Raw genomic sequence first — 143,541 nt, forward strand, 5'->3', positions numbered from 1 at the left:
CTCTGGCTCTTTCCTAAGTAACTTTAATGAAGGATAATCAGCATGTCAAAGTGGCAGATTTGGGGGTAGTCTGCTTTGCTGTCCTTCACCGTCCCACCATGTAATACTTTCACCCGGAACTTTCCTCGTCTGTCCCTGTTGTCTCGCTATATAATTGCCTGTCTTGAATTTTAAATCTTCCCGAGAACCTTTGTATTCACGTCCACCTAGGTCATTACTGGGATGTTGGAAGCTCACACTTAGAATAACTCCTGTGGTGGAATCGCTTTTGAAAGCCTGCTCCGCTCACGTGCTGGCCTTCGCCCCACACATCACTAATGAAGGTGCCAGCTAGAAAGGTCACTAACATTAGTGCCTGAAGCACCCGCCGGTCATTTGAGCAGAGTCTGGTATATTGCCGTTAATAATTGCCTTGCCCTTGTCGACTAATTCTCAGTTCGTGTTGGAAGCCTTATGGTCAATACAATTAAAATTAATTTTTCTCGTTTTATGGTGGTGAGATGCTATTTCATACCATCCTGGCGATACCTGAACACCGAGCTTTTTTTTTTTTTTTTGCTGCTCCTGGCCCTGCACTTCTATTTCATTATTTTGATAGTTTGCGACAGAGGTCTCCATAATAATGGGGCGCTGGCTTCTCGCCTCCGGACCACCCCGTGCTGGCTGCTCCTTCCCTGGCTTTCATCCCCTAGTTGGTTGGCTACTTGTTAGTGCCTCTTGGGCCTGACGAAGTAACAAGGGCAAAGCTTCTGTTCACGTTGCCAGGCTCGCAGCCCTTTTTCTGTCTAAAAACCGGCTTTGGGGGATGGGGGTGCGGATCAGCGGTGGTGAACTCCATGGACGTACGGTTTATCCATCAGTGAAGGCTTCCCCCAGTGCCAACACCTATAGTTAGAGCCTCGGAACCAGGGCGCTGCTGGTGTGGTCCTCTGCCCCCTTCGGCCCCTGCAGGGTGGCAGTGGGGGCATCTGGACGGGCGGTCACTCCCTTCAGGGCTCGTGCAGGCAAAACGGACGCTGGGCACGCCCCGACCTGGGGTTCTGGACAGCGTGGTCACAGCCCAGGAAGCCAGACCGAGGCTGCCAGTGGACAGGCCCCCCACCGTCTCCTTTGTCCTGGGGGACGGCCGCTGAGAGAACGTGGCCACGTAGGTGCTGGAGCCAGAATGTCCCCGGCCTCTGTCTGTTGTCCCTTCCATCAGCACGGCCGCGGTTACTTGCGATCCTAAACTGGGAGTATTCAGTGGGCCGTCGGGGTCACTCCAAAGTTCAGCCACCTCCCCGACTGATGACTGCCGCACCCCTGCCCTCGCTTCGCCCCTCCGTCTTTCAGCAGCTCCCTGCCCCCCCTCATGCTCGCTGGCGCCCTTGCTGAGGTCGCTGGGAAAGGGGACGTGGGCAGCAGCGGCCGTCTGCACGCCGTCGTCACAAGCCAGCCATTCCTGGGCCTCAGCCCCCTGCTCCTCACCCACGAACGAGGACTCTGGGTCCTCAGGCACCTCGTTCTCTGGTTTCTTCGTTTTCCTCTCCCCCTGGATTAGTCTCATCTGCATAGACGCGCACTCAGCAACTTCCATCGTGCAGCACGTGTTCTCGTGGCCCCTTCGTCCACGGTGGCGTGTCCCGTCTTCCCTGGGACGGCCCTTTCCTGAGGGCGCTCTCCGCGCCGGCTCCCCCTTCCCTCGCGCCCCTGCTCCTGGGCCTCCTCCCCCGAGCCTCTCAGCGCACCCACGTCAGTCCCCCCGCGTCGCCCACCACCTTGCCAGCTCTGGCCTCGCTCCTCGGCCTCTGCCTAACGCCGCAGCACCGCGGGGCCGCTGCTCTCCCGAAGCGTCTGCCTCCTCTGGCCTCTGAGCCACACCTGACTTCGTTACTTCCCTCCCTGCGGCCCACGGGTTTTCAGTGGCGAAAACCTCCACCTGTGGAGACCGGGAAGCTGTCGTCTCCTCAGAGCTGTGGCCGAGATCATTCATGTGTATCTCGGGAGGCAGAAACAAGTCCGTGCTCCTCACGCCTGTCAGTCAGCTGCGTCCTAGAGTCATTTCACCTGTCAGCGGACGGAACGCATTTCACCTGAGCGGTCACCCTCACCTGGTCATCTTGGCGCTTCAGCTGGCGGCCGCTGAGTCGCTGACCTGGGCTCTGAGCTTCCTGCGGCACCCAGCGTCGTCTCTGCGGCCGCCGGCCGCCGTTCTAGCCCCTCACACAGCCCTGCGAAGTTGCACGTGGACATCTGAATCTTCCACAGGCGCCTTTCCAATAGTAGCTTTAAGCCAAAGTAAATAAAAATAGAGCAAGTAACCGTGTATTCTCATTGTTCCTTTGGAATTTTTGCTGGATGATTTCTTTAAAAAGCAGTTTAAGTGGAGTCACGGTGAAGAGCCGGGTGCGTGGAAAGGTTTTTGCATCTTTCATAAAATGTATTGGACATTAGAGGAAAAGAGCAAATGCTGTTTTCGTGCCTTGTGTCCACGAAGAGACTCTGAGACGAGACGCGTGGGCGTCCTTACGTAACGAGGCTTTGACAGCGGACACCTTTCCGTGTGGGCCGTGAGCCCCCACGGCTCATGGACTGTCACTGAGACGGTTTTCTGTCAACTCTGGCCTGGACGCCTGGGGATGGGAGAAGGCAGGGTTTGCACAGAGATCTCTGTTCCTGGCTTTCTCCAGCCGCCCATCGGCTGCTCGAACTTCCTGCGATGGAGCACAGCTCGGAGCCCCGGCCCCGGAACGTCCACACACAGGTTTTCTTCGCAGCATTTCATTCTTCCTTCTGAGGGGGAGCTGGAGAGGCAGCGATGAAACAGGGAGTGAAGACCGGCCCCACGGAGAAGAAAAGGTCCCTGTGTGTGGGTTTCCGGTGCTCCCCTAAAGTCATCCGCTCCCCCGCCCACTTACAGAAAGCCACTCTGTAGTCCTCGCGGTGACAGTCTCACTTTGACCCTTGGCTTTGCTGCACGGTGTTAGGTTCGCTGGACGTCAGCGGCTGTGACTTCTTGGAACCCTCTCGGCCTCTGCTTCCGGGACACCGTGATTGTCCGGTGGTACCTCCTTGTCCCCAGCCGCCAGCTCTCTACAACTTTCTGCCCAATCATGGGTCCCTACGTGTGTCTCCCACCCGCCAACCACGTCCTCGGCAAAGCGCCTGCCTCTGCGCGTCCCTGCGGGCTGTGAGCACGACTCGTTTCGTCCCAAACCCGCCGGCGGCCTGCTTTTCGCCGCGCGGTCCTGCCTTACATTCTGTTCGGTGCATCTTGACCTTCCACCAGCTCCGTGGCCACTGAGGTCAGTGTGGAGGCAACGTCATCATTTGTTGGTATTCCTTTCTGACGTGTCTGCTCCTCTGTTCCGAGTCCCTTAAAATGCCAAACCTGGGGTTTACTTTGAGATTTAAATTCATTCTACCGCTATTCTTCCTCTCAGGGTAAAAAAAATGGTGTAATTCTGTTTTATCCGTGCTTTGTCAGGATAATCCAAGTTCGTAGTTATTTGAAGTATGTATTTTGAGGATCCCATGCTCCGATTTTCATTTTTATAGTGGCATAAATATAAACCACCTCTAAGCGGTCCTGACAATTAAATCGGCTTTGTCAACTTCAGTTACATTGTGGATTTTCTTGGAAAAATGTTTCGGGTTCTTTCGTTAAAGTCTTTTAGTACTTATTTTAATATGTGACTTTCTTACGATATTTAAAATGATTCATTCTTGGGGCGCCTGGGTGGCTCAGTCGGTTAAGTGACCGACTTCAGCTCAGGTCATGGTCCACAGTTCGTGGGTTCAAGCCCTGTGTCGGGCTCTGTGCTGACAGCTCAGAGCCTGGAGCCTGTTTCGGATTCTGTGTCTGCTTCTCTCTCTGACCCTCCCCTGTTCATACCCCTGCCCTCTCTCTCAAAAATAAATAATAAAACATTTTTAAAAAATTTTTAAAAAAGATAATCTGACTATATATAATTCAGTTATACCTTAAATGTATTATATAAAAAATACATAAAAAGCCACACTTTCTCTGCATCAGCTTATTAATAAATGTGGGACTTTGTCCATTTATTCATTCATATAGTCTGTATTTATTAAGCCGGTACTATTTGCCTCATATAAAATACCAAATACTAAAGATAACTCTATGAACAAGATTATTAACACTTCAGGAAATCCCAATACCTATTAGATTTTTGTTTGTGACTTGGGCCCCAGTCCAGGTTTTCAGAATCCCTGAACATTTCTATAATTGCCACCTGGTTGGTGTCTCCTTGTCCCTGTGAAGCCCACTTCTTATTCCCTGGAGTTTAAGTATGTGACAAATGTTCCATCCACCTGACTCATGTCTAGGAGTTAACTTCCACCCGTATTGCTGGTCGTTCTTCCATCGTGTGAGCCCCAAGCCTTTTCATTAGCTTTGTGAGACGAGTGTCTGCTTACACTTGTCAAACTGTGCTCGAGACTAAGCCCGCACCAGGAGGAAAGCTGGGCCCAGTGGCACCGCGGGTCAAGGCAAGAACAGACCGCAGACTTCACCTTGCAGTTGACCCTGAGAACTGGCTTGGTTAGCTGGGTCACCACCGCTGAAGGAGTCCTCTTTGAGGAGGTGACAGATTCTCCTGTTTGCCTGGCTGCAGCTCAAAGTGCCAGTTGAGCACCAGAAAATTGTTGCAATTTCCAGCACCAGAATAGTGGCCGGCACACAGTAGCTGCTCAATAAAATTTTGTCAGAGAGAATCTGCTGTGTTGTAGTTAGTAGCCCAGATAGGGCGCAGGAGACCCTCCCCAAGCTGGTGTTCTGTACGACATGAGTCAGCACTGAATGCGGTCTTATTTTTAAATCATTTCATTTACTTGGCAATTTTTTCCAGCTCCTCTAACTTCTCACTTTTTTTTTTTTTTAAATGTTTTATTTTATTTCTAGGAGAGAGAGAGAGAGAGACAGCGTGAGCAGGGGAGGGTCAGAGAGAGAGGGAGTCACAGACTGAAACAGGCTCCAGGCTCTGAGCCGGCAGTCAGCACAGAGTCCGACGCGGGGCTCGAACCCACGAACCGCGAGATCATGACCTAAGCGAAAGTCGGACGCTTAACTGACTAAGCCACCCAGGTGCCCCACTAACTTCTCACTTTTAAAGGCTGAGAGTATCACTTGTATTTCCTTGTCCGTCTGCGTGACAGAGGACAGTGGACTCTTGAAAAAGTATATGGAATTTTTAGTGATGTCGATGAATGCAAAACAGTGATACTTTCTGACTGATAGAGTAATTGAATCTCTAGACACGAAATGAGTTTGAAGGGAGAGTGTGTGAATTCATGTAAGTGTAAATGAACTTTCCTCTTCATCTCAAGGTGTTTGCAATGACACGCTAGTAGAGTAAGATTATAGAATAGCAACCGATGTTGTGGGTAAGTTTTGATGGCTTTAGCTGAGTATATTACCTGGAATATGCCTGGGTTGGTAATCAGAGTCTATTTTATTTGGACACAGCATCAATATATCGATTAGCAGTAGACGATAGACATTTTGCTCTCATCTGGAGCACAGCCCATGTTGCCTCTTATGGACGTTAACACAGAAAGAAATTATCTTAGGATTTTTCTAACAGTGTTCTTAAAATAAGCCGTACTGATTAGAAATAGGACAGCTGGATTCATAAAAGTCTTTCCTCAAAAAAAGAAGAAGAGGGGAGGGGGAGGGCAGCAAACCAGCAGAAAATATTCGGTGCAGTCACCCAGCCTCACACTGTCACAGGGACCCTGTGTAAAAAGCGCGGCAGGACTGCAGACCCGATTTCTCTGATAACAGACTCTTAGAAAGTCTGAGATTCTAGCAGGTGGACCCCGACAGGCAAACAAGCACGGGTTCAAAAGCAAGTTTGACTCGGGCTCCAACGTGAAAACGTTCGTTTTGAATAACTTGCCGATGATGGATCAGCTGCTGTGGACCTAACAGCCGATGCTCCGTCTGAGCCCAGCCACCACCCGCCTTATAAAACGCCCGAGACCAAGAGACAATTTGTTTTAAAAGCACAACAGACATTTACATTTCCCCCCGTCTTCCTCGTCTACCCTTTCTTTACGTTTGTTCCCCTGGTTTTCCAGGCCTTGTCAGCCTCCAAGAGCCACCCTGACGTTAGCGCCCGGACGGTGTCTTCCCAGCTCGGAAGCCCAGGTCGCTGCGCGCCCGCTCGCTCACATGTTCCTGTGGGATGTGGGACGTCAGCGGTGACCCTCTGGGAGGAGTGCCTTGTTCTCTTACAAAGGCGCCATTTAGGGGCGGCTGGGTGCTCGTGACTCAGGCCGTGACCTCGGGGCGCATTGGGCTGGGCGCCGCCGCACGGAGCCCGCTTCACATCCTCTGCCCCGTCTCTGCCCTTCCCCACGCGTGCATCCTCTCTCGCTCTCAAAAATAAACATTTTTTAAAAAACAGAGACAACATCAAATGCCTGTAGTGAAGAGGAATTCATACATTCAGACACCATTTCTCTTTTGGGGGGAGCGGGTGTTCCCTCAGCAACAAGAGAAATGTTAAGACGTGCTGTTGTAAGAAAGAAGTTGAGGCTGAATGTTCTGCGAATGTCAGTCGTCAGCCTTCTGGCCAAAGTGCAGCGGAATGCGTTCCTTCCGTCTCTACCTGCCCGCTTACGGGCAACTCCCCTTGGCAAGATGGGCACTTAAATGGACATTACAGGAAACCCAAGGGATTAACAGATTTTTAAAAATGGCTTGTTATCTTAAACAGGGTTAGGGGCGCCTGGTGGCTTAGTTGGTTAAGCATCCGACTTTCGCTTAGGTCATGATCTCACAGTTCGTGGGTTCGAGCCCCGCGTCGGGCTCTGTGCTGACTGCCAGCTCGGAGCCTGGAGCCTGTTTCAGAGTCTGTGTCTCCCTCTCTCTCTGACCCTCCCCTGCTCACGCTGTCTCTCTCTCTCTCTCCCTCCTAGAAATAAATAAAAATGTTAAAAAAAAAAAAAAACAGGGTTAGGTCAGCTTCCTTATGTGACAGGCATTATCCTGACTTCTAACGGGAAGAAAGAAAATGAAGATTTGTTCACCATGTTCCAGGTAGTAAATTCCCGTAGTGGATAATTCCCAACAGGAGACAGTACAGAAGCTGTATGTCAGCAACCTGAACTTGAGGAGGAGAGGACTTTGTGGTCCAGCATCAGTGATGGTCATTTTAAACCTATTGAAGTGCCCTTAGTGGCTTGTTTTTTATTTTAAAAATAACCCCCAAATAAGATTCATTCTTTCATTTGCACCAACATGTTGCTATTTCCGTGCCCCCTTTCTGTCCTGAGTTGATTACAAGTCCTTCCCCTGGCCCTGCGGGGCCATGCTCACCTCAAGGTCTAGAATTGTGACTTGTGCGTGTCCATGTCTGTGACAACGCGGCTCCATACTTATTTCGTGGATGTTCAGTAAATAATTGTGGAATGTGTTCTGCTTGCTGCTTCTCTGTTGTCATTTTTGCTGGTGGTGTGTAGGTCATTTCCATGGATTTGGTGTTGGTTTTGCTTACAGAGCAGTGGGGTCATTTATCGGCGTTAGGAAAGCATTCCTTTAAACGAGGGAGGGGGCCCTGATCACCCGTCGTATGAAACTCTCCACGTATGAAACCTACTCACGTACAGCAGCAAGAATCCCAGTTGGTGACATTTTGTGACAATTTTTCCTGGTAGCTAGGACTCAAATGTATCATATCAGGAAGGTTGACTGGTGGAAAGAACTTGACATTTGAAATCTGATAGACCTGAACTCCTCAGGTCAGTTTTTTTCACATTGTGGGTCAGGATGCCTTGGTGAGATATAAATAGTGGCACGTGTCCAATGTATTTTCTTAAATACTAAAATACATGTTTTCAAAGTAATAGCCTGAGAAAGGATAAAACATTTCATAGTATTTCAAGAATTTTTTTTTGTTTCAGAAAAATAGACTTATGTATGTGAACATGCATGTGTGTGATGTGAACTGAGTCATAATCTAAAATATAGATTGTTGGGGCGCCTGGGTGGCTCAGTCGGTTAAGTGTCCGACTTCGTCTCGGGTCATGATCCCACAATTTGTGAGTTTGAGCCCCACATCGGGCTCTGTGCTGACAGAGCACACTCCCCCCTCTCCCTGTCCATCCCCTGTTGTCTCTCTCTTAAAAATAAACAAACGTTAAAAACAAAAATTTAGATTGTCGTCAAGAAAAAGTTTAAAAAATCCTAAGCTTTGGATATCTGAATGTTTCATCATTTTGAGCCTTGAATGTCGCATCTGTAAAATGTGGTGACTATTTTGAGGATTTATTCTGAGGATTAATGGCAGTAATACAGGAAGGCACATTGCATAGCATCTAATTTATATGATAGACTTTGACAGACTTGCAAAAGATGTAACTTTTACTAAAACCAATCCATTTAAAATTTAACTGATAAGGATCTAGTCAAGTGTATACAGGACTGAGTCAAGACTTCAATCCATGAAACTAATTTTTAAAATACTTTGTGATTCGAAAGACAGTGATGTTAAAAATCAATCAGGAAGGACATTGCTTAATTAATTCACTCAGTTTATTGATTTTTCTTTGAGATTGTTGCTTTCAGCTCAATGAAAGTATTTTTGATTTATCAACTCATTTACTTAATTAATATTTTTAGAAGCTGGAATATGTCCAAAGAAACATGAAACAAATTTTTAGGTGGCTCCAAACTTACGCTGTGAGAAATAGTTAAAAATTTGGTGATTACTTAAATGACATTGATTTCATGTAGTCAAAGGATTATTTCATGCCAGAGAAATTACATTAATTAAATATGTTCTTGGAAGAAGGAAGCTTGAAGACATATTTATAGGAAGTAATGGAATAGTAGAGTTCAGCTCAAAATCAGAAACAGATTTATGCTTGAGACTGGTCCTGAGTCATTGTAGCTACTTTTGAAGGGACGTTCTTCCGAGAAGGGAGGGTGAATATGTTCGGATTTGGTATTGTGCAAACTATCTTTTAGCTTAAAGAGCTGATGTTTTTTAGGTTGACTTTTATGGGCGAAACATATCAATAGGCTATATACCAAACTTTACGTCCAGTATTTTCACATGACTTGCACTTATGAGACCTGCACCTAAAAACAGAGCCCTGTAGAAACTGCTGAGGAACGTGCATATTTCTTTAATGTTTATTTGTTTTTGAGAGAGAGAGAGAAAGAGAGAGTATATGTGTGTGTGAGAGCAGGAGAGGGACCCAGGGAAAGGGGGACAGAGGATGCCAAGCAGGCTCCTCACTGACAGCAGGAAACCCAACACGTAGCTCAAACTTGTGAACCATGAGATCATGACCTGAGCCAAAGTCAGATGCTCAACTGACTGAGCCGCCTGGGCACACTGGAACATGTATATTTTTATCAGTGAAGGATTCCGTGCATTTATTGGGTCAGTTTTTATCACATGCATTTAATTGACTATTATCTTTGACTTTACTCTGAATGTCTTCATTTTGTTAGTTATGTTTGCTGAGTACTTAGGAGCAAAAGCAGAAGAGAGGTCTGTCCATTGCTCATTTCTAGCAGTTCAGTGGGTGCTGGCGTTGGTGCAAATACAGACAAAGTTGGGGCATCTGAGCACGGGAACACCCATTAAAAAGAAAACAAGCGATGAAACAGGTGTATGGAAGGAAGAGGTGACTCTTTACAAAGCGTCACCAGGCAACAGACCAGGAAAGCCATATGGCTCTGATAGGCAACGTTTGTTTTTCCTGTGACCTTCTGGGAATGCTTTTGGTGACTTTAGATTTTGTTGGGAAATTTTAATTTAATTTAAAGAATGCCCTAGATCATAATGTAGTCTGGGAACCTGAAAATGGCTCTCTCCTCCAAAGTGATTTATCGATGAGAAGTCTGCATTGTGTCAGATGTTCAGATGTGAACTGATTTGCCTAAGTAACATTGAGCTAGAATCAGAACAAGTATTTCTTCACTTTGAATCCATTGGTTTTTTTTTTTTTTTTTAAATAAATATTTACTTTTGGGAGAGTGCAAGTAGGGAAGGGGCTTCGGGGTGGTGCAGAGGATCCAGAGTGGGCTCTGTGCTGACAGGCTCACAGCAGCAAGCCTGGTGTGGGGATTCGAACTCACCAACTACGAGATCATAATCTGAACCCAAGTTAGACGCTCAACCAACTGAGCCACCCAGGTGTCCCCAAAGCAGAGGCTTTGTTTGTTTATTTGTTTGTTTTGAGATGATTTAGCTGAAATGAGTCTTAAGGGATGTGACCCACTGCCTTCCCCTACCTCTCATGGGCCCCACAGCACAACCACTAGCCTTCCAAGATGCACCATATAATTAAATTTATTTTTTTAATATTTTTTAAAAATATATATATTTTTTATTTCTAGGAGAGAGAGAGAGAGACAGCGTGAGCAGGGGAGGGTCAGAGAGAGAGGGAGACACAGACTCTGAAACGGGCTCCAGGCTCTGAGCGGGCAGTCAGCACAGAGTCCAACACGGGGCTCGAACCCACGAACCGTGAGATCATGACCGAAGCGAAAGTTGGACGCTTAACCGACTAAGCCACCCAGGCACCCCATCCATATAATTAAATTTAAAAGATCTACTTGCTGGCCTACATTTTGTGACAAGGGTTTCTGTGAATGCAGGGCAAAGAGGACATTATTTTAGACTCCCTAGGATAAAATTCCATTTTCTCAAATGTGGCAAAACAGCCTTTAGGGGAAGATTGCAGTGAGCATGATTCTAGGGGAGTCCCCTGGAAGGGAAGATGTAAAATATGAGGAAATCGGCCTTTCTACTGTCCAAAGCAGACATTTGTAAGTATTAACTCAGGAATGTAATTGACTCACCATTTCTAAGACCTTTCCCAAAGAAAACAGCGTCTGTGAAAATAGACCTTTTTTTCTTAATATAAATAATTGTTAGTGCTGATTTGAAATTGTGTTGTTATAGATGTTCTATGGGGTCTATAATGGTGGCTCTTTATAGAGAATGAGCAGAACAGCATCAGGTTTGGACGAGCCACCCCATGATCTGATAGGACAGTGTCTGTAATGGAGAGATTGGTTTTCTTTCATGGATTATCTGGAAATCCCGTGGCACCTCCAGAGCCTTCCGAGACGGAGGTTCAGTGATGTTGGGATAAGGGAATGGATAAGGGACCGAGACCAAGCAGTCATGACTTGTAGTGACGGATCTCAGAAGGCAGTGCCAGAGCCAGGTGTGGTTGTTACTGGTATTTTTAATGATTACATTGCCAGTGAGCTCATATTTTAGAATTTCCTGGGACCTGAGGCTCCCTCAAGGTGGCGGCCTATTTATAACCCATTTCAATGCTTTTTCCATCCTAAATCCTTGACCGAATGCTTAATAGTGTCTGCTACTTCCTTGTCTGAAGACTCTTCTTGACCAGCACTGCTTACCAGCTTGGCGCACTGGGGTAGCTCCCCCTCGGGAAGGAAGGACGTCTGCGTGCCCGTGGTGCCGATCACCAGCACGTTCTTCTTCAGGTCTATGGAACACTGGTGTCTCCTGAGCATGTCCAGCCCGAGGAGCATGTCCATGGGCTGGTCCTCGAGGATCGAGAACGAGCACTGCAGGAAGTCCCCTTCGATCTGGATCTGAGCCAGGTGGACCCTGCCGATGATCCTCTGCGTGCCCACCCCCTTGGCGATGCCAGCCCAGCGCCGGTCCACCAGCCGCACGATGTTGCATCTCTCGGCGCATGCCTGGCTCATGATGGTCATCTGGGCCCCCGAGTCCACGAAGGCCTTCAGAGGGTGCCCGTTGACTTTGCAGTTGATGTAGAGCATGGCCACCTGCCCGAAGCTCTCTGGGGCCTCCTCCATCGCTATGTTCATGTTCTCCTCGATGTTCTGCTGCCGGATCTCCTCTTCGATTCTGGCCTGAGCTTCCAAATCGAACGGGTCCGCGGAGTAGAGACGGAGCCTCTCCTGTTCCCGCAGGGCCCTCTCCCTCTGCTGCCCCATCAGGACGCGCGAGAACGTCTCCAGGTCCCCGCCGAGCAGGGCCTCGGCCAGCGGGAGGTTGCGCTCCTTCAGCAGCGACAGGTCGTGGGGGCTGGACAGCAGCGCGCTCCGGATGCGCGCGGGGCTGTCGGGGCCCTGCGCGCCCCAGCTCAGGCCGCGGGGGTGCGCGCGGCGCCCCGACGTGCCCGGCTCGGCCGGCTCCGCGCGCGCGCGCCCCGCGCCCTCCGCCTGCAGCAGCACCAGCACGTCGCCGTCGCGGAGGCCGTGGGAGCCCAGCGAGCCGCGGTCGTCGCTCAGCACCTGCTCCCTGTGGACGATCCGGATCTCGTCGGCCGGCACCCCCGACTCCAGCTCGCACAGCGCGCGGAAGTCGCGCAGCAAGAAGTCAGGGCCGACCTGGAGGGAGAAGGTCGCCTCGGACAGGTCCCTCCGCACACAGTACACGGTGACCAGCATGACGCGGGCCCCGGCGGGCCGGGCGGGCACAGGGCATCGGCTGGGCGGCGGGTCAGCGGGGCGCTCCGCAGGCGCCTGGCGCTCGCTCTCCCGCCTGGCGGGGGGGGGGGCCCGGCCGCTGCCCGGCCCCGCGGAACCCTGCGGCCACGCCTGCGTTCCAGGCCCCGTTTGTAAGGTGCCACTTGGAACTTAGAACGCGGGCTCCCACGGAAGCCCAGTCTCTCGCGTCGCGGCCCTGACGTTCCCAGGCCGGCCCTTCCCCCCCCGGCTGGTCTGCCCCGCGGGCCCTCCCCGGACAGCAGGGGACCGTCCACCCAGGCTGCTCTGGGAGCTGTATTCCCCGCGCTCTTCGTCACCCCCAGGCAGGGCGTGGGGTCTCCCGCACCACAGCATCACCCCGTGTGCCTGGGGTGAAAGATGGGCGTGGGACTCGGCGCCTGAGCTCGGGGGTGGGACCCGCCGCCTGAGCTCGGGGGTGGGACTCGGCGCCTGAGCTCGGGGGTGGCACTCGGCGCCTGTGTCAGGAGTGGGACCCGCCGCCTGAGCTCGGGGGTGGGACCCGCCGCCTGAGCCCGATGACCTCCCGTCCTTGGGAGGGAGGGATGGTGAACGGGGAGATCGCAGAACCGGAACAAGGCTTCTGCGGAGACACGAAGGGTCAAGAGGAGACGGCGGGTGCTGACGGATGTGCATTTTCCGTGGGGAAAGTGGTGAGAGTCACTCGGATGAAAAGAATTGGAGAAGCCGGAATCCATGACCTGCTGTCTGTCCAGGGAAGGGAGACCTCCACCGTCGGCGGCGGAATTTGTACGTGGTTTCGAGCGGCAGGACGCGAGGCGGGGAAGAGACCGACGGAGCCTGTTTGTGGCGTCGTGGGCGAGGCCGCGGCGTGGCAGTGTCTTCAACAAGGAGGACTCCTCCCTCCGGAAGCATAAAAAAGGGCAGAAGGAAAAGAGAAAAAGAGAAGAGGTTTGCAGCGGGTATTTGTGTGGTGGCCCTTTTTTCCACGTACCTGACGTACCTGACGTACCTGACGTACCTGACGTACCTGACGTACCTGACGTCAGGAAGAGGCTCCTGACGCCGTGAGGACAGTGGGGAGGGGGCTTCTCGTTGGTGCAGACGCGGCTGCTGGTGGGAGGCGGAAACCCGGGAGGGCCCCAGCCAGCGCAGTGGGGAGCAAGGGTGTTCCCGGTGTCTCCCCATCGGATGTGGGGAGTGGAAAACCCCAGAACGCGTGCGGGACACGGAGGCTGTCGTGGAGGCCTGGTTAGAAATAGGCCATTACCTCTGGTGGATGCGCGAGATGAGCCTCCGAGACCAACCTGGCGTCAGTTCTGGGGTCAAGGGCACCACGAATGCCTCTCTGGGGTGTGTCTGGCTCCCTGCGGGACAGAGGGCCCGCCCCCTCCCGCTCGCAGCTGAGCGGGGCTCGTGGCGGCTGCGGGCGGTCCTGGGATGCCGCCCTTTGTATGCGGCTAAAGCCCCGCCTGCGCGGCTGGGCCTCCCCCGTAGGAACGACCGGGTAGTCAGCGTGGGCTGCCTTGCCCCCCCCCCCCCCCCCCCCCCCCCCCCCCCCCCGCGCCTCTCTGTTGCAGGTGTGGTCAGAGGACCCCCACCGCTTCTTAGGGATTGCAGCAGCTTGAGGAAATGTGCTTTGGCTTCTGTTTCTCACGTGTTTGTGTCAGAGGAAGGATTGTATCTCACCTGTCGCTCTGCTTGGCGTCCTGCTCCCATGCCCCTCCTTCCTCATTGCTATGGGAACGCCGACCAAGCGCCCAGTGTGTGGGAAGCATGTGCTGAGTCCCAGGGGTGCGCGCGGGGATCTTGCTAAGGACCGGGCATGTTCGGAAAGGAGCCCACAGTCACTTTTTTTTTTTTTTAATGTTTATTTATTTCTAGGAGACAGAGAGAGAGACAGCGTGAGCAGGGGAGGGTCAGAGAGAGAGGGAGTCACAGACTGAAGCAGGGTCCAGGCTCTGAGCTGGCAGTCAGCACAGAGCCCGACGCGGGGCTCGAACCCACGGACCGTGAGATCGTGACCTGAGCGAAAGTCGGACGCTTAACCAACTAAGCCACCCAGGCGCCCCCCACAGTCACTTTTAAAAGAGGGTGAAGGTGCGTGCACACCACACACACACACACACACACACACACACACACACACACACACACACAATCAGGGTTGAGAAAACACCAGAGAAGTCTGCCCAACTCGGGAGGAATGAGTAACATCTGGAGGACACATGCAGAATGTGGAGAGGAGATCAGGCGGGGCCGCTTCGGGAGAGGGGCACACAGCCGGCCGCGTGGGGGTGGGCGCAGTGGGGGCCCGGGAGAGAGCAGTGCGTGGCCTCTCTCACACCTCTCCCCTGAAGGGGAGCGGCTCCTCAGGATAAGGAGGATTTGATAATGTTTTAGGGGGGGAAATCTTGCGTCGTACTTTTCCTGTAGGAGATTATGAACTATTTGGAAGTATGTTCCACTCTTCGTAGAGGCAGATGGCCCTTTGATGAAAACATTAGGTTCCCGAGTTGCTTCTGTACCTGCTAATGCCCCAGTGTGTTCGCCAGAGATCAGCTCTGGTTGTGCTGACCTGGAGAACGGGTGCAAGGGGGGGCCCAGCGTGTGCAGAGGCTCCCCCAGAGCCAGCACGGCCGGCTCCGTGCCCCCCGCCCACTCCGGACCTTGTGCCGTTCGGGAGATCATGCTAGGGCTCTGTGTTTTATACACCGCGGAGGAAATCATTTTTGTAGAAGAAGGTTTGTTGGCACAGCAAGAATGCAGGGTTCACATTAAACGAAGCTAACGTCTCTGTTCATGTTACCATTGCTTTGTTACTGAACGTAATTAAGCTTTATGCAGTATGGTTTTTTTTTGTTTGTTTAAATGTTTTATTTATTTATAGGAGAGAGAGAGAGACAGCATGAGCAGGGGAGAGTCAGAGAGAGAGGGAGTCACAGACTGAAACAGGCTCCAGGCTCTGAGCTGGCAGTCAGCACAGAGCCCGACGCGGGGCTCGAACCCATGAACCGCGAGATCATGACCTAAGCGAAAGTCGGACGCCCAACCGACTAAGCCACCCAGGCGCCCCTATGCAGTATGTTTTATTAGGTTGCTGTAGCTCTTTACTTTTGGTGGCATTTTGCATTGATGCGCTTTTTACTGTTTTAGCCTTTTATTTTTAAAGAAAAAATTTTTAATGTTTATTTCTGAGAGAGAGACAGAAAGACAGAGCACAGGTTGGAGAGGGGCAGAGGGAGAGGGAGACACAGAATCCGAAGCAGGCTCCAGGCTCTGAGCTGTCCGCACAGTGCCCGATGCGAGGCTCGAACCCACAAACTGTGAGATCATGACCTGAGCCGAAGTCGGACGCTCAACCGACTGAGCTGCCCAGGCACCCCTGTTTTAGCCTTTTCTGAGAATGCACAATAGAGAGCAGAAAGCCTCAAGGGCTGTCCAGTTCAGTGTCATCCTTCCCCAGAAAGTCACACACGATGTCAGGATCAGCGGGGAAATTAGGGCCTCCAGGCCAGCCACCCCTGCAGCCCTCATCTCTGTGTACAGCAGCCTGGAATCTGAAACACTGGACACAGCCTTCTGGGGCTACGTATCTGGGGTCTGATTCTTTCCCGTTTCACTCAGTACTGTGGGTGATTCAGAGGCCGTATGTGTAATTCTCTTACCTCCAGATGGTAATGAAAAATTTACTCTGAATGTGTAATAAACTCAGGGATTCCTGGGAGTCCATATAAACACTCCTACATGTAAACTTGATCCCGCAGCATCAATTCCTGTTGCATGGGCTGTTGAGAAGTGATGGGCGCTCTGGATTCTCCAGGTGCGCAACCCAGGTAACTGGAGGTTATTCTAACTTCTGCTGAGGGGTTCCTGTGAAGTGTATTCTCTTGCTGCTTTTCCTTGGTAAGTACGATATGGGAACATAACAACCTTCGTCTGATAACTGAGAGCCTTACCAGGTCTCAGGGCGATCACTCAGAAAACCAGTTCCCATTGTACGGCCTACACACCCAGAAAAGAGAAACGATGACACTGATTTCAGGCCGGACTGCTAAACAGCCCTGTAGTTAGTTTTTGGAATAAATTCACAACAGTGCCCTTTCTCATTTGCCTCTTTATGAAACCTTAATGCAGCAAAAAATCCAGAGAGTTATGGTTTCGCTTAGTACGGTCACTTGATGTATAAAGCCCCATGCCTTGCTCTCTACAGAGCAAGTGTCTCTTCTGAGAAAAAGGGGTAGGGATGTAGCATATGTAATAATAACCACATAGAGCAAATGTATCAGCTTGCTGTGTTTGGATTCCATCCTTGAAGTATGTGCCTGGCATCACTTTAAAAGCAAAGTGTTTGGGGTGCCCGGGTGGCTCAGTCAGTTGAGCGTCAGACTTCGGCTCAGGTCATGATCTCAGTTTGTGAATTTGAGCCCCGCGTCGGGCTCTGTGCTGACAGCTCAGAGCCTGGAGTCTGCTTCAGATTCTGTGTCTCCCTCTCTCTCTCTGCCCCTCCCATGCTCACGCTCTGTCTCTCTCTTTCTCAAAATAAATGAACATTAAAAAAAATAAAGTGCATATTAAGACAGGACAGTTGTTACTTGAAATTCTCAAAGCAACTTGGGAAAGATGCAGAATTTTCAAAGCTGATTCAGAGGTTAAACCACTAATTTTCTTACTAATCTTCCATTTGCTTTTCAGTACACAATAAATTGTGCCCCAACTGTCACAAATGAACATTTATTTCCTCAGATAATTATTTAATAGACATATTGACAATACTCTGATGAAAGTTCCAGCTTTTATTTGTAAATTTGAAGATTTCCTGTGTGAGAGGTTTAGCATCGCCCGTTTGAGGCTTCAACACCATGATGAGACCTTGAACATAAACGTATAAACAGACACGTAGTAGAAGAACCTCATGAGACCTGAGGACATAGAACGTATCCACCTGCTGGCAACTCAGTTTGTGGCTTGTGTCTATTGCAAGGAGACAGAATATAGACCAGAATATGGACACACAAATACACACGTGGGAGGAGAAAGAGTGTCAGCGAGTGCACACTTAGTGAGGACGTGCTCTCGGCCACTTCGAATGTGCCATTAAAATGATATGCAATTTTCCAGCAGGGAGCGCTTTTATGGTGCATTGTATTTATTGTAGATGACATCTTTAACATTTAATCATGAAAAGAGATATATTTTAAGTGTATATTACATGTTGAGAGTAATACAATGTCTTGATAGCTTTGGGCTTCTTCAAAATATATACTTTTGAAATCCAAATATATATGTGTATTTACTTTTTTTTTTTAAGTTTACGTATCATTGAGAGACAGAGCATGAGCAGGGAAAGGGCAGAGAGAGAGGGAGACACAGAATCTGAGCAGACTCCAGACTCTGAGCTGTCAGCACAGAGCTTGACGCAAGGCTCAAACTCACAAACTAAGATCATGACCTGAGCCAAAGTCTGACGCTCAACCGACTGAGCCACCCAGGTGCCCCATGTATTTACTTAATTTTAAGAAAGTTTGCTGCTACAGCTTTGTGCCATATAAGCCCTTCCAGTTTCTTAATCATATAAAAAGTACTCAGATCTGTAGGATGCACATCTTATTACTGAAAGTCTGAAGATTACTTACAATTTGTGAGAGAAGCACTTACAGATTAAATAAATGTAAGGTAATAAAAACAGGATGAAAACAACTTATGATTTCGTGGGTTGATACTTGTTTCTTAACTTTCAATGTACCTTAGACAAAGAACGTTTCCATTTTTTAATTTTTGCTCTAGGGAGAAGAACCAAGTTACACAGAATAGTGAGAATAATGATAATAGAACCATAAGATGTTTTGACTTGGGCTGTTATTGAGGAAAATCATTCAAACCTTTTTTTAAATTTATTTTTTATTTTTAAAAAAAATTTTAAATAGTTAATTGTCAAATTGGTTTCCATATAACACCCAGTGCTCATCCCCACAAGTGCCCTCCTCCATGCCCATCCCCCCCTTCCCCTCTCCCTCACCCCCGTCCCTCCTCAGTTTAGACTCTTGAACATTGAGAACAAACATTCAAACCTTTTTGTAATGTGTACTCTTTTATAGCAAACTTGTAATCAACACATTTCAAAAATGTTCCAAAAAAAAAAGTTCAAAACTGTAGTTTAGAAATATGGACGAGACCTATTCATAAGTTCAGATACACCTTTGTAACTTGAACATAAATTTTCTTTGTCAGAATATTAACACTAGTATCAACAATTTCTCATTACGTTTAGGTAATTATGTGTTATCCTGGAAATGAGAGAGTAATTTTTTGCTTATGTGGTGATCATATTCAATCAACAAAGTGTTCTTTTGGAAGCATTTTCTAGGTGTCTGTCTTTTCTGTGGCAGTTGATAGAGAAGACAGCATGTTTCTGAGCGTACTCCTTAAGCTCCAAGAGTGGTGTACATTTGACAAAACTCAGCTGCAGGACAGCCAAGAGTTAACAGTTTTTAAACTTCTCTTTTAAAAAAATTGTATCTTTATTTCATTAAAAATACTGTGTGAGATATTTTCTACATTAGATTCTTTTTTTTATGTGAGATAGCTTACTCACCTGGGAACCCTCCACATTCCTAAGGAAGGGCCTCAATCATAGAGGCCAGAGTGCTAGAATGAACGAGAATGGCGCCACAGGCCACAGATTGGACAAGTCCACACCACAGTGGCACCGGCATCCGGGATCTTCCTGATGCTCCCAGGAGCGCGCTGCTGAGGTCTGAAACCACTACTTGTATTTGCTTTTTGGGTTATTTTAAATCCAGTTCTGATTTACATGTGGCTTCTCTGCTCTTCCTCTTTGTTCCTCCTGTGGAGTCATTCCCGGTGGGAAATCTTTGGCGGTGTCTTGAATGGGTCCCATGAATTGCCCAGAAGCATATGTATTTGGAAAATTATAGACTTGTTTACTATTTACATGTTCGTTAAGTTTACGTGCCATTTGGAGATGAGCTCAGAAACATGTTAACTTTTTCTCATAGTAACGATTTCATGGCTACTTTTTATAAGCAAGTCATTGGGCTGGCGGCTTCCAGGACAGACGGACGAGCAGGCGTCGCTTTCGTCTTCCAAAGAACACGACACCTACTAGGAGAGATAAGACTCACGTCGGCGAGTTGCTTTGAAGGGATAACGGTTCCTTGTTGGGGTTGCTGGGCAGGGCGTCGATAGGACTGTGCCGAAGGCTCACGGCAGAACGTTCCATGCCGTTGGGCCCGGAAGAAGGATTTGGTCATGGTGACGTTTTTCCGGCCGGGGTCTGGAGGGACAGTCCTCTCCTCGACGTGTCACACCGGTCACCTGACTCCTTTCTCCTCACGCAAACATACATCTTACTGTTGACTGTTGTCCTCGTAGATGCTGTGACCAAATGGACGCAGTGGATGATAGGACTGGTGCCCGAAGGAGTGGTACCCCCCTGCCCTCAGCATCCGCACGCAGAGGAGACCCCTGTGTTTCCTTCCGGCCCAGAGCCTTGCAGGGGAAGGGGCGGTCTGGCTCCACGAGGAAGAGCCTAGGCGGTGCCTTGGTTGAAATCCGCGTGGGTGTTTTCCTCAGTTCACCTCCGTCTGCTTTATAGTTAGGGCAAGATTCCTGCAGGTCTTCGGCACGACGTTGCCCGTCGGCCGTAGCTTCCGTTACTCTCCAGCCTGCGCAGGTGCTCTGTTAGGAAATGTGTAGAGGCTACTTCAGGAATATCCAAAAGTCCTTGGGGGGGGGGGGTGCTTTTAGTATATGTTTGTATAAATGAAGATAACTAGTGGATATCATCCTGTGACTTCAAGGTGTGGCTGGAACTACACACACCTATAAGCTGATGCAGAACTGCCTGAAAGTGATGAGTGTTTACATTATCCACACCCGTCCGGCGCTGACGCAGGAGACCTCGCACCGCAGGCACCAAGTAGTAGCACGCACGCCTCCCAAACGCGGAGCGGCTGAGGCCTCTGGCCACCGACCACGCTGCCTCAAAAGCTAGTTACGCGGCAAGTCCCTTTATTTAAGATGACACTTTGGGTCCACCCGTCTTTGCAGCAGGATGTATGCTGGCTTCCTGAGGGGACCAAGAAAGAGCGGAAATAAACACAAAAGCCCCGCGTGCCACTGTAACACGGTCAGTTGGATGTTTCATGAACTGTATGCGTGATAGGTGACGTCTCCACAGCAGTCTCGTAAAAGACAGAATTTCCAGATTGTTGTTTATGTAGCTCTCTCTATTCTAAACGGCAGCTGAGGTAATTGATCGCCATGGTAATTAGCATGGCTGAAGTCCATCTGTCAATAGGATTTAATTGTATTCCAACCATGAAAATGAGAAGCAAGCCTGGTAAACAAAAGCTTCATTTAAAAAAAAAAAAAACAGCAAATAAAAATCAACCCACCTTCTGTTCTTCTCAAAAAAATTAAATTGAGCAGCCCAGAGACAAGGATTCTTTCTTAGAGCATCTCAACGGCCTCAGGTACAGAGCATTTTCCTTTTCCTTAGAAAGCTTGGGGCATGTTCACATCTCCGGGGGCCTCTCTCTCTATCCAGAGAGGTGAGACGCCCACGCCTGTCCTGTTCCATTATCATTTCCATTCCACTTAGGGATATTCTATTCCACTCAGCTCATGAAGTGTGCTTCACTGCCGATTTGTGCTTGTTTACTGATGTGTTGATGAAACATTGCAGCGCTGGTTATGCACAGAACATAAGTAGCCTCTTTCTGGTGGCCTCCGGAGGACGAGAGCTAAGCAGAGGAGCTGTGTACCGTGCTTGTAAAAACCAGAGACCTAATTTCTGATGTAGAAGACAAAGAAGATAGGACCATCGATTGTTTTTCTTTACAAACTATAAGTGAAATGGAACAGAAAAGTCTAGGGAACACTGACAAAGCTTCTATTTTTCGGTATTTCCTTATTTTTCTTCAAAACAACTTAAGGCGCTATTAATTTTGAACAAAGACTTGGTTTTATTTTATGTTCTTACTCCAGTGTTTTTCATGTAGAATGGAGAGCTGTGCCGGACCCTTCGTGCCTGTGGCTAGAAGACAAGGGACCAAATGTTCTAAGGATAACTCGTAAATTACTGCTTATGCAACATGAGATAAACTGGCATTGAATTAAAATAAAAACATGGAGCCGGGCTGTAGTCATGGTTTCGGATACTAAAATAGTCTCTCGGACTACTTCTTTATAGAAAAGTTTAAAGCAAACAGGATCATCCGCCCTCGAATTTGCAGCAGACAACCTAACACACACACACACAAACCCCAACAACCACAAAACCAATGATGACTTCGTGTAGGGGTGTGATTTGTGGTGTTGGGATGGCCGTGTAGCACACCTGCCCAGCGGTTAACCGTGGTGCCCTCTTCTCTTTTGGAGTCCTAGGTGAGAGCCTTCCCTTCTGGTGCTGAGCTTTTCATCTAAAATAACTAGGACCCTCCTTTCTTTTCTTAAAAAGAAAACTGCGAGCTCTGTTCTTTGCAAATATTGACTCATTCTCCCTCTGTGACTAAACAGAAAGTCAACAAAACACAGGCATCTTCAAAAACTAGTATAACATTTTTTTTTTTTTAATTTTTTTTTTATTATTTCTGAGAGAGAGAGAGAGAGCCAGCGTGAGCAGGGGAGGGTCAGAGAGAGAGGGAGTCACAGGCTGAAACAGGCTCCAGGCTCTGAGCCGGCAGTCAGCACAGAGCCTGACGCGGGGCTCGAACCCACGAACCGCGAGGTCATGACCTAAGCGAAAGTCGGACGCTTTACTGACTAAGCCACCCAGGCGCCCCACTAGTATAACATTTTAATTAAGGTACGTTACTCTATCCTTACATAAAACAACAGCGTCTGTAACTGCACTTCTGGAAAACATTCTCTCTTTCTCTCTCTCCCCCTCTCCTAGACACCCCCCCCACACACTCACCCAGGCACATGCCCTGCTTAAGATACACAGATCGGTAAGATAGAAAACCTGTTGTGGCTTTTATTAAATTTTTTTAATGTTTATTTATTTTTGAGAGAGAGAGAGAAAGGGTGTGAGCATGGGACGAGCACAGAAAGAGGGAGACACAGAAATGGAAGCAGCCTCCAGGCTCTGAGCTGTCAGCACAGCACAGAGCCCGACTTGGGACTTGAACCCATGGACTATGAGATCATGACCTGAGCCGAAGTTGGATGCTTAAACCAACTGAGTCACCCAGGTGTCCCGCAAGCCTGTTGTAGCTTTGAAGTCATAAAAATAGAGTTTAAGTTCCCTGAATTTGTCACTTATTATCTGAATGCCCTTGGAGAAAGCATTATGTTCTCTGAGCTTCATTATCCTCTTCCAAGGAATGCGATAATCTCTTTTCAATAGGATTTTGGTGTGGACTTAATGGATAAATTGAATTCACCTCGTAATAGAAAGACACTACTGAAGTAAGTTGTTTTCTCACATGAGCAGAAATAGTAATTAACAACCTGGAAAAGTCAGAAGAGAGGATGCAATTTATAAATCCTGAAGGAAACACATAGGTTAATTTTAATCCCTTCCGGACTCGGATTGTGTGCTGTCGTGTCTTTAAAGCCATCCGTGCTCCCTTCGGCCTTGAAACCCTGGGCTGCCCAAGATGCTAGCAAGACTTGATCACCAAATCTGTTTCAAAACCAGGATGTGTGCTTAAAAAGCTAAGAAAATCCCTTCATAGTGCAGTATTTCGACCATTTGCTCCGTGTTACTTTCAACCGTAGCAATGTGCAGGGTGTGCTTGTAGGTTATGGTAGGTCAGCAGCAAGGTCTCTGCGCACAAGGTGCCTACCGGATTATTAAGCAGACAGAACACAGCGTAAAGACCATCCATTCGCCCTACTTAGGAGTGAAAAGGTGTCGACAATTACATAAGGTTAGTCATGCCTACTGTGTGCAACCAAATGGTTGAAGTTGATGCTAAGAATGTAAGTGGTGTCTTTCCCCAGAACGATGATTTAGAATCCCTGCTGTGGACACGTGTGTGTTGGATGGGACAGCGAGAGAGCCTCATTCCATAGGACACCTTCCTCAAAGACCTTTAAAAACAAAAACAAAATCCAAACACCCAGGTTATGGAGCTGAGGAAATGAAAGCCTGGACGTGAAAGCCCAGAGTCATCAGCACTGGCCCGTGTCACCAGGGGGCCCCCGGGGTTGCAAGCGTGGCGGGGGGGGGGGGGCTCCCCGGGGGGGGGGCTCCCCGGCCCACTGACAGCAGGTCTGAATGCTCCCGTAAAGACCCGGTGTGTTGGCAGGGGTCACTGACCCTGCGGCTGTTGGACGGCACATCTGGTCGCTCGGAGCGGACCTTCCAGCCTCCTTGATGGTGAACATCATTACTTAAAAAACAAAAACCACTTTGATGACTCAGTGTTTATAAACTCTTTTTTAAAATGGACCCTTGAGGGGCGCCTGGGTGGCTCAGTCGGTTAAGCGTCCGACTTCGGATCAGGTCATGATCTCACGGTTTGTGGGTTCGAGCCCCGCGTCGGGCTCTGTGCTGACAGCCCGGAGCCTGTAGCTGCTTCAGATTCTGTGACTCCCTCTCTCTCTGACCCTCCCCTGCTCACGCTGTCTCTCTCTCTCTCTCTCTCAGAAATAAATAAAACATTTAAAATAAGTAAATAAATAAAATGGACCCGTTGAAATAAATACGAATAGAATTTCTACTCCTCTCCTCCCACCCTCACCAGTGCTGGAGGGCACTTTCGGTCCCGTTAGAAGACCCCGCCGCGTCTGATGCTCCGAGGGGCGGCGTAGGTCGGGGCCCCGGGGGGGGGGGCAGGCGGGGAACCACGCGCGGGACGGCGCGCCCCTGGGCCCGGGGCCCTCCCAGCGCGGCGCGTGTCCCCGGGCGCAGGTCAGGCGGACGGGCCTCTGCCCAGGCAGGGGGCAGGCGGTGACGGGGTGGGCCCGAGAGCAGAGGCGGCAGAAGACAGGTCCCGAAAGACCTGAGCCCGCTTCCCGGTGTCCGGAGGAGTCGCGCGCCCCTGGCAGCCGGACTGGCGGCCGACGTCGTGCTCCGGAAGCCCGCGCGGTCCCGCCCACCGCGGCCCGAGGCCACGCCCCTTCCCGGAAGTGCCCCGTCTTCCCGCCTTGCGCGCCGCGCGCCTCGCTTTCCCTCCTGGGCCTGGAAGCGGAGCAGCGGCCAGTGTCGTGAACGCGGAGACGCGGAGGAGACGGCCAGGCCCCCGTCTGGCCGGGGGCGGTTCTAAAGGACGCTCCGTGTGCTTCCTCAGGGCACCGGGCTGACCTCGGTGCGCACGGCACTCCGTGCGACGTCGTCTCGGCCTGGGGCCCCCCCCCCCCCCCCCGGGCACCCCTGCTCCCGAGGTGAGGCGGCCTCTGCGGGGACCCGTTAGGGCCAGTTTCGTACTAACTACTGGTCACGGGGGCTCTTCTGCCCTGACGTCTTCGGGAGCCTCACGATTCGTGTCGATTTCACAAAGAGGTAGTGATTTCTGCCGCCCACCGTCGGGCCAAGCCCTGCGCCCTGGCTCTGGGTTCGGGGTGAAGTGCGTACTCATCCTCCGTGTTCTGGAAGTGTCTTCGACTGCGGCTCTGAATTGGCCGATTCAGATTCGGAAGTGGCCCGTCCGTGAATCTCGCAGGTGTGTCTGTTTGGTAATCACAGTAGGTAGTAACATGTGTCTGGCAGTTGGACGTAAGTAAGGCTTAAGGGCATGGACTTCGGATGTAGCAAAGTTCAGTTCCCTCCTTGCACACTTCCGGTACATGCATCGATTCCTTTACATTTTAAAGGCTCTCGGAGTTGCTGCCCGGCTGACTCCTGAAATTACCTGGCATTGACGGGAGGCTTATTTTAAAGCATCAATCATGTTACGATCCTTGGTTAAGGTTTTGTTCCACATTCTGCCCACAACTTCTGGAGATCAGTTCTTCAAGCAGAGATTATACAGATTTGACACTGATCTGTGCAGAGGTAATTTGTATGCACGTTTTTGACAGAAGCCTTATGTTTATCTCTCATTGTTTTGACAATATTAGCAAAACATTAGACACCGACTTAAGTATCAGTTCTTTGTATGCAATTCAGTAGATTTATTGTGGTTCTTTGAAAAAACTCCTATTCCGTGGCCAATTTGTTTTACATGTGAAATGTGGATAGAATAGCAGCCTGGCGGGTAATTGTGTTTCATTTTTTTGGAGTGCTCTCGCCATGTTGAGATGTGTTCTAAAGCATATAGTTGGAGATTTTAATCCTTCTGATTTACCTGTTTTATCATCCTAACCTACAGCCCAAGGTGAAAACTACTTCTTGATACTAAATCCCAAATTGTGTATTTTGTAAGACCTTTTTGTTTACTAGGGACTCAAAGGAGAGCCCTCTTCACTCATATGTGATATTTTTTCCCTCACAGCCTTAGTTATATGACATGTGTGACAGATGTTCAAATTTCTAAGAGGTTGCCGGGCTCCTGGGTGGCTCAGTTGGTTGAGTATCTGACTTCGGCCCAGGTCATGATCTCCTGGTTCGAGCCCCACGTCAGGCTCTGTGCTGACAGCTCAGAGCCTGGAGCCTGTCTTCAGATTCTTTGTCTCCCTCTCTCTATGTGCCTCCCTTGCTGGTGCTCTGTCTCTGTCCCTTTCTCTCTCAAAATAAGTAAACATGAAAAAAAAATTTTTTTAAGTTTTTAAGAGGTTGTCAAAAGCAAAGAGGTTGAAGAGATGTTTGAGATCATATGAACACGAGCCAAAGTGCCCCCAGGTTTGTGCACGTTTTTAGTTAGATGATCAATATTTGTGTATTAAAATATGGCTAATATTAGAGATGTAGGTTGTGATAATGTCACTGCAAATTTGACTTTTAGGTGTAACAGGGAAATAGTCTATAAGAATGTCTGCAGCAAATGTGAAAACTATAGTAGGCACTTTGTCAACCTATAGAATTCCATTGGAGACTTCACGGTGGCTCTAATACTAGCTTGTTGTTGGAAGAGAAATGCTAACCATCTACGTAGTACATCTCCAGGTTATATTTACTTAACCTTTACTCTATGACTACGTAATTTGCTTCATGGAAAAGATGGGTGACATTTTAAAAAAAATTTTTAATGTTTATTTACTTTTGAGAGACAGAGCTCGAGTGAGGGAGGGGAAGAGAGAGAGGGAGACACAGAACCTGAAGCAGGCTCCAGGCTCTGAGCTGTCAGCACAGAGCCAGCCCAACATGGGGCTTGAACCCACAAGCTGTGAAATCATGACCTGAACTGAAGTCGGATGCTTAACGAACTAAGCCACCCAGGCACCCCTTTTGCTGACATTTCTTAACAGTGGGTTATCATTATACGATATTAAGATGAGCTGAGGAGAAATTGCGAAGTTTACTAAGAACAGATCAATAGTATACTTTTTTTTACAGTGAGAAAGCAAGAACTATTGATAAAAGAATAGTCAATGTCATGTTTTCTTAAATTGTCTTAAGAAATTGTACCGCTTGTCTTAAATGTCGCTCAGTAGGTAGGAGCATTTCTAGAATGATTATATATAGAGTCTGTCTTTGGTGAATTGAGTGAGTTGGAAGAACTTGGCCTTAACTGCAAAAGGAAGATTGAATTTCTTGAGACCAAGAGCTTCCTGAAAAGACAGAATGGCTGACATTCTGTCTGAAATGGACTGGGGTGAAGAAATTTGCAGTTCAGAAAGATGTAAATAAAACACTGCTCAGAGAACATTGTTGTTCATCTTACAGCTATTATTTACTAGAGATTCTTGTTGTTTCCTTATACCTTATTCCAGAAGATATTCAAGGTCATAGTTGCAGTAGATTTTTTATTATATGCAAAGCTATCCAAAGAGGAACATTTCACCCTGGGGAGCCCCCCAAAATGGCTATAGCCACTTTATTAAGTGAGTCACAGCAGTGTTTGGCTCTGGCTGCTAAAATCAAAGGTTTGTGGGTGTGTTTTGTGACTTCAGGCTAGAATTGTTCCCATCGTTTTCATTTTTGACCAACTGGAGGTACATACCAATGGACCTTCAGAAAAATAAAAGCAGTTTTTACATTTTTATGTAGTTACAACCCAGATAGTATCCAGGAAACTTTAACAAAACAACAAAATGCCCTATAAACTTAGTGTGTGTGTACCTACCTAAATTTAACTAAAAATTGGTTGAGGTTCACATATATACACTGTGTTTTGCCTTGGGACTATACAGACAGAAACCAGGATAAAATATTGTTTTACTTTTATTGTGGTAGATGTTAAGTTCAGATATTTCCCTTTCTCGTGGTGCGGAGGGAACCGAGTGTTTTGGGAAATGGACTGAGGAAGTTGGACGGGTAAGAGCCATTCTTTGATAGTGATGTAGAAAGTACATGTTATTATCTTGTCTCACACTGAACAGTAACTATGAAAGCATTATTCTGTAAGCAGTCCTTTCGTCCAGTCTGCTCACAAAAGCTACATGAACTAATGCAGCTGTCTCTGTGAGGTGTCGGAGTCCAAACATCAGTCTTGAACCCTATCCTGATGGGATCTATTAAGTTAGAACTTGAAAGGAAAATACTAAGAATAGTAGGAAATGAGTTGGGTCCACACCATGGAATAAGAACTCTACTTTGATGGTAGCCTGACTGTTTTAGGAAAACAAACTGAAGACTGCAGCTTTATTTATGTGAGCCTCCGTGTATTCTACTATTAGCATAAAATGTCCCCCCATGTGGCTCGGTCGGTTAAGCGTCCGACTTCAGCTCAGGTCATGATCTCATGGTTAATGAGTTTGAGCCCCACATCATACTCTGTGCAGACAGCTCAGAGCCTGGAGCCTGCTTCACATTCCATGTCTCTCTCTCAGCCCCTCCCCAACTTGTGCTCTGTCTCTGTCTCTCTCAAAAATACATAAACATTAAGATGCAATAAAAAATAAAGTAAAAATAAATAAAAATTCCCCCTCTTTAGTAAATGGTTAAAATCTTTTCTATCCTAGTTTGAAACATTCCTCCTTCATTTACAGATTTCTGGTAGTTTTGTATTACATTTGTTTATGTTTTTTACTACATTAACTGGGGAAGAATATAAGGCTGTATCAGAGTCCTGGTCGGGACTCTCTGCACTTTGTCTCTGCACTACTCTTACACCTAGTTTCTCACACCTCCTCCACCGTGCCTGGACCCAGGGTGTGACAAGAGCTTCCCCAACACTGTCCATCTGAGCAGCCCTCCTCACCTGGAATCTTGGAAGGTTCCCTACATACATGTATTCATTAGCTATTTGAACAATAAGCTGTGTAACAACTATCCCCAAACTAAGTGGCTTGAGGCAAGAATGACTTACTCTCACTGGGGTCAAATGGAGTTTGACAGACCTAGACTAGGTTTGCACGGTGTTGCCTTCTGTTTTCGGTTGGATCCACATCTGCTCCGTGGGTCTCTCATCTCTGTTCTAACAGGCTGCCCAACGTGTGTGCTTTTCATGGCAATAAAGAAGCACAGGAGGGTTGTATAGAGTCAATGAGAGGACCCAAGGTTGAGGCTCAGAACTGGCCCCCAGCGCGTCCTCCTGCGTTCTCCGTCAGCTCATATTCCCAGGCTCAGCATCAACAGGGTCGGGAAACCAAGTGGGTGGCTCTAGAGGGACTGCTAGGAAGTCATATGGAAAATGTTTAGGACATTGTAGGAGGGTGAATAAGGGAAACAGTAACCACAGTGTGCACTTAAGAATTGATCCCAATGTCCCTTTCTCTCTCAAAGCAATGCTGTACAAGCAGGCTCTAGAGCACTTCTCTGACCAGGCTCGTGATTCAGTAGGTCAGACCAAAGCAAATCGTCCATTTCTAGTTTTCTTTAGACCACTGTAGCTCAAAGGCAATCCGTGGGCCTCCTGTCATTCCCAGAAATCCTTTGTTAGTAGTCCACAGTAAGGTAAGGAGCTTGCGCCAGATGGAGATTAATGTGACCCCAAGTGCCCTCTAGTTTACTAAAATTGCTGATCATAGCAAGAACTTTTGATGAAGAAAGCTGTATTCTGATCCCCAGCCTGGCCTGAGCTCCTTGTTACGTGGCAGACAGGCACTTTAAGTAGCATTACCCTGGAACTTGTCTAGAAAACTGGATCCCTTAATCCAATATTTCAGTTCTTTCACTAATTCTAGATGATGCATAAATCCTCAGAATTGAAGTTAAACCATAATGAATTCAATACGTTTATATTTGTATTAACGGTCTAGTGTATTTGAAACTGTTCCATTAGTCGTATAGATTCACGCAGGGAATAACGTAATATTAGGATAGATCTCAACCTTGACACTTAGGTAGTGGCACAGGAAGAATGGAGTGCAAAATATGACCATATCCTGCCCAGTACTCTTAAAGTATAGTCATTTCCTTAGATTTAAATAGAAAAATATGTTTTCCACTGCCTTTTCAACATACTTCAGATACAAGTTCTCGTGTTCCCTGACGTGTACAGGGTACCTATCAAATTACAGCGGCTGTAGAATAAAATAATTATTAATAGTACCTGCTTTGGTATCCATATTATCGCATTCTTGTTAGATTGGAACATATTTTCCATTTTTATTCTCATTTAGGAGCTATCAATAAATTATGTGTAATATCTTAGACACATTGGATGAAATTGTGTCACATTTCATGGGATTTATATTTTCAGTGTATTCTGTCGACAGTCACAGGCATCTATCTCAAACTTACTAGAAAAAAACTAATGAAATAGCTCAAGGGCCCAACATTTCTAGAAATAGTCAAGGCAAGCCAAACATAAAATATTTAAGTGTATGTCTCTACCTCTACGTTTTATTACATATGTTTCTTCTACTCTCTGAAGCAGTAAATCAGGCCAAGGCACTGCCTCACCATTCTCTGAACTTCTAAAATGGTTGCTGCTCGAATTCATTGTTCATTTATTCCTTTGTGTTCTTTTTCTGCATGTCTGCTTTATTAAGTGACATGTCTCTCATTTTTGCTGTAGATGTCGTAAAGCATTTCCACTTTTACTGGGGGGGAGGAGAGCTTGTAACCCACCCACATGAAAGCCAATCTTATCACTGCTTTGCAGATGAAGAAAATGCTTCCCAGATTCAATGATTTTTTCCAAAGACACACAGCTAGGAAGTAGTACCGAACAGTCCATTCAAACACAGCGTTGTTTTGTTTTGTTTTGTTTTGTTTTGTTTTGTTTTTTTAAAGCTCATTCGTATTAGCCCTTTTACAGTAAGAGTAGCAGATAGAACATGCGTGTATGGCCACTTCTCCCCACTCAGTGCTCCGGATTGGTGATAATTACACTGAAGCCCTTTCCCCAGTCATGTGGGGAGTCTCAGAAACATGATTGCCGGTGCGCTGCTCCGGGGAAAGCCGTATACGCTTTTGGAGTCAACGTTCAGAGTTGAATGTGTTTTGATTTTCCATCTCTGTACCTTGCTTTGTTAGGTTTGATGATTATTTTTTGTTTTGTATTTATGCCCCATAGCCTCTGTCAATGTACTTTGTACAAAATAATAAATGCTAAATAAATGTTCATGGTTTATGGTTAAATGGGTGTGAGTCATGATATGGTAGAATCTGGTTGATTATGAGGAAGAGTTTCTGTTTTATTACCGCGGGCTCCTTTAGTGTTCCTGGGCCGCGTCTTGTGCCAGGCACCGCTCGTTGCATTGGAGATTCAGGATGACCCCATGTGCTGGGGCACAGGAGGGAGGCAGGGAGGGCCGTGCAGAGCAGACAGGCGTGCGAGGGCCAGGGCCCAGTGACGCGGTACCGACGTTGCTGCTGTGTCTCACTCCTTAGAAATGGGAGCCCCCCAGGCCCAGAGAACGGGGTGTCATATGGGTTGGGCAGACCCCCGGCCCCACAGGAGGTATTATAGGGCCCAGAAGCAGCCAGTAGGGGCCCAGGTCGGCGGGGGGAGGGGAGGGGGCTGTTGCCTGCACGCTCTGTGAATCCTGCCTTCAAAACTGCAGATGAGGGGCGCCTGGGTGGCACAGTTGGTTGGGCGTCCGACTTCGGCTCAGGTCATGATCTCGCGGTTCGTGGGTTCGGGCCCCGCGTCGGGCTCTGTGCTGACAGCTCAGAGCCTGGAGCCTGCTTCCGATTCTGGGTTTCCCTCTCTCTGCTCCTCTCATGCTCACACTCTGTCTGTCTCTCAAAAATAAATAAACATTAAAAAAAAAAAAACAACTGCAGATGAACCAACTCAGTCAACAAGTGACCTAACTAGCTGCTTCCTTCTATGAAAATGCATAGAAGTACCTTGCTCTGAGAATATTTTGCACTTCATTCACTTGTTCAGGGTATGTTGAAAGCCTTTTCTTATCTCCCACTGGGTCTTGATACAACAGTGAATGACACCCAGGCTTTATTTTCCAGACGCTTGTAGTCTGGAAAACGGAGGACAGGGAAACAATGAGTGCTTCAGGCAAAGTCAGTGAAGAAACACACGTTAAGTGTTCTGTCACAATGCCTGACCCAAGAAATGTGATTTTCCTCCAGTCAATCCCATTTAACCATATATCAGCATAAGGTACTCTCGGTTCTTTTTTAATCAAAAGTCCTGTTTTTAAATTAAAAGTCCTCTGTCTCACAATTATTTACTAGGGGTACAGCGGTGGTCACTGTACTTGTTTTCAATCTTTCCAGGGGAACAAGTGACCGTGACACACATTTAGGAAAGGGCCTTCTTAGCAAATGCCAAGGATCCTGTCGATAACACTTGTAACAGATATTGTTCCCTTCCTTCCTGGAAGGCTCTCCTGGGGGTAGCCAGATAGGCTTCAGCTCTTCCTCTCCAAAATTAGCATCCTGGTCTATGCCACAAGATGAAGGCACAGGCGGTGTCTGCTGAGTCAGGCTCTTACAGAGGCCGTGTCAGGAACCCACAGAAAATCCCACATGTGAGACAATATGTCAGGACTTCTACACTTTATTATTGATCACTTCTGTGTTTCAGCATTTGGGGTGCATGGAGATTGCTAATTGAAAGGACTGCCTTTGTGGTCTTGGAGGCAGTTGAGGGGCTGTGCAGTTGGGTTCCTGCATTGGTGAAGACGGTGTTGGGTGCCAGACTGGAACCTGGGCCCAGAGGAAACGGGAATTGAGACCTGTGATTTGACTATAGTGGCCAGGAGTAGAGGCCATATTCCTATTCTATTCTATTCTATTCTATTCTATTCTATTCTATTCTATTCTTTCTATTCTCTATTCTTTTCTATTCTAAAGTTTGTTTATTTGAGAGAGCGAGTGAGCAGGAGGAGGGGCAGCGAGAGGGAGGGAAAGGGACACATCCAAGCAGGCTCTGCTCTCTCTTCAGAGCCCAACATAGGACTCTTTCCCATGAACCCTGAGATCATGACCTGAGCCAAAATCAAGAGTCAGATGCTTAACCTACTGAGCCACCCAGGTGCCCAAAGGTTTCTCTTTTCTTAAAAAGAGACTCCTGTGAGAAAAGGCCTATCTTGGCCTCTGCACCCACCCTGTGAGGAGATGGCTGGAGCTCTGGAGCCTTCTGTCAGATTCTGAGAATAGCCTGCAGTCCCAGACTAGCAGAGCAGACAGGTGGGAGCCCATGGCGACATCTCAAAGCCTTGAGTTGACCAACCTTCTACCTCCAGGCTTCCCATTCAAGATGACACATTTTCTTTACTGTCATTTGTTTGTTCATCTGGTACCTGCAGCCTCCATTAGCTTATGGGATCCGTGAATTGATTATGACATGCTGTGCTGTGCAGAATTCCAGAAGGAGTCCATCAGCAAATATTTCTGGAGAGCTTACTCTTCTTCAAAAATTGATAGATTGAGAGAGAATGTGTTTCTGTCGAGACTGGGGACTGTGGCACACAGACAGGCAGCTAGGATTCAGTGTAGTTTCCACATGACTCTGTATATGTGTGAAAGGATTGTCTCTGGGTCCCTGTGTGTAACCAAAAGTGAAATTAGAAGTAGAGACTATGAGAACAGCTGCATTAGACAACCATGCAAAACTCACACGACACCGCGATTTGGTGAAACATGACATTCTGGAAAGTGTAATGCGTATTAATGCTCTGATACTTTTTCATTTACTCAGACATCTCACTTCCTAAAACCCTGTTTTGCTCTGTGGATATAAATATCTCTAGGTCTATCGTAGGGAACATATACTAGTTAGAAGACTCCATTTTTGCATGTACTGTTTTATTTAAGGACAGTGTTAACTATAGCATTTTCCTTTGTCCACAGGTGCTTTAAAATACTTTTTTCATATTCCAGATGCAAAGGCAATGCTGCCTTTTATTTTTATTTTGAAGTACCAGGAGCTGGCCTATAGTTCTTGCCACTGAAACAGGTCATTTTCTAAGATTAACTTTGAAAAAAATGTCCCTCCCTTCACACCTGAGACCCCTTGAGAATAAACAAAACGTGCAGTAGCCTGTGAACCGGAAAAACAAACCGGACTGTTTTCTGTCACTGGCTGCTCCCAGCACGTCTCTGTAGCAGTCTCACAAAGGAGTAGTCACAAAGGATTAGCCAGTGTAAGAGTTAGAATTTTATTGAGTGTGTTTCAGAATAAAATCTAGTAAAGTGTAAGCAATTGTTGATGGTTTATGAATGAAATAATATCATAATAGGAGTTCAGAGCAACGGATGCAGTGGCGTTGTCCTTGAAGGCTTAAGATGGTAGCAGTGGAAAATTGTACATTTTCTCGCCCTTTGCAAAAACCACTATAACAGAAGAACCTGGTGCTTACGCGTTCTCCCGTGCGGCATTCTGCTTAGAGTGAAACATTGACCTGGCACACAGTCCGAGGGTAACTCCTGACTCCTCCCAGGTGCTCCCTGAGAGCTGAGTAAATGCTTGAAGCCTGATGGGCTGTTCTGGGTCTTGCCCCAGATAATAACTTCAGATTCTTTTCTGCTAGTGTGTAAGAAACTATCTGATTATTTTTAACATATGCATTCGCAGGGAAGCCAGATGGATGCTGGTTTATTATTAGTTATTTTTTCCGTGTAGCCTTCCAGTTTTCTAGCATAAACCACAGTGGGCTCTGAAGATGCCGATGTAAGTTCACAAACTGATTCCTTTTAACAGTGTGTACACACCATTAGCATCCTCAGTACTCATTAAATGCACGTATGAATTGTCCTTTATTAGAGCCCGGACCTTTTCTTCTATCACATCTGAAAAAATGATTCTAGACGGCCACAGGTGTGCTCTAACAAGAAAGCAAACTTGCCTTATATTGACATATATTTCATACGCCAAGGGGATATTGGAAGTGTCTTAATAATCTCTGATGGACAGTGTGTATTAGAGTATTTACAAGTTTCTAGTTTGACTCTTTCTCTCTTCCTCCCTCTCTCCATCTCTCCCTTTCTCTCTCCCCCCCCCATATATATATGGCCATGTCTTAATTGTTTAACTTATTTTCCCTTTCACAGATAATATTATTGGCTATTAAAGTTTTGCTTTAAAATGGTGGTTTACAGAGAGTAAGCAGGGTAACAGGGTAATCCTGCTTGAGGTGGAACACAGTCTCTTCTGCAGTATCATCTGTCGACTCCTCTAATTCGTGTGTTTGTTCATTTATTTACTCTTGTCACAAACACTGAAGCAACACCCGCTCGATCATAGGGACGGTGCGTGGTGCTAAGGACCTTCCGAAGCATGGTGGTGTGCGGCGGCCGGCGGCAGAGCCCTGGACGTGCCCGGCATGGGGATGAGCGTGGAACAAAATCCAGGGAATGTTAACACGTGTGTTTGTTTCTTTCCTCTCCATCGGCTTAACTGGTCACAGAAATCTGATGTCCGCTATGTAAAGAGTTGGGTATTACATTTAAGATAAGTCCTGGAGTCAGTCAACAATATAGAACAGAACTGTCTGTGTTCTGTCGAAGCAAGGCAGTTCTGGTTGTGAGTATGTGATAGTAACGAGGACCAGGAAGGCCCTTTGAGCTCTAAATAGACCAGTAAACATTCAGCACTTTTTGTCGAACCTCGGGCATGTTTAGGAAATACTAACTCCTTGTGAAAATTACTTTAATTGAATATTTACGATTTTATGAATCTTATTACAAATATTATAATATTCTGAAGGCTGTATAAATAATAATGCTACACAAATTTAATTTGCCCAGAAATGTTCTTAACCTAGACAGGAAACCCACCTAATTTTTCTGTGTCACTCCCAAGCAAATATTCACTCAACAAGTATTTGTATGGCGCCCACCGTGAAGAATGCTGCTTCCTGGAAATGTATAGTCTTGTCAGACAGGTAGAAGGAAGTCTAAATGTAGAGTATGAGTCAGTGGTGGAATGGGGCAAACCAGGCATGGCAGAAACATGCTTCTGTCCCTGTGTCCCGGCGTCCTTGGCAGATGTTGTTAATCATTCCATTTACCCCCCACTTACCACGGATGCAAGCTCAGGATCCTAAGAGAGATTTGCAGGAAGTCAGCACCATTCAAGTTAACCCACTAAGTGAAACCCATTTGCCATCTCTAACAAGACAAGTTCTAAAGAAGGCCAAGGTCACTTACTCAAATGTATTTTTCTGGTAACCCAGCAACATTTTTCTTTTTCCATAGCCATGAAGGATTCATATCGGAACTCCCTGCCACTGCCCATCTCTCCCGACATCTCCCTCACCACCATTGCAATGATTTAGCTTTAAAAAGCAATGGGGTGTTATTCAGTGTGTGGCTAGATTATGCTACTGACTGAGAAATAGACAAGTCAAGCCCTCACTTCACCGTGGGGGAGCAAGAAGACCCCTCTGGTGATCACTTCAAGTATCTGCCCACGTGAAACCCAGTGGGTAATTCTTCACCCCCTAGATTCCCCTGCAGTGACTGTTAATATTACAATCATGATGATGCCTCATTAGCTCGGGCCCTGAGTGAGCAAACATGAAGCAGGGCTCCACCAACCCCAAGTGGATGGACATGTAGTATGAGCAAGAAATAAAATTTTGGGGGCACCTGGGTGGCTCAGTGGGTTAAACGTCCGACTTCAGCTCAGGTCATGATATCATACTTTGTGAGTTCGAGCCCCACATCGGGCTCTGTGCTGACAGCTCAGAGCCTGGAGCCTGCTTCAGATTCTGTGTCTTCCTCTCTGCCCCTCCCCTGCTCACACTTTGTCTCTATCTTTCAAAAATTATTAAAATATTTTTGAAAAGTGAAAAGACATAAATTTTGTTGTGAAAACCAGTGAGACTTAGGCTGGTATGGTCTGACCTCCCCTGACTGTGCAGAGGATGAGGGAAGAGTCCATGGAGAAGGCCCGCCAGATCGGGTAACAGTACTGAAGAGACTTGTCCATATGAGACGGGACGAGAAACAGGCGCGAGCGTACACTGTGAAACCCAGCGCTGCTCACGTGGGAGCTTCTGTGGGGAAACACATCTGCTCTGAAGCACCCTAAGCGTTTTGTTAATAAAATGGTAATAGCATGAATTGATCATAAAAGTGTAACCTCTTTTAGTATATTACCCCAGTGAAAGTCCAAGTCGAAGCTTTTTGAATTGAGTCTCAAAAGTCTTCAAAATTATTTCTCTCCTTCAGTATTGAGACAGAGCGCCAAGATAACGTGACCTTTCTCATAACCTCTGTGTGTGTGTGTGTGTGTGTGTGTGTGTGTGTGTGTGTTCGTGTGTGTGTTCGTTCTTGATTTGCTTAGCTTGGCACTTTTAGGAGGCAAAAGAATGTTTTTAATGTTCATCTGTTTTTGAGAGAGAGACAGAACGTGAAAGGCGGAGGGACAGAGAGAGAAAGAGACACCGAATCTGAAGCAGACTCCAGGCTCTGAGCTGTCAGCACAGAGCCTGATGTGAGGCTCGAACTCACAAACCGTGGGATCATGACCTGAACTGGTCAGACGCTTAACCGACTGAGCCACCCAGGCGCCCCCCAGGCCTCAAAGGAATTTTAAGAAAGATTGAGGAATACTGGGAGTCCATCTGCATTTCCTGTTTAATTAATTGTCGTATCATTCTTTGCTACTGTGAGTGATAGATCTCGAAAGCAAAGGGTTCTCTTGGAAGCTATTGGCTTTGGACAGATAGATGTTTATCACCATCACAGTGCATGAATTATTTGCATTAATATGTCATAGCTTTGACAATTCTTTGACTTATTCTGAGATATATGGTAATTTCTACTGCCTTTAATTTTATTGTGTGAGGTAGGGAGGGAATTTATTGTCTTAAGTATCAGTGACAAGTAAAAATTTAGCTTTCTACACTTGTATATATCTTCCCAGCTTTAGTCCTGTAAAGTACGTGATTATTTCTTTACAAGAGAATATGGATGAGCTATCATGTCTCCAGTTTTTATTATATTTTTCATTCCTTTCTCCACACTCATTTGTATGCACAAAAACTCTTTAATTTTACTGCTCCATTTTATTTTATTTTATTTATTTTTTTTTTACAAATAGTTTATTGTCAAATTAGTTTCCACATAACACTCAGTGCTCATCCCCAAAGTGCCCTCCTCCATGCCCATCCCTCCTCCCCCCCACATCCATCAGTCCTAAGTTTTTGTCAGCATTCAAGAGTCTCTCATGGTTTGCCTCTCTCCCTTTCCCCCACCATTTCCGCCCTTCTTCTCCCCCTTGTTCCTCCGTCAAGTTCCTCCTAATCCTCCTATACGTGCAAACATATGGTATTTGTCCTTCTCTGCCTGACTTATTTCGCTCAGCATAACACCCTCAAGGTCCATCCATGTTGCTACACATGGCCTTACTGCTCCATTTTAATGGAAACTTTATAAAAGCATTTGAAGTGACAATTAGATATCCAAATATGCATTATACTTCATCCACAAATGGTGCTGCAAATGAAAATATCTGAGTTTGAAATAAAATGGATAGTTCTCTCTTAAGCATGACTAAACTTACACACACAAAATTCAGTCCCAACCTGCTCCATTTCCTAACAGTTGGACAATCCTAAAATAGTTACCTATTTTGAAATATTAATATGTGAGAGGTGCCTGGGTGGCTCAGTCAATTAAGCATCTTCCTTCGGCTCAGGACATGATCTCATGGTTCATGAGTTCTAGTCCCACATCAGGTGAACTTGAGCCGCACTTTGGGTGAACCCCATTTCTCCCTCTCCCCCACCCCCCCGCCCCGGTCCCTTGCTCAATTGTACCCTCTCCCTCTTGAAAGAAAGAGAGGAAGGAAGGAAGGGAGGGACGGTGGAAGGAAGGGAAGGAAGGAAGCAAAGAAAAAGATACATTAATATGTGAAAAAAGTGTTCTGGAACTCAGTGACTTTGGGTATTGAAAAATGACTCAATCTGTAAATAGCACCAAGGCCATGTAGCTTAATAAACACGTAAGCATAACTATAGACCTACATAATGTGCTCATGTGTATTACATGGAGGTAATTAATGCACATATCATACATAGACATGGGTGTATACAGAGCACAAATAAGAAAGATCTTTGTATTAAATCCCAGCTTTGATGAATCTTTAGTCAGACGTTACTGGGAAAACGCTTTGTCTTCGTCACATGAATCGAGTTTTTAATCACTGGGCTATTTCAGAATCAGTCTTACGTCCCCAGTGTTTAGATTCTGAGGTGGTTTTGTTGGACTGATTGCTTCCTCCTGAAACTGATGCTGTAAATTAACTTGGGAAGATTCTCACTCTCTGTGAATACTCAGAGCTCCTACTTCAGTCTTCCTAACGATGTAAGATTACGATTTTTCATACCTTAGATGAAAGGCTAAATCTACTTTTTCCTGGGTCTGACTTTTCCTTTCTATTTTGTCTGTTATCTTTCTGTGTCTCTGAGCTGTGTTGGCAGTGATTAAAGCAAGTACATTTTGTCCTTACGATCATCTTGTCTTCTAGGTGTCACATTAGGATAAGTGAAAAGCTCTCTGATTCTGTAATTCTTTTTGCCATGCCGCTCACCAGTGCCCATCCCTACCTGCCACAGTTCCGAGGCATGTTACTCATTTTCCCCCACATTCTTCACGTGTAAGCAACATCACAACAAAAGGCTACACCAGAAGAAAAGAGAATTATTGGGGAATTAATGTGAACTATCCTTTGTTTTAATGTTTATTTTTAAAAAAATTTTTTTAATGTTTATTTTTGAGAGAGAGAGAGAGAAAGAGCATGAGCCAGGGAGGGGCCGGAGAGAGAAAGAGAGAGAGAGGGAGACAGAGAATCCGAAGCAGGCTCCAGGCTCTGAACTATCAGCACAGAGCCCTGATGTGGGGCTCAAACTCATGAACTGTGAGATCATGACCTGAGCCAAAGTCACACACTTAACCTACTGAGCCACCCAGGCACCCCTTTAATATGAATTGTCCTAATGCAATAGAATATAGTACGGCTATTTTAGAGCAATCTTTAATTTCACTGACTTTAATTTTCTAAATCTAGACCAAAAATAATTTTCATTTGAATATAATTTTATAATCTCTTCTGTAACATACCTATGAAGTAGAAGCTATTTTGAAGGAAACAGTATAATCTCCCTGCCCCTTATTTGCAATTTCACCTTCCCCGATTTCAGTGGCGCTGGGTCATCTGTCATTGGGAAGCAGGTGACCCTTCTTCTGATGTCTAGTGGAAAGGGCAGGAGTCGCCTCATGTGTGTCACAAGCCCCGTCATTCACCTCGCTGCTTTTCATCACCTCACACCATGGCCAGGAGTACAGAGAGCATGTGCCCACATTCATGTAACTTTCATCACAGTATCTTGTTATAATTGTTCTTTCATTGGCATCTGTTGTTAATCTTTCACTGTGTCTAATTTATAGAGTAAGCTTTCTCAGAGGTGTGTGTGTTTAGAGAAAGCATAGTGTACATAGGGTTCAATGCCATCTGTGGTTTCAGGCATCCACGGGGGTCTTGGAATGAGTGGCGTGGCCCGTGGCTCCAAGGGGCTCTTAAAATTGCTCACCGCTGTGTAATGACAGGGCAAAAGCTCGTACGTTAAAAGACGCGGTGAGGTGAGGAATGGTAACTCCCGTGTCGTACTCTGGGCACTGCCGCACTCCTGGTGACCCTTTCTGGCAAATGTGCAGAAAAGAATTCATGGCAATTTCTATTTTTCCATTTTGATCGACTCAAGTTCTTTTTTTTTTTAAATGTTTTATTTATTTCTGAGAGAGAGACAGCATGAGCAGGGGAGGGGCAGAGAGAGAGGGAGATGCAGAATCTGAAACTGGCTCCAGGCTCTGAGCTGTCAGCACAGAGCCCGATGCGGGGCTCGAACCCACAAACTGTGAGATCATGACCTGAGCCGAAGCTGGACGCTTAACCGACTGAGCCATCCAAGTGCCCCTTGACTCAAGTTCTTAGGCAACAATTCTGAGCTCAGGGAATTATCAAGTGATTAGTCTCCAGAAACACTCTCCAAATTGTTACACTGAGGAAGTTTGTTTACAAAACATTAACACGTTGGTGTGTGCCAAAAGGAACTGTAATTAAAACACACACACACAACTGGCGGACAACCAACTCCCTCCTCCCCGAATCTTCATAATTAGAAAGGTTTTGTACCACGCCTGGAGTTCTTAGAAAAATCTCTGCTGGAGAATTCTAAATAAACGGCTGACGTTTAATCAGCTTTGCGCCTGCGTTGCTTGCAGGGTGAGCACAGGTGACTTGTGCGAGAGCTGATGGGGGCGCTGGCGACCCTCGTGCCCACTGGGAACACAGGCCAGGTGTGCTGGAGCCTCCTTGACCCTGGCCCCACCCACAGCCCCAGGAAGAAGTGAGCTCCCTGATTGCAAGCTTCGCGCCTTAGGCAACACGGGCGGATTGTTGAAAAAGCTCTCATGCTGACTTTGAAACTAACATTTTTAATGAAGTCGGATTGATACCTTTGGCGCTCCAACCCTGTGCTTTTTAAGTTAGATCGTTTTCCATAAATTATCTCCTAATTAAATTCCATCCCATGCCCATGTTTTGCATTCTAGGCGGTTTTTCTGTTTTTTCCCATGCTGTGTTAAGAGGCCCCCTCCCCCAGGGAGAACGTGGAGATCAGTGTGGTAATTCCCATCCCAACACGGAGACAGGGCGCCGGCCTGCGCCCCGGGAGTCTCGCTGAGCCCGCGGTCCACAGTGCACATCACTCACCGACTCGGCGCGTGGCCCAGCGGCCCGAGCGCGGCCCCACACGCACGGCCGCTCCTGCTTTTGTTCCAGCCTCCTTCCTTGCCTTGGCCCCTGGTGTTCCGAGCGCGGTGGCACGGATCTTGACGGACGCGGTACAAAACGGGAGGAAGGACCTTGGGGTGGAACTCTCCCCGGAGTGTAGCCCCCACGGTGTCAGGCCCGGTGGCTTCGTCAAATGGAAGTTGTTAGAAATGCGTTTTTCAACTTTTAATGTGTTTTTGGTTTTTGGTTTTTTTTAATTTCTGAGAGAGAGAGAGAGAGACAGCGTGAGCAGGGGAGGGTCAGAGAGAGAGGGAGGCACAGAATCTGAAGCAGCTCCAGGCTCAGAGCTGTCAGCACAGGGCCCGACGCGGGGCTCGAACCCAGGAGCTGTGAGATCATGACCTGAGCCGAAGTCGGACGCTTAACCAACTGAGCCACCCAGGCGCCCCGCGTTTTTCAACTTTATGTCTGATAAAGCTACCTTTTATTTGTTGTCTTACTTCGAGATGCATTATACGCAGAAACCATCCACCCACGTGTGTAGTTAACAGATATATTTTTAAAAATTTTAAGGTTATTTATTTATTTTGAGAGAGACAGAGAGAGAGGGAGAGAGAAACGCAAGCACCGCACTGTCAGCGCAGAGCCGCACAGCAGGCTCAGTCCCAAGAACCGTGAGATCATGGCCTGAGCCGAAATGAAGAGCCCGATGCTTAACTGACTGAGCCCCCCACGCACCCCTCAGATATATTTTGTGGGTCCACAGAGAGGGCACGATGTGTGAAATGCTGTGGTTTGCTGTGGCGGGAAAGCCACCAGGTGAGACACGGACGGCAGGCTGGACCGAAGTCTCCACTCTGACACACCCGCCTCCGCAGCAAGTCGCTGAAACTTCTCTGTGCTGGTTTCCTTGCCTGCTGCAGTCGCAAAACAAAGTCAAATTTAAAAGAAGCAGAATGAGAGCAGTGATATTTACTGTCCCCATTTTTGTTACATAAACTTATATTTATGGCGGACTGACACAATCGGATGCTTATAACCAGCATCGCTCCCTCCAAAATCAAGTAGCCTCGCTGGGTTGTGGAGCATCACAGGCGGCACTGGTGGGTGTACACGTCATGCAGCTCTGGTCTGGGCCGGCCCTGAGGCCGTGATCTAGCGCATAATTATGGAACAGCCGTTCTACAAATGAAGTTTGTGATCTGTCCCTTTCAAGTTAGGGCTTTTCTGACTCGACGACCGTTCTTGGCTGTTGGTTCATGGCTGCCGAATAGAGAGTTTGTGACATCAGGCATGGCCTCTGGCTCCTGGATGGGGACGGGGCACACAGGGAGGCCTGTACTGTTGCCCTGAATTTGTGTGAGGAGGTACCTTGTTCCGATGGAATCATCGATCAAGCATTTTCATCCTTACTTAGCCACTCAGGCTCTGGCCTCTGCATCTTATGTTGTCCTAGATAATATTACGATCTGAGAAGAATTAGAAGTAGTAGCATTATTCATGATTTGACTTCTTCTTAAACGTTCTGTTATGTGCTGACAGGTCACCACGTATTTCCGAAGGGACCAGGAATGACCCATTCCACGCACTGGAGAAAGCTGGGTACGGGGGTAACACGCAGCGTCAGTGCGTAGGCGGCCGTGGGCCAGACGTGATGAGTTGGAGGAGGGTTGAAGGTCACAGACAGGAAAGTGAGTCTGAGACAGGCCATTGGCTGGAGAGGTCAGGACGAAACCTGAGCTTGAGGTGTGGAGTCACAGCACGAAGTGGAGGAACCAGGAAAGTCCAGAAGCAGTAGCGAAATACTAGACCGAGTGAGAGGGTCAGCAGGGTGAGCGCTTCTCACACGCGGCACTGGAGGGGCCGCTGCAGCAAATGCGGCTGCTCTCCACCCAGCTTCTCTGCATCAGCAGGGCTGGGGGCAGGGGTCCCACTCGTGTGCATTTCTACCAACGCACACCGTCTCCTGGGTGATGCTAATGAGTCTGAGGTGGGAGCCCCACTTGGCTGTTCGAGACAAATCCCAGACGTTGTGACGGGGCCGCAGTGACTTCTCATGAGCTCCCTTGACACTTGGTTGAATGAACTGGGTTTGTTTAAGGGGTTGGGAATGGAATCGACAAAAACACTTGGCTTTTCTTTTTTTCCATTTTAATTGGCTTTAAAAAAAGATCAAATGCATAACTCATAGTTTATGAGGATGTAAACTTCCTTCTGTATGAGAATGTAAAATAACGTATAAACTTGCATGGAAATTAGTCTTTATGAGAACTGATGTATTTCATATTTTTGTAGCTCAGCAGCTCCCACGATGCACTGGTTCAAGGTGTGTGCTCTGAAGATAGACTGCCCGATTCCCCACTAGCTTTGTGCCCTCAAGGTTACAAGTTTCTCCAGTGCTGCTTCCTTGGTCAAGAGGGGGTATTTACCAATATCATGGGGTCGTTGCAAAGAATGAATGAAGTAGTGTACACTTATTGGGGTGCCTGGCACTTAATAATTGCTCCGTCGATGTTTGCTATGCTTGGACACCACAGTGAATGCTTTTGTTCCGAAGGGTGACTTCATATATAGGACTTAGTCATTCAGGGTAAACCCGGGATGTTGGGGTCTGTACCATAACTCATTATAACTCGTCTGCTAAAAATAGCCCTGAGTCAGCACGAAGTTATAAGTTAAGTGCAAACAGTATGATTCACAAGTCAGAGCGGATTACAGATAGCAAAGGGTCTAAAACGGCCTTTCCCAAAGTTAAGACTAAGAAAGAACACCTACAGCAGAGTGGTTGAAAGCAACAGGTCGGGGGGCGGAGAGCCTGGGTTTGTGCTCTGACTCCATTCTTTACCAGCTCTGTGACTTTAAATAAATTACTTGGCCTCTCTGTGCCGCAGAATCTTCACCTGTGGAATGGTAGTAATAACTGTGTTGGAGAGTTGTTATAAATGCTCACATGTACAAACTCACATACACACATTCACACACACACACACACACAGTGTCCTATATGTAAAGAGTTTCTCCCGCAAATGAAACATGAAGAGTGCTTCAACAGTGCCTGGCCCAAAGGAAGCCTAGAAACCGAGTCGCTATCATTCATGTGTGTGTATATGTATATTTTTGGCAGGATTTTGATTTTTAAGGGGAAAATCACGATACTTGAGAAAATTTTTTGCCTTCAGGTTGATATAATTGGAGACAGTGCAATATAGGTCGGTGGTAATTTTCTAATACTGGAAATCAGTTTTGTCGTAACCAAACTGTGTCAGAAGGAAACTCCACCCCCACCACCGCTCTCTTAAAAATATAACGAGCATCTCCTGGGGTGCCTGGGTGGCGCAGTCCATTCAGCGGCCGACTTTAGCGTCACATCTCACGGTTTGTGAGTTCAAGCCCCACATCGGGCTCTGCACTGACGGTGCTGAGCCTGCTCAGGATTCTTCTCTCCCTTTCTCTCTGCTCCTCCCCCACCCACTCATGCCCTCTCAAAAGAAATAATAAAAATATTAATTTAGAGAAATATTAAGCAAATGACAGTAAAGGAAGTACGGCATGAATTGTGAAGGTAAATCTCTACTGACCCAAGTCTTCAAAACAGTGCAAAACATTACATTCAGACTCTGTGCTCAGTAATTGATTGTGGATTGACTGGCCGATGGTTGACATTTCTCTTTCTAGCCACCAGCCCTCAGCCATTTCCTAAGAGCCTGATGACAGTTGAGCAGACAGGTGATTTTCATGGCTGTATTTGCAGCATAGGGTTAAGGGAAGGGTCAGCTGGGAAGAATGTTTCCCCGGGGAAGGTGTGTGGCTGGGCTCGCTGGACGGGCTGCGGAGCTGTGCTCTCGCATCCTAGGTTCAAGTCACCAGCTCCCGCCAGCTCCCCGTGCCCTTCCTGGTACTGTCCACGTAGCTCTAACTGGGCAAACGCAACACGGTAAACGCTGAATGAGTGGAAGGAAAAAAGCTGCAGTCCCCGCACACGCGCCAGAACATTTGTGAAGGGGAAGACACTTCTGCATCTCGTGGGCTCCGTCCGCCTTCCTGCCTCTGGTGTTGGGAGCCTTGCCAGCCACCCTCAGCAGGCCAGCCTTCGGAGGTTTCCACCAGCAACCTGAGCCGCCCTGACCCGGCTTGCTGAATTACAGGCCTCCGAGTGCACGCTTGCAGGCGAGTGCAAATAGACTGTGGCAGGGGGCCCACTCCCAGCAGGCTCTGTGCCACCAGAGTCCAAACTGCAGAGAGCGCTGCACATTGGGACGCATGTACAAACCGACCCACCGTGGGCTGCCCTGCCGACACAGAGCTCCCAGACTTAGGTCACAGTTCACGGCTTGCAGGCACGGCTCCTACCACTGCCTTCCGACGCCAGCCGCAGATTTTGGGGTGCCATGAGCCCGTACTTACCAACCGGCTACTGATTCAGGGTCCCCCGTAAGCCCATCAGGTTTGGTAATTTGGTAGAACAACTTGCAGAGCTCAAGAAGGCCCTGGAGTTACACTGGCAGTTTTACTACTAAGTTTTGTTATAAAGAGTACATTTCAGGATCAGCCCCACGAAGACACATAGGGTGAGCTCTGGGGTGGGGGGGGTCCCAAGCGTGAAGCGCCCCCTAGCTCGTCCACGCGCTCCACCAGCCGGGAGGTTTACCTCAGCCTCTGTGACCAGATTTTCTACTGGGGTTTCATTCTGCAGGGCGGGGCGTGGGGGGGTGCGCTGTGATGGGACCGGACTCCGTGTCCAGTGCTCCTTTCCTCCAGGGAGGTGGTGAGGTCAGACTGATGCCAGGGCCCGAGCCCTCTCCCCGTCACTACGCGGTTGGGTCGGTCTTACTGTACAGCCCCCTCTCTGCCCCAAAACTATTCAGGGGTCCGCAGTGAACTGCCTCAGCAGTGTAAACCCAGATGAGGTCCCTGGGACCCATGAGGAATAACAAAGGCCCTTCTGTCACGTGGTCTTGGAAGGGTCTAAGGGGGTCGGAGTTCCCTCTCAGGAATCTGGGAGAAAGTCCACACAAGTTCAGACACACAGAAAATACAGGACTTGGGCTTGTGAGTCACCAGAAACTAAGGCAAAGAACTAATGACTTTTACGATGGAGAAACCACTGGAAAATGAGTAGTCGTTAAACACCATTCGATCCCTTCATGTTGTTCACTCACTTGTTCATTTGATCAGTATTTCTGGAGTCAGCCTGGGCGCCTTGCTGAAGCGATATTGTCACACCGTCAGGGCAGAGAAGAACAGAGCTGTTGTTTTGGTTTCGGGTTTTTTTAAAAAATATTTTTAAATGTTTTATTTATTTCTGACAGAGAGAGAGAGAGAGAGAGACAGCGTGAGCAGGGGAGGGTCAGAGAGAGAGGGAGACACAGAATCTGAAGCAGGTTCCAGGCTCTGAGCTGGCAGTCAGCACAGAGCCTGACACGGGGCTCGAACCCACGAGCCGTGAGACCATGACCTGAGCCGCAGTCGAGCACTTAACTGACCGAGCCGCCCAGGCGCCCCATTATTTACTGAGGTTACTATCGATCTAAATGAACCTGAGTTCTCAGGTAACCGTTCGTTTTCCTTGTCAAAAACTACGTGAAACAAGGACTCCGAGCACAAGCGCGCGGTCGGGGCCGGTGGGGTAGGAGAGTCTGTTATGTGTGGAACCACGTTGTTAGACGGGATCAAGACGTGTCTTAGCGTGTGATGTCTTAAACTGTTCTTTTTTGTTTGTGTGTTTGCTTTCTTGTGATTGGGACAACATACTAATTTCTACAAGTTTGTGACTACTAACAGAGAGCAATCACCTCACAGACTTGTACCGAAGAGACGAGACCATCCAGGTGACGGGAAATGGCCACGTCCAGAGCCCCCGCTTCCCCAACAGCTACCCCAGGAACCTGCTCCTCACGTGGCGCCTGCTCTCCCGGGAGAAGACGAGGATACAGCTGGCCTTCGACAACCAGTTTGGATTAGAGGAAGCGGAAAACGATATCTGCAGGTGAGTGGGGACAAGCGTGGCTCCGGGGTCACGTCCAAGGGGAACAAAGGATGGGTATGAAACCTCACACCAGGCCTCCCTTGGGGGACCCACCCGGATCCGAGCAGACAGAATCCCGCAGGGCACAGGCGGCCTCGGCAGGGGGCCTGGTCACGAAACCCAGGGACACACCGCAGAGCCAGGCTGCAGGGCCGCCGGGCAAGGGGAGTCCGGAGGACCTTTTCTCTCTCTTTTTTTTTTTTAAATGTTTTTATTTATTTCTGAGAGACAGCAAGGGGCAGAGAGAGAGGGAGACATAGAATCTGAAACAGGCTCCAGGCTCTGAGCTGTCAGCACAGAGCCCGATGCAGGGCTCAGACCCACGAACTGTGAGATCATGACCTGAGCAGCCAAAGTCGGACGCTTAACCAACTGAGCCACCCAAGCACCCTAGAGGGCCCTCTCTTGGCCAGGCCTCGAGCTGGTAGATGCACCCAGTACCCTACGTCACCCGCGACCACGTCACGTGGCTCTGGGGCAAGCCGGCCATGGGCTGTAAGGAACGTCCAGCCCTGCAGGGCTCTGGTCATTGTAACCCACGCACAGGAAGACAGTGACAGCGAGGGCCATGTCAGGGCCTTACCCTGACATCCTGGGCCTCAGAGAAGAAAGAAACATCACCTGCCCTCAGACGGTCCGTTTCCTGTCCTTTCCGGGTTTAGCAGAAGACCAGATCTCTTCTTGACCGTCTTCCCCTTGTAAGCAGTGAGCAGAGAACGCCCTGCCTGTTCTTTGTCTGCCCACAGCATAGTCACTTCATTAGTACGGAGGCGACAGGGAGGATTTTCTGTCCCTTCTGCACCTGCCTGCAGGCCCCGGGCCCCACACTGCCCACGCTCTGCTGAGCTGTATCTTCCTTTGAATCATAAAAGAGGGTGCCTCAAATTTGGCTGTCCTCTGTCACATGTGTGTTATGCTGACAGCTTTTATTATGTTGCTGTGTTTTCAAGAATGGCAGCAGTGACCCGTCCTGTGCGGGGCCACAGCAGGTCACGTATGCCGGAAAGCAGAGCCAGATACGGGCGGCAAGAGCCAGACCCAGTTTACAGGAGAACCAACCCCAGTGGGCCTGTGTCTTCCCGCCCCGGAAGGGAGAACTGCTTTCTGGGCTGCAAGAAGAGTTGGCGCGAAAAAAATTGTTTTGAGGACTGTAAAAGGTGACACGTGACAGGGAGGCCGGGTCGCGCTGCGGAGCTGAGATTTTGATCCTGCCTCCAGACCTTGAAAATGGAAGACGCTAAGGGTGCTTTCCTCTCTGGACCTTTCATCAGCTCCACTTGCATCGCAAAATTTATGGAGGCAAATAGAGGAGTAAGAGGCGGGGAAGGAGAGAGGAAGGAGGGAACGAGATCAGAGCCTCGAGCCTCCCAGACACTGACTTCATCCCGAGGAAAAACCAAGCCATGTATTTTCAACAAAACGTGAAAGTGACCGCGCTGGTGTTACTAACAAAGTTTCAGGTACACTCGTTCTTCTGCAGTAGCTCTGATTTACAGCTACTGTATATAAAATGCAATGCAATTGATTTCCTAGCCATCTGTTCACAAGCCTCCTTGATGTTTACATTGTAATGTTTTATTGCTTGAATAATGATTCTTTGTGAGTGCCTCTCACCTTCCAAGCACCATATGAACATTAAGTAATTAATTTATACAGCACCCAAGAGATACCCAGCCATAGAGTTTGTATAAACCTCTTACTTTGCTCAGAAGGAAACTGAGGCAACAGAACAGGAGGGTCCCCCCCCCCCAAGCACTGTCAACGAAGCATAGTCACGATGTCATCGGGCTCACCCTGGCCTTACACGACCCCGCCCGGTCCAGTAGGAGCTCTGTGCGCCTCGTGGACTTTCTCCGTATCCAGCTGCCATGTTTCTCCAGCTGATCCCGCCGGGCAGTCGTGCAGAAGAAATCAAGTGGGTTGAGTCTCCCGCCACGTTCACCCAGAGTGCCCATCCTCTGCGTTGTGACTGTAGCATTCAAAGTCATTTGGGGAGAGGCAGAGTAAGAACTGAAAGCAGATAGATAGTTCAGCTCACAGTGAAATGTCTCAAGATTTGGAGCGTCTGAAAATAAGGTAAATGGATGGTCCTCGGAGGCTGTTCGCTGCGCCCCTGCAGACAGCCTGCTGTGCGATGGGAAGGTTACGTGGAACATGGAAAGAGGCCTTCCCCACCTGTCAGCCCGGCATTCTGTGGTTCCCCCAGCGTCAGAGCAGCACCGTGACCTTCGGCTCGTCCACACCCTGGTTTAACCAGATATTTCCAGTATTGCCCAGGGCACTTCCCTCCCCCAAGTCGGAATGCTTTTCAAATCCTATTTTGATAGGATCCTTGCAAAAGACAGTTTCCAAAAGGGAAGAGTGGTGTTTATTTTATTTTACTATTTATTTTCTTTAATGAGGTAGAATAAAATGCTGATTCTACATGCTGTATAGATACAGATAATCTCTTCAGGGAGCACTGGATGTGGTGAATTAATTAAAAGTGGGAATTTGAAAACCTTTAGTAAATATTTGGGCATATAATTAAAGCTGGATCTCCAAAAATAGGACAACAGATTATAATTATTACTTTTCCTAGGAAACCCTTATAAGGCAGATGCTCAGGAAGTGGCCCATTTTGATTATTGTTGATTTGGGAGTGCTCCGGCTAAATGTGCAGAAGCGTTCTTTCAGATTATTGAAGTTTGAATTTGAAAGACGTAACCCAAAGACTAGCTTTCCTTTAAAAATTTCTACAGGCTTTATGTTTCAAGTTAGTCAGTAGGCCGTGAGAAATCACATGTTACTTTTAATTTCTCAGTGAAGTATGAATTTCAAGGTGTCCTGTAATCAGAATGCGTTTGTTTATGTCACATTGAACCTAGGTATGATTTCGTGGAGGTTGAAGACGTGTCTGAGACCAGTACCATAATCAGAGGGCGGTGGTGCGGGCACAGGGACGTCCCTCCCCGGATAACCTCAAGGACAAACCACATTAAAATAACATTCAAGTCTGATGACTACTTCGTGGCTAAACCTGGATTCAAGATTTATTATTCTTTTGTGGTAAGTGTGCTCACCACCCTGTGATTAAGAGCAGACACTGGTTTCATGAAGTATAGAGATCGCTTTCTGTGATTACATGCGGGGGTGTGAGGGTGAGCTTGATTAATTCTCCATGGTTAGCTTCGTTCCCTCCTCACGGCCAGCACGGTTACCGTTTTGGATCTATTAAACCAACCCCTGGGTCTGTGCAGAGTAAATAGAAACAGTAAAATGGTTTATAGTAAAGCAGTGTCACTTCTGGTTCAGCTACAGCAGGGTAAACGCACAGCCAAATAAAAGGCATGTGAGAGCTGAGGATCTTCGGTTCAGAAAGTGGTCTGTGTAATCCCAGCCACAGAGAAGCGTCTGGACGATTTTAGTTTACATTCTCCACACTTGGGAAGGGTCTCTGTTAGGATCATGGATCAGAGTCTGAAAATTCCTGAAGTTCCTAAAGCAGACCCAGAAGTTTGGTTCTGTTGTGTTGGCTCCGCTCGTGCGTGGTTGTGGCCTCACCTCCGCTTCACACCTCCGCTTCACACCTCCGCAGCCGTTCCCGCCTCTGCGTGTTCTCACTGTTGGAAAAAGCTCAGCCTCTTACGGAATCATAATCTCCACTGTAGTCGGGCACGTGCAGTCAGGTGTCTTCTTTACTCGGTCGGTATTAATAAGACACTGTGACATCCCCACTCACTGCCAGACTCTGACGGGTATAGGAGATGCCGAGGTGAGTGGACAGACAGGGTTCCTGAGCCCCTTGGAGCATATAACCTGGTAGGGGGGACAGTTACTTCAACAGCTGTATTAAGGGAGAACAATGAGCAAAGACGAACGTACCGGGTTCTGTGAGTCGGCTCAGGCAGACACTGGGGTAATTTTACTTGTCCGTTATCCTGGATGGCCCTGAACTAGCATGTTGCCTTTTTATTCTCCCCTGAGCACGTTTCATTCCCGTTCAGTTTGTCTCCATCCCTTTTCAAGGTATGGATGTCAAAACCGAACATAGTGTAAGGATGGAGTCTGTGTGTGTTTCCCCCCACTCCGGTGAGTTAAATTTAGGATAGAAAACACCTTTTATCTCTAATGTAGGGTTTTTTTGTTTTGTTTTGTTTTGTTTTTTTGCATTATAGTGAGTTATTAAATGCTAAGTGAATTCTACATCAGAATAAGTGAAAAAATAGCATGAGGTGATGCTGATTCCATTGTAATTTGAAAATAATCCATCAAGCAAGATTTACATTATTGCAAACGCATCAGTGCTGCTCAGCGCTAAAAGTCAAGTGCGAACCTTTGGTTTCTCCTCCTCAGTCTTCTGGCGCCTTCGGTGCCGCACCTGCTCCCTGCCGCTCCCGGGCTCCGCAGGCCTGGCGCGCCGGAATGATGATGGGTAGGCGCAGCGCAAGGCCTTTGGTTGCCTTAAAACATCAAGCACTGTTAGTGCTAATAGGTAGATGTTCTGTGACACTTTATGACTAAGTTGAATGGCTGCAAGTCAGTTAGAAACACCCTAACTCTGATACAATGTCTTTAAGGCAAAATTACTCTTTTTCTGTGGAGAACACAGCACAGGTGTGGATCTGGGGGAGAATGAATGGTCCAGTTTGGAGGTGTTCGAGGTCACGGTGCTGACTCACCTGTCGTTTCCTGGGCAGCGTGAAGCGACATATTGAGCGGCGTCTGCATCTGACTGGAAACTGGCGCCACTCACTCACTCTGCCAGGGCATTCACTTGTGGGCTTTAGGAATGAGAGTACTTATAATATTCTGGGTACTGCCTTACCGGTCTTTAGGTCTGCATTTGTTGACAATAGGTCCAGGCTCCTTTCCTGCTCCTCAAGGCATGGATCAGCTAGAGCCAAAGAGCTTTGGTGGCTGAATTCCAAGATGTAGAATGAGCTTAACCTTCAGGGGTGTGCGGACTATATAGATCTGTGTGACCTTTTTTTTTTTTTAATGTTTATTTATTTTAGAGAGAGAGAGACAGAGCATGAGCAGGGGAGGGGCAGAGAGAGAGACACACATACAGAATTCAAAGCAGGTTGCAGGCTCCAAGCTGTCAGCACAAAGCCCAGCATGGGGCTTGAACTCATGAACCTTGAGGTCATGACCTGAGCTGAAGTCAGACGCTTAACCAACTAAGCCACCCAGGCGCCCCAAAGATCTGTGTGGCTTTTCATAAAACTCTTCCATTTGATTCTTGCTCAGTAGTAATAGATCACTGTGGCTTGACCAGTGTATTGGAAAGATCATTTTATATTATTTTATTTTTTAAAGTGTATTTATTTGCTTAGAGAGGGGGAAGCTGGGGAACAGGAGAGGAGGAGAGAATCCCAAACAGGCTCCATAATGCCAGCACAGAGCCCAATATGGGGCTTGAACCCATGGACCGTGAGATTATGACCTGAGCCAAAATCTAGAGTTGGATGTTCATCCGACTGAGCCACCCAGGCACTACGGGAAGATCATTTGATTTATGTTTAAATTGTTCTTGCAGAGACTTTAAACAGGCAATGTTTGTAAAGTCAAGTGCTACAGAGACTAGGGCTAAAACCTGAAGCTGACCAGCTCTAAGCTAATACAGGGACAAGGGATTAAAAATGGCAAACCCTCTCTAAGTATATCTAAGTTATTGTTTCTACAATATTACCCAGACCCACAAAACTTTGATAAGGGTCACAGGCAGCTGTTTTGCAATGCCTACCTTAGGGCCTGGTAGGATCTAGGGAAATTTGGGCCGAGAATAGTTCCTGAGGAGTGAGTGTGCTCTTGGAAAATGGCGGCTGGCTCTCTGGGTAGGTCAGGCCCACCTCCTCGTCTCTGCCTTGTCACCTGTCTGCTTCGCATGACACATCTTTCTTCCTTGTACCTCAGTGACTCCCTGGATGCACAAGGAGTTTCCCTAGAGTGCGCGTCACAGTGCTCAGGACCACAGGAGTCCTGTGCCGTGGACTCACATCTGTGTGATCTGTGCTCGTCATATGTTTGCAAATACCCAGTCCCGCATGCATCTTTGCTGAATTTTTCATTCCACCAAAGTGTGGGAGACTCATGGTTAACATCAAGATCACTTATTTTTGGTTAGGAGTGGTTCACATGTTACAATTTTGTTTGATGTGCTTGGGATTCCATCTACCTTTTTTTTTTTTTTTTACGGTACCTGTCACAGTCTCTCGTAGACCAAGGCAGCGCAGCCTCAGGGGACCAGGGTTTTGCTGTAAAGCTTGCTTTGAATCGAGTAAGGTTCCCTACTTACTAATGTTAAACAGGTCTCTTACTCTTTGCTTTCTCATGTATAAAATGATGACGGTTGGGGCTGGTGTGAGGTTTTTAAATGATAAGAAATACTTAGTGCCGTGCCTAGGATATAGTAAATGGTCAATAAATATGGTGCTAATTATCCTACCTTTACAATCATTAATTGTGTATATATCTGTCTCTTCCAGATTAATGATGTTTAAAATATTCAACTGAGTAAATTTTAGAGATCTTGTTGGCTTTATTCAATGATTAGTCATCAGGCAGCACACCAGCTAGCCAACAGGAAGGACCTGGAAGACCCGTATAGGCAGAAAGGAGCGGGAACAAGGAAGTTCTGCACCGAAAAAGAGGAGTTCATTATTGCAAGGCTACTTGTTTTTGAAAGACAGCAGGGGTATATCCGCTAAATTATACAACTAGTGCTGATTGTGAGATTCCAGATTGACTGAATTAAGAGTCCATTTTGGGGAAAACCAGAGTATAATTAGGTCTCAGTTTGGTCACATGGCCCTTAGCATGAGTGACTCCATTTTAAGCCTGTTGTCTTATTTTCAGTAATGATAATGAATGGTTCAAGGGCAGGACAAGTATTCTCTTCCTGTGTGTATTCTACACAGTTCCTTATCCATACTTACTAGTGTATTTGTTGAGTTGCCTCTTTCCAGATAAATTATGATTCATTAGCATTGCCTATTTTCATTTTTTGCTCTCCTGCTCAGGCTTTTTTCCTTTATTTCACTCTACTGAGGAGAACAGGTAAACTTCAGAGGGCATAATTAGGCAGAATGGATAATGTTATCAAATCCTTGTTAGCAAGGTGTGATTGTCTAAATAAATTAGGCTCTCCCACTTCAAACTCACTTTGCTGGGGAATGTCAGGAATCTGTTTGTGAAGACCATTAAGTAGGACATTGGAAAGGTATCCAGTTACAGGGCTCCCAGTGGATTTCCAGAAGGCCACAGGCATGGGTATGAAGCTCAGCTCTCCCGTTGACTACATTTCTTTCTCTGTAACATGATGATCATACTGCCTGACGTTAAGTAGTTGTGAGGATTAAATTAGAGAACTTTTGGGGCACCTGAGTAGCTCAGTCAATTAAACTTCCACCTTCAGCTCAGGTCGTGATCTTGTGGTCTGTAGGTCTGAGCCCCGCGTTGGCCTCTGTGCTGACAGCTCAGAGCCTGGAGCCTGCTTCAGAGTCTGTGTCTCCCTCTCTCTCTGACCCTCCTGCCTTGCACTCTGTCTTTCTTTCTCTCAAAAAATAAATAAACATAAAAAACATTTAAACTAGGGAACTTTTATCTACTATTCTGCCTGGAACTTATTAACTACTCAGATAACTGCTCTTCTTCTTATGGTCATCATGATGGGTATTATCAGCATATCCGATGCCAGGTGAACATGGCATTTATGTGCTGACAGCCCAGCTGTCAGTGTGGAGGTCAGCGTGCAGGCACGAGGATACACACCTCTGACCCTAACCCACTGCCTTGGTCCGCAGTAAAAGTATTTTATTGCACATTGTAACAAGCATAAAAATGTTTATTTGTGTGAGTTTGTATGTGGCGCACACATGTGTTTAATGTAAGGGTCATTTTTTTTAAAAAAAAAAAAATCAAAAACAAAAAATTAAGTCATTTTAAAGCTATTCAACAACTTTCCTTTCTGGGGCACCTGGGTGGCTCAGTTGGTTAACCATCCAACTTCAGCTCAGGTCATGATCTCACGTTTGTGGGTTCAAGCCCCACGTCAGGCTCTGTGCTAACAGCCAGCTCAGAGCCTGGAGCCTGCTTCCGATTCTGTGTCTCCCTCTCTCTCTGACCCTCCCCTGCTCATGCTGCCCCTCTCTCTCTCTCTCTCTCTCTCTCTCTTTCTCTCTCTCTCAGAGATAAAAAATTTTTTAAAAAACCACTTTCCTTTCTTTATGAAAAAATTCTAGTTTATTTCATTACGTGAAATCTGCTAGTACCTATTATGAACAATTAAAAAGCAATTTTATCAGACCAGTTGCTTAACTATATATCTCTGTAGTTTGAATGAATTTCATGCAGTGCAGTTAAGATTTCCATTGAGATTGAGGGGGAAAACTGAGAGCTTCCCCCATGAGATCAGGAACACGACAGGGATGTCCAGTCTCACCACTGTTTTTAACATAGTGCTGAATGAAGTCCTAGCATCAGCCATCAAACAGCAAAAGGAAATAAAAGGCATCAGAATTGGCAAAGAAGTCGAACTTTCACTTTTCGCAGACGACATGATACTCTCCATAGAAAACCTGACAGACTCCCCCAGAAGCCTGCTAAAACTGATCCATGAATTCAGCAAAGTTGCAGGGTACAAAATCAATGTAGAGAAATCAGTTGCATTTTTATACGCCAACAATGAAGCAGCAGAAAGAGAAATCAAGAAGCTGATCCCATTCACAATTGCACAAAAAAATCATAAAATACCTAGAAATAAACCTAACCAAGGATACAAGAGATCTGTATGATGAAAACTATAGAAAACTTAGGAAGGAAGTTGGAAAAGACACAAAGAAATGGAAAAACATTCCATGCTCCTGGATAAGAAGAATAAATAGAGTTGAAATGGCATTACTACCCAAAGCAATCTACACATTCAGTGCAACCCCAATCAAAATTGCACCGGCATTCTTCTCAGAGCTAGAACAAACTATTCTAAAATTTGTATGGAACCACAAAAGACCCTGAATAGCCCAAGCAATATTGAAGAATAAAACCAAAATGGGAGGCATCACCATCCCAGACTTTAGCCTCTACTACAAAGCTGTCATCATCAAGACAGTATGGTTTTGGCACAAAAACAGACACATAGACCAAAGGAAAAGAATAGAGAACTCAGAAATGGACCCACAAATGTATGGCCAATTAATCTTTGACAAAGCGGGAAAGAGTATCCAATGGAAAAAAGACAGCCTCTTTAACAGATGGTGCTGGGAGAACTGGACAGCAACATGCAGAAGAATGAAACTAGATCATTTTCTCACACCATGCACCAAAATAAATACAAAATGGATGAAGAACCTGAATGTGAGACAGGAAATCATCAAACCCTAGAGGAGAAAGTAGGAAACAACCTCCTTGACCTCCACCGCAGCAATTTCTTACTTGACACATCCCCAAAGGCAAGGCAATCAACAGCAGAAATGAACTATTGGGACCTCATCAAGATTAAAAGCTAATGCACGGCAAAGGAAACAATCCATAAAACTAATAGGCAACCAACGGAATGGGAAAAGATAGTTGCAAATGACATATCAGATAAAGGGTTAATATCCAAAGTATAAGGAACTCACCAAATTCTACACCTGAAAAACAAATAATCCAGTGAAGAAATGGGCAGAAGACACGAACAGACACTTCTCCAAAGAGGACATCCCGATGGCCAACAGACACATGAAATGATGCTTAGCGTCCCTCATCATCAGGGAAATACAAATCAAAGCCACACTGAGATACCACCCTACGCCAGTCAGAGTGGCTAAAATGAACAAATCAGGAGACTCTAGATGCTGGCGAGGATGTGGAGACACGGGCACCCTCCTACACTGTTGGTGGGAATGTAAACTAGTACAGCCCCTCTGGAAAACAGTGTGGAAGTTCCTCAAAAAATTAACAATAGAACTCCCCTATGACCCAGCAATAGCACTGCTAGGAATTTACCCAAGGGACACAGGAGTGCTGATGCATAGGAGCACATGTACCCCAATGTTCATAGCAGCACTCTCAACAATAGCCAAAACATGGACAGAGCCTAAGTGTCCATCAACGGACGAATGGATCAAGAAGATGTGGTTTATCTATAAAATGGAATACTACAAGGCAATGAGAAAGAATGAAATCTGGCCACATGTAGCAACATGGATGGACCTTGAGGGTGTTATGCTGAGCGAAATAAGTCAGGCAGAGAAGGACAGCTACCATATGTTTGCACATATAGGAGGAACTTAATGGAGGGCCATGGGGGAGAAGAAGGGGGAAATAGTGGGGGAGAGGGAGGGAGGCAAACCATGAGAGACTCTTGAATGCTGAGAACAAACTGAGGACTGATGGGTAGCGGGGGAGGGAAGGGGGGTGATGGCCATGGAAGAAGGCACTTGTGGGGATGAGCACTAGGTGTTATATGGAAACCAACTTGACAATAAACTATTAAAAAAAAAGAGAGATTTCCATTGAGATTGAATCTTTGCATGCATTGTGGTTTTGCAGTATAAATGATTATTCCAAATAGAAGAAGAAAAGGAAGAAAGGAAAGAAGAGGAAACAGGAGGGAATACCCAGGAGCTGAATAAGATGGGATTCCCAATTAAAACAAATTTTGCAGATTCTAATTTTGTTAACTAAAACTTACCAGTTGGTTAAAGAAAAACAAACTAATGGTGTGGGCAGGTCACCCTTCCTCCCCACCCCGAACTCTCAGGGCTGGAGAGTGAAGGACACCTTCCCTTTCTGTGTAAAACATGTGGAAATGCTATGTTAATGTTCCCAGTCAGATGGGAATGTTGACACTCTGAACACGTATGGTGCTCTGGCCACACAGCCCCCGCTGTGTGTACAGCAGGACAGCTGTCCCCGTCACTTTCTTCCTTTCATATGCGTCCTACTGTAGGCATGGGGGCTGTCACATTGTTGACTGAATACCTCCTGTGAGCCAGACCCGGCTCCACCCAGCGCCCTGGATGGAGATCCATCCTGGAAAAGACAAGCCAAGTGTGTCTCCCAGAGGAGCTCCCCTGGTAGTGGGAAGAAACACAATAAATGCATAAATCAATAGGGAAACGAACAAATTATTTGCAGTTCAGTAAAGGTAGTAATGGGCGCCCGAAGCGGCATGTCGGGGCTCCCCTGGACGGCCGGGGCGTCGTGGCGGGGGGGCTCCCGTGGACGGCCGGCATCGTGGCGGGGGCTCCCCTGGACGGCCGGGGCGTCGTGGGGGGGGGGCTTGCCCGGACGGCCAGGGGAGAAAAGAACCGCCGATCCTAAGGCCCTGAAACAGAAAAGGGGAGACTGGTGGGACAGTAGCAGTTCGCCATGCAGGCCTGGCAGGGGGCAGACGTGAGAGGGGAGAGCTCACCGCCCGCAGACCAGCGTGAGACGGATGTCCCAGCCCAGCGCCGGAGTCGTGCGTCCCTCAAGGCCCCAGCACTTGGACCAGGGGCCGCTAAGTTCAGACACCGAGTGTCAACGTGGCTGCACGCTGTAGGCATGGGCAGATAAATGTTCTTAGTGAAATTTTCCAAATGCCTTGAAGTTTCGCTAATTACATACAACGTTTTGAGGAGGCTGGAGTCTCTTAGGAAGGGGTGAATGAACTCGGTGTTTTAATCAGATCGCTTTCCTAAAACCTTAACACATAGTGAGGACTTTAATAGAATTCGTGAGAGACTGAAGAGCAAACTTTAGCAGAATCTTGGAGTGAAGGATAATTTCTGGAAGGGTGTGGCTGCTTCTGGAAGCAAATTGTGGGTGACGGCCATGAAGGGCGAGTTGAGCTCTTGCAGGAGGTGGGGGTATGGAACAGAGGAGGAGGAGGAGGAGGTAGATAAAAAAAAAAAAGAGAGGGGCGCTTGGGTGGCTTAGTCGGTTAAGCGTCCGACTTTCGCTTAGGTCATGATCTCGCGGTTCGTGGGTTCGAGCCCCGCGTCGGGCTCTGTGCTGACTGCCAGCTCGGAGCCTGGAGCCTATTTCAGAGTCCGCATCTCCCTCTCTCTCTGACCCTCTCCTGCCCACGCTGTCTCTCTCTCTCTCTCCTAGAAATAAATAAAAATAAAAAAATAAAAAAAAGAAAAAAAAAGAAAAATGTAGAATGGAGTTGTGGTATCTTAGACGTCTAGTGCTTGGCCAGCCCTCTTATTTTTACAGGTGAGGCAGTGAACACAGGTGACATAAATTTACAAATGAGACCGTAAACCAGAGAGGTTAGGAGTTTGCCTGTGGTCACAGAGCTCACACATAGGCACCGTCTGTGAGCCATGAAAGCTGTGGACCCTCCAAAGAAAAATAAGTGTATCTAAAATTGTACATAAAATCTCGGGGAATACCCACATCTGACCCACGATGTCCCGTGGGTCCATAGAGGCAGAGAGGAGCCTCATGTGTGTTATCTGTGGTTGTTATCTGACTTCAGGGACATTTTCTTCCACATTGACTAGTCCTTTCCAACACAGCGTTTGAATAATCCTTTACTACTGTAATTAATTTTCCTCATAAACCCCATGTGCTGATCACATGAGCAGACGACTCCCTGTGTGCTGAGTAAACACATTTCCAGCTTTGAGAGAGGCTGTTTAATGACACTTGGAGGGCTGTATCCCGTTGATCTAGTATTTAATTATGCGGGCATGCTACAAGTCAGCCTTTGTCCTTGAGAACCAGAAAGCTGTCAAAACTGTAAATGGCTGTGCTTCTTTATATACCTATAACTTTCTCTCCGTAACCGTGCTCTTTGATGCACCAGTATTTTGGTAGCTGGAGCAAAGGAGAAAAATGAAGGAAAAAGCCATTTGACTAAATTAGAAAAGGCTTGCATATTTAGAATATGCCTAAAGCAGAGCAGTATTTCTTTCCTGGAGAGCTATGAAGCGAACCTCCGTAAAAAATATCTGTACATAATGCTCACTTATAAATTCGGCAGATATTTCTGAGAACTCAGTGTGGATAATAAAAAGGAAATGGTAATCCTGTGCGGGAGAAAGGCACCTGGCAATGGCCCTGGGCATCATGGTGATGGCATGTAGGGGGGCATTCGGGGCCGCTGGGCAAGGGGAGCGCTTGACTTCGTGCAGACAGGCATTGCTGGTGGAAGAGAATCCCCCCATGTCTTCCGAGGTTCTGGGTCTGGGACCCCGCAGGTTAGGCCAACAAAAGCGAGAACAACGAGTGAAAAACAAGCATATTAACACGTGTGTCTCACATCCGCTTGGGAGCACTGGGTGATGAGTAGCTCAAAGGGGTGTTGCAGGTGGGGATTATAGAACATCTTAAGTAAACATCTTTGGAGAAGGGGCAAGACAAAGGACATGGGAGCTCGTGGGAGCTGAGGCCAGCTGGTCAGGTTTGTTGGGAAACTTCCTCTGGTGCCACTCTAGGCTGACAAGGGTCCAGAGTTGTCCCTGGTGACGGACTTTGTCCTTCCTGGTAGAGAGGGGAGGGAGGACACCTTTACAAATTTACATCCTGCTTCTAGGAAGGTAGGAGAGGGCAGAGAGCTTGCTCTTCATCTCTTCTGTTCAGTTGCCTTCAGCTCAAAATAATCTTTCTGCCAAAGTGACATATCTTGGGGTCACAGATTCTGTTCCCTTTCACTGGCCTGGGTCAGGCGGGAAGAAACACCCTGGGAAGAGGGTGTTGCCTAAATAAAGGTGCAAAGACAGTACATGCATACAAGGCATGTCAGGATATCCTGTTGAGTTCATTCAGGGTGTTGGAGGTGAAGGTTGCTAACCACGCACTGTACTTCCGTTATTCTAGCCAGTAGAAGAGAGACACAAGAAGCCAAAAAATCACCAAAGAGCAGCTTTATTAACAGTATTCCAAGAAATGCCGAAGCTCAAGACATCCTTGTAAAACTAGAGTTGAGAATGTGTCTGGAACCCAGAACCAGAGGGGTGTGTACTTCTGTGACGAAAGTTCACACCCAGGGGTGCTTCTGAGGAGTCAGGGTCCATAGAAGAGACTGGGGAACACTGAAGAGCCACTCCCACTGTGCGGCGGATGTGGGTCTGGTCACAAATAGTCAAACAGGCAGGAGAGCTGGTGAGGATGGCCAACTCCATGCCCACCTGTACTTCGCAGGTGGGCCCAGGAAGTGGAGGAGAGGGGAGACCCTTCCTCACAGTGGGAGTCAAAGGCAGGCAGCCCAAGAAAGAAACAAGGAAATGAGGAGGAGGGAAGAAGAGAATAAAGGGAAGAAATTTGTGATGAAAGAGACCAAAAATGTTTGTTGATGTCTCCGTATCTGTGAACTGAGGCAGGAATAGAGACAGAAGCGTTTCTCCTACAGAGCAGCCAACAGAGAGCTGTGTGCTCCATGAAGCGTCCAAGCCCACGGTGATCTATGCTTTGGTTTTTCAATCGGTCTTCTTTGGTAACAGTCCTTGGGAACTCAGTCCCTGCACTGTGGCTCTACGGAGAGCTGGTCAACCTGCTCCGTCTCTGTAGGGATCGCTGCTCTGGTAAGTGGAGGTCCCTGGAACTCGAGGGAAACACCAGTCTCCTGTCCTAGCTGAACAAAGGAATCAGAAATTGTTCGTATAGACAAGACTCCTCTGGTCTTGAAAACACTTGCCCGTCATGTTCCCTTCATCTGTGGGAATGTGACCCATTAAGGTTGACCTCCATTCAACATTGCTTCTGTCACCTGTGAAAATACTGAGCTACAGGCTCAAAGTGACTCTTACCTTATTTTGCAGTTGAAAATGGGAGTCAGCCAGGCAAAAAAATAAATAGATAAAAAAGATGAAAAAGGCATGGAGCCACCCCTGAAAGAGAGAGATACATGAACGAAGAATCAGGTAATCATTGCTTCTTGCCTGGGCCCTGCTCATCACTCCCTGATTGGTCTTTCCCCCTTCTGCCCCTCACCTTCAGTTTCCTGTGAAACGTCTCACACAAGAGCCTTCCATGTTCTGACCCCAACGTAACATCCATCCAATTCCCTCTTCTTCCTAACAACCTCCGGGTTTTCCACCTGAAATCCTTGGCATTTAATTTTCATGTCCGTACCTACATCTGTCCTCAAAACTCCTAGCCCTCCTCTCTCAGAGCATATTCATGTCACAACTACTACTGCTTAGCTCCTCAACTGCACATACTTTGTCCCCTCATCAGGCATCCAGATGGTTGGTCCTTTGTCGACGCTGTAGTTTTATAAAGAAAAAATAAGGTACATGTATCCCAGATACTTTGGGAAATGTGTTTAACAGTAATAAAGAAAAAAAGAAAAAACAAACACCAGTTTTCCCGTCACCCAAATATAACTACTATGGACTATTTTGATACGTGTCTTTGGAGTCTTTTTTTAACCCATAAGAACCTTGTACAGGCCTCACTCACTCTCCTTGAGGGCAGCGAGTGGCTTATTCCTGAAGGTCCGTCTCAGAGTATTTTTCTAAGTCGGTCTTGAAATGTTTAATTGAGCTGAACCAGCGAGTATTCATCGAGTTCCTATGATGCATCTGATAGTTTGGAGTAAAAACTATAAAAGCAAATGCCAGAGATTGTAAAGATGCACTAGGGGTGAATTGCCTGTGGTTTTCCAGACCTAAGTCTTACGTTGGTAAGATTTGCAGTCTTACCAACCTACCAATGGCCCTTAGCTGTTTAGGTCCAGGACTCACTGGGCATTGCAGGGGGAGGATGTGAGGGTGGAAGAGTGGGAGCCATTGTTGGGCTCCGAGGTCAAGGGAGCTGTGGAGGGCAAGCAGGTGTTCCACTCTGAAGTCTGTCTCTGCCGCGTGCTCACCTCAAGGAGCATGTCAGTGCATCAGGAGCAGCCTGACTTCAGCAGCTCTCACTTCGCACTGTGCCAGGGTGACATCACAGCAGGCACGGCTGGGGCCCTCTGTTGGTGCATTTTCTGAGCTGACCTTTCTCATGAAGAATGTTAGCAGCCTGGACAGACCACGGGCTTCGTAATAATAGCAAAAATGGGGGTGCCTGGAGGGCTCAGTCGATTAAGTATCCAATTTCGGCTCAGGTCATGATCTCGCAGTCTATGAGTTCAAGCCCCACATTGGGCTCTGTGCTGACAGCTCAGAGCCTGGAGCCTGCTTTGGATTCTGTGTCTCCCTCTGTCTTTGCACCTCCCCTGCTCACATTCTGTCTCTCTGTCTCTCTCAAAAAATAAATAAATGTTAAAAAAATTTTTTTCAGATAATGGCAAAAATGTCTTTGAGGTCTTGACAGTCTCTTATTCTGAGGGTCTTTGCTAAGGCCTCAAGAGCTTTGCAGGTTTTTAAGGCCCCTCAAAGCCATTCGTTTCGTGTTTTTGAGGTTTTCTGTGCAGGACAGAGGATATATGAATCAGGAACACTCAAGTTCACACGTGCGTATGATCTTAGAGACCCAGGACACACATTTAAATTGCCCACGCTGCTGTTTCCTCATTCGCAAAGTCAGAAGGATCCACCTGCATCATAAAACCGGTTGAGGATTACCTGTGAGATGTACGGGCTTGATAAACACTTGGTGTGCAACAGGTGGAACTATTATTATTACTGTTACCATTAAAATGCCTCAGAAGGTTAGAATCTAATTAAGTATTTCCAGGTTAAGAGGTCTTGTGTCTAAGTCCATATGTGCTTCTGTAACAGAATACCTGGATGGCTTAAAATTTTTTATTTTTCAGTTTTGGAGCCTGGGAAGTCCAAGCTCAAGGCAATGGCAGATTTGGCTTGTTGGTTCATAGTTGGTTGTCGTTTTGCTGTAAATTCGCATGGCAGAGGGGTGAGGGAGCTCTCTTTTATTAGGGCACTAATCCCATTCATGCACTTGTCACCTCCACAGGCCCCAGGGCCATCACCATGGGGGGTTGGGTCGCAATATATTAATTTGCAGGGAGGACACAACAGTGAGTGTGCAGCATGTTAAACCGGATGAACACTGGCGATCTTGGCCTAAGAATAAGGTCAGACCTAGGAGCGGCCGTGTGCTGTGATTCTGGTGCGGGGTTGGAAACCTGCGTACGCCCTGAGGCTGATCTGGATCTGGGACAGGCATTGGAAAAGCACCATTAATGGCTCTCTTCCATTACACTAGTTTAGATACACGTTGCCTTTGTCCCTTTTGAACTGATCCTGAAAATAAATATCTGGAAATATGCTTTCAATAGAAAGATTGTAATTTTAGTAGTATATTTGGATTTGAAAAATTCCTTGATGTCACTGCTGTAGGAAGACATTCATTCCTTACCTAATTCTACAAAACACTGTGCAAATAGCATCTAAAATATTCCTGTGGCCCAAACACAAGTCAGATCTCTTAAGCGGTTAGCCGTTCAAGGCCACAAGTACTCAATGCGATCTTCTGGAATTTATTTCCCCCGTGAAATGCTAAAACTGGCTATTTTCATGGAGAAAATTTCAGACACTAAACCTCCAAGTATTTTAACCTGTACAATAAATATCTCTAGAACAGACAAAAAAAGAAATATGAATCTGTAATAGAAACTTACTTCATTTAGTGATAGTGATAACCTAGAGAGAGAGAGAAAGAATCTTAAGCAGGCTCCACACTCACTGTGAGCCCAACACGGGGGACTTGATCCCATAGGAACCTGAGCTGAAATTAAGAGTCAGACGCTTAACCAACCGAGCCACTCAGGTGACCCAGAAAATTTTTTAATTGTTAAAAACTATTTATAAATATGAATGCATAGTCTTAACAAAAATTTTTTTAGAAAGAAAATCAGTTATAAAAGCAGAGCTTTAAATTCAGATTTCAGACCAGCACTTAATTTTGATTTAATTAGTTAGAATAAACAGCTGTAAATGATCCATTTTCTTCTGTGCCTTTTGAAAGAGCTTCTATTGTGTAACAAAAATATATGCTATCATCAATATGAAAACAAAATGGCTATTTCTAAGGTCAGTTGTAGGCAGAATGACAAAGATCTAATGTTTTGTGCCCCCAAAAAGGATTTGGAGTAGTCTACAGCTCTGACTCCCAGCTCATCTCACCTCTGCCCCAAAAGTTCTTTCCTCACAAATGGAAACCACTGTCAGATCTTTCAAGTAGGCCAGGCTCAAATTAATTCTGTAATGAATTCCAGTCACTCCTTTATCTCTGCAGCTTTCTATCTCTACATCAGTTTCAAGCCTGGTCCTGGGCCTGCACATAAGATGGGAAACCTGCCCTCCAGACAGTCAAGTTAAGACAGGGTGATAAGCAGAGGCTGAAATGCAAAGCCAGAGGTTGTGGGAGGGGAGAAGAAAGTCATTGTGCCTCATGGAAAGAGAAGGTGGTCAGGAAATGAGCCACAGAGGGAGCAGTTCCAGGACCAAGGCAAAGGTGGGGACCCACTCAGTCCAAGCAGAGAGAACTAAGTGAGTCACTGACTGAGAACAGCTTACAGCCTTACCCATCCCAAGTTAATTGCATTTAAAACGATAAATCCTAAAGCTAAACGAGTTAAATCAGCCAGAGGCAGTTTAGGCTTAAGCTGTACAGTATGATTTAGGCAGCTTGAAGCATCACAGTTCGAACAAAGTGACTCCTAATCAAGTGTTTGCATTAGAACCATAGAAGGGTTGTTATTTTTTTTAAATTTAGGTGCTCAGAACTTACCTGGGACTTACTGAAATGGAATTCAGGGAAGGGGTGTGCGGAACTCTTCTCTGTGAAAGCCCCTCTGCTGGCTGTGAAGTGCTGCTCCGTTAGGAACTATTTCCTTTGATAAGAATTCTTACCGTATAAGCAGAGCTCCAGCGGTCATACTGTTCTATGATGATACCGTCCCTAAGTTTGCGTCTGCTACTGACTTTGCCTGAATCATGCCGAGTTCACCCTTGCGATTTCACAGCGCTTGTGCGTTGTGGGTGGACATTTCCTGTTGAGGTGTCATGAGGCTAGGGTCACTTCACAGACAGCGATGAGCCTCGCTTGTACCTGTCTGCTTTCCTGCCTTGTCCTGCGATAGTAAGTGTCCCTAAAGGAATTCATGATCCGTAAGCTTCTGGAACACGCCATGAACATCTCCCAGCCCATAGTAGGATGAAACAAGGTAAGGCCTGGGAAAGCACTTTGTAAAATATAAATGCACCACATAGTTTTCAGATATTGTAGAGTGTGCTTCTTAATGCCATTAAAACTGAATTCACACTTACATCATGTAAATATATTTAAGCCCCATAAAGAGACCACTTAATTAGTTCTCTCACTTCCACGCTCCCTTCAAATCAAACAGCATGCCAGCTCATGTCTTCCGTTACTTCATGTCCTATGTGGAGGCGTAGGAGAGGGGCCACTTTAAAAGACGGTATTTGTGTTGTGTCGTGATAATGCTCATGAGAAAGAAAGCAAAACAGCTGCATACCTCATAGACGCCATCCCGGTTCCTGCCCCGTTTGCTTCTGTCGGTAAACCAGATTTCATTTTGCTGACGTCGTTGTTCTGACCTTGACTTAAAATTTCTTCTATTTTGCTATTTAAAAAACATCCGTAGAAGTTCTCCTCCTCTGCTTCTGTAGGGGAAACGCACGTCAGGGTGTCTGGGCGTTTGGGGCCGCACCTGCCGCCGCCCCGTCTCCCCCGGCTCCCAGGCTGGGCGCGCTGGGGGCCTGGGGACGCGTCTATGTGGTTCCTGCCTCTTCTTCCCTCTTCGCATCGATGTGTAACCTTTACTTTCGGTCAACTCTGCTTCTCCGCACATTCAGTTTGAAAGGCTCCTGCCTCCTAATCTAGGCTGGTGGCCTCAGCCATCACACGTTGAAGGAAAAGAAAAATCTCCATACAGAATACGTCACATCACCCTCAAGTACGTGAGTGACGGCTGGGGCCCTCCCAGCCCTGCCCTGGTTTTCCAGGTGGAGGGGACCCGCCTCTCAGCTGCACTTCTAGACGCTATGGTCTATGGGGGGGGACAGACCACAGTGGAGCCACGTCACGCGCATACCGCTCGGCCCGTCTGTGAGACTCACGTCCGCTAACTCCCAAGAGGGTCTGAAGTGGCTGATCCAGAAGAATCATGGAGAACCCGCTGCGTGACCCGCTCCCACTGCTAACGAGCGACGAGCCACAGTGAAGAGAATGGGCGGTAAGGGCGGGCCGAGGACTGGAGGAGGCGCAGGCAGCGCTGTGGCGGGTCCTGGGCGTGGGGGCACCGCCGGCTCCCTGGAGGCCGCAGCCCTCGGGGGGGCGGGGGGGGGAGCGAGGGGCCCGCACAGCGCTCACGGCCTCCGTTTTGAGCCCCCGTCCTGTCCTGCGCGGCTCGGGCCGCGGGAGAAAACATGGGAGGGTACAGGCCTTGTCTCTTCTCTTTCTCTGTGGAAAAGTGCAATTCCCTTTTTAACTTTTAAAAAAAAATTTTTTAATGTTTATTTTTGAGAGAGAGAGAGAGACAGAATCGGAAACCGGCTCCAGGCTCTGAGCTGTCAGCACAGAGCCCGACGCGGGGCTCAGACCCACACACCGTGAGGTCATGACCTGAGCCGAAGTTGGACATTTAACCGACTGAGCCCCCAGGCGCCCTCCCCCCCTTTTTAACTTTTTAATCTCTTTCTCTGGGAGCCCTGTTTTCTCTCTTTCTCTGCCAGTCTGCATACAGCTACCTAATCCCTTCCCTGGGCAACACCCAAGGGTCTCTTTCCTTCCGTGATTCTCTGCCTGCAAGTGTTGTCTCTGAACCCCCCCCTTTCTTCCGCACCCAGCCTAAGAGAACTTTCTGGGCCTCAGATCCAAACAGCTGTGCCGTTCACCTCCTTTAAACCCTTCGGGGATTTCCATGAGCTACGGTAACGGCCACACCTGAGCGGCAGGCATTTTGTGCCTGGTCTCTGCCTGCTCCCCGCTTCGGCCAGGCTCCTCGCTCCCTGCGTCCTGGCACACCCGGCACTCCAGATTTCTAAGAAATCACAGTGTTTATGATCAAATGAGTGGTTATTGTCAGGCTTTGGTGACAGTTATGTTACACATTGGCCAGTTTACTGAAGCTAGACAGACAGAAACTGGGCGCCCCCTTTAGACCTGTCCACACAGCATGCCCAGGTTGCATGTGCTGCATGAAGTAAGTGGAGGGATGCCCACATTTATACCCCTGGAGAGAGGACTGCTTATCCTAATTGACGATGTCTTAACGTGTGTGAATATTTGCCCCATTCCATTTCACCTCCTGTCATTGGCTCGTAGAATCAGATGTGAACCCATCACCGGGACATTCTCAGTAAGGGAGCGTAGAGTGCCTCTTCCTGGGGACAAGAACGGCCTTCTGCTTAGGGCCCTGGAGATGTAAGAGGGGGAGAGCCAACAGGCAGGTGAGTCCAGCGGCTTGCCCTCAACTTGCCACCTTGCTCCAAGCCAGGGCTGGTCCCTCCTCTCCTCTCCCCCAGCCGTGAGATACTAGTGTCTGTCACAGCGGGTAGGGACGGTGGGGTGGGAATCCACTGGCATTGGGCAGGTTATGGACCCAGATTGCTGGTCAGTATTTTACAGTGTGCAGATCACCTCCTTCCCCGGCCCCAGCAGAAATAATTATCCAACCCGATGGGTCAGTAGTGCTGAGTTTGAGAAATTCTGCTCTAAGCCTCGTATATACATCTTACTGCCCAAAACTACCCTTGTCATTTCCTGGAGTATTTTAGAGACAGGGCTTTGAGGAGACATGGGACTGCACAGGACCTGTTAGGACTTCAACAAAAAGGCAGGAAGGGGAGGGGTTTTGCAATGTAAGGGAAAATAGCACAGATCACAGCCTCCCTTAACCATTTCTTCACTTATATGACCCTCTTTACCATGAGCATGCTTTACTCCATGTATTCATGCAGCAAATATTCCCACAACGACCAGTCTGAGGCTGGTGGAACGAACAAAGGACCTGGGCTTCTAAACATTACACCGAAGTGCTCTTTGCTGCCATCTTATTTGTGAAGTAAGAAAGGGCTTTATGGGCGGAGAATTCCTTAAGAGTTTAAATGGGTCTTACCCTGTGATGGAATACAGACACAGAGGTAACGTGCTAGCCTTTGTTCCTTTGCCCAGGTGTTTGAAATGTACAACACACGTCTGTCTAGCCAAGGATTCGATGAGATGTGAATATATATGGAATATAACTGAGATTAGCATAAGTGATTAAGCAGTTATTTTCAATGTGTAAAAACTATCACATATCTCTTCTTTTTTCCCCATAAATTGTCATGCGTATCAATAGACGCTTCTAGCAGAAGAATCGGGGTTTCATAAAATGTAAAATGGTGACATATTCCTAAGTGGCTAAAAGAGAAAATTCTACTACAGGACTGATACCGTAAATAAAATAGCAAAACGCCTTTCTGCTCCCTCATCAGCTCTTAAAGGCAATGAGTTTACAACTAGGTGTATACACTTCTGAGTGCATTGTAAAATGGATTAAAATTCTAAGTGTTTTATTGCTTTTTCCTCCAAGCAGTTTCCTTTTAGAGAGCTCAGGATATTAACTTCAAAGCATGATTTTCATAAAATATAATCCAGGCAAATAACAGGATTTACAAACCAGAGGCCTTTTGCAAAAATAAAATCCAAAGAGACTGAAATAATAAACATAAAACTAAAGCCGGGAAAGGAATATATTCACAAAAGAAGACAGATGCTCAGTGGAAAACACATAACGCTTCCTAAGGCAGAAATGGAAAGCCCTAGTGGATCGTTCATGATAGTCTCCATCACAGCGGTTGTGTAGCTTTCTTTACAAAGGTGTATCTTTGAATACTTTGTCCACTCTTGTGTGAAATGGCTTACAGCATGGCTTTTCCACTCCTTTCACTGTGAGGCCATTCCACAATTTACTACATATCACTATTGGGAAAACTCTGTAGATACAGAGCCTACATTTTTCGTTATTCAATTTCATGCCCTGACTTTTAGTTATTGTCCCCAGGGAGCATTGTAAACAATTCTTTCCCTTCATGGTGATGCATTTTGAATTCTTAGAAATTTGTATCCTATCCCCCTAAGTAACTCTCTGAAAAATTTTATAAGTAGTGTGCATCAAGTACTTAATTCCTGTGTCAACGAACAGTACATTTAGTTTTTATAATCTTGTCTCTCTCCATTTTCCTCAGACTGTTAATCAATCATCTCTTCTACAAATTCCCACAAGTTGGTCAACACCTTATATTAAAGCACTCACAAAACAATTTGGTGATCCGATTCCCATCTCACCAACGCCCTGCACAGACCCACAGTTGATTCTGAGTTTCAAACTGTAGCGCTCTTGTGTTTTGGTGCCTTGGAGGTATCTCAGCAGACCCCTCTGCAGCTCTATCACTCGCTCTATTCACGGTCAAACTCCCCCCTTTAAAACCTCAGGTGCTGTAGGTTCAGTTCTAGACTTAGCGATACCAAAGAAGTCATAACAACTTTTTACAAAAACTCATTTACTCCATATTATATATGATATATTGTAATAGTGACTTGGTATCAATTACTGATATTTAGAGGTGATTTCACTGATTTCTGTGTTCTTTCAAGTATGCGATGTCCTATATCTAATGTAATATTAACTCTTCCATATGAAGAATGTCTGAAAAACACTGCTAACTCTTCCCTGTGCAAGGACCCTATCCATGTGCATTTACCAGTTAGGACCTTTGTCGGGTGAATAATTTAATTCCTCTGAAATGTATGGTGTGTATAATTAGCACAGCCCTTGTTTTTGTTCATTTCTTTAAAATTGATAAAGCATGATCATCTGTATCAGGGAAATGCTTTTAAAATCTTAAGCCTTATTTATATAAATATTTCCTGTTTTATAAGATGATCTTGCCTTTTTACAACATGTCAGTTTTAGAGTTCTCAAGTTCCAGAATTAACATTATTTTGAAAACGATGGTTACTGTTTTATCTTAATATTTTATTGCTACTCGGATCTATGTTTTTTACCCTAAAAGAAACCAATTATGTGTAGTGAATAAATTTTTGAAAAGATTTTGACCCTGTTAGCGACTTAAATCTATGAGAACCTTTGCGATATCTTGAATTTCAGTACTAAAAGCCCCCAAAGAGTACCTCTGATGTCAAAGGACAGAAATACAGAAAAAATATTCTTTTCACACGGCCTTAAAATAATTGAACTAGTCACCTGCTACGCTCACCTTCATAGCATTCATGTTGAGGGCAATACGTCGATAGTTTACTAAGAAGAAAAACACTTTTGGAGATAAAACTAAATGTCAGCTGCCATCTTGCTGCCATAAAGTGACTTTATGGTTGTCACACATTTAGGAATGTTTACGAATAGATATAATCATTTACCCATAAGCCAACATCTACCTTTAAGCCACCTGCATGAATAAAAATACCCTAAAAATGAGGTGGCCACTTGAAAATGTGATCTTTCAAGTTACTGATCAAATTCCCGTTGCACACATAATGCATCATCACTAAGAATCTGAGAAGGATGAGGCTCACGTCATGCCTGTGGAGCCCAGTCATGTTTCAGCTTTTTATGGAGAGCCTGGTATCTTCCAGGCACTGTGTTAGCTCCTGCGGAAGCATGAAAGTTAATGGAAAGTACACCGTAAGGCCTACTAAACTGTGGGAACACAGGGAGACAACGTCTGCCTCAAACCTAACAGGACTCCTCCAAGGAGGTGATTTCATTTGTGTTCTAACTGATAAGGCCAGGTGAGCTAGAGGGAAACTTTCCAAGCCAAGGGAATGGCCTCTGCAGACTTAAAAGGGCTGATAAGGCACAAAATGATTCTGGGAGCCCGGAGAAATATGAGAGAGTAGCTGGAAATCATGGTGGAGAGAAAGAGGGAACCGGATGTTGAAGGTTTACCGTACTCAACAAAAGACTACAAGCTGTTGACAACCTGAGGGATTTGGGGCTTGGATGTCACATGGGTAATGTAACATTTTTTGTCTTGATTTTACTTTTGAAAACCAATATGACAGACCAGCGGAGGATAGATTGCAGTTGGGTAAGATAGAAAAAGACTGAATAGGTAACTATCATAGAAATCCAGAAGAGATGTGATGAACTTCTGAATTAAAACTCAGGTAGAAGACCTAGTTTTGAAGGGGTACAAAATGATGATCTGAAGAATTTAGTGACTAGGATGATGACACACACAATTAGGTGAAAGTGGCTGTATTTTTCCAGGACAGGGGAGACAGGAAGATGAGCAGGTTTTGTGGGAATATTGACGGGTACCATTTTGGACATTTGAGTTTGAAAAGCTTACGGGACCCACTGGGGGCTGGCCAGAGGACTTTGGCAAAATGATCTGCTTCTCTGGCAAAGATTTCTTGGCCTGGGATGTGGAGTTAGGTGTCATTCATGTATATAATATTGCTGAAGCCAGGAAATAATAGTTTTTGGCTTCTATATATTAAATATTATTGCACAGTTTACTCAGATATTAAGTGTCAGAATCCTGGAAAACACTAACATTCAAAAAGGCATTAAAAGACAGACATCCAGGGAAGAAATACATGGAGAAGTAAAAGGAAAAACACCAGGGGCACCTGGGTGGCTCCATCGGCTAAGTGTCCACCTTCAGCTCAGGTCATGGTCTTGTGGTTCACAAGTTCGAGCCTCGCATCGGGCTCTGTGCTGACAGCTCAGAGCCTGGAGCTGCTTCAGATTCTGTGTCTCCCTCTCTCCCTGCCCCTCCCCTGCTCCTGTTCTGTCTCTCTCTCTCAAAAATAAATAAACATTTAAAAAAAAAAAAAAAAAAGGAAGGACACCAGGCCAGGGCACACTATCACAAAAGCAAGGGAAGAGATGATTATGGGGGTATCATCGACAATGTGAAATGCTAGAAAGATGTCAGGAGAAACAAAGGCTGTCGAAGGCTGCATGGGCTTTGGAAGTGATTGCAGCAGCAGGGCAAGAACCAGGCCCCCACGGGGTGAAAAGTGGACCACAATTGCAGTCAACACCAAGTGTAAACTATTCTTTCGAAAAGCTGGGGCGTGAAGGGATGAAAATTTAAATGACTCCTAGAGAGGAGGTTTGAGTCAAGAAAATACTTCTAAGGTATAAAGAGACTCAAACATTCTTTGTGGTTGTGCGGTCAGCTAACTGGAGGAAAGGGATACAGAGACCTGAGGAGGAGAGGCAGCGCAGTGCGCTGAGTCGGGCGTTTTCCTCCAGCAGAAATCCAGACGAAGGAGTCCAGATGCTGGCGAAAGATTGGATTCCTCCAGAGTAGGGCTGAGTGCTGCAGGGGGGGTGGAGGGCACTGATGAGGGAGGATCGTCACCGAGGTGATGGACGGTGAGGCCCCTACGGTCAGCAGAAGGCTGGTCACGCGGGGGAACGTGGAGGGAGGCAGTGTCCCGAGGGCTCGCTGCGGCCCAGCAGAGGGGCAGCAGCAAGAGCGCAAGAGCGCAAGCGGCTGCACGGGGCCACCGTGCAGGGTGTCCTTAGTACGACTGCAGGTGCAGGGGGCCTGCGCACGCGTGGGCGCCTGAGAGGTGAGGGAGTCCCAGCGCCACCGTTAGGGGCGGTCGCCCTGCTGTCCACAAGGACTCGGGCGTCACTCCGGAAGACGGTGGCAGGAGGCGACGACAGATGCCGGAGCGCGGGTGCCTCCGCACTCCCTGCGTGTGGGGAAGGGGCCTGTCACTGTCAGTAGCTCAGCGTCCTGACGTTCCGAGGGCGTGCCCGTGTGAGGTGACCTTTAAGTCTGCAGTGTCTTTCCCAGGATGTGTAACAGGCCGATAACGTGGATCGCCTCGGAGGGGACCTCTTACGGATTCGGGGCCATAGACTGCCCTGTATGGAAAATCACACTGGTTTGGAAGTGCCAGGACGGAGACAGACGGGCGGCCCCCACATGTCCCAGCCCAGCGGGGACCCCTGAGCGGCCGCCCTCACTATGGAGGCCCAGGGGGAAGCCGTGTCTTCAGAGGAGGCTAAGGGGGGGTCAGGGCGGCTCTGGGGTAACCACTGTGTGTCGGCGCAGCCCCCCTCACAGCACAGCATGCTGGTGGAGCTTCATTCTGAAATTATTCTCCTCAGTAGTTTTTAGACTGAAAGCACTCAACCGGTGTCAGAAGTTCAGTTTCAAGTTTCCCTTTTATTTTTGCAGAGAACATGGAGCCCAGGCTAAAACGGTTCCCAAACGCAGTATTCTTCACTGCGCACAATAAATCATCAGCTTTCTAGCCCGTCAGTGAACAAGGAAGTTGGCAGAGGATAATGCACTGTTCTCTTGAGAGCCAAGATTCTTCTTTACTTATATTCTTATTTTCTATAAAAGTTTATGGCTTTTTTGTTGTTGTTGCTGTTGCTCTTAAAAGAATCGTACCCTCCCCTTCACACAGGAGAGTGAAGGATTTCTTTTTATTCTGAGGAAATCTAACCAGCGCATTGGCCCAGTGTTGATGTAGCCCCACAGAGGACGAGCAAAGATGAATGGAGCTGTGGAGACCCGGAGAGCAGATATCTGCTTCCTCAACCCCGCTTTCTGGTTAAACAGGCTACTGTTTTGCTTTAAACAGTCTTTCTTCCCTCCTCCCCCACCCCCACTCAGTACCCTGTGACTCTGTAGGAAGCATCCCGCCCATCGCGGAGAATAAAATGATTCTAATTAGATGGGTTCTGCCTGGCCCAGATAGTTTCTGGCTTCTATACATTAAATCTTACTGCCCAGCCCTCCCTCTGCATCACAGGGAAGAATGGCCAAGCTCCCCTCCTCTTCGTGTTCTCTTTGAGAAGAGCTCAGTGCCACACGCGGAGCACTCAGCACTGTCACTTTGCTGGGTCGGGTTCTGTGCGGGACACTCCGAGACCAGCCACGCGCTCTGCCACGCTTTGCAGCCTCTGCTGGGGGAACCGGTGTCCGGGGGCGGATGCTCCCCTTTCCTCCAGCCTGGAAGTCCGTCAAGAAGCTGTGAAATGTCAGGTGTTTCACTTTGTTCCTGCTACTGAGGGGCCTCCTCTCAACCTGCAGAATGAAGGCAATTCACCAAAGACTTCTTGAAAGGGCTGCGAACTGCTCGTGAGGGTGGTCAGCATTTGAAAACCGTAGCGGTGTGAGCTGCATCAGTACCTGTGCCCAGCCCCCGGCCTCCATCAGGGCGAGGGTCCATTTCTGCCCCTAGACAAGAGCTTTGTATTCCAAGGGCATTATTCCTACCCTAAGTATTCCATTAACATAGCAGCACACACAGCATTGTGCAGACTTTCGTCCAATTCAAATACAACCAAAGGGGGTTTTTGCACTTGTTGCATTTATTTTAAATTTTTTAGTGTTTCTTAAATTTTGAGAGAGAGCGCGCGAGCGAGCGTGGGGTAAGGGGCACAGAGAGAGGGAGACACAGAATCCAACACAGGCTCCAGGCTCCGAGCTGTCAGCACAGAGCCCAACACGGGCAAACTCATGAATCTTGTGACCATGAGCTGAGCTGAAGTCAAGACACTCAACTGACTGAGCCACGCAAGGCCCCTATTGGGTTTATCTTAAAATAGAACTCATATAGCTAGAAATAAAGACTACTGGCCAGCCACTTTGGATGATAAAAATAATTGTTGCGCTTTGTAGGGCACGACCCCGGGTGTCCTTCCTAACTTAGTGCTTTACATGAAAGGAAAGATGAAATGGGGGCCTGGGTGGCTCAGGCAGCTCAGCGTCTGACTTCAGCTCAGGTCATGATCTCACGGTCCGTGACTTCATCAAGCCCCACATCGGGCTCTGGGCTGACAGTGTAGACCTTGCTTGAGATCCCCTGTCCCTGTTTCTCTGCCCCTCCTCCACTCACACTCTCCCTTTCTCAAAAATAAATAAACATTTTTATAAAGGCAAGATAATATGGTTACATGGTATGTGTTTACTGTAGCTTCAAAGATTACTGTATAAGATGACTGTTAAAGAGTCTTCCTAAATGATATAAAGTTTCCTCTGGCTTCTTACACATCACATGCAGACAGAGCATAGTAAATGCGCTTTGGTGTCTGTGTGTTCAAGGCTTGTGTCTTGTTTCATATTAAATAAGGTTTTCCTTTAAGATATTTTATTATAAATGCCAGTGAGTCTTCCTGGGGAGAACTGATATTGGAAGAAGAAATAGTGTTTTGCACGTACAATCTAGTGAGATCACCTCCCTTTTCATTCTACCGCCTCGTGGCTATTTGTACCTTTGAAAATATAAGTGTAGATATTAGGTGAGATAATAGCGGGTGACGCATGGTGAGAAGCGCACACCGCACTGCGGTGCTGTTGCATCAGAACACGGGCTGGGGTACATTTTGAAGCAGCACCTGGACTCCTCACCCCCACACAGCACCGAGGACCACAGTGTCCCGGCATCTCCCCGTGGGCCTCCCCCTCCCTGGGCCACCAGAGAGCACACCCGCCGAGCCTTCCAGGATGGGCCGGCGCCTCTAAAACCGAGATGAATTTCTTTCTGTTTCTTCCACGGCGATGGAATTGGGCGGGAGCCGAGCGGCTATGGGAAGGGCCTGGGGAGCCATGTGCAGGGTCTGGGGAAGAAAACGCGGAGCGGCCACAGGTCACCCCGCATGTCTGCTCCGCGAGGGGGTGCAGGCCACAGGCCAGTCCCCGCGACACGCAGCCGAGGGAAAGAGCAGGGCGGAGCACACGGGGCGTTTCCAGGCTTCTCCCGTTTGGTGGTTGAAGGAAGTCCCAGGGCCAAGCCCGCCTTCAGGGGACAGGAAGCACACCCCTCGGGGGTCGGGGACAAGCCCTCAGGAGACAGAGTCCGTACGGGGGGGGGGGGGGGGGCCAGCCTGGCGCCTACAAGGGGAAGGCCCTGCTCAGCGATTTGTAAAGCCTGCCTGAGCTTCGGAATTACAAGCCTTCATTCGTAAGTTAGAAATAGCAATAATTAGTTTGGATAGAGACATGTGTTAACCAGAGATAGGAGCCTGCATGAGTTAGTGGTTTGCATATGCATACATAGTTTTTGTTGTTTTTTTTTTAAGCTCATTTATTTATTTTGAGAGAGAAAGAAAATGAGTAGAGGAGAGCGACAGAGAGAGTTCTGCACTGTCAGCACGGGACCTGATGGGGGGCCAGGGGGGCTCAGTCTCACGAAGGGATCATGATATCATGACCTGAGCTGAAATCAAGAATTGGACACTCTACTGACTGACTGAGCCACCCAGGCGTGCCCCCCTTTCTTAAATGTTTATTTATTTTTTAGAGAGAAAGACAGACAGAGCGTGAGGGGGGGAGGGGCAGAGAGAGAGAGGGAGACAGAATCCAAAGCAGACTCTGAGCCCTCAGCACAGAGCCTGAAGCGGGGCTCAAACTCACAAACCATGAGATCATGACCTGAGCTGAAGTCGGACACTTAACCCAGCGAGCCACCCAGGCGCCCCTGCTTACCTGGTTTTTGTCTTTAAATTCCTTCAACTATTTTAAAGCAGTGTCTAGCTCTTTTGAATTTTGTGTTTGGTCATGTGAAGAATGCATGAATATTGGTCCTTTAAATAGGCCTGATGACTTATAGCGGGCAAAACCCTTTACGCACACCTGTCCCCGACATGACCATACTGACTGTGTCTGGCTTGTTGACTCTGCTTTTCCAATGCCTGGAACAGTGTGGAGCAAGTAGGAAGCACTCAGTACTTTCCTGAAAGGTGGGGTAGAGCTTCTTCTGTGGGGAGACTGCTGGGTATGGTCAAGGGGCTGGAGGAATGCATTCCGTCCCCTGGGGGAAAGTTCAAGAAGGCACAGCCCTTTGCATGATGGTTTTGCAGAAATGTCCAGGCAGGAAATCGGAAAACCTCCTCTCTGAGAGGATGCAGACGATTACTTTATCGAATGTATCTGTGCCCATACCCAGCTCGCGAGGTGGTGGTGAGAGCGAGATACGCTGAGGAACATTAACGTTCCCTGAAAACTTCAAAACCTCAGTGCCCATTTTAGGTGAAGAAAGGTTAGGCCGCTGTAGGTTGGATGGACCAATCAGCAGTTTTTCCAAGGCAAGAAATGCAGATGTGTTACATCTAAGCCTTTCGATGCACCCGGCACTTTTCTCACAGCTTTCAGTGGAATGATCTACTTATATTAAAACCATTCCTCTGAGATAGTAATGGCCGTTACCTCCATTTTGAGGAGAAAATCTCGAGGCCCAGGGAGACTAAGTACTTGGTGCAAGGACTCTGGCTGGTGAGTGGTGGAGGAGCTGGGGTGGGACACAGAGCGTCTGACTCCGGGCTGGTAGCACGTTCCCCGCCCCCCTTTGCAGAAGTATTAAATTAGCGTAGTCATCTCAGTAGAAAGATGACATATTGGAAAGACTATACTAGGTTTTGAAAAAAATGCGGTGAATGTCCACATGGACCACTTAGTTTCACACGAGTTACCTAATTGACTCCTCATCTACCCCTGTGGGGGATAAAAAAGGTATTTTTCCCATTTTACAAATCAGAAGTCTCAGTCATCGAGAGTTTACCTTGTCCAAGGTCACCCAGTGAGCGTTCCATGTGGACTTCGATTCGGAGTGCTCTCTGTCCAAAGCTGTGTTTGAAAATACTTTAGCACGCTGAATGTTAAATCTCTTCTACCAGCCAAAATGCTGCCATCCGTATTCAGCAAAGGTGGATAGCAAAGGAGCTCACAACTTCCTTGCTCTTCATTGATTTTGTTTGTTCTTCGAGATCTTCTGATGAAAGCCCTCAGGCCCATTTGTATTCTGGTGTCTTTGTGGTCCCTGCTGAGTTGCAAGATAGCTTTTAGTAATCCCGCCAAATCAGCCCCCGCTGACCAGCCTCAGGGGTCATCGTAAAGTACTTAAGGGATTCTCATCTGTTGAATGTTCTCATCAGGCAAAACATTCTAACTCTTCTTTGAAGAAGAAAGGTAATTTTGTACCCTGCTGAGAAATGAGATAGAACTAAATTATATTTGAATGGAGAATGCTGTTTTAGAGATTTGATTACCAACATGAGGAAGGACTCTTAAATCTAAGCTTGCCTTAGAAGACGATGGACATCCCAGAAAGGTTTTCTAAACCACCAGCATTGAATTTCTTGGTTTTAATTTTTCCAACTACTCTCAGAACAGCAATCTGTTGTTTACTGTGTGTTTTCTAGGAGCTCCGTTATGCTGCTTAAGATCAAAGAATTCAAGTGGATAACACATTGTTCTTTTTTCTTGTTTTCATACACACAGAAAGGGAGGCATGTAAGCAGGGACCAGAGAGATGTGGCTCTGAAAAACTGGTTCCCTGCAAGCCTAGGACTTAGACTCCTCGCACCAGATCTTCCCCTGATGGTGATGCTTGACCTTCTGGGAGCCTGATTTCCTTGTATGTAGGCAAAGTGTGGTCAGGATGAGAATGCCCTGGGGGCAGTGACCTTGATGTTCTTTTCAGTATCTCCACCACTTTTGAACCAGGAAGTCAGAAATAGTAGAAGTCTTTAAATGCCTGGTGAAGTACTGATTAAACGCCACACCCCAGAAAAAAAGCCCAGCATGGCATTCAGGACCCTTCAGTTTGTCCAGCTCCTTCCTCAGCCTTGTTTTCCTCCCAGTACTTTGGGCACATGGCCTACTCTTAGTAGGTGTACGCTCTCCTCTCCACCTGCCTGCTCCCCTCACTGTCAAAAGCCCTGATTATCATTTAGGGTCAACTCCAAGGCCACTTCTGAGGCCTTTCTCCAGTCCTAGATGAATTTGAATCATTCCGTCCTCTGTAGACCTACAGGACTTTGCTTATGGTCCTAATAAAGCATTTATTTCTACAGATCTTGTATTATTTGTTTATTTATTCCACAAATATTTATTAATACTCAGTTGTGGGGGCGCCTGGGTGGCTCAGTTGGTTAAGTGTCTGACTTTGGCTTGGGTCATGATCTCGTGATTCATGGGTTTGAGCCCCGCATCGGGTTCTGTGCTGACAGATCAGAGCCTGGGGCCTGCTTCAGATTCTGTCTCCCTCTCTCTCTCTGCTCCTCCCCCACTCATGCTCTATCTCTCTTTGTCTCAAAAATAAATAAAAACTATAAAAAACAAAACACTCAGCTGCATACCAGCCAGTATGCTAGGGCTTTAGATGAATCATCTCATTTGCCCTTCACAGCAATCCACTCACTCACTATTCATTCTTTCATTTAACTAGTACTTACTGAATGCACGTTAGTTAGCAGACAGTGTCATAGATGCTGGAGTTGAGCACTGTACAAGTGAGAAAGCATCTCACCCCCTGAGGGTGTTTACCTTCTAACGGAAAGACGCAGACTTGGAAACATGTCCAGAAATAAGATAATTTCACATAATGGTAAGCTGTTAAGAAAAGTCAGTAACGCAAATACAAGTTGCTGGTGTGAAAGGTAATGACAGAGGAAGTAGAGTTAACCTAGGTGATATCTGCCTCCGGGGCAGTGGCACACCTCACGCATCCGAGCGTTACCCGGGGCCCAGCACGGGGAGGTACACCTTGTGGTCATTCAGAAGTCTTCGTCGGATCACGGCCACAGCGTTGAACTTAGTGATCTGTGAGCACCCAGCGTGTGCTGCTGAGACTTAAGGAAATCGGACGAAGGTGTATGTGTGAGATTGCAGGTGTGCAGGGACTGCCCGGGGTCGCCCTCGCGCCTGAGCAGCAAAGCGGTCAGCTCTGACGTTTCCCTCCAGCGGAGCAGAAGCCGTGCTTTACCCAACTCTGAGGCTGTTGCCCCTTTGACTTTGGAGTGCACTGTACTTTTAGTCTTTCCGGCAGTAGAAACTACCTTTATTATTCTGTTTGGCTTGGATGAATGCAGCATTGAACTTGCATTCTGTACAGTGCACAGCACACGATCATACAAACACAGTCTAGCAAGAAGCAAAGGAGAGCCAGTCTAGGACTAAAGCTTTGCTGTGCCCAGCCCCGTGTTTTCGTTCACGAACACTGCCAGTGAATACTGCTAATGTCATCCCAGGCCAGCGTCGAAAACACTGCTGTGAAATGACGACCAGCCAGAGCAAGGAGGGGTTGGGAAAGGCCATAAACATGAACTATTAGGACTCACATTGTGGGCTCTCTCATTTAGATGCCTCTTGTCCTGCACAGAAGTGATTTTTCCAGCCGGTGGGAGAAGACCCTGGTGTTAATCGGGAGTAACATGAAGTTATGTGGGTGTGGGGGAGCGTCTACTCCCAGGAGGTCTCCTTCCCCGGCTTCAGCCACAGAGCCTGCCACGGGACAGAGTGCTCCCCAGTGCAGCGCTTTCCCAGCCCATGTCAGAAAGAAACCCATGACCCTGTACGTGGAATTCAGCTCCAAGAAGCTCAGCTGAAGGCCCAGACACCGAGCCTGCCCTGGGACGTGACGCCTGCAAGCTGCTAGTGGAGTGGGCGTCCTAAAGAGGAACTGGGAGGTCAAGAATGTGCTAATCTCACCTTTTGTCAAGAGTGATTTGTAGGCGTCTGGGTGCCCTTCTGTTTCAGATCTGACATTACCCAACTTGCTAGTTTAACCACATAGCTGTGTCCGGAAATCCCCTACAGTCAGGCCAAGAAAAGGTAGTGCTTTGAATTACAGTTAATTCATTTCCATAGAGTTCGGCGATATGAACACGGCTATCAAATCCTTTACATTCTGGTGGCTTGTGGGGTCCCATGATCATTGTGATGGGTGGCAGTTCTCTTGAGTGCACAGTGGTCCAGTGTGGGGACCAGGGTGGGTGCCTACAAGGAAAATGTTTCACCAAAACACAAAGTCACCTCCCTGGGCAATATTCATAGTTTCCAAAAGAGCGAGTGCTTTCTGAATGCTTCATGACTGACCTGGCCCTGATTCCCTCCTTAGATGCGCCTCTTTGCTTTATAAACCTATCACTTGCTGAATACGGTTTTGTGAGCACTTTTTCCTGGCGGTACGACAGGTTGTGTTGACTATGGCTTTGTCCGTTGAGTTTCAAAGGGCATTTTCTGCCTGACGTTAGATCTTGGAAGTTTTAATTAGCAGTGGGATAATTGGAGTTTGTAAAGGAAATGATTTTAGCCAAGGGATTTTGGAGACGTGGCCTTAATCTTCATGGTCCATGTGCGATTTCCATTTTTTCTAATATTTGTTTTAATAATATAACTAGCTTTTGGCCAAGACGAAGATAATCCGTTTATATAACACAGTCCTTAGTAGTGTGAATTTTAGTGCAGTTATCTAATTAAAATGAAATGATTTGTTGAGTTTTGAGTGTGGTACTCACGGTCTTTTCTCCCTCAACGAGAGAAACAACGGGGAAAGTAAAAGACGTGTCTGTCCGCTGGGTACCTGAAGTACGGGAAACGCAAGGAAATGAAGGCATGAATAATTCAGGCCAGGATTTCTTCTTTTCGCTTTGAGCTTGTAATTTTTCATCTCCTCCACCATCCATTTTGGCTTGGGCGTGTATCTGGAAGATTAGCTTAGCGATATCAAAAGCACCATCTTTAATAATTTTCAGGCTACTGGTGAACGGAACCAAATGTACCCTCGGAAGTGCATTTAAGGAATGTATGAAAACCTGTACGTAGCACAGGTCACGGGTGTGTGTTAATTGTATGAAAGGACTCTGGACGATCGGAAGGGTGAGCCCAGTAGCAGAGACAGAGGTGCGGAGGGTCAGCCTGGGGTCCAGGTACCTACACACCCTCTTCCGGGACAGGTTCCATCAGCATCCTGTCTCCCCGCTTCCTCGTCTCTCAGAGCTGCAGAAATGATGGATGGCATGATGTACTGAGTACGTTTCATATAGTGCCCAGCGTGTAATCTGTGCTCCAAAAAGGCACCTCTTACTGCAAAATAATTAATCGCAGAGCTTTCTAAATACAAAGCAACTTCATTGTGTTAAGAAGAGCTATTAGCCAAATTTAACTCTGCACCTAGCTTTCCAGCAGCACATTGAAGAAAGACCTCTGGCAGGATCTTTCTAGATGAAAATTAAATGTTCATTTATCATTCAGTTCGTATCAAGCACAGCGAAAGCTATTAGAAGAGTTGTATTTTGCAGTTTGTAATTTTCTTTGCAGCCTCTTGCTAAGGTGTCCTTGTTTGGGTAACACAGAGGTAATTTAATCAACCTTCCAGACCATCCATCTCTCCTCTCCAGGCTCATTATGTTTCCATCCGGCCATAGGACACAAGCAATAACTGGAGGTTGCTCATCGTTTTCTATCTCGATAGATTCCTCTGTCTGCACACACCTGGGCCCTTCTCTGGCTCTGTATTATGGCCCCCACGATGCCCTCTCTGAGTTGGCGTCCTCTTGGCTGCCTGCTGAGGATGTTCTTCTTTAGCCATTGGATTGGCGTTTGCTCTAATCTTTATCCTTTGTGACAGCTTCCCACACTAAGTCTGGTCTAAAGAAATCAGAAAGTATTAAGTATAAGAAGACCCTGGTCTTAGAACATAGAAGGAAAAATGACTTTTAAAAAACACTTTGATGTTAGCATCAAGATTTCATGGATGATTTATTGATGAAATCTAGAAGGTCTAAATTCAAACATTTTACTCTATTGTCAGTAATGGTTTAAGGACACCTGGGTGGCTGAGTCGATTAAGCATCTGACTCTTGATTTTGGCTTAGATCATGATCTCATAGTTGTAGGATCGAGCTCCGTGTCGGGCTCTGCACTAAGCATGGAGTCTACTTGAGATTCTCTCTCCCTCTCCCTCTTTTTCTCCCCCTTTCTCCCTCCCTCCCTCTCTATCCTTCTCTGTTTCTCTCCCCCATTCATGCACTCACGCGCGCTCTCTCTCTCTCTCAAACAAAGAAATTATAATACGGTTACAAAGTTGTGAAATTAACTCTTGAATTAGTGGAAAGCTACAAGTATGTCCTATCTGTGGGGGATACTTGTTATTAAAAATTATTTATTTTATTAACATTTTCTTTCCAATAGAAGAGGACTCATGTCTAGGACTTCTCAGAGTTCTAAGAATATATGTGAATAAGTTCACAGGCAAATTCTCTAACTTTGAATTATGCTCCTTGATTCTTGTTAATTATTGATTCCTGAACTCTTGATATACTTGTACTAGATATTGTTGCCAGTAGAAGCTGGCCTCCAGCCCTGGCCTTTCCTGTATTACTTAGAAAAGAGCTGTTTTGATGATGAGCATATAAGGAAATGTACTTATAAAGGTTTGGTTGGATCACAGACTTTGATTGAACCTAAAGATTTTCATTTTTGCTTTATTGTATTCCCATAGACACTGAGTCAGGGACGTATCATTATTTGCATGTACATTGACGGGACTGCATGCCAGAAATTCGTGTACTGAAGTCTCGGAAGTCTTTGCTCTAAAGGATCTCTCCCATAGAGTCATCTCAGGGCACAGCCTCCAAGTGTAGCTTTATTTGAATTTTCCCCAGTGGGTCACGAACAAATGAAGCATCGCTTAAGGAGTAAATGTCGATAGTGTATTTGTTTGTTATTGTCTTATGAATCCAGGCAAATCCCTCTGTTTCTTTTGTGTTTCAAAAGAACAACCTCTACGTACGAGCTTAATCAAGAAGCGCAGATAGAGTTAGGAGAGGGAGTTCTTTATTATCTGTCTCTGAGGAAGGAACATAAAACATCACACAGAAGAAACATTTTCAAAACAAAGGAAAATGCTCTGACAAACGTCCTTCAAAACTTTCCCAAAATAAGTCATCTTTGGTAAGTTAAACATTGTTTTGGTTGAGAGCTTCTCAAAATCTCCACATAAGTGCATATGTTTTGTTTTAAGAGATGGAAGAATACATCCTCCTGAGCAATGAATGTTTTACCTGCTCACTGCACACTCACCCAGCATAAGAAGGAACAGCCTTCCCCTGTGAGATCTGGGGCACAGGTGGCACAACTAGTCACCCGCCATGTTCGGAATATTGGCCTGGCAACAGCTGCCTCCTGTGACTCCCAAGGACCGTCCTTCCCAGGTCCGCTCTCAAGGTCCAGGAGAGGGACTCCCGTGGACGCCCATCACCCGTGTTCCGTGACTGCACACAGAAGAGCTTGCCTTGGTGGGCGAGTGAGGGGGTTATCCCCTTGTCCAGGTGGGATATACTGCCTCCCTTTGGGACGGCCCCCGGGTGACTGATGGCGAGGAAGGGTTATCCGGCTGTATCCCGTCTGAAAATGAAATTCCCAATCATGTGTCAGTCTTCGATAGTGAAGATTATTGATGAAAATATCCATTACCTGTAGTGTTATTGTATCCCCGGCTAGATTGGTTTTCAGCCTGTGAGTCAGCCGTCCTCACATGGAGCTGGACGGATGCCCATCTGACCCTGAGCTGATGGATCACTGCATGTTTTCATGGCCGCTTTTAAAACCCAAAAAGTTTGTGTTGCATTAGCCATGCTTTAGGTCGAGTGAAATGTGGTGATTCTAGAACAATTCTTTATTGTCCCATCTTTGAACAGTTCTCTGCGGTATTCATGGTAATAAATAAAAGCCTACCAAATGCTTTTATTTTCCACCAGAGACTACATGGGTGACACTACTCAATCTAATAATATAACATAAGGCTCCAGGGGTAAGTGCTCCCACACACTTCAATCTAGTTTTTTCTCATTGTTGTTTCAGAAATGTATCATTTTCTTATTAAAACTAGATATGCATTACGAAAAGTTTAGGACATATCAAGAGACGAAAGGAAGAAAATAAAAGCAAGCATCATTTAGTGCCAACCATGTCAATATTGTTGTGAAGATATTTTCAGTCTTGCTTCAGTCAGCTATCTGTACATTTTTCTAGCAGATTTAGATGCTGTGAAGCAAACTCTTACAACCCTTTGATGTATAAGAATTCATTTCATTTTAAGGATGTAACAGTTTCATGTAAGGATATTAACTGTTTATGTTAAGTCTGTTACAAGTATATTTGCCCATTTATCTTTATGCTTTCAATTTTGTTGTTGGTATTTTTGGATTTATGCAACGTTTAGTGTGTGTGAGGTGTATCCACTTTTATGCTTTCTGACTTTAGCGTTCATGCTTAGGATTATAGCTCTTCCACAGTTCAGTTATACAAATATCCATCTATATTTTCTTATACTTTATGGTTTTAAACTTTCTAGCATATACTTTTCTCACACAAGTCTAAACTAAGTCTAAACTTTCTAAACTAAGCCATTTAAAAAGTACAGATCTCAGAGTCACATCTATGTTTTCAAAACGATGCCAGTGCTGGGATGTGGCCATGAAGTATTATAATGTGAGGACATAGACTGAGAACAAGTTATTTTTAATGATGTAAATGAATTCTTAGTAGATTAAGACGATGCCGACAAGAATGCCCTTAATTATAGGATGACACATGCCGTTACTGGGCGGGTTGGAAACCACAGGGCTCGGAGAACAATAGCTTCTTAGACTCTGGTCCTGACTCCAGTCGTGCTTCGTTCGGAGATGCTGGGCCGTCCATCTGGCCCTCAGAACTGCCGTTCGCCCTTGGGTCAAGGGAGGGCTTAGACCCCTAGTTCCCATCCTAGTGAGTCACCCACGGCACCAACGTGCTGTCCCCGCAGGGACTGAGGGGACCAAGTAGCCAAGGTAGCAGCTCCTTTCTTTCAGGATGAGACAGACTCCGGTGTAGGAGCAGGAGGGAAGGAAATGTGCTGAGCAGGTGTCTGCCGCTTAGAGCCACAAGCAGTTCTCTCGCCTCGGAAGGACGGGACGTGGCTTCTAACACATTTATTCAGATTTGTTGTAACAGAGGACAGCAGTGTGCTACTGTAAGCTGGACTGTTTGGTACATTTTATTTATTTATTTTTTAAATGTTTTATTTTATTTTTAGGAGAGAGAGAGAGATGGCGTGAGCAGGGGAGGGTCAGAGAGAGAGGGAGTCACAGACTGAAACAGGCTGCAGGCTCTGAGCTGGCAGTCAGCACAGAGCCCGACGTGGGGCTCGAACTCACGAACCGCGAGATCATGACCCAAGCGAAAGTCGGACGCTTAACCGACTAAGCCACCCAGGCGCCCCTGTTTGGTACATTTTAAATGGTGATTCCCTGTTGGCTCTATGTGAGCCTTTAGCAGTAAGTAACGCTAAGGGCACCACTCTGCTAAGAGCACCCACCAGTGTGGAGTTTGTCCTGCGGTCGCCTGGAGCCCGAGAAAGCAAGCTGTCTGCCCAGGGTGGCACCAAAACATAGGCAGCAAACAGTGAGACACGGGCACAGCTGGCCAGAGTGGGCCTGGGCCGGAGACTGCTGTCCGCCACTCCGGGGCAGTGGCAGAAGCAGTGAACGCTACCCCTGAGTGTACGCTGGGAGCCAATGAAATCGGAGGGTACACCCAAAACCCTGTGAAGAGCTTGGCTCCCTGACATTCTAGAGCGTGCGCTCTAGTTGGGGAAAGAGATAATGAAAAAGGCAAATAGAAAATCATTAAAGATTATCGCAAATGCTTTAAAGAAATTAAGCAAATTAAGTGGCTTGAGTGGCCAAGAGCAGAGGTATGTTAAATCAAATGTTCAAAGATACCTCCACCCTCCACACGTTCAAGGAGGGTTCTCACAAACGTGTTATCTGAGCATAGAAATCGTGACGACCTGGTCATTGGAACCCTTGGGGAAAGTGCATCCCAGGTGCAGGGAACAGCTGTGGATGTCAGCCTAAGGGAATACACCTGCAGTGTTCTAGGAAAGATGATAGGAGGCCATTGTGGTGGGAGTGGGGTGTGTGGGAAATATGGAACATCAAATCAGAGAGAGACACTGCAGTCGAAGCAAGCAGCAGTCAGCTCGTACAAGACCAGAACCTGAGTACCACGGAAAGCTGTCCGAGGGATTTAAGCAGAAGAGAGAAGTGATTTGATCTCATGTTTAAAAGATACCGATAGAGTAAAGTAGCCCAGAAATAAACACATGCACATACAGTTAACTAAGTTTTGACAAAGGAGCCAAAAATACTCCCAAACACTAACTCAAAATAAAGTCAACTTATATGTAAGACATGAAACCATAAAACCCCTAAAAGAAAACATAAGGGAAAAGCTCCTAGATATTGGTCTTGGCAATGATTTTCTTTGGATATGATATCAAAAGCAAAGGCAATCAATAAGCAGTGAGACTACATCAAACTATAAAGCTTCTCCACGGAAAAGAAACAGCAGAGTGAAGAGGCAACCTATGGAATGGGAGAAAATATTTGCAAACCATATATCTGAAAAGAGATTAACATCCGAAATATGTAAAGAACTCATGTAACTCAATAGCAAAAAAATAAAATAAAATAAAAATCTGATTTAACAGTGGGCAGAGGACCTGAACAGACATGTTTTCCAAAGCAGACAGAAATACTCACAGGTACATGAAAAGATGCTCAACGTTACTAACCAGCAGGGAAATGCAAATCACAAGCAGGATTAGGTATCACCTCACACCTGTTAGAATGACTAGTATCAAAGAGACAAGAGATGACAGGTGTTGGTGAAGATGTGGAGAAAGGGGAACCCTCTGACACTGTTGGTGGGAGTGCAAAATGGTGCAGCTACTGTGGAGAACAGTATGGAGGTTCCTAAAGAAATTAAACGTCTATCATACGACCCAGAAATCCCACTTGGAGTTATATAGCTGGAAGAAACTAAATCACGGGATTGAAAAGATACCTCCACCCTCCACGCGCACTGCAGCTCTAGTCACAACAGCCAAGACGTGGAACAGCCCGGTGCCCACGGACAGAGGAATGGGTGTGAAGAAGAAGAAGGTGTGAGATGCATGTATTCAGCCATGAGGAAGAAGGAAATCCTGCAGTTGAGATAACACAGATGGGCCTTGAGGCCATGATACTGAGTGAAGGACGTCAGGTGGAAAAGGCAAGAGTGTAAAATCTCACTTATATGTATACTGTTTTTAAAAAAAAAGCTGTCTCAGTCAGAATAGCATGCAACTCTTGATCTTGGGGTTGTGATTTGAGCCCCACATTGGGCATAGAGATTACTTAAAAAAAAGTTTTTTAAGATTAAAAAATGCCGAATTCACAGAAACAGTCGTCTGGTGGTTTCCAGAGCTAGGAAAGCAGGGAAGTGGGGAGTCGGTGGCAAAAGGGCACGAACTTCCGCTTACAAGGTGAATAAGGTCGGGGGTCTAGTGCCCAGCCTAACAGTGCTGTATTGTGTACTTGAAAGCCGCTAAGAGACAGTAGTCCTCAAATAGTCTCCCCACTCACACCTGCACACAGGTTTAATTATGTGAGGCCCTGGACGTGTTAAGCAACCTTGTTGTGGTAACCATCTTGCAATCTATGCACGCGTCAGGTGATCTTGTTGTACACCTGAACCCTACATGGTGCTATATGTCAGTCTTCAGGAAGGTGGGAAAAGCCAAGGCCACCACGGCTGCCCCGTAGAGTACAGACTCTGGACTCTGGAGACGGTATAGCCTGGAGAAACCTAGTGACCGAGGAACCTAGCCTTCGGGACTATGATGGAGGACATGAGAAATGATCATGTTAAGGATGGATTTAGAAAGCAAATGGCTGTGTTCCTTCCCATCCAAGACTGTCCTGTCAGCTCTAAAATTCAGAGTTTCTACATTTTATTCCTAGGAGAGGTATTTTTCCTTTTTATAAGCTCATTTAAAATATGTCATTTATAATTAATGTCAAATTTTGAAATAACCTAAAAGAAAGTTGGTTTCTTTTAAGTATCTAATATTCGTATTGCTAAGAGAAGATAAATTTACTTTTTATCTGGAAATTAATGAAATCATCTGTCATTTCTGCATATGAAAGTTTTTAACTGGTCTCCCATAGCCCAGACAGTGAAGAAGGGAAACGTTTTTTTGTGTAGTATTTGTCTAGGTTCATGTGATAAAGAGACTTTCTCCTTAAAAATGCCGAGCCAAACATTTTTACCATATATGTATGCAAGAAAATGAAGCAAATTGAAGTCACAGAGTTTAGCAACTATAGATTAAAAATCTAAATAATTAACAATAGCTCAAAGGATACCCCCTAGAACCTTCCACCAATATTCGGCTTTATGTCTTTCCTGTTTTTCTTCTAACTTCCTTGGACACGGACTCCTCAAAGCCAGCTACGATGACCTGAAAGATCATCACACAACTTGTACTTAGAAACGCACTCTACTGGTCCTGGCTTTGCAAGAAGTTGGCCACGTGCTACAGAGCACGTCGTTTCTCTCTCTGAGAACTGGTTTTCTGATCATTAAAATGAAGAGACTGCACAAGATAATACCAAAATTCTTTCCAGTTCTAAGGTTTTAAGATTGTCCCTCTTCAGATTTTCACACGTAGTCAACATACTGCATCTCTAGGTTTTTGTGCTGGTGGCTCTCTGTGTCCCAAGTCCTCACATGGCCCACTCTCGTGTAGCAAACGGCCTCCTGGACACCTCTACCTGGATCGTGCATGGGCACCTCAAACACGCCGTGCCCAACGGGACTCTTAATTTTGCCCAGTAACAACTGTGTATACATTCCTCATGCTTGTCTACACAGCTGTCTGTCCCTGAGTCTAATGCCCCACCTTTCTGACAAGTGACCCTCCACTTCCTTACCTACTTACCTGAGTCCGTAAGACTCAGCTGAAGAGTCACCTTCTTGGGTCACATTTTTCCAAGCCCACTTCCTCTCAGGTAAATTTTCTACTCCCTTCTGTAGTATCCCGATTAAACTAAGATTACAGCACCCGCACGAGTGTATCACACATGTAATTTACTTACTCGTTTATGCGTTTACATTTTGAAATCCTCGTAGGAAGGTATCGTTTCCTAATTCTGTGATTCCACCCTCCACTTAGAGTGTATCACATGATTGGTGAGTAGCAAGTATTGAATGAATGAATGAGTGAGTGAAAATGAAAATTCCATGAAGTGAGGGTTGCTCGTGTCCGTATCCTGTCTGGTTTATGTCCACCCACCGATAGCCCCTTCAAGACGTGGAGAAGCCTCTGGTTCTCTTGCCCAATTTCGCCAGCTCACCTGCTCACCTGCTCAGAAGACTCCCATAAATACCAACCTTCACTCGTTTGCAAGCTTCCTTTTGCTGTGGGCATTCCATGTCCTTTTTATGAGAATCCTGTCTCGCAGAGTGCAGAGACCCAATTTTCTCTTTCTTTCTTATCTTTCCTGAAGTCAAGACCAAAATAATGATGTCTAGCCAGTTTTTAATAGCTGTTTGTTTCTTGAACCCCATATGTGATTTAGTTCTCACGTGGTAACAACTAAACTTTTTTAACGCAGGCATTTATATATAAACCAGTCTCATCATGAGCAATTAACAAATACACTTCTAGCTCTTCAAAATGTTAATGAAATTTAGACCTGACACTTAGCTCTCATGCAGTAAGTGTACTTGGGTAAATAAGCCGCCGGATTTGAGTATCAGAATTTTTCTCGGCCTCATCTTCACATACACCTTACTCCCTGGTCTGGCTGGAAGACATCAACTGACTTGATTTATTTTAGCAGGGTCAGGAAATCATCAGTGACATGTAAAAATGGTAGAATCAGCTTTTCTTCCCCTTCTGTTTTTTAAAGTTACTACTGCTAGAGTAATTAGCAAGACAGGCCCATACCAACTGGAGACACATTGCCTTTTAAGACAAGTTTCTTTCTCTGAGATCCATTGCTATCACAGATCCTTTAAGGTTTCTCTGAGACAGCTTTCTCAGGCCTGCCTTCTTTCCTCAGGTAAGTAGCACTTTGTCACTCTGTGGCCATTTTCTTCCCCTGCCTTTCTGCCTGACATTTCTTGATAGAGTCAGGAATGGCCCGTTGTTAGTTAATTTATCTTTGAAAAGATCACAGCTCCGTCGGCAGGATTGAACACGATGCAGAACCCAGTTCAAACCAAATAAACATCAATACCAATAATGACTATTATTACTCTTTATTAGACACCTTATTAAGTGAGAGTTATAATTACCTAATTAGTGTATGCAGCTCCGAAACCTACCCTGTAATGGAAGCGTCCTACACCGGCCTTTTACAGATGAGCAAGAGAAGGAACGGAGAGATTAAGTCGATTGCCTGAGGTCACACAGCCTGCAGGTGGCTGGATTAAAATCTGCACTCCTGTCTGCACATTTTCCATTTCACCAGCCCTTATAAGTGAGTGTGACTATATCCAGGATGTCCATAAACGTCCGGGGCCTTAATGAGCAGGGTTTCTGAGCAGAAGTGCCTAAGACAAATGGTGACCTGACCAGCGAGAGTGTGGCCTTTTCTCTGTTGTCACTTAGTTGGAAGGAGTCAGATGGCTGAGATACTGAAACTGTGCACGTAGTGAATTAAACAGAGGTTTGATAGACTCACACGGATATTTCTTGCCTTCTAGGAAGACTTCCAACCCGCAGCAGCCTCGGAGACCAACTGGGAGTCAGTCACTAGCTCTGTCTCAGTAAGTAATTTTGTTTTCTGTTGCCAGGAAAAAAACAAAACCCTGCAGGAGCGACTCAGGTCAAGCCCAGAGCGGCTCCAGCTGCTGAAGGACCCACGGCTCCCCGGAGGCCACACTGCAGTGTGGTGTCTTCTTCCATTTCATGTAGGTGCTAGCGGCCAGGGCCCCACACCGGGGGCCAGCGCCCGCTGTAGGAAGGGGGCGCGGACGGTGACCTCCGCACCCGCTGTAGGAACGGGGCATGGACGGTGACCTCAGTGTCTGTCCGTTTCAGAGCAGAACGTTCCAACGAGGGGAGCGCCCAGACTCGGCCGACACAGCACCCTGGCCCATGGCCCCAGCTCAAGTGGGGAATTTGGCAAGAGCGTTTTCAAATATTCCAGGAGAAGCTCTTACGCTTTGTGTTTCAAGGATCTTTTCAGATGTGAAAAATCCCAGTGTTTACAGCAAGATAACTTAAGTGCAAAGCAGGCATGTATCCTATTTGACTTGGAAATAAAACGTAACCCACCCTGAGACTGGAAGAGGTTCACGCCCCCATTTTCCCTCCAAATTGAGTCATTTCTCCAAAAGAACAGACCTTGTTTTCAGCAACCCCGTGAGTAGCACATAGGTAGCAATGAAATTCAAGATAATAAATGCAGGTGTTCACTAGCGGGTCAGAAGCATGGAGAAGCCCATGGCTCTGGGTCCGTGTGGCTGAGTCAGGGTTGGTCTTTTTTTTGCCAAGTGAGAGGCTCTCCTTTGCTCTCTGGGGGATTTTTTAGAAACTTAGCTCAGATGGCAGGGTTTCCTTAGCTATGGACTCGGGGGCTACATGATTCACCTGGTGTGTCCGCGGCACTAGAATAGCACAGCCCAGTCAAGAGGCCAGTGAGGCTTCTGATGGCGATATTAAGAGTGTTTTATTTGTTTCTGATAGTCCCGAATGCCCGCGCTGGACCTAGCTAAGTGCAGGCAGTCACTGTTGGGCAGGTGGGAAGGAAAACGAGGCAGGTGACGCCGGAGTCCTGAGAGCAGGCTGGGCACAAGGCTTGGCCTGGTGGCGGCCCGGAACCAGCAGTTCTGAGTGGATGCCAGCAGCCGCTGTAGCCGCTGGACCCCAGGGTGCTGTTCCATCAAGTCCTCTGGCTTCTCTGGCATCGTACGCAAGATGGCTCAGAGTGGTCTAGACATTCCTGCCCCAAGTGTGGAAGCTACATGCTTAATGGCTCCTTAGCGAATTCAGGATAATCCGGGTCCTCTTGAGAGCAGGACTGTGCCGTCCACTGGGAGTACCTCCAGAAGCTCACTGCCGGGTGCACATCCCCTGGTCACGTTTCTGGGCTCAGTTCCAAGGCCGGGTTCTGCTCAGTCCTCTGGAAACAGCAGGGACAGAGTCGTTTCCCTCAGCATTCTGGCTTCCAGGAACCTTCTGGAATAGGGGTAGGACCCTTGGACCTGCCATGAACTCTGTATAAACCAGATTTTGTTTTTGTCCAGTGGCTTAACGTTTTCAGAGCACTTTTTTTTATAAATTGTTACATCTTAAAGTTATTCGGTGTTAGTGAAATCAGATCTCCGGTGCTGTGGAGAGGGACATACCCAGTGAATTTTTGTTTATAAAAGTAATTTTTAAACGATTACCCCAGAAATTTAAAAAAAAAAAAACCCACCTCATTTCTTAACCATCGCCGGTGTTTCGGTCCATGCAGACGTTTGCACATTTTACCTGTGGTTTGTTTCCCCCTCCCCCACAGGGACTTAGAGCCCCGTCCTGCAGGGCTTTCTCCTGAAGCAATGTCTGGGGACATAGGCACAGTTAGGAGCACCCCAGGAACTGTTGGCCAGGAGCCCCCCAGAGCCACTGGAAGAGGGTTTCACGTGCATGAAAATGGCTTCACCCCTGTTCCTGCTTTGGTTTCAGAAAAGAGGGAAGCATTTTAATTTCAAATCTTCTTTATGCCGCCCTGCACCCGACTTGGCCAGCTCTTCTTGCATTTTTGGATTTTAGACCCACAGTATCATGATACGAGGCTAAATATGAGTCACCTGGTAAACATGAGCCAGGTAGACTGTAGATTATGCAGATAATACAGAGAGTTGGATGGGAATTTGAAATTTTGATATGGAAGCATAATATCCAACTCTAGCACCTCATGCCAGGAGGGATGGAAACCGGAATGACGTGGTGCAGTCGGAATCATCCAGACACTTGCACACACATGCACGTGTGCACACATGTACCCACACATACATGCACACATGCATGCATACGCATGCACACAGACACATGCACGCACATGTGTGCACACGTGCACCCATGGATACACATGCACACACACGCACACATGTACTCACACATACACACATGCATGCATATGCGTGCACACACAGACACATGCACAGAATGCACCCACGGATACACCAGATACATGTGCACACATGCATGCATATGCGTGCACATATATGTACTCACGTACACGCACACACCCTCGGATACACATGCACACGTGCATGCACACACCCATGGATACACAAGCACACATGCATGCATATGTATGCACACACATGCATGCACACACCCATGGATACACAAGCACACGTGCATGCATATGCATGCGCACACACGTGCATGCACACACCAATGGATACACAAGCACATGCATGCATATGCATGCACACACACATGCATGCACACACATACACGAATACACACACACGCACACACCTGGATTAGAGAGCTAGCCAGGTCCCTTCACCAGTGGAGCTCAGGTCTGGCTGCCTGTCCCCCACCCCCGCCACCCCCCACTCCTTTCCCCTATGGGACCTCTTTGAAAACCACTCCTAAACTGCACCTATGGTAGGTTCATGCCTTTACAAGACCCCTTAGTTTTGCTAAAGAGGGATGATTGGGAAGCAGGTGGTCATTCATCGTTGTTTACAGACCTTTGGACCTTGACTGGTTAAAAAGAGACCACGTTACCTGAAAGTGAGAATGTAAAATGTGCGCTCTGCTGTCTGAGTCCCTGTAGCAGGCTATTTCGTTTCAGGAGCGCAGGGTTTGCTAATTTCCCTTTTCCCTAAGTGATAGGAGGTGTTTGCCCTTGAAGGGTCTTATTTGTCTGGAAGTTTCTTTAAAGACATTTTGAAACCATTTGAGACTCTCTGCTCCCTATTTCCTTGTTAATGTGTCATGAATTTTTACCAAGATATTTGAATCATGGCTCATTTGCCTCTAGATTATACAAGGGTTAGTGAAGTAAGTGCTTGGAACTTCTATGGGGACATAGTCCATGGCAAAATGCATGAGTTCTTCCAGACTCTGTGTGATGTTGCATTCCCCGTTGAAAGAGTATTTCCGAGAATATTTTAATGACATCTAGGATTGCTCGCAAGCAACAGCAGTATAAAAATAAATATGTATGCTTCCTGAGAGAGTCTTCCAGTCTTGGTCAAGACTAATTATCCTTGTTGACAGTAAATAAACTGGTGAAAGTGCCACAGTTATCAAACTGTCTCCAGAGGAGATTCAAACCCTGCTCACACCACACCTGTAATGCCAGGTGACCTGTGCAGGGGACACAGGGACAGAGGAATGGGTTCTGCAAAAGGTGCCATGAAGGAGGTCAGGATTTAAATTCTAATCATTATTTGTTGATGCCGACATGGATGATGTTGACCTGGAACCAAGAAATGGGATGGTGTCATGTTGATACTGCCATTTAGTCAATACCTTCTTTAATGAGTCTGTTTCCGATGAGCTAGAAGTGTTATAATCTGCCTGGTTGTGATTGGCAGAAGTGTGAATGACTGTCACCTCCCCATCAATTGCTCTTATTTAAGAGTACGGCAAGACCGCGACAGAGGTCTTTTGCGTGATATTCACGCATATAATGTCTTAGGATCAGAAGTCTGTCGATGCCCCTTCCGTGTACTTGCTTGACTATTGTATTTCGTAGCCCTGGACTCTTCCTGAGTACACTGAGCTGTGTGTCACTCCTAGGGGGTCCCCTATCACTCTCCATCAGTAACGGACCCCACGCTCACGGCAGACGCTCTGGACAAAACAGTCTCAGAATTCGATACCGTGGAAGATCTGCTCAAGCACTTCAATCCAGAATCATGGCAAGAAGACCTCGAGAATCTATACCTGGACACCCCTCATCATCGAGGAAGGTCGTACCATGACAGGAAGTCCAAAGGTAAGAAACACAACCACGGAGGTTCTTCATAAGCCAATAGCAACATAGATAGTAACACTCAGTGAGGGCGAAAAAATGTCATCCATTTAATTCACTAAAATCAGAGGCTTACTGCCAGTCTCATCATATACCTTTTCCATAGCACCTTCAAATGAAGTCCTGAGTTTATGCCAAAGTACGTTGTTCGGATGGGATTAAGAAAGGTTTTGTTCAGTCAAAGACGTGTCACAGTTAGGAGCTGGGAAAAAAACTTGTAAAATCATCTGCACCAGGGGCGCCTGGGTGGCTTAGTCGGTTAAGTGTCCGACTTTCGCTTAGGTCATGATCTCGCGGTTCGTGGTTCGAGCCCCGCGTCGGGCTCTGTGCTGACTGCCAGCTCAGAGCCTGGAGCCTATTTCAGTCTGTGACTCCCTCTCTCTCTGACCCTCCCCTGCTCACACTGTCTCTCTCTCTCTCTCTCTCTCTCTCCTAGAAATAAATAAAAATATTTTTTAAAAAATCATCTGCACCAGCTTCTTGCTTCCTGGCAAGCAGGGTGTTACCAGCCTCACTGTCATGGGAGGCAAATAAGTTGGTGCAGGTTGTATGGCCGGCAGGCAGCAGGGAGGAAATGAGAGTTGTGGTTTCTGGCCTCCAGGGTGGTGCCTGTGTGACGGTCCCCTGAGCCTCTCTGATAGGCGTGTTGATTTTGCGCCAGACTCAGGACCAGCAGGCGAGGCTCCTGGTTAGTGGTCAGAACTCTCTAGGAGATTTCACCTCTCCCCATTCAGTGTCTATTCTGAAAGGGTTTCTCAGGAAGATCTACTGTGTGCTTGGTGCTCTGGACTCTTCATAGGATGTAAATGTCCCAAAGAAGAAACAGAAGCCCCGGGATAGTTGGAGGCATGTAGGCATTCACCTGGGGCTCCGGGAAAGGGCAGTTAGGTGAGGGGAGGAGAGAGGAACATTCACGAGAAAGCGTCGTGACTTAAAACAATAATACTGAAACTCAAAAAAATAATATCTTACTTGTACTTCTGAATGATGTGGTCTGAGAATGTTTCTTTGAATGCTTAACTCAAATTAATAGAGAACTATCTTGTGATTTCCTTTTCTTGAATAACACTATAATTTCTAGCCTATCACGTTCTTGCTCTATTTGCTAACATTTGTCATAAAACTGTTCTCTAAAAGTCTAGTAAGGCTCGTGTGCACAATAGATGCGAAGATATTCACCTAAAATAGGGCTTGTTTGCTGCATTTCACAGTGTCAGGTGACATCCTAGGAACCGTGAGCCTGGCCCGCTGGTGCAGGTCATGTTTGCATCAGTGAACACAGCCTCTCGGAACATTTGGGCCCGAATGACCAGTCCGTCAACTCCCCCCCGGGTCTGCTGCTTATGGCTCAGGTCTCACGTCCTGGATACCTGAAACGTAGAGCTCGAGGGCGGGCGGGAGAGTCGCTGGTGGCCCTGACGTTACAGAGATGTGCTGTGAGAGGCAGTCACTGGGCTCACACACAGAGTCTCCCCAGCGCTCAGGCTGGATTCAACCCAGAGGAGAAGTTGTGTTTCTGGAGTGTTGTCGTCTTTGAGTCTCCACTGCAGCCAGCTTGAAGGACAGTGGAAGATTCACAGTGCCGCGAAGCCCCCGAAAACGAGGAGACTTGCTATCAGACAAGGAAAGGATACCCCCGACTGGTCTTCAAGGATCTTAACCACCACAGCTATCTGAGGACCGGCTCTCCTTGGCACCTAGTGTTTGGATTTTTACAGTTTAAAAATCACCTAAATCCATTACTTTCTTTCCCTCCAAAAGTATGTTGCGTCGGAGGCAGAGCCTCTGAGTTCAGATCCTGACACTGCCACTCACAAGCTTTGTGTTTTCAGTGAGTTGCTGGTCTCCCTGTGCCTCAGTTTCCTCAATGGCCCCGTGAGTGTGCTCACACCAACCTCTGATGACTGTGAGTGGTGCCGCCGAGAACAGCCAGCACCAGGTGGTGGTTCAAGAAGTGCCGGCTCGCTCTGGCTCTTACAATCCTGAAGGATGTTCGTGTCGCGTCACTGGTGAAGGCTGCCTTGTCCCTCGTCTCCCCCACCCCATGGCGCCCACCACCCCAGCGTCTGGAGCACTGGGGACGCCACAGCATTTCTGCGTCCTGCTCCTGTTACTGTGGCTTGGGGTTCCCCGAGGGAATAGGAGCCCCTAGGGCCTCAGGGTCCCGTCTCCCCTTGGCTGCCGACGTCTGTCCCAGACACACTGACTCGTACCCCCCGGGGGGCGGAGGTATCGATGCTATTTTATGGCTTGTGGGAGATGGAGATCGATCCTGAGAGGCAGCTGAGGTTGCGAGCCACCGTTTAGGGACTGTTCGTCCTATACGTCGGGTACTTGGCTTAGCCTCTGACGTGTTTCAGGTGCTCAGTTAATGTTTGCGGAATGGAAGATACTAATAACCCAGCGTTAGTATATTTCCAGAGTTGACAGAAACCCACCCCATCGATGAGGAAGGCGGCCTTGTTCAGAACGCCTTTGGTTACTGATAGAACCTTGCAAGAGCATTCTAGGTGACCTTCTGCTTATTTCTGGCAGAGTCCACATTTCTTTCCATTGCTGGCTCCGGTCTCACTTCTTAATCTCTTGTTTAAAATGGCTTGAAGGCAGATCTGTACTGTTTTGTTTGACACTGGCAACTCACCACGGTCCGCGCCCTTTTGTAGCTGTGCTGATTTAACTGTTTATCGTTCCGCTGACGCTGACCCACCTGCGTGGATCTCACACACACAGGGCATGTCCCGTGTAGTGTTCCAAATGTCACTGTCAGCTTTTAGGACTTAAAAATACAGATTCCAAGTTTATGTCCTGTGTAGAAGGAAGGGCGCGGGGAAAGATCAGTAGAAACAGAAACAGAAAAAGGGTTTTACAGACGAAGAAGGTCCAGTGGATGTCAAGTAAAGAGCGCATTTCCTAGGATTGCCAAAAATGTTTCCTCTCATGGGTGTGAGCATTTTTTAATGACGCTGTGCACAGACAAGCGTCAGTTCTGGGTAGCCATTGAATCTCCATTCTTCTGATTTGCTTAGACTCATCAAAGAGGCATTTTTCTTGATATCCAAGACAGGTATTAATGATGAGCCTTAAGTGTGAATCTACAAAACACATAGTTTTATAAATTCTAAAATGAAGCGTGCATACACTGGGTGGAGAGCTTTTATCATGAAGTAGAAATAGCTAATATTGAAAAGGAAACTGTATGCTTTGCTTCTGCAGTTTATTGGAAGGCAGATTTGGTGGCATCACTGTCTACATTTTTAAAACTCACTAGTGATCGGTAAGCTCACACCTGCCTGTAAAAGCTTCGGGACTAAAGAAAATAAAACAAGTTAATATATCTAATGTTCAGTTTCTTAGAACGTACAGAGAAAACGGTAGCACAGATAATCGAAATCTGTACATAACTACAGGTCCCAAACCCAATTTTACCAATAATTTCAACCTCATACTTTCACCACCTCAAAGTTGCCTTCAAGTTAACCAAAAAAAAGTGTTTCAAGTTCAAGGTTCATTTCCTCTTTTGATGAACATGCTATAATAGTATGGCAAACTTGTACATAATTAGATAAAAAGTTATATAGATCTTCTACAAACTACATAATCATTTCATAACTCTTGTAGCCTAACTGAAAACTCACTGTGATTTCTTTAAAACACAGTCCTTTGGGGGGCACCTGGCTGCCTCAGTTGGTAGAGCAGGCAGCTCTTAATCTCAGGGTTGTGAGTTCAAGTCCTGCCTTGGACGTGGAGCCTGCTTAAAGACAAAAACAGAAACACAATCCTTTGCATTTAGGGGCGGTATCTCTTTATCCAAGTTCATAGCATGAAATTGAACGTCTTTAAATTAAGATATTTTAGGGGCGTCTGGGTGGCTTAGTGGGTTAAGTGTCCAACTTCAGCTCAAGTCACAATCTCACAGTTCGTGAGTTTGAGCGCCACGTCGGGCTCTGTGTTGACAGCCTGCTTTGAATTCTGCGTCTCCCTCTCTCTCTGCCCCACCTCTGCTCACACTCTATCTCTGTCTCTCTCAAAAATAAATAAACATTTCCAAAACTTATTTAAAAATTAAATAAATAAATTAAGAAATGACCAGTCTCAAACTCTACTCGAGTGGGCATTAATTGAGAGGCCATTAATGGAGATTCACAATGTAATGAGTTGGTTTTTTTTTTTTTTACTCATTCCAGGAGAACTTGACTTCCTAAATGATAGTGTGTTTATCATGGGAAAAAATCTAACACATCATAGCAGGGGGAAGAGCCTGTTTTCACAGCATTAAGGGTTGTCACTAAAATGTGGATCTAATTGTTCAGGCATTCCAACTTTATAGTTTTGAACTACGGTTTAACTTACCAGAAGTAAATTCTTACCCAAAGAGTTGCCATTTTTTAACACATGTACCAAGGTTGACATGCCCTCCTCTTAAAAACAAAACAAAACAGCATTTCCACATTGAGTGTAGCAAATATATTGATACTAAACTGATTCAAAGTGACAGGGTTTGAAATATGTGATTTTTGCAGACTCTAAATGCTTAGATGTTATAACTCTGGGACAGTCATCAACCCATTTCATAGACTCCAGTACCACTTCTCTGATTTCTTACATGACATTATTTTGCTCTAAGATCTAAAACACTTGCCTTTTTTACTTGAAAATTATTTAGAGGTAAATGGCTGGCATAGTAGTTGAAGACTAAACGAAAATTGTTTACTGTCAAACTGTTTGAATTGGTTCTGAATTCTCCTAGCTCAAAATACTTTTTACTTTTAAATTAGTCATTTATCTGTTTCTTTGTCATGCTCTTGTGTACTGACCAGGAAAATACAGGTTTTGCTCTTTCAAAAACGACTTGGGGTGAGGGAAATAATTCCGTAATATATAAGACATGAACATAGCCTAGAACGAGCTGGAGTCATCACACGTTGAATGCTTGCAGATTTCTGTCTGCCTATTTGATACCTGGATAGGAACTTGCAAAAGGCTGACATTGGCGATGAATCAGATAAATTGGTCTTGAGATAGCATCTACGGTAAGTACCTCTCTGTAAATTAAACAGATACTGGGAACATTAAATCAAAATGGATTTATTTTTCTAATTTCTAACGTGAGAAGAGGGATGGCTTCATTAAGCTTCCTGAGCCATGTAGTATGCACCACGTAAGAGCTGTCTTCATCAGTGTTAAAATCGCCTGCCACAAATCTGATAAAAACAGAGCAAAGGAAAGGATGCCTTAGTGGAAAGGGGGAGGGCTTTGGCGTCAGGTAAATTTTATCTTGCGATAAAATTCTCCCTCATGTCCAAGAACAGTGGCCTCGGGGAAGTCACATGTAGACCCCTGAGCCTCTATGTTCTACGCTTCGCAGAAAAGGCTCTGATTATAACCACCTTGCAGAGTTGCGTTAGGATTAGTAAGAGCAGACTGTCTAGACTGAGAGACCCTCGCCCTTTGGTGTAAAAATACCATAGCTGTTCACAGACACCGCCCCCCCCTTACATCTCACCCTCATGCAGAGCATCGTGCGCATAGTGTTGTGAAATCAAAGTCTCATTTTTAGTGTTTTGCATAACCGATCGTGGCGGTTTTCCCCATTGGGCAGAGGACCCACTTGGGAGCACCCTGAGGTACCGATCAGAGGGCGAGCCTTCCTGCAGCACTCTCCTTGCCTTCTTCCAGATGCTGTGGGCTTCGGCCATCCTCATGCATCGTAGCTCATCCTTGATAGAGCCGCATCTAGAAGGCCAGGTTCTCAGTCCTACCTATACCGTCAGCAGCTTGGTCCCTTCAGGTAGTGGTCATTGGACACTGTTCCTTGCAAAGGAAATCTGGATTGATGACTAGGGCTGTTAAGTGTCCTAAACTCCTTCTGATCTGGGCTTTTAGCTTATGGGTATCCATTCAGAGTCCCAGAAGGTAGGTATTTAAAGACAATCAGAAACCCCTGTCTGGGGGGTGCCATGGGGACGTCAGTTGTTTTTACTTGACTTAGTTCTTTCCAACATCCTGAAACAGCGCATGTGCCTGGACTGCACAGATGCCGAGGTTTCTTTTAGCGCTGCCCTGCTTCTGTGCATCGAACCAAATGGTTTCAGAACGGGACTCAAATGGCCTCCACCGGTCTCTCCGCTACGGGCAGAGTGCTGGGAGGAGGGACAAAGAGATGAGTCACTCTCTGCTTCCGAGAACCTTCTCTTTTCGCAGAAGAGAAACATGCAAATACAGAAAATGATGGAACACAGTCTGTGAAGTAAGCACTGTGGTAGAAGGCAGAGAACGCGTGTGAGTCTGTAGCACAGGGCTCGGAAGAGATACGGGCTGACTCTGCCTTCTGACTTGAGCCCTGGAAATCTGACACGACAGGGCTGACTGAGATGCTGGAGAAGGTCAAACCGCAGGACAAAAGCGTGGAATTAGACGTACACATGTAGATGTGGCTCCACTTCCATCTCACGCGTGCCCCAGGCTGTCACCACACACCACTCACAGTCTAACGTGTATATTGCTGGTGTGTGCCTGCTGAGGGTTTATGAAGATGAAGATTGTGAGCACTGTAAAGACTTGGTCTGGCTGGTACAAAATGATTCCTGGCTCTCTGAGAACACGTGGATGTTTTTGTTGGAGACACAGGCAGACCCCGGAAAATCGGGATAAGGCCAGAGACGCACAAAGAAGAATCCAGATTGGTGAAAGACCAGCACAGCAAATGCCAGCCGATAAACTTGACGCCCAGAGACTGACCCACGAGAATCATCCTCCTGTTGAGCCAAATAAAGCAACGAAGTAAACACACATGGGCAAGAAAAAAAGTGCATCCCTGCATTCAAAGTGAGGACGTTCTTTTGTTTCATGATGAATGTTTGTATGCACGAAAAACTTGAAATGGTCAACTTATAAAAGGCTTTAAAATTTTATCATAAGCTGATCCCCACAGATGCAAGCCTGCGAGGTACACTTCAGGCCTACCGCAGAGCAGACACCACAAGCGAGCAAGTCCCGTGAATGTCTGGGGCCCCAGTGCAGGTAAGAGCTCTGCGTATGTGCAGTGCTGCAGTCCGTCAGGTGCGCTACAGTATCGTCTACAAGCAGTGTTCATCGCTCAGTTAAAACCTGCTTCATTACTGGAAAATACTAACCATCATCTGCGCTTTCGGCGGGTCATAATTACTTAGGACAGTTCACCAAAACAAATAGAATAATAATGAAAAACGTTTGATATATTGTTAAAAATTATCAAAATGTGACATAGAGACATAAAGTGAGCAGCTGCTGCTGGAAACACGGGGCCAATGAGGGGCGCCTGAGGGGCTCAGTCGGTTAAGTGTGTGGCTCTTGACTTTGGCTCAGGTCATGATCTCACGGTTCGTGGGCTCGAGCCCCGCGTTGGGCTTTATTCCGACAGCGCGGAGCCTGCTTGGGATTCTCTCTCCATCTCTCTCTTCCCCTACTATCCCTCTCTCTCTCAAAAACAAACAAATAAATGTTGAAAATGGCACCAGTAGACTTGCCCAGTTGCCACAAACCTGCAGTTTCTGGGGAGACACAGTACCTGCAAAGCATAACGAAGCGACACAGCAAACGAGGCACGCCCGTACCGGCTTTATGTGTCCTGCGGAGAGAATCGTCACTCTCCTAGCACCAGTTCCCTCTGAAGGCAAATTGTTACCGACCCATTCAGCTCTTTGCACGGCTTCGACTGGTTTTCATGACTAAGATACTCGTAGGTGGGGCAGGAAGTTGTTCAAGAAGGAAAGGGGCAAAACGGAGAGGGGGAGCAGACGCACTTTCCTTCGGTTCAGGGGAAAGAGATGAAGCTCACCGTGCGGTTCAGGACCGGAGAAGAGACGCTCTCTGCCGGTAGCTAAGCGCGGTGTGCTCTTCCAGCAGAGTCTGATCAGTGGGTGCACGGAGCACGTGCCTGTGCGCGTGCCACTGGCAGCATGTTGAAATGACAGGGCAGGGTCGGCCACACGCGTGGAAGCCTGGTCACTGGGTCAGCGAGCGGTCCCCCAGCGGGAGGGGCTCTGCATCCCCCTTCAGATCTTCAGGCCGGGCCTGGACGTCAGGCCCGCGGTGCTCGTCACAGCTCGTAGGTGCGGCAGCAGCGGCTGGAGCGCGAGGCTAACTTCGCAGCTGCCGTCTCGGGTCCCGTGCGAGGTACACATCGGGGGACAAAATGCCATCGTCCTTGACGTTTTCGTGGTCTTGGACTTAAAATGAAGCTGAAACCTTTTCTTTCGTTACATTGGCTTGTGAGATCTCATTACCAGCTAAACACGCTGGGGGGGGGGCGGTCGTCCGAATGCCTCTCTGGTGTAATTCAAGTCACATTTAAGCCATGGTTTCCTCGGAATCAGCACGCGATTTGTTTTGTTGGTTTTTAACAAAAAGGTGGTTATTTTAAATGGCTCAACATTTCATTTTCTTTCCTCAGAATTCTTTTTACATTAAAAAAAGATGCAAAGAAGCGGCGCCTGGGCGGCTCAGTAAGTTAAGCGTCCGACTTCGGCTCAGGTCGTGATCTCACAGTCTGTGGGTTCAAGCCCAGCGTCCGGCTCTGTGCTGACAGCTCAGAGCCTGGAGCCCGCTTCCACTTCTGTGTCTCCCTCTCTCTCTGCCCCTCCCCTGCTCATGCTCTGTCTCTCTGTCTCTCTCTCTAAAAAGAAACAAACATTAGAAAAATATTTAAAGATGCAGGGAAATTTGAATCAAGATGAAGACTCAGCCAAAGTTTGCAGAATTTTTTTGGTTTTTTGTTTGTTGCCGTTATTTTATTTATTGTTATCATTAATATTGTGGGCAGATATAATCAAAAGAGGGTTAGATCCCCTCCCCCTTCAGTGTTGGGCTGATAACTAAGATCCAAGGACAGATTTGCTCCCTGGAGTGAGGCTGTCCTCGCAGAACCTTCCGGCACCTGCCGAGTGTGTTTGCTGAGGGCTCTCTGCCAGCTCACGCGGCGTGTGTTTCTTACAGTTGACCTGGACAGGCTCAACGACGACGTCAAGCGCTACAGCTGCACCCCCAGGAACTACTCCGTCAACCTGCGAGAGGAGCTGAAGGTGACCAACGTGGTTTTCTTCCCCCGCTGCCTCCTCGTGCAGCGCTGTGGCGGCAACTGTGGCTGCGGGTCTGCCAGCTGGAAGTCCTGCTCGTGCAGCTCAGGGAAAACCGTGAAGAAGTATCACGAGGTGAGTCGCGCCAGCGCTCTCGGCTGCAGTCCTGCGACACAGACACACATAGGCTCCTTCCAGCTGCAGACGTGACGTCGTCTCCAGGGTGCCGGGTGACCGGGCTGCTGCATACAGTAGTTCAGGTTGCTCACTGCACAAGGGCACCCAGCTGCAAGGATGACTGGGAGCTGAAATGATACGTGTGCTAACCTTGCGACGCCACATGCCCTGGGGAGGGGCTGAGTCATTCCTGGAGGAGGGAGTCTTCTCCCCAGTCATATAGCCACCTGCGGGGTGGCAGCAGCCTTGGTAGATTATACCGTCACGTGTGTGATGCCGTGAGGCAGAGCCTTGCGGGCATCCTCATACTGATGTGATGGTGTTCCTCAAGGCCGTAACTGCAAAATCCGGGCTGCGTTCAGAAAACTGTAAGGGCCAGACTTGAGGTTAATCAGGTCATTAAAAAATTAAGCGGAGGGGCACCTGGGCAGCTCAGTCAGTTAAGTGTCTGACTCTTGATTTCAGATCAGGCCACAATCCCACAGTTTGTGAGATGGAGCCACACATTGGGCTCTCTGCTGACAGCGACAGCGTGGAGCCCACTTGGGATTCTCTCTACCTCTCTCTCTCTCTCTCTCTCTCTCTCTCTCTCTCTCTCTCTCTCTCTCTGACTCCCCCGACTCTCTCGCTCTCAAAATAAATAAACTTTAAAAGATTAAGCAGAGGGGCGCCTGGGTGGTTCAGTCGCTAAGTGTCTGACTTCGGCTCAGGTCATGATCTCACTGCTCATGGGTTTGAGCCCCGTGTCAGGCTCTGTGCTGACAGCTCAGAGCCTGAAGCCTGTTTCAGATTCTGTGTCTCCCTCTCTCTCTGTCCCTCCCCTGCTCATGCTGTCTCTCTCTCTCAGAAATAAATAAAACATTAAAAAAAATTTTTTTAATTAAGCAGAGTGAAGATGGCAAAATGTAAGTTGACAGAAAATACATATAGTTAGAAACTTTTTAATTCTCTAAACATGGTAATATTTTTCTTTTAAAAATACCAGTTTTTCCTAAATACTGCTGGGTGTGCCCCGGGGAGTCAGCTCTGAAAGGAGGCAAAAATAGACAACAGCAAACATGAAGACAAATGAAGAGCAGCCCTTTAAGGAAAGCAGAGTCTGGTTTCCAGAGACTCTATTCTTGTCACTCCGAACACTGTGCCTTTTCCTTCTAAACGTTCGGCTCGTGGCTGAGCGTCAGAGGAAGGGCAGATCTGAGGGGAGTCCGAGCCCCCGGCTTCAGCAGCACCCCCGTTTCTTCCCAAGCATGGGCGCCTCACACAGTTTTCACATATGGGGAACGGGACGAAGATGTTCTATCAGATAACCGCGGACAGGGTGGTTCGTGATGCGCGGGGAGTGCGCTTTTAAGGTGGCACATGTCACACACAAGTCTGTTTAAGGACAGAAACAATGAAGCAGACGTTATTATTAGAAATCATTGTTTGAGTCTCCGCCCGAACAAAGGACTAGAGAGTGCTCCCTAAATAAAACCAGCTTTGTAAAGCCGTTTCTTCATCCTGAAAACAAAACAATAATAGCAAGTTTCAGGAGGCAGCTGCTGAGCTGAGTGAGAACGGCTGCGTCATAACTGGAATTTTCACTTTGGGAAGCGCAGGAAGTCAAATGTCACAGTGGCCATGCTTACCTTAGGAGCGGAAACACATTCTTTGAGATCTACTTAGAGCTTATTTTCTTAGGCATAAGAATTTCTTACTCCACCCTGCCATTTTCAAGGGGGAAAATGTTCTCATATCTCGAGAATGCTGTCGTCTGTGCTCATTGTGTTCTATTTTCGTCTGACCTAATGAACTCCAGATTGGACAGTGTTTTTTTGCATTTAAGAGCCTGAATTTTGTAATGTTTAGTCATATTCTGAGGACCAATCCAGAATGCAATAATCAGAATAGAGTTAAAATAATCTAGCAGGTGACAAGGTCTCTACCCAGACATCGTGACACGACAGAAGTTTCGAGTGCAGGCCTTTGGTCTATGTGTAGAGTGCTTTCCTTTCCTCTGGACTCTGCTCAGATAGAAGTTACAGCTTCATGGTTTAGATGGTTTATTGCGGGAATGGCCGAGCTAGACATACGCACCGCCGCCCAGGCTCCTCACCTCCCAGACACTTCCCACTAGAGAACTGCGAAGGGCCTTCTCTTTCCTTCTTGTCTCCATACACGTTATCTTCACAATTAACATCTAGAAAGGGAAACCCTTCATCTCTGCTCATCACCTGAGCGGGTCTAAGATGTCAGCTAAGTCTTTCGGAAACTGCTCATGGAAGCATCTCTTTGAAACGTTGTAGGCTGGTACTTTTACACCCAGGAGTCTGCGGAGCTCTAGACAGAGTTTCTCTGCCCGGCGTCAAACAAAGGGACCGAACAGCATTGGTCACTCTCTGTTGCTGCAAACCCAGAACACACATGCCTGGCGCATTGCCCCCGGACTCCCAAACACCCTTAAATGTGTCCCGCTGAATACTCCGTGGGCTGCCCCGTGGAAGGGAGGAGACCGGGGAGTGGGGGGGGAGGCAGGGGGGGAGGGGGTTGCTTGAGCCGGGCTCATTAGGGAAAAACCTCTCTTATTTGTTCAATTCTGTGACTGTGCTCTTACCCCAGAGAAATGAGAAGCCAGCGTCACTAGCTTCTGGTTGAAACTGATGAGATGTGAAATGAGTTTCTGTGCGGCACGAGCCCCCTTACGGGGTAGCTGGGACCCATCACGGAAGCAGGCCTGTGTGACTTTGCACAAATATTTCAGCACTCGGCATTTAGGGAATAAAATGTGAAAAATTATGAAGCCCCTAATGAAGCTTATATAATTGTTCTTTCTGTTGGTCACACTGTTTCTCCTGAGCACTTTTCTCTGTGCAATTGCAGTGTTTCCTTCTTTATGACTTTCTGTTCTCAAAAGTACTTGTAAGTCTCCTGTGAAGGTATTTTTCCTTTTTGCTAATAGTAGGTCCCTTATGCCTCTTGGAATGTATAGGATACAAAAGAGACTTTGGGTGGTGATTTTTTTCAAAAGGGAAGGTTCCAGAAAACATAGTGTGTAGACAGTCAGATGATGTTGTTTGAATTTTCATCTGCCTTGATAATGCACATGAGGGATAGATCTTCCCTAGAAATACAGCAACCTTTTTAAAAAATTTTTAAATGTTTTATTTATTTTTAAGAGAGAAAGACAGAGCACGAGCAGGGGAGGGGCAGAGAGAGAGGGAGACACAGAATCTAAAACAGGCTCCAGGCTCTGAGCTGTCAGCACAGAGGCGGACACAGGGCTCAAACCCACAGACTGAGATCATGACCTGAGCCGAAGTCTGACACTCAACTGACTGAGCCCTCCGGGCACTCTCAGCAACCTTTTAAATTAGATGATGGTTTTCACCCTCTGGTCCCCTGAATGTGTCCATTCCGGCAACAGCTGAAATCTCTCGGAGGGGCGGAGAGCAAGCGAAGTTCGTTTCCCCCATCCCTCCTCTCACGATTTTGTCACCGTGCCACTAGAGCCCCCTGTAGACCTGGTGGAATTTCCTGCCGGGATGGAAATGCTCCCTGTGTGTGCCCTGCAGGGTGGGAGTCCCTGGCAGCATGCGGTTATGGGGCGCTTTATGTGTATACAACACAAATGGGGGACTGGACTTATAATTGTATTTTACCTAATTAAATGTACACAGCCCCACACAGCCAGTGGCCGCCGCACTGAGGAGCCTGGCCTAGATCATTCTCTGTTTCTGGCACACTCGTTCCTGACTCTGCACAAACAAAATGGGGGAAAAAAGACTTTAGAGGATTACTTTTATTTCACTGTAAAATTTTATATTAAAAATTGCTTCCTGTAACAGGAAGTTTAAGAGTTAGAAAACGTAAGCAGGTATTCATATATGAACAAAAAATTAATTAGAAGTTTTAAAAGGTTGAGCCCCAGACTCGGGAGAAAAGAATAGCACTTTGAGTTTTAACATGTTGGAAGCGCCTGCCATAGAAACAGATTTGGCTAAAAGTGCAAGCTGAGATCCAGGAGACAGAAAAAACCCTGGATTCCAAAGACTTTCTCGTCTGTGGCAAAAGCGGTGAGATTTGGGGTCATGATGACGACCAGCCGTGACAGAAGTCAGGAAGAGTTGTCTTCCGTTTCTGGAGGTCGCATTTCGGGAGCTGGTACGCTGTGCCTGCGCCTCCCTGCCGCTCGCAGGCCGCCCTGGAGTTTTCTAGAAGAGCCAGGCCCGTGCACCAAACCCCTGCCCGAGCGGGAGGGAGACGTCGCCTCTGGTTTTAGCTTCCAGAGCCGACACTCCAGGCCCCGCGGGGCCTCCGGTTTCCTCCCCTCGTCCCCAGGGGCGCCTGCAGCGCCCTGGTCTCCATTAGCCGCTGCGCCGTCTTCCGGCCGGAGCCCTGCCCCCCGGGAAGCACGTGGGGACCCTACGCGCACGGGCGGTGGGCCGGGTCTACGCGGGAGGATTGGAGGTACGGTCAGCAGCCGCCCCCCGGCAGGGAGGTCCGCACACGCCTCTGGCGCCGCGCCTCACGCGGGGGACGCAGGGCGGCACCTGGAGGCCGCGGGGGGGACGCGGGGCGGCACCTGGAGGCCGCCGGGCAGGCAGGGGACACGCGGGGGACGCGGGGCGGCACCTGGAGGCCGCGGGGGGGACGCGGGGCGGCACCTGGAGGCAGCGGGGCACGCGGGGGAGGGGCGGGGCGGCCTGCGTGCGTGCGACCCCGCGACCCCTCACTGTCCCAGCGAATGCCGTCCGCGCCGAGCGTCAGGAAACATGCACCTTCCTGCCCTTCTAGGTTTCGCTTCGGGCCCGGCCTTGGTGCCCCGGGGCGTCCTGCCCTTCGGGGCGACCAGACCCGTTTGCGACGCGACCCTCCGTGCGGACTCCCTGCTCGGAAGCGGGGTGCCCGCCGAGGGCCCCGCCGTGTCCTCTGCGGCGCGTGGGCTGAGCCCCCCGCCCTCCGTCCCGCCGGGGCCGCCGCGGGCATTGAGTTAGGCCTGGCGCACCCGCAGGGGCCCGGAGCGCCCGGGAAGCTCGGCGTCTGCAGGTGGCAAGGCCGCGTGTCCGTGTTCGGGGGGGCGCCGCGGACCTGATTTGCCCGGGGCACCCTGCTCACTCTTTGTCACACCGTCTGTCTTGCCCAGGACTGTCTGAGTCGTGGTACCAGCCCCCACCTCGGTGCCCTGCTCCTGCTGGGGTGCCCGCAGCAGTAACCCCCGTCGAAAATACCATGCTGTCCCTTCTCCAAATATTTTCACTTCTAATCACTTAGGTTTCAGAAAAATTGACTTCCAGCCCTTAAAAATCTTAACTGCACATCTTTCATGAAAAAGCATGGAAAAAGTCAAAATGGAAACAAAAGTATGAAGCTCTTTATTTTTAGGCAAGAAACTGTTTCAGGGCCATAACCACCTTTTTTTTTTTTTTTTTTTATCTTCCCAGTAAAGAAAGACCCAACTCAGCAGATAGCTTTTCTGCCCAGGATTGTTTTATTGTGTAACGGCTTCCCAGCAACGATTCCCTCAGTGGTTTATTGGCTACGAGGCGAGTAACTGGAGTTAAATATCTTTTGTGACACAGTAATTGGCAGACGGGGCATCTCTGACTTTGTGCACTTTGGTGCACACAGGGAAGCGCCGTGTGCGGGGCCATCAGCGCGTGGCCTCCGGTGGCCGCAGTTGATACGGTGGCTCCTTCCCTTCAGAAGTGACCACGTGGCCCCGAGCAGCCCGTCTGCCTTCCCAGACAGAGGCGTTTCGTGTCCCTGCCCGCGTCCCGAGGTCGCTCAGGCCTGCCTCGCCTTCCCCCGCTGACACGGTGCACCTGCACCCAACACCGCACCGGTCGGAGGCTGTGAACCTCAGTGCTGCGACGAGCCAGCCACACGCCAGCCTCCCTGTGCTCAGACACGGCTTTTCCTGGTTTGCCGGGAAAGGCGGCCGCCAGTGCATTTTTCTCATCTTGTCAGCGAAGCACGCAGAGGCTGTGCCCGTGCTGCGTAATATGAAACCCGGGGAACGTCCCGGAACAGTCCAGAGAGCAGGTGGGACATGCGTGTGGGCTCTGCCGCCAGCCCAGGGCACGCGCTGCTCTTTGCCGTCAAAGAGGACGTGGGGCGACCGAGCGCTGCGCTTCCAGGTGCGGCCAGAGCGGCCCAACCAGACAGTATTCATCACACGCCTTCGTCTTAGAAGTCCCTCCCCTCCCCGCACGCCGGGGACCTGCTGTCCGCCGTCTCGGGCCTAGTGACTGATTCACAGTGGAGACAGCCCGCTGGGCTCCAACCCCTGACTCCACGGCTCTCCGGCCAAACACGGCTTTCTTACCTGCCGTGGGCCGGGCTGCTGAAGGTCCAGACGGGCACTGCATTCTTCAAGCACTGTCTTTCATTTTCCGTGCCCCCCAGCGGGGGAGAAGGCCAAGGTCGTCGTGACTCTGCTCTTAGTAATTTCAATCTTCCTGCAAAATTGTGGAAGGATTAAAGGTGGTCCAAAGCGGGGGCCACGTTGTAGGGTTTGTTGTTGTTGTTGTTTTTGGGGGGGTGGCCTCTGCTTTATATCTGGCTTGTTTGTGCCTGTGTTTGTTGGAGGTGGGGGCGGGGAGATGCAGGGAGGACGCAGAGAGGAGACATCAGGCAGACCCCCCCCAGTGCCAGCACCCACCCGGCTGCGTGTCTTCAGCAGCCGCTGTGAGCCCAGTGCTCTGCTGAGCCACGCAAACAGCAGTCCCATTTCACAGGCGAGGGTGTGAGCGGGCCCACGTGGGGTCAAGTTCTGTCATTGGCTCTAACTCTGGGCGAGCACCTTCATCTCTCTGTTTCCTCGTGGATGAAAGCATAGAAAAGCACCGAATAGGGTTGCAGTGAAATGCAAAGAATTTATTATTTGCAAAGTCACTTGCAACAGTGTGTGGCATCTAGAAAATACTCAGTAATGTCAGTAATACTTGGTGCTTCCCTGTTCTCGAAGTGCTTATAATCCAGCTAGTAGAGAGAAAGCATAATAAATTGAGGGAAATTGTGTGGTCCTTGCTGTAAGGGTCCTAGAATTGCAGGAGGAACGGGAGCCATATGCTTAGCTGTCGGGATTGCCACTTGGACTAGCTTTGCCGACAGCAAACTCTTCTGAGTGTTTCTGCCTTGGGGACGAACCCTCCTGAGGGGTCCCCTGCACGTGGGGTTCTGTGTTCCCACAGTCCAGGCTCTGCAGCTTGGTTGAACACAGAGCCAAGGAAGGCATTCACTCTCGTCCTCGCTGGAGCCCCCGTGGGCAGCAGGGCTGGATAGGGGCCCAGTGCTGAGCACCCTGGACCCACGCTTCCTAGTCGATGGTTTAGGCTTATGACTCGAAGCAGGTGACCTGTGAAGACTTCTGGGAGAGAATCCACAGTCAAGAAGGGACGCCGTGACCAGTGGCGAAACACTGAGGCAGGATCTGCCACATCGGCCTTCGCCTAGGATGGCACTAAGCCGGGCGAACAGACCGGGTGCCCAGCCGGGGCACACGTGCAGCCCACCCCTTGGAGACAGAGAAGGACGTCACCGGCACATTGAAGACGCGGTGGCCCCAGGCGGGGACCCTGGAAGACAGAGCCCTGTCCTTGGACGTGGGTCTGAGTGCCCAGAAGACCCTGGGCGAGGCGCACGGCCTCCTGGAGAGTCGTAGGCCTCCAGCGCGGGGGCAGGTGCGACGAGGTTTGTCTGAGGGCGAAAGACTCGGTGTGTCTGTGCAACTCCTGTGAAAACTGCAAGTGCAACATAATTGCATGGTGGTGCCTGCTGGACTTTAGAGTCTGGAGGAAGATAGCAGAAGTCGGAGGTAACCGCTCACAGGAACCGTAGAGCGTAACCAGAGAAGCGGTTAAACTGGCCGGGTCATGTGCGTGAAAGCCAAGTGTGGATTTCCCAAGCGATTCCCCGCGGTGACGGACGCTTGCCTCCGTGAAGGCCGCCGCAGGGGACAGGACCGCTGCTTTTTAAACTTAGCGGAAGTTCTGTTTCAGCTTTGTGAGTATCCGTTCAGACTCCAGTTCGCACAGAGTGTAATACCAGTTTTAGGCGCGCAGTACAGTGATTGCACACTTCCCTGCATCACGCGGTGTTCACCTGGGCAGGCGCGTCCTTCCCCTCCCCCCGCCCGCTCTCCTCCCCTCTCCTGACCTCCCGTGTGGTCTTTGTAGTTAAGAGTCTGTTCTTGGTTCCTCTCTCTTTTTCCCCCTTTGCTCATTTGTTTTGTTTCTTAAATTCCCCACGAGTGAAATCGTATGGTATTTGTCTTTCTCTGAGTCACTTGCTTCAGTTAGCATAATATTCTCTAGCTCCGTCCATGTTGTTATAATCAACTTAACCAATTTAAAAACTTAAGGAGGGGCGCCTGGGTGGCTCAGTCGGTTAAGCATCCGGCTTCGGCTCAGGTCATGATCTCACAGTTCGTGGGTTCAAGCCCCGCGTTGGGCTCTGTGCTGACAGCTCAGAGCCTGGAGCCTGTTTCAGATTCTGTGCCTCCCTCTCTCTCTGACCCTCCCCTACTTGCTCTCTCTCTCTCTCTCTCTCTCTCTTTCTCAGAAATAAATAAAAACATTGAAAAAATTTTTAATAAAAATAAATAAAAACTTAAGGATATACTTTAGAAAGAAATGCTGTACTGATATGCAGATATTAATGTAGAAAGAATTCAGTGGAGCCTGATCTGTTTTGAATGGTAAAAGGCATTATGTATGAACAGATATGTAAGAACATACACATATTTTCACTTAATTATGGCCACTAATCACCTTCCTCAGGGCAGAACATTTTACATCCACCAAAGTTTTTGCCGCAGCAGCGTATTCTGTTTATGACTTTATTCACTGCTCTGGCCACAGAAGTAACAAATGCTCAGTGTCGGATGTATCTGTAACATGTGCTTTGCTCAGAGGGGTACTAATGACAGTATTTGGAGCAGCGCTTGGCCCAAATCAGCCCTCAGAAAGCTGCCAGTAGCCACCTCCCTGTCAGGACGCCCGAGCCGCTCAGGGTCCTGCAGGCTGGTGACACAGGAGGCGTTCCTGTGTGGTCAGCAGCCGGCTCCGCATCCGGAAGCCGACGGCTGTCGAAGCACCGACACGAGCGCATCGCAGTGGCAAGCCAGCCGTCTTCATCGGCTTCTCCAAGGGTTGGAAACCAGGTGTCGTGACGATGACAAGGGGGATCGGGTGGCTTCCGACCCTAAGGGCTGGCTAACGGGGCACGCGCTTCTCATCCTAGGTGTTACAGTTCGAGCCCGGCCACCTCCGGAGGAGGGCCAGGGCGAAGCGCATGGCTCTCGTCGACATCCAGCTGGATCACCACGAGCGCTGCGACTGCATCTGCAGCGGGAGGCCTCCGCGGTAGGAGGCCGCGCACACGCCCCGCGCCCCGAGCGGGCCCCTCGCTCCCGGACGGTGTGGCAAGAGACCCTGTGGCAGCCGCAGCGAACCCCGAGGGGCCCGCAGAGCCGTGCCCGTGGCCGCCGAGCTACCCCAGCTGCCGGCCCGGCACGGGGAGAGGCCTACATCACCTATGCACAGGGTCGCATGTAGTAACCGTGCCGGAGAATGTGTACACGCGTCCTGGGGTGTGTGTGTGTGTGCACTCTCCGTGTCTGTGTAAATACACCAGCTGGGCTGTTCAGGGCGCACGGCCGGGTGCACCAGAGCTCACGTGTGGCAGAGGTGTTCAGACCCTTAAACTCTCATGACAAATTGAGGGACATATTAAATAGGTGAAACATGCCCTTGGAAGATTCAAAAGATTACTTTGGTTTTAAATTTGAATCAGGAAGCGACCTTGGATCTTGCTCTTTTAAAGAAAGCACTGTGGAAACTAAAAAGCAATAAACAGGCTTTTCTCATAGATATATCTTACTTATAAAAAAAAAAAAAAGGAAAAATAGGGTTTCTGGGTAAAAGGCACAGACCTAACCATGCTTCCCCGGGGACGCCCGCGCGCTCACCTCTGTAGACAATAATCACCTACCTACAGAAGCGTGCCATGATAATGTAGATGCTTTACAAATTAAGCCATTAAGTTGTCTTTTTATGCATCCTGCTGAGGCGTGCAAATACATTTAACACCTGTCTCCAAAAAAGTTCTCAGAAGGTTTATTATTAAAATCCTTCCAGAGACAGTTTATTAACTTAGCAGAAGTTTGAACTGTTTCCTTCTGAAAACCCCTGCACAGAAGGAACTGTGGAGAATGGCCCGGGGACTGCGTATGAGCCTTTCAGACTAGTGTCCGCCGGATTCGGGTAGTTGAAAGTAAAACCGTGAACACCGAATCATTAATGTGACTGGAAATCAGATGGAGTGTTCGGTTGGGTCCATAGTCAGTCACGGATCGCAACTCTCCCAAGTGCACTTCATGTCCCTGCTTCTCTGCCCCCGTCTCTCACATGCACACTGCATCTTACAGTCGGCAAACGTCCTGAATTATTTACAGCCTAACAGCTTTCACGTATTAACATGGCCTCATTGTACTGACGCCAGACCCTGATCGTCCCCTCACTCCCCATTGTGAGTCCTGCTCGTGGACTGAGTGGAGCCAGCCTGGGGCCCGTGCTTCTTTCCAGATCCGTGCAGCTTTGTTCCGAAAGGCCACCCTGCAGATGACGGCACGTGACGGCGGCCTTGCCGCGCCGCAGGTCATTCTTGGCGCCGAGAGCCACCGTCCCTGCCCGGCTCCTCAGCGTCTATTTTAAAGGCCCCCAAATCCAAGAGTAGTGAGTGACTCGTCATTCTCCAAAGCAGGAGAACAACCCTGAACTGCAGGGAGCTGTGGGGCTGCTCAGGGACGCCTCCGGTTGTCCTGCTGCCTTCAAACCAGAGCCAGTTTCCTCTGCGAGGCTCGGGCCCTGCGTGCCAACAGCGCTCCGGGCGAGGGCGAGCCCCGCTGGGCGTGCGCAGCCTACGTGCCTGCACTTGGACCTCTAAGCATGGGCCCGGCTCTCAGTTCTCCGCAGTGGTACCTTCCTGTCTTCTGGGCCCTTGCAGATGAAAGGCCATTTCATGGCGGGTGCACCTCCCGAGGTCCCTAGAAACCTCCAGTGCGTGTCCCGCAGCCGGGCCTGGGAAGAGCACTGTGTCGGTCGCTGGTCCAGAACCCCAGCGCACCGCCAGAAGCAGCCGAGGCGGGCGCTCCGGTCGGCAGGCACCGCGTCCCCGGTACGGCCACCTGCACTTTCCCCATGAGAACGTGGGCGCCCGCGGCTCCAGCTTGGGCAGCTCAAGTCGTAGCTCTAAGTGTGAAAAACCGGAACATTCCACCCATTTTCAGTAACCCTTCCAGGCTGCGGTGACCACGATGGTTTTCAGTTCAAGGCCTATCTGCACTTTTTATTTATTAGCTGAAACGTAAGCAGATGTATTCACTCACTTCTCTTCTTTTCCTGAGTGTTTTATTAAAACGTCTCCCTTGGTTATCCGTCATCTATTGCACTTCCAACACAGAGCTGATAAGTCTGTTTCATTGCCATCAAAGGAATAAAAAGCTTGCCGTACAAATTACCTTTCAAAACAAACCCTAATAAATCCGCATTTCTGCGTGGCCCACTCACCTGGAATAATGCCCTTCATTCACTGTGTCCTCACAGAGCTGGAACCTTCGGAAGCAGAATTTGTTATGCTTTTTGCTTTGAAAGGTGTACGGTGTTACACCGGCTTCCTGGGCCGCCCGCGGCTGACCGGGGCTCTGAGCCTGGGGGAGGTCCCAGGGCGAGGGTCCAGAAGGCGGGACAGCGCCAGTCTGTCGTCGGGCGGGTTCTCACCGGGACCCCATCCCCGAGCTGGGCAGCAGGGCGGGACCAGAGGCTTGGCTGTTCTGTTGTTACTTCCTGGGCTGTGTGCTTCCCCCACTGGCCTTTTAATAAAATACAGTCTCATCTGACATCGCTCCTACCGAGCACACAGCCTGTCTCTTCCTTCAGGGCCCACATCGGTACCGCCTGGACACCCTGGAACCTTTCCCCACGGAGGGTCAGGGCTCCCCGCCCCATGGACCAGGGTGGGTTCTCCAGGCCTGCAGACACTGGCTTCTGAGCAGGGGTGGGGGCGGGGAAGGGGGGAGGCGAGTGTAGGGAGAGTTCTTCTCACCAAGAGGAGCAGTGCCCTCAGAGTGGCTAAAATGAGCAAATCAGAGGACTCTAGATGCTGGCGAGGATGTGGAGAAACGGGCACCCTCCTGCACTGTTGGTGGGAATGTAAACTGGTGCAGCCCCTCTGGAAAAGAGTGTGGAGGTTCCTCAGGAAACTAACACTAGAACTCCCCTATGACCCAGCACTAGCACTGCTAGGAAGTTACCCAGGGGATACAGGGGTGCTGAGGCATAGGGGCACATGTACCCCAGTGTTCACAGCAGCACTCTCCACAATAGCTAAAACATGGAAAGGGCCTAAGTGTCCATCAACGGACGAATGGATCAAGAAGATGTGGTTTATCTATACCATGGAATACTCCATGGCAATGAGAAAGAATGAAATCTGGCTTGTGTAGCAACATGGATGGACCTTGAGGGTGTTATGCTGAGCGAAATAAGTCAGGCAGAGAAGGACAGATACCATATGTTTGCACGTATAGGAGGATTAGGAGGAACTTAACGGAGGACCAAGGGGGAGAAGAAGGGGGAAAATGGTGGGGGAAAGGGAGAGAGGCAAACCATGAGAGACTCTTGAATGCTGACAAAAACTGAGGACTGATGGATGTGGGGGGGAGGGGCATGGAGGAGGACACTTGTGGGGATGAGCACTGGGTGTTATGTGGAAACTAATTTGACAATAAACTATTTGTAAAAAAAAAAAAAAAAGAGGAGCAGTGCCCTTGCTGGAGGCTGGACAGTCTGGTGACCCTGGGCCACTCGATTTAGCTTCGCAGTTTCAGGGTGTTGGGGGAAGGGAGTAGAGACATTTATTTGTATTCTGTAGCAAGATCCAGTTTTACCAGGTGCCTACGCGGCTCTGTCAGTCCAGCGTCCGACTTTGGCTCTGGTCATGAACTGACAGTTCGTGGGTTCGAGTCCCACATCAGGCTTGGTGCTGACAGCTCAGAGCCTGGAGCTGCTTCGGATTCTGTGTCTCCCTCTCTCTCTGACCCTCCCCTGCTCACGCTGTCTCTATTTCTCTCTCTCTCTCCCTCTGTCTCTCAAAACCAAAAAATAAACATTAAAAAAAAAGAATTTTACCATCGGAAATATCAGCTAATGTGTGAGTCAAAGTGTGGAGAAGGGACAGGAAGGAATTAAATAATGCTGTGCATAGTTGTTAATTCAGATAACATGGATTTTTATACAAAAGTCATGCTAGCTATGTATGTGTGTGTGTATACATATACACATATATATACACACATACACAGTGTCTTAATACATATACACAGTGTCTTAGTGCAAATAGTTATAATCTTATTTCATTTCCCAAAGAAGTGTGCATGTGTCCAGTTTTACTCCGAGAATAACTTAAGAGATGTCCAGATTGTTCGTAGCCTCCCAGGCTCCTCTGATACAATATCAAATCAAAATTCATAGATTAAGGGGCACCTGGGCGGCTCAGTTGGTTAAGTGTCCGACTTTGGCTCAGATCATGATCTCACAGTTTGTGGATTTGAGCCCCACGTTGGGCTCTGTGCTGACAGTGCGGCTGCTTCAGATTCTGTGTCTCCTCCTCTCTCTGCCCCCTCCCCGCTCATACTCTGCCTCTCTCTGTCTCAAAAATAAATAAACTATAAATTTTTTTAATAAAAAGCAAAATTCATAGATTAGTATTCATGCCTGAAATTCCAGGCAATACAATTTTGTTTATTGACAGCTCTGATCAAATATGCTAGAAGAGAGAATATTTATAACTCACTGGTTTTTACTGGCCTCCCCTTCAATTATGTTGTTTTTGAAAATCCAGTTAAAGACTACACGGGTCTGCAAAATGTGAAATCAAACCCTGGGGAACCTCCTCAACATCGTGGCCAGGCACTTCATTAAGGCTTGGTGCTTGATCTTCATGTTCCAGTCCTGAATTTGCAAGTCAACTTGTACCTTTTTCAAAGACATTTTATGTCTTTAGCAGTCTGTAAAAATTCTTTAGCTGACCACATTAGAAGAGGCTGGGGCTGAGTCGGGAACACGGCTTCATGTTCTTCGTGCAGCAAGTTGTGGACCAAGAAATCTTCATTTTCTAATAAAACCATTTGGCTTTCTAGTTACTTTAAACTGTAGGGTACTGGCTCCGGGTTTAGTGGCCAGGAACCTAATGCTAAAATTACTCTTGGATTCGATTTACATTTAACATAGTTCCTGTGATACATACTGTCCTCTAAGAGCGTATTCTGGGTCATATTCTCCAACCCGTGTCACAAAGTCATTCTTTTCCACTGTCTTCTAGCCTGTCCTTTCTGCCTGTGACTTCCACGTCCCTTCTCATGCTCACTGGTCTCTACATACCGGTCTTAGGGTCACAGTCGGGGCCAGTGTCTGCTTTGGGAAGGCACAGGAGGTGGTGGCTGTTCAAGGAGACCAGGAGCACAGACGGGCTCCCGAGTGAGCCCTTCACAGGCCTAAATTGCCAGATGTTAAGAAGTCACTGCTTCATGGGGAGCCTGGGTGGCTCAGTTGGTTAAACGTCCGGCTTCAGCTCAGGTCATGATCTCACGGTTCGTGGGTTTGAGCCCCACGTTGGGCTCTGTGCTCACAGCTCAGTGCCTGGAGCCTGTTTCAGATTCTGTGTCTCCCTCTCTCTGTGCCTCCCCTATTCACGCTATCTCTCTCCCTCTCTCAGAAATAAAAACATTTAAAAAAAAAGTCGCTGCTTCGTGAGCGTTGGACACATCAAGTGCATGTTTGCCATTATTGTCTATTTTGGTACAAACTTCAGAGTATTTACTGACTCCTGTGAACAGATACCTTAGCCGCCATCAGTACGGGCAGAATGGACTACATGTTCGTTCATTCATTCAACAAAATCTATTGGGGCGCCTGGGTGGCTCAGTCGGTTAAGCATCTGCCTTTGGCCCAGGTCATGATCTCACGGTTCGTGGGTTCAAGCCCCGGGTCGGGCTCTGTGCTGACAGCTCAGAGCCTGGAGCCTGCTGTGGATGCTGTGTCTCCTCTCTCTGCCCCTCCCCCACTCACATTCTGTCTCTCAAAAATAAACATAAAAAATTTTAAACTCCGTATGTATCAGGAATGCTTTGGGCTCACAACGCCCACAACAGAAGACAGAAGTAGAGAAAGATAATGTAGGTGGGATAAACCAGTTAAGTGGCAGAAAGGAATCTGTGGAGGCGCAATTGGAGGTAAGTTTGGAAAGGTGGAAAAGCATCTGGTCCCACAAAGCCCCGTGTGCATGGCTAGCAGAGCTCTGTCCCGTACGTGGAGGAAGGCAGCCTGGGGGCTTTGCGCATACGGGGCTGCAGGTGTCCTAATGCCGGAGAGAGAACCTGCCCCTTTCTGGACCTGTGTCTCCTCATTTACAAAGTCAGAAGGGCGAGAGAGCCTTTCCGACAGAACAGTTCTGCGTCGTGGCACACGGCCGTGTGCAGGAGGGATGGGGCGGGAATGTGAATCATGAAGCTGCTCATTGGGCTCAGGCCGTAGAGACGGGAAGAGGGTGGATCCCCGGTGGGTGTGCAGACTGTCAAGGGCAAATCTCTAGGAGGCGCAGGAAGAAAAGTTCACAAGAGGATTCACGTTGGGGTGAGCAGTGCAGGCTCTGGGCGTGTCCCTGATGGGAAGTCGTGTGGCCTGGATGATCGAGGGGACTCTCAGAATCTAGGGGGGGCAGGTAGGAGAGGCTCATTTTGAGGAAAGAGATCACAACTGTCTGAAGAGCCAGGGCTCGTGACGCTCACCGGGCATCATCCTTTGAGCAGCGAAGGTGAACCCATGAGAAGAACAACAGAATCTGAAGGACCCCCATAGCCCCAGAGAAGAGGAAATGAGTTCATTAAGCTCACACTTAAGTGTTCCAGAATTCGGAAAATACTGCACTGAGGGCTGTGCCAGACAGACCAGATTTGAGGAACCACAAATCAGCCATGACTTCTCTGATCAAACGAGAGAAGGGCTGTAGGTATTACACAGATAAATAATCCGCTGTGTTTGTGAAAAGCAGACGCCTGGTGTGCAATGACATTAGGAGGTAGAATTTAGAGCAGAGGCAGGAAGAGATTCCTTAAGAATTGGTCATTTTCTTGAGACCTTGAGGCAGGAACTGAAATGTGAACACAAGTCAGCCGGCAGAAAGGGGAAGGGGCCTGGGGCATTCAGACGATGGCGTCAGAAATGAAAAGGAAATTGCAGCTCGATTAGAAACACACTTTGAATGTTTAGGTGACCACAGTTGGTATGGACTGAGGAGGAGGAAGGTGCCAGGGACTTTTCTAGGACTTCTGGTCTCAGAAACTAGGCAGATAGAGATGCCATTTGAGATGGGGAACCGGGGAGAGGAAGAGACTTGCGTTAGGATTCTCCTGAGTCCTACATGAGAATTCATTATGAGATGCTAATGCCAAACGGTCGGAGATACGAGGCAGGCAGTTGGGTCTGTGAGCCTGGAGCTCAGAAGAGGGTGTGGGAATGCGACCCAGGCTTGGGGGCCATCAGCATGTAGGTGCGGAGCACGTGAAATGTGACCAGTGTGGCATAAGATTTTTCTGGTGGTGCTGACGGTAATTAGTTTACGTTTCAGTGTAAACAGCCACACGTGACTAGGGGTCTAGGCATCACCCGCAGACCCGCACCCAATAACACACCCCAGTATGCGTGCACACACGCGCGCACACATGTGCACACATACAAAGCCGAATGCCAGGGTGGCGGCGCCTGACCCAGACTGGGACCTGAGTCTGTCAGGGACATGTGGAACGAGTAGACACTCAGGTGTCCCCCGGTTATTTGGAGGGAACCCTATAACATGAACGGCTGATGCCAGACGTGCTCCGTCTACCTCCACCACCCAGCCAAGGTGAGACCCCGAAGGAGGGGAGAGAAGAAGGACCCCACCCCCTCCATGCAGAGTGGCCGAGAGGGAGCCCCTCACTCCGCTGGGTCCTGCTGTCTGGCCAGATCCCACTCTTGGCCCCTCTGGGAAGGTCAGACGGTGGAGGCGTGAATCAGAGGGCGGCGCGCTGGGGAGGGAAGACGTGCGGGGAGATGGAGGGTTTGCGCGAAAACCACCTGCTGGAGAAGCCGGCTGGTGAGGAGCCGAGGGAGAGGGCGGGTCCTCCTCGGTCGTGGCCCCTGGCTGCCCCGCACCGCAGCACACGCCGGTGAGGGAGCACCGGCCCCCGCCCCCGCGCCAGGAGACGCCGGGCTCGGTTCTGGGGCCTCCGGGAGCATTTGCACCCACTGGCAAAGGCACACCCTTGCGTGTGGGAGTCTCTGCCTAAAGACGCCTTATCTACTATGCAGTACTGACTCACCCGCGTCGGACCCCGGGCCAGAGCGCTCTAACTCGCCATCGCAGGCTCCTCCCCGGAGAGCACGCAGCACCACGCCTGGGGGCCGCTGTAAATGGCAAAATGCACCAACAAAAAGCGCACGTGCAAAAGACGGGACACGGGAAAGACCGCAGAAAAGACCCTTGCTGACAGCGTGGGGGCTGAAGCAAGAGCGCAGAGGCCCCTCGCTCAGCCGCAGCCGGGACGCGTGGGGGGTCGCCGCTCTGCCCCCGTCCGCAGATGACTGCAAAGAAGCGCCAGGCAGACTGATTTAGGAGTTAAGTATAAACTGTACAGAGTGGGCACTTTTGCAAAGGTGGAAACTGCAAATAATGAATATCGACTAATAATAGTGTCTGTTGGGGCACCTGTGTGGCTCAGTCAGGTAAGCATCCAAGCTCGGCTCAGGTCATGATCTCACAGTTTGTGGGTTCGAGCCCCACGTCAGGCTCTGTGCTGACAGCTCACAGCCTGGAGCCTCTGCTTCAGATTCTGTGTCTCCCTCTCTGACCCTCCCCTGTTCATGCTCTGTCTCTTTCTAAAAGAAATAAACATTAAAAAAATTTTTTAAATAAAAAATATTAGTGTCTGTTTACTGAATGCTTACAGTATCCCTGAAATTTTCTGAAGCTTACATACATTTACTTCATTTTCATAACAACTCAAGGACGAATTTTCCGAAACTGAAAAATGATTATGCATAATGTTTTTATTATGCAACCATGCTATTATATTTATTATGATTCACAAAGATGAGAATGTGGAGCCCAGAGACCTCCGGTAAGGTGCCCAAGGTCAACACGGGGTGAGCCCCAGGCAGTTCCTGCACAGCCATGCCCTCAACCCCCTGCAGCGCCCGCCGCCTCGGTCAGTGGAAGGGGCAGGAGGAAGGATGTCCCCGTAAAGCCTTGTCGCCTACACTCCCAAGCACGGATCCGGGGGTCATCGTTGAATATTCTGCTCAAGTTTCATTATTTCATCAATAACGACTGAACATCTCTTACAGGCAAGCACAGTTCTAGACACTAGGGCCAATGAAGAGGATCACCGAGAATACAACGTTCTAGATTTTGTGGACTTTGCAGCAAGGTAGAAGCAGAAATTAATCACACATGTAATTTTGTATAATGATCAATGCTATTAAAATAAAAAAGCTACTGAGAAAGACAAAGGAAGGTCATTACTAAGGAGGTGACATTTTTGCTGAGATATAAAGGAAATGAAAATAGGAAATATCTTGAGGGGGAGCATCCCAGGCAGAGGGAATAGCAAGTGCAAAGTCCTGCAGCCAAAGCAAGCTAGGAATGCAGTGAGGGCCAGCAAGGGGGCCGGCGTGCGTGGGCAGGGGACGCGATGGCGGCGAAGGGAGCCGAGTAGGCAGCGCTAACTCACGGGAGTCTTCTGGGTCACGGCAAGGATCTGGGTTCTTCATGTGTCGGGAAGTCCTCGGGGTGTTTGGATCCGGGGAGCGAAATGGTAGCGCAGGCGGTTAAAAGGTCTCTTGCTGTGTAGAGTTGATGTAGGAAACCAGAGCAGAAGCTGACAGACCAGTGAGGCCAGCGGGGGGTCAGGTGACGTCCCCGGGGCTGGCGGGGGGGGGGTCAGGTGACGTCCCCGGGGCTGGCGGGGGGGGGGTCAGGTGACGTCCCCGGGGCTGGCGGGGGGGGGTGTCAGGTGACGTCCCCGGGCTGGTAGATCACAGCTTTTCCATCTGTATTAAAAAAGGANATTTTTTAAATAAAAAATATTAGTGTCTGTTTACTGAATGCTTACAGTATCCCTGAAATTTTCTGAAGCTTACATACATTTACTTCATTTTCATAACAACTCAAGGACGAATTTTCCGAAACTGAAAAATGATTATGCATAATGTTTTTATTATGCAACCATGCTATTATATTTATTATGATTCACAAAGATGAGAATGTGGAGCCCAGAGACCTCCGGTAAGGTGCCCAAGGTCAACACGGGGTGAGCCCCAGGCAGTTCCTGCACAGCCATGCCCTCAACCCCCTGCAGCGCCCGCCGCCTCGGTCAGTGGAAGGGGCAGGAGGAAGGATGTCCCCGTAAAGCCTTGTCGCCTACACTCCCAAGCACGGATCCGGGGGTCATCGTTGAATATTCTGCTCAAGTTTCATTATTTCATCAATAACGACTGAACATCTCTTACAGGCAAGCACAGTTCTAGACACTAGGGCCAATGAAGAGGATCACCGAGAATACAACGTTCTAGATTTTGTGGACTTTGCAGCAAGGTAGAAGCAGAAATTAATCACACATGTAATTTTGTATAATGATCAATGCTATTAAAATAAAAAAGCTACTGAGAAAGACAAAGGAAGGTCATTACTAAGGAGGTGACATTTTTGCTGAGATATAAAGGAAATGAAAATAGGAAATATCTTGAGGGGGAGCATCCCAGGCAGAGGGAATAGCAAGTGCAAAGTCCTGCAGCCAAAGCAAGCTAGGAATGCAGTGAGGGCCAGCAAGGGGGCCGGCGTGCGTGGGCAGGGGACGCGATGGCGGCGAAGGGAGCCGAGTAGGCAGCGCTAACTCACGGGAGTCTTCTGGGTCACGGCAAGGATCTGGGTTCTTCATGTGTCGGGAAGTCCTCGGGGTGTTTGGATCCGGGGAGCGAAATGGTAGCGCAGGCGGTTAAAAGGTCTCTTGCTGTGTAGAGTTGATGTAGTTAAAAGGTGCAGAAGCTGACAGACCAGTGAGGCCAGCGGGGGGTCAGGTGACGTCCCCGGGGGTGGCGGGGGGGGGGTCAGGTGACGTCCCCGGGGCGGGGGGGGGGTCAGGTGACGTCCCCGGGGCTGGCGGGGGGGGGGGTGTCAGGTGACGTCCCCGGGCTGGCGGCGGACAGCTTTTCCATCTGTAAGTTCCCAGGAGACGCTGGGCGGGGACACTCTTCGAGACCCACGAGGCAGACTAGGAGCCCACGACCTCCGCCTGGGCCCGTCCTTCCCCGGCACCCCCCCCCGGAGCCGGGACACCGTCCCTTGGAAATACCCCCTCCCTGACTGTGCCTGTTAGAGTGGGCCGTCAGGGTCACCGACGGAAGAGTCTCGGAGAGCAGGGCACGCGGCCGCTGCGGAGGGTCGCGGACAAGCCCGCCCGCGCGTCTGCGGCCCAGCGCAGGAGGCGTCCGCCAGTGAGCCCGGCCCCGTAAGGCCCCTAAGTGGCAGGAGCCCGGGGACCACGAGGACCTGTGTCGAGGCCCCGCCGCCGCCGCCGGCTCCGCAGCCGCGCGAGGGGCGGGGGCGGCGCCCCGCTGCGCCGGGGTCCCGCGAGGCCCGAACCGCGAGGGCGGGGCTGCGGCCCAGCGCTGGCCCCTCGCCCGGGCCCAGGTGACGCCGCGGCCGGCGCGCCGCTCGGAGGGAGCAGGGGCCGCCTTCCCTCCCCGGTCTCAGCCCGCGCGGGCTGTCGGGACACGTCCCCGATCCTGCCGCACCCTCCACGCCACCGTGCCACAGGCGGGTGAGTCCACACGGCACGCTCCGGGGGTCCGGCGGCTCCCGTGCGGCCTGCCTTCGGTTTTCTTCTGCGCGTGCGCACGTGCGTGCGGTCTCCGGCTTCGCGGCCGCGGAGAGGCTCGTCGCCTGCTTGGGGAAGGTATTAAGGCCAATGTTCAGTCTCCCATTTAGGAAATGGAAGAACAATGCTAGACTCACGCTGTCTGTCTCATAAAACATGGTTTCGAATCTCTCTGGAGAGCGATTAGGCTTAAGGAGTTTTTAGTCATTGGAAGTCCTTTCATCATTTTCCTACCAGCTACGTGATTCATCCCAGTTTCAGAGTTGCTTCTTCGGCACCCACCTTGCACAAACAGGTGCAATTTCCCAGTGACATGGCACTTGGCATTTCAAGGACAAGAAACCAGTTCGGTTTCTACGAAGCCCAGAGCGAGGTCACCTCGCCAGGGTTACAGAGCACGCCTGGGTGGCTCATGGATGCAGCTGGTCCTTGTACAGTCAACCCATCTTGTCTCAACCGGCTCGAGATCGTCCATCTTGCAAATGTTATATATTGAGTTACGATCTTTCCTCCAAATGGCCAAGACCAAGCGTGGAATTAGCAGAGAGGCTAAAGGTGGTGTTAAAAGCCACCTGAGCAGAGCCAACAGCCCGGACCGAGCGGGGAGGGGGATGAGCGGCCCATTAAGGAGAGTTCACTTATGAGGTTGTGAGGTGCCTGCCCAGAGAGAGAAATTTCCACAAGAAAACTAATTTGCGTTGCTTTTGTTGTAGACGAGTGTTAGAAAAACTTAATACTTAAGGACAAGCAGTTCCACCTGAGGGAAACTGAGCCAGAGGGAGATTGTCGTCCACAGGATTACTGTAACCTGTGTCTGCTCAGGGGAAAACGGGGGGCACGTTGGAGGGTGGGGCTGGGCCAGCGAGGGCGCCAGGAGGGGAGGAGCCCGAGGCGGGAGGGAGCGCTGGACGGGGGCTCAGTGAGCAGCTCGGCGTAGACTCGAGAGGGGGCTGAGGGAGGGAGGCCCGGGAGGCTCTGGATGGCGGAGGGTTTTGTTCTGAAGACAAGAAGGAGCCTGGGGCTCTGACAAGCTGACAAAGAGCTGCTTATGTTTCACGTTTCACGAGGGAAAACTGTAGAAGGCGGGACAGGGTCCCACAGAACAAAACAAACAGAAGCACTGGGTGTTCTATGGAAACCAACCTGACAATAAACTATAAAAAAAAAAACTACAAAAAACAAAAACAAAAGCAGGGAGGGAAAGACAAGGAGTCCCGGGGAGGGGAGCAGACACTGACCTCAGGTCCTTTACACAGCCTTCGGGGGGCACCGCGCTGCCCACAAATCCTACTCAGGCCTTTTATGCACTGTAAATAGACGGTGGTGAAAGCAGCTGAAATAGAAGCGTGGAGGGGAAGCATCCCCACCCCGACCCCGGGGCCGCAGGCAGCACCCGGTTTCCAGGAAGCGTTTTCCAGTTCCCCCCACAGAGCGTGTGGCCTGAGCCAAGTTCTCTGCAAAGCTCTTGTCCCTCAGGGTCCCTCAGGGCTCTGGCGGAGGGACTGGGGCGCCTGCTCTCTGTGACCGGGAGCCTCTCACACCCTAACTCTCCCCACGGGCCAAGCAGCCGTGGCTTCCGCGCATCGAGGACGCGGCAGGAGTGGCTCTGGGGACGCGTCGCCCGTCGCCCGCTTGACCCCTGCAGACGCCGTGCGCCCCTACTGTGCACGTTTCACAGAGGAGCAAAGGGGAGCCCGCGTGAGGTCACAAGGCTGGAAAGGCTCCCGGCCAGAGCTTGCGGACGTCTGCTCTCAGGGCTGTGTCCCTAACCACCGAGCGCGGCACCCCGCGGACCCCTGGGGACAGGCTGCTCCTGGCGCAGGGAGGGTGGGCTCACTCAGGTTTAGAACCGCAGAATTCAGACCCCAGCCGAGGGCCATGAGCACGCGTCCGGCATGGACAGTTTGCCCGCTGTTCACTGTGCTTTGGAGCCCGGCTCGCCCGCGTCACCCCCTCCGTGTGTGCTGGGCCACCATGCATCTTCCCAAGGCCACTCGAATGCCAGCACCTCTCGGGTCTTACGTGTCCCCCCGCCTCCCCCTCCCCCGCTCCTAAAGTGACTCTCTGACGGCCAGAGCACCGCCTGCAGACCTTCCTGCGCTGTCGCCCGGGCATCAGCTCATCCGCAGGACCCCCTCTCGCTCTGCCCGGGCGCCAGTGGCCCCAGAGCCCTCTCACCCTCGACTTCCAGATGCCTGAGACCGCGTGTCACAGAGCAAAGGTGTCCCATCCCTGACTTAATTAAACAATCAGCTGACTGTGCTGACAACCCTGGACTCCGCCGGCACTTGAGCTGCTGGCACGGTGCTCTGTCTGGACGTCTGCTCTCCCTCCCTTACCTGGAAGATCGACGATTCCAGAAAGAAACGGGCTCATTTCAACGGTGCTGATTCTCTGCACCAGGGATTGTGATGACGTGTGACCAGTGTCTGCATGTGCTTGGGGGGGTGGGGTAGTGCCTCTGATAGCAGGTGTCTTCCGTTTTCTCTCTCTGGTCACTGCAGTGTCCCTGGTCCGAGGCGATGAGTGGCCCGTGGGAAGTGCGCACGGGCTCTGTAGATGGTGCTGTAAGCTTCAGAGCCCTACGTTTATATCCAAGTCAGCCACCAGCTTTCTGTAAAACCTCAGGGAAGCCTTCCCGTTCCAGCCTCCAGCCTCACCTTTCTTCCCCTTAACAACAGCGATCAAGAAAACTAGAGGTTTTATTTGGGTGGGTGTACAGACTTGAGACTTTAAGCAGAGGGTGGGAGTAGAAAGGTCAAACGTGCTTCTGGTCAGCAAGGGTCGGCGAGGCAAGGCCCCGGCTGACTGTCCCCGCTCCACCTGTCACTGAGGTCATACGATTAGCTGCTGGCAGCAATGACCAGGTGAGTGATCGCCCAGAGATGGTGACCCATTGACCAGAACACCAGTGCTCAGCATCTCCGAATCTATGATCTCCACTGCTGACATGAGACAAAAAGCTGTTTGGAAGGACCTGGAATTCAGACCCTCACAGGCAACTTCAAAGGGGTGCTGAGTGAGCAGACGACATTTTCTGCTTAGTCCAAGCTCGACCTTTCTCATTTGAAGCCCCCCCCCCACGCTTGGGGCATAGGGAGAACTCCCTCCTCGCCTCGTTTGCACATCAGAGCAGAATTCGCACAAAGCTGGAACAGCGCTGGGGCTGGCGGGGCTGGCAAGGCATGCTGCGACCGCCATGCAGTGAGCACGCTGCACACTCGCCCCTCGGCACCCTGTGAGGTGGAGACGTGCTGCCCTGAAAGCAGTGCTGAAAAACTGCAAGAGACGTAAGCGTGGTGTCAGCTGCTGGCGTTCCACTCGTGTTTTCTCGAAAGCCAGGACCTGAGGCCCAGTAACCTGCTGAGTAACCGCAGTCCACACTTCAGTGCGGCGCGTTTCCAGCCGCTCAGCCTTGCAGCTGATCCGCAGCCGGGGAAGCGGGCAGCCGCCCCCGGTCCCCTGGCAAGGCTCTGGGGACAGAGCCGCCGCAGGCCTGCCCTGGGGCGGGGGCGGGGCCTCAGCGGGAGGGGACAGACCATCAGGGGCTGCTGCATGCACACAGTACACACACCCACACATGTGCACAGGCACACATTCTGCAGCCTCACACACGCACAGGCACACACACACAGCCACACATTTAGCAGCCTCGCACACACATGCACACACGCACACATATGTACACACGACTACACATTCTGCAGCCTCACATATACACTCACATACACGCACACATGCACACACATGGTAAACATTCTGCAGCCTTGCACACACATGCAGACATGCACACCCACCCACACCCACGGCTACCCCTTCAGCAGCTTCACACGTACACACATGCACACACACATGCACACGTGCACACATACACACACGGCTACACATTCTGCAGCCTCAGCAGTGTCTGGCACCATCGTCATGCAGAGGTGGCTGCTGATCTAAAGGGAACACCCTCCCCCAGGGCCACGGACAGAAATTTAGGCCAGAAGTAGAGGGACCACGTTTTAGGGAAAGTGTGTTGGTTAGGTCTCCACTCTTTTATGAAGAGTGTGAAGTTTAAAACACACGACAGCGTGGCAGATGGGGCTGATGTGATTGTGGAAATGTGGCTGTGAGCAGGGCGTTTGTGGGTTTTCATGCGCTGGGGATTCCCTGCCGGTGCCCCAGGGGGCCAGCGTGCGCACGTGGCTGTGGCCTGCGGGGCGAAGAGGACACGTGGGCACACCGGCCCCGAGGGCTCCCTGATGCCACGCGGGGTGCGGCAGCCTGGTGCAGGGCGGAGGGCTGGGGACCGTGGAGCAGGGGGCCATGCGGCCCGACACCGGGGAGACCCCCCCCATGAGCGTGGGGCGGCTGGGGGGGGAGGGCCCCGGCAGCGCTGCCCAGGGACTCCCCGGGGTACAGCTTTTGAGAGCCAAGCGGTCGGGTCTCCCAGGAGAGACCCCCCAGGAGCAGATGGCAAACGCGGGTGTTGGGAGCGGTTAGAGCTACCTGTGCAGCCGGGCCTGTGGGAGAACAAGGTGTCCGGTCCATCGGGGGCGCCACAGACCGAGGCAACAACCGCCACGCAGAGACATGAGGGTGCTGGTGGGGGAGGCGCGCTTCAGAACAGCCAGCTCCCGTCGGCCTCGGCTTCCCAGGCCGCGCCCAGGGTTAGAGGGCCCCGTCGAGGGGGAGTCCATGTCCACTCTCCGTGATTGTGACTGTCCTGCGGACGGGTCACGCGTCCCACCGTGAACACGGAGGTGGTGACTGGGTCGCTGGGCGGTCCAAGAGCCTGGGGCGATGTCAAGGCTGTGACCCTCACGCTCCTGGTGGGCCAGCTGTGCAGCCAGAGCCTCAGAGGGATTGGAGGGAGGCTGAAGGGCCTCCTCCTTTATGCTATTAAAGGAGAACACTTCAAAACAGAAGTCACTTTAGAAAGTGTTTAAATGTTGCTCGTGAATCCTGAGCTCTAATGTCGAAGGCACGCGTAAAGAACGTTGGAGAAGGAGACCAGTCGTGCACAGAAAGCCTGGACAACACAGGTTGGGACATAGCCATTTGCTGAGCTGTCGTTGACTCCTGCGAGCGGAGCCCGGCCAAGGTTTTCCGTCCGCCTGCACTGGGACAACTCTCCTCGCGACGAGAGCGCCCATCAATCAATTAAAATATCCCGTCCTCTCCTGATGGGCCAAATCCACACCTTTAAAATGTTTAATGAACAAGACTGCCCTTAAAGCACTTGTAATTTCACTGCTATAGACCAGCGACAGTCAGCCTTGACTCTGCGTGAGTCTAAGTGGCTTTGAAAAGTATGGTACTTGTCCCAGAATCCGTGATTGAATAGGTGAGTGAAGGGCCCATACGTCTGTATTTTTAAAGCTTTGAAAAATACGGTACTTGTCCCAGAATCCATGATTGAATAGGTGACTGAAGGGCCCACACATCTGTATTTTTAAAGCTCCTCAGGAAATTCTAGCGTGAAAACCATCGTTCTCGCTCATCTCTTAATTGGTCTCCCACGCCACAATTTCCCCTGTACTTTGCCATCCAAAGACCTTTTCTTTTCAATTTACATCAAAGTTTCTCATTAAAAATATTTAATAGCTTCCCATGGCTTCATAAGAGGAATTTAAATTCTAACCTGGCATCCCAGAGCCTTCAAAATCTACTTCCACCCTATCTTCCCAGCTCTGTGTTTTGCCATATTCTCTGAAGCTGTGCCCTTCCATTTAATGAATCCGTTCTCCCCAAAGTATACACGTTTCCACGCCTCCACAGAGACCCCACTCTGTTCCCGTGAAAAGCGTCCTTCCTCGATTCGGCTCATCTGGCAAGGAGCACTCAGCTTTCAAGGCTCCACTTTAGCGTCCATTTCCCCGCTCTCAGCAAATTTAAAGTGACGGCAGTCCTCTCTGCTCCCTTAGCGCTGCGCACACACTACCGCCAGCATCACGCTTTACAAGGGGATCAGATGGTGGAGACGGTGTTAAGTAGCCAGCACATTGTGTCCCATTTTTCTTCTTCCGGGCATGCAGGAAGAATGAATTTCCTAGCTTCTTTTATTGCCATATTGGGGTTATGTGCCAGCTCTTCACCGATACGGTATAAATGGAAGCTATTCCCAGACACGGCCCTTGAGGGTATCCCAGGGAACCTTACCGTTCTTTCCCTTACCGTGAGGGCCTGGCAGCTCTTGTAAATCCCTTAAGTTGATGGGCTGCGCCCTAGTCCCATCTGCATTCTGAAGAACTAGTAAGGTGTCTAAAGCACAACGTAGGTCCTCAATCAACATTTGCAAATTGATGCTAATATACAGTAAAGAAAACTAAACGGGATTAGAAGCTTGCAAACCAGGCTGAGGGCTGATTACCGCTGGCGAGGCAGGGGCACCGGCCAACAAATGGGGGATGCGACAGACCAGACATAGGAAACGGGTTCAAAAAGGCCGGAGTGTCCTCCGGGAGAGAAGCTCGCATGTGTGAAGGTCAGCGTGGAGTTTGTCCTCTGCGGCTCCAAGGCTACTGAACAGCTTCCCAGTGATGGTGACGATGAGCCTGGTAATTCTTTGTGGTTGCTTCACATGCCGTGTGTTTTCTAACATATGCCATTACTTATGCTTTAATTTTCTCCAGGAAACGGTACCAAGGGAGTTAGAGCAGGTATCATCATTTCTATTCCAAATAATGAAATTGAAGTCCAGCGAAATTAAGTATTTGCTCATGGTCTCATCTTACTTAGTGGAAGGATCAGAGCCCACTTTCCCATGATCAGTGGGCTGTTTTCCTGCACCACCTCGTGACTCAGACCTGTCATCTGTGTGTCTCAGGAGATTCTCGGTTATCACCCGGAATAGTCTGGAACAGTAAAGGAGTCTGTTTCTCCAGCATCTACTCCAGCTATACTGCTTAGTGGATTCCTTAGGCTCTTAGTGTTGTTGGTGAGATGGCCCCACCTCTGATGTCTAGGAGAAATGGCTAGGTTAATAGAAAACAAAGCCAGACTTGGAATTCTGAGCAACAAATAGAAGACCAGAAGCAGGTGAAGCCCCCAGGACTCCCGACCTGGGACAAGCAGAGACCAGCATTTATTTACATGAGGGCATTGGTGACCTGAAAATGCCATGAGGCTACGTTCAGCATGTAGATGTAGCCTGTCCCGCAGGCCAGTGGAGAAGATGAGGTGATGCTGAGGGTCAGCGAGACAAGGTGCATCTCACAAGCAATCTCAGTGATAGGCCACCTCATGAGGATGGAGAGTCCTGGTCAACGCAGGCCCCTAACAGAGGACCAGATGGCCAGGGCCGTCTCGTTTGCAGAGGCTGCTCGTGATTAGCAAGGTCAGCAGAGTGGTCCTCAGTGAGAGTCGAGCCACATGCATATTTTACATCACAAGAGATTCTGTTCTTTCCTCCCCAAGGCTGCCTGCACCTTGGATTAGGACTTAACACAATGAACTCAAAGAAGTACTGCGGTGGTGAAGCTGCCAAGGACGGGAGAGCCCTTGCGGGCCCTGCTGTGTGCGAGAGACGGCGCTTTCCTTGTGCCGCATCCCCCTGGCTGCTGCTTCAGGCCGCCAGCTTCCTCCGGAGCCTGTTCTGCTGCCTTGAGACTGAGCTGAAGGGCCCTCCAGCCGGCATCCAACCTCCTCCTTGGGACCCCACGCTCAGGGGCAGCGATTCCGAGCTGGGTGCCGAGCGTTGGCCCCAAAGAGCTAGGACTGAGCATAGGGCCACTCAAGGCTTTGGGGTTTTCATCTTTCGGATTTCACCTACATGATGGGTTTGCAAGGTCGTTGGGGGCTGGGCTAGGCCCTCAACTGCTGTGGGTCATGCCGTTCTCACGGGGAAATAGTTACAAATTCCTAAGAGGTGACGTATGAGTAAAGTTTGGGGACTCTTCCATTTATTAATTTGGGATAGGCTATATAGATATGACAAGAGCATATGTTTTTTTCTACCTTAATGAAAATTTGAGGGTGTGATCACCACACGAATACTGCTCAGAGTCAGGAAATTTAAAGATTCCGTGGGCTTTTATCACTCACACGAGGATAATGTGCTTTCTCTAAGACCCATAAAACTGTAGTAAGATTAAAGAGCTCGATCACCGTAAAGCACTCAGTGCTTAGCAAGTGCTCCCCCGTGGAATCGAACTGAGTGGGCCTTCAGTTCTTTCTTCTGTCTTTCACATGAAAAAAGTGAGTACAAATGTCCCTATCACCGCAACCACACAGGAAATGCTCCAGCCTGGTGTGGCCCTGGTGCCCTGCAGTGCTCTGTGGGCACACCACGTGGGGTCACTGCAGCCCGCAGGTGCCAGAAGGCACCATGTAGGGGAGTAGGAAGAGCCTGGTTTCTTGACACAGTGGATGAAATCCCAAGCACCAAGTGAATACATACTATGTGATCTTCATGGTGCTTCGGGAAAATGAGCGGCCAGGTCTCTGTGCGGCGTGATGTGTGGGCACGGCCTGCCGGTCCCGGCAGTGAACTTCTGCCCTAGACCAATGCAGATCTCTTCCCAAGCCCACGGTCATTTCACATGTGCCTTTCATAATGTGAGCATTTCGCTGAGCTGAGTACTACTATTGTTTAAAGGTACTGTGTTCTCTCTATAACCTGTGTCCTAAGCTCAAGCCAACTACTTCATCTACTTTCCAATTAAAATCAAATAGGAAAAATGATTGTGACCAACTAAAAAGGGGCTGTGTGTCGGGGTGACATTGTCTAAGAAACATTCCATGTAGTTTGCACCCTACGTGCTATCTCTAAAACCTAATCTCTGTGTGAAGGGTGACTCTGTTCAGCTTGGTTCGAGGACTCGAGCTGGGAGCCAAGTGTCCATTAGGATGTTTCCTAATTGAATTATAACATTCAGAAAAGATTCTGTCACTTTCTGCCCTTCGTGCTGTTGTGGTGTTGTCATCTTTCACAGTGGCCGGAGATCATTTTTGTCTACTCATTGTACTGACTGTCTCACAGCTGCTATTGAGTACGCCCCTAGGAACATAGGCGTCCTTATCGATTCGGACAGCTATACTACAAACACCATAAACTGGTGGCTTATACGCAACACAGGCGGACTTCCTACAGTTCTGGAGGCTGGGAAGGCCAAGGTCATGGCGCCAGCAGGTTTTGGTGTCTGATGAGAGCTCACTCCCTCCTCTTCCTGCTGTGTCCTCACAGGGCAGAGAGGCAGGGGATCTTTCTGGGGTCTCTTTGATAAGTACAGTCATCCCACTCCCGAGGGCTCTCCCTTCATGCCTGACTCACCTCCCAAAGGCTTCCGGACCGTCACCTTGGGTATGACGTTTCCACATAAAATATCGTGAGGATATAAATACATGCAGTCCCTAGCAATCAGGAATTCCGATATCCAGGTGCGAGGAAAGTGTGAGATACCTTAGGGAAGACAGAGGGCTAGGGGGAGGAAGAGTGTGCGGATTCACTTACTTGGAGCAGTGAAGTTGTGGTTAGGAAACCACATGGAAGGCGCTGGCAAAACACAACTGAAAATCACGAAGGCAGAGAATTGATCTTCTATTTTCACAACGACCCTGAGCAAGTAGAAACACGATGCTGAAATGGGCAGTAGCTAAAGTGGGACTTGGGGCTCCTGGGTGGCTTAGTCGGTTAAGCGTCCGACTTTCGCTTGGGTCATGATCTCGCGGTTCGTGGGTTCGAGCCCCGCGTCGGGCTCTGTGCTGACTGCCAGCTCAGAGCCTGGAGCCTGTTTCACAGTCCTTGTCTCCCTCTCTCTCTGACCCTCCCCTGCTCACGCTGTCTCTCTCTCTCCTAGACATAAAGAAAAAAAAACAAAAACAAAAAAAAAAACATTTAAAGTGGGACTTCAGGATGAGGGGTGAAATGACGAGAGTGGTGTTCTTCCAAGCAACACGTTTAATGATGTATGAGCCATTTACACAAAAGCAGCAAAAGGTCTTAGGTAATTTATAACCGATGGTATCAACCAAGACTCGCACACATGTTCAAACTGGTGAAGTGAAGAGCTGAGCCGTGCATGAAGGACTGTAAATAGAACAAGGCGTCGCAGATGGACACTCGTCTGACTGGGGTGTACCGAGCAAATTAAAATAGGGAGAGATTGGACGCCAGTATGTGTCTAGGTGAGGTAAAAAGAAATTAAATTAAGATGACAACTTTGGAAAAAGAAGGAGCAAGCAGACAGAAACATTACTGGGAAAAAATCATGACTTAAGGATGGACTGGAAGTAGGAGGGGAAAAAAAAGAGTCCAGGAGACTCAGTGTTAACGAGCCTCATGAAATCAGATCTGTCGTAAGGAAGGAAATGTAGAGGATGTAGGCGTGGAGTTTAGGAAGTCATTTGTCCACATTATGTCAAGTAACATGAAGACGTCCAGACAGAGACGCCTTATGGGCAGTGAGGATTTGTTGGCAAGATGCGGCCCGTGAGGGATCTGCAGTGAGATCAAGTCTCTATCAACTGAATGCAGCCATGTGTACGGAGAGTGTTTCCAGAGCTCCGAGTAAGGAAAAGTCATTAGGGGCTACAGGGGTCATAAAAATTTTTAGAAGATGTGGGATGAAGTTTTAATCTTTAAGGATGAATGTGAATTGAAATGGTAGAAGTTGGAAAGACATTTCACATTAAGGTGTTACTAGAAGACCAGTGGTCCAGAAGTGGCAAAACACGTGGACTGTCCAACATGAATTTGTCATCCGCTGTTTCCAGTGAAAAGTTTCTAAGAGGAAATGAAAACACAGTTTCTGAGATGCATTGGCACCAGGTTTTATAAATGGCAGACAGGAATCTGGTGATGGGTCCGCCATTAGAGACTTTTGAGAGCGCTACGAAACAGCCCTGTTTGTTGGGGAAGGTCAGTGGGGAAGTCAAGTGGAAGGAACACGATGTGGTGAAACGGGCAACAGCAGACTCAGATCCAGAGTCAAATTCAGACCTGCCAAGTATTAGGTGTGGGACTTAGAGTCTTCTACACAGTTAACTTTTCTGAGCCTTAATATTCTTCTCAGTTAAATGGGGATACAGTATGTGCATGGGGGGGTGGGGAGGATGCCCAGTGCAGACAAGACTGCTGTGGTGAGTTAAACGAATGGATTGGAAGAGGAGAGTCTTAAAGTAGGGATTCTCTAGGCAAGTGATTTCAATAACGTATGTGTATTTCTAGATTATTATTTCGCCAGAAGAAAAGGAACAATAGGGATACATGGGAGTGATGTTCTGAAATAGAAAAAGTGACAGAGGTTGGCAGTCAACTAGACTGAGGGAAGGAAGCATGGAGATGAAGCCCCAGCTGAGTAGAAGTGCCCAGATCCAGTGATATTGGCTGTGGTCAGAAGGCAGGGTGAGCAGCGTTGAATCTGGCTTTAGGCTGAATCCATGGCAGATGTGGGGGTAACTTGAAATAGAATAATTTCCCGTATTTCTTAGGTTAGTTTAACCTCTCTTCATTTTTAAAAATGGCCACCTTTTGTTTGACTTTCTCACCACCAGTGATTTGGACGCCATCTTTCCTTCTCATAAATTGGCCAGGAGAGGCGCTGAGGGCAGAACAGAGAGAGAGGCGGTTCCACTTGCTGCAAATGCTCTGTGACCTCTGGTAACAGTTGCTCTGCCTTCTGAGAATCTAGATAGAGTTTCCACATCAGCATAGGAGGAGGCCAGTTGCCCAATAGCTGAAACTGACAGTCTGTCAAAATGCAGTAACTTCTCTGGAGAAAGAGTCCGCGGGCAGAGTGCCAGAGGTGCTAATAAAATGGTTGCTTATTCCCTGGCCCAAGATGACAGCACAAAGGTGTTCCCTTTGTGCACTTTGGAAGGCAATAAACTCTGTTCATGCGGTCGCTTCCTGCCACAGAGTTCAGAGCACGTATGCTATGTCTCCTCGCTCCATTTCCTCTCTAGGACTCGATCGAAAGTGACGATCTTCTCTCCCCTAGAGACTGAGTCAGGGGCGCCGCCAAAGCCAGGCAGGGAGGCGGTGGTAGACTCCGCTATCGCGGGCGGTTGACCATTCTTCCCAGTCACCTACGTGATCACATTTGCATACGTGAGTTCAGAGTGGCGCTTTGTAGCCACTTCCTACCACTGACCCCGTCTCTCTCTGGGGTTGTAACCCCGAAGAGTTGGGTGAACAAGGAATTATCGCCAAACGGGAAGGAAAATACCATTTTATTAACAACATTTGTGCCAGAACACAGGCCGCAGGCTAGGAAGTGTGACCGGAAAGTCCTCTTCATTCTCCCCTGAATTTAAGAGAGAGTTGGCAGAACAGGCTGCACCCTGACATGCCCACCCCCCACCCCCTGCCTTTTGAGGGCACGAACAGAGAGGTAGCTGGGGTTGAGTCTTCCTGGAAGAACAGTATCCAAGTTTGCATTTTCTTTCAGGTATTTCAGGAAGTTTTATGTGGATCTGAACAGTGCGTCTACTCAGGTGTGAGTTTAAACCTTACTGTCTGTGAAGCCCCACAGCATTTAGCCGGTTCATGTCAGGCCGCGTCCTATCTGGGCTTGGAAGTGCGAGCCGCCGGCTCCTCCCTCGCGGGCTTGTAGGAGACAGAGCTGGGCGAAGGCAGAGCTCATTCTGAGGACTAAGAGGGCTGTGAAGTGACTAGAAATGCAAAGTACAGAGTCTGGAGGAAGAAAACAGTCGGTTAACCCAGGCCAGAGTTGGCAGCCAGAGCTCTAACCCACCATGGATCTTGGCAGGTACCAGCCACACAGGGGGGCGGATCAAAGCATGGAGGCTCTGGTGGCCCCGGGGTCTGGGGCGCAGTGTAGCCTGGAGGGTAAGAAGGTGGAAAGAGCTAGGCTGGGAGTCGGCCCCCTGAGTAAGCAGACGCAGCTCAGCGCAGGGCTCCGGTCTCAAGGAAGTCACTGGAAGGCCCATCAGGAAGCCAAGGCTCTATGGCAGGAATGAGGGAGAAGAGTGAGACTCGGTCAGTAAAGCCGTCCCAAGGGCTCAGCTCAGGGACACCGGCAGCAAGACCTACTTTTATTTTATTTATTTAATTTTATTTTTTACTACTTAATGCAGCTACCTTTGGGCATTTATTGTAATCATCATTCAATATGACAATTGCAATACAATATTTGTTAATACTTCCTGTTGTGTCTTTTTCCTGCTGAGTCATTAACCTCATCGACATAGAAACTTTGTCTTGTACTTTTTTTTTTAATTTTTTTTTAATGTTTTATTTATTTCTAGGAGAGAGAGAGAGAGACAGCGTGAGCAGGGGAGAGTCAGAGAGAGAGGGAGTCACAGACTGAAACAGGCTCCAGGCTCTGAGCTGGCAGTCAGCACAGAGCCCGACGCGGGGCTCAAACCCACGAACCGCGAGATCATGACCCAAGCGAAAGTCGGACGCTTAACCGACTAAGCCACCCAGGCGCCCCTGTCTTGTACTTTTTTTTTAAGCAAGACCAACTTTGATGGCGGGTCTGAGCCTTCAGATTTTTACTTACACCAGATTCACTTTAAAGGAAAGGTAGGTGACTTTATAGGGAAGAGACGGGAAGACACATGCATTCATCACGTACCGCACAGAATTACTGGTATTTACATAGGCTGGAGTTGCGACCAAAGCCTAAGTCTTCGTCCCTCCTGGGATTCAGAAACACCTGGTCATTTGGGATAAACTCGTGGAAATTGATGGTCAGGAATTTAGTTTTATTAGGAGCCACGGAATCTTCTGTGAGAAGAGAACAAAGGCGTTTGACTCCGCCCTTTTGCAAACGCGTGGACAGAGTCGGACAGCAGGCACGCGTGTGTCTGCCCCTCGGGTTTGTCTCGCCTCCTTGTCCTTCTGAGGACCTCAGTCTGAGGGGGTCAGTTCTAAAATTTAGGGACAGTTTTACTGACTGTCAAAGTAGACGAAATACAACTTTATACCGTTGATATGTAATGAAACGACATCCAAGGGAGGAGAGGGATGCTCTCTGTCTCCAGAGAAAGCTCTGTTCTCCTGCCCCTGAAGGACTGAGCTGTGAGCGCACCCAGGACTCACCACGGACTGAGCACAGCCAGCTGTCTGTCTCCCACCCTCTGCTCATGATCTTTCTAGAACAGTGCTTCTCAAAGCATGATCTCCAGATTACCTGCGGAGGAAGCATCAGAGGCTAGTTCGAAATCTATTCCAGGGCTAGACCTCAACCAGGGCCTACAGACTGGTAAAATCAAGGTGAACGTCCTGAGAACTGGCCTTTTTTAAATCAGCTCTTAAGTGATTGTTGTATGCACTCGAGGGTGAGAACCGTTACTCCAGTAGCTAGATTTTGCCCTGGTGCCGCATGCTCCTTTCCCGGTGGTTTCCTGTTGTTTGTAGAACACCTTCTCCCTGGCGAATACGTCTTTGGAGGTTGCTCACAGCCTGTCCAGCCTCCTTTCTCCTGCCTTGTGGGCTCCCTGCTCAGCCACACGGAGAAATTGCCTCTTCCTAGAACACACGCTCTTTGCGTCCATGGGTTTGTGGCTCCTCCTGGCAGGGGTTTTTTGCTCTCCTTGCTTTCCGAGAGAACAAACTTCTCTTACTTAATGACCACATCTTATATATCGCCCTCTCTGTGAGTCTTTGTAACCACCCCCTGCAAAATTAGTCACTGTTCTTTCGTGCTGTGACGATTAATTTCATGTGTCCACTTGGCTAGGCTCTGATGCTCAATTGTTTGGCCAAACGCTGGTCTAGATGTTGCTGTGAAGGTGTTTGTGGCTGTGATGAATATTTATGACCGGCCGACCTTAAGTGACGTCGCCGCAGTGTGGGCGGGCCTCATCTAATCAGTTGAAAGTCTGACAGCCAAGAAGGCGGTTCCCCAAAGAAGGAAGTCTTCCTCAAGACGTTAACCTAAGAATCCTGCCTGAGTTTCCAGGCCGCACGCCCTCCCTGCAGATTTCAGACACGAGACTAAGACGGGCTCTCGCCTGAAGCTCCAGCTCTGACGTATCAAACCTGCCGGCCCCCCTACTTTCACGGGCCAATTCCTGTGTGTCCCCTTCTCCCTCCTGCCTCCCTGTGGGCCGTTTCCCTGGTTGACCCTAAGACACCTGACTAATACACCGCCCCTTCCATTCAGCTCAGAGTTAGGACGGTGCGGAGCTCACCGGAGAGGAAGGCCCCCCGTTAGTGGGGGTGCAGGGCGGGAAGCTGCGGGAGGGCGCCGGCCTGTTCCCCAGGACAGAGACGGAGCGACCCCAGCGTGTGTCTCCCCCGAAGCCCCCCTCAGGCACCTCGCCGTTCAAAGCAGAAGGCTGCTGTGTCCGCAAGTACCAGCGACGCCGCCGGACCTGTCCCGCTGTCGGCCCCGCACCTCGAGTGCCCAGCTCCCCTCGCCCCCCTGCCGTGCGGAGGCTGCGCCGTCAGTGCCCGTGCCTGATGTTCCCGATGCCGGCCCGCGTCGCTCCGGAGCCGGCTCAGGGGCCTGCCAGGCCTGGAGCTTCGTAGCTGTGCGGTCACCGGCCGCAGACTGCTGACCCTTCAGGGCCTCTCTCCCAGCCCCCCAGACCCTGGGTTGCCCCCGAGTGGCCCTGCGCTCCCTCCTGAGCCACAGTTCGGCCGCGCCAGGCCTCCCAGTGGGCCCTGCAGTGTCCCCCAGAAACGTGCCTCGGGAACATGGCGAGCTTCCTTTCAGAGTGCTGTCGCTGCGCCCCCGCGACCTCGTAAATACAGGCTGGCACACCGAGCGGCTCTTTGACTGCAAGGTCAGAGTGGTGCCTGCCATTTAACCTGTGTATGCGACGTGGATACACAGGAAGGTACGATACTTCCTCGGTGGCATTTTAATCAGAGGCGATTGTGACACGAGCATGAATCTCATGCTTGTATTGACCCCCCCCCACCTGCTGCTGCTGCGTGCTGGGGCTCCCTGCTCTCGGCACCTGTGCTAGGCAGGGCCCTCTCACACCGCACCGAGACCTCCGTACTGTGAGCTGCTTGTTTCCTTTAATTCTGAACACAAACCTGGGAGGTGGTAGTTCATGTGCGATCATCGAGGCAGCTCAGAGAGCTGAAGGGGTTACTGAAGGTTTCAGAGCTCGTAACTCAAGGATGTAGGTGTGTATGCATGTATACAGCAGGGGCTACTGTTGTGCGGAGCAGGGGCCGAGAGGTCTGCAAGCATTGGATCCCGTCATTCTTGCAAGAGCCCCGTGCGATAGGCACGATCATTCTTCTCACGCGGTACGTGAAGAACGAAGCACAAAGGGAGTGCCCTGTACACGGTTGCACAGCCAGCAGGGGCGGAGCTGGGTGTCAGCCCCAGGCCCCTGTGTGTCCAGAGCCCCCGCTTCGTGGCCTCTCCCACCGTGCCGCCCATGTGAGCACGCACGTGTGCATGTGTGT

At 48.5% G+C, this 143,541-nt stretch overlaps 2 protein-coding genes across 2 annotated transcripts; one reads left to right on the forward strand and one right to left on the reverse strand.

Annotated features, from left to right (window-relative positions):
* Nucleotides 1–11,194: 11,194 nt before the first annotated feature.
* LOC120246761 (protein DDI1 homolog 1-like) lies at nucleotides 11,195–12,515 on the reverse strand. Its single transcript, XM_039254383.1, has one exon. It carries the CDS (start codon nucleotides 12,416–12,418, stop codon nucleotides 11,303–11,305), a length of 1,116 nt encoding a protein of 371 aa, XP_039110314.1. The 5' UTR covers nucleotides 12,419–12,515; the 3' UTR covers nucleotides 11,195–11,302.
* Nucleotides 12,516–19,099: 6,584 nt separating this feature from the next.
* Nucleotides 19,100–115,701, forward strand: PDGFD (platelet derived growth factor D). The gene is made up of 8 exons (XM_039254382.1): nucleotides 19,100–19,191; nucleotides 24,681–24,796; nucleotides 47,350–47,536; nucleotides 50,443–50,623; nucleotides 92,749–92,811; nucleotides 96,797–96,995; nucleotides 106,005–106,219; nucleotides 115,484–115,701. The coding sequence occupies exons 1-8, from the start codon at nucleotides 19,100–19,102 to the stop codon at nucleotides 115,607–115,609; spliced, it is 1,179 nt and encodes a 392-aa protein (XP_039110313.1). The 3' UTR covers nucleotides 115,610–115,701.
* The last annotated feature ends 27,840 nt before the right edge of the window (nucleotides 115,702–143,541 follow it).

This window comes from Hyaena hyaena, unplaced genomic scaffold (assembly GCF_003009895.1).
Source record: "Hyaena hyaena isolate Hyena2069 unplaced genomic scaffold, ASM300989v1 scaffold_487, whole genome shotgun sequence".
Taxonomy (NCBI): Eukaryota; Metazoa; Chordata; class Mammalia; order Carnivora; family Hyaenidae; genus Hyaena; species Hyaena hyaena.

Bases quoted from the DNA above. Each gene is read 5' to 3' on its own strand.
- LOC120246761 (XM_039254383.1), bottom strand. From the start codon at position 12,418: ATGCTGGTCACCGTGTACTGTGTGCGGAGGGACCTGTCCGAGGCGACC.
- PDGFD (XM_039254382.1), top strand. From the start codon at position 19,100: ATGGCGCCACAGGCCACAGATTGGACAAGTCCACACCACAGTGGCACC. The intron at 24,797-47,349 runs GTGAGGCGGCCT...ATCACCTCACAG, and splicing joins CGGGCACCCCTGCTCCCGAG to ACTTGTACCGAAGAGACGAG. The intron at 50,624-92,748 runs GTAAGTGTGCTC...CTTGCCTTCTAG, and splicing joins AGATTTATTATTCTTTTGTG to GAAGACTTCCAACCCGCAGC.